Source organism: Balaenoptera musculus, chromosome 10, assembly GCF_009873245.2.
Source record: "Balaenoptera musculus isolate JJ_BM4_2016_0621 chromosome 10, mBalMus1.pri.v3, whole genome shotgun sequence".
NCBI lineage: Eukaryota > Metazoa > Chordata > Mammalia > Artiodactyla > Balaenopteridae > Balaenoptera > Balaenoptera musculus.
Window position 1 is genome coordinate 38,123,883 of NC_045794.1, and position 121,476 is coordinate 38,245,358.

At 41.3% G+C, this 121,476-nt stretch overlaps 2 protein-coding genes across 12 annotated transcripts; both read right to left on the bottom strand.

The window, feature by feature from the left end:
* Positions 1-46,027: 46,027 nt before the first annotated feature.
* Positions 46,028-87,467, bottom strand: RPAP3 (RNA polymerase II associated protein 3). Of its 2 annotated transcripts, XM_036865028.1 has the most exons (17): positions 87,382-87,467; positions 84,667-84,850; positions 83,741-83,881; positions 78,520-78,642; positions 77,559-77,686; positions 74,505-74,626; positions 73,710-73,780; positions 72,579-72,704; positions 70,983-71,110; positions 60,192-60,313; positions 58,793-58,863; positions 58,575-58,676; positions 54,005-54,243; positions 50,360-50,546; positions 49,501-49,598; positions 48,931-49,031; positions 46,028-46,339 (listed from the first exon to the last, which is right to left on the bottom strand). In XM_036865028.1, exons 2-17 carry the CDS (start codon positions 84,817-84,819, stop codon positions 46,254-46,256), a joined length of 1,998 nt encoding a protein of 665 aa, XP_036720923.1. In that variant the 5' UTR covers positions 84,820-84,850; positions 87,382-87,467; the 3' UTR covers positions 46,028-46,253. The 2 variants fall into 2 exon arrangements, 1 of the variants encoding a protein (XP_036720923.1); XR_005021435.1 differs by lacking the exons at positions 46,028-46,339; positions 50,360-50,546.
* A 12,915-nt stretch (positions 87,468-100,382) lies between these two features.
* Positions 100,383-117,381, bottom strand: ENDOU (endonuclease, poly(U) specific). Of its 10 annotated transcripts, none has more exons than XM_036865029.1 (10): positions 117,243-117,381; positions 112,226-112,348; positions 109,638-109,709; positions 108,980-109,114; positions 108,330-108,501; positions 107,748-107,947; positions 105,079-105,243; positions 104,309-104,415; positions 103,522-103,581; positions 100,383-102,808 (listed from the first exon to the last, which is right to left on the bottom strand). In XM_036865029.1, the coding sequence occupies exons 1-10, from the start codon at positions 117,295-117,297 to the stop codon at positions 102,470-102,472; spliced, it is 1,428 nt and encodes a 475-aa protein (XP_036720924.1). In that variant the 5' UTR covers positions 117,298-117,381; the 3' UTR covers positions 100,383-102,469. The 10 variants fall into 10 exon arrangements, with proteins under 10 accessions (XP_036720924.1, XP_036720927.1, XP_036720926.1 ...); XM_036865030.1 differs by having other exon boundaries at positions 100,385-102,808; positions 105,079-105,192; XM_036865035.1 differs by having other exon boundaries at positions 101,725-102,808; positions 103,439-103,581; positions 105,079-105,192.
* Between the last annotated feature and the right edge of the window lie 4,095 nt (positions 117,382-121,476).

Genomic DNA, 121,476 nt, shown 5'->3' on the forward strand with positions numbered 1-121,476 from the left:
AAGAAAGAAAGAAAGAAAAAGTGAAATAGCAGCAGTGTTTTTCAGGTGTACAGATGCTGGTGACTGATTTTAATGTTCTCTCAGTCCAAGCCTCTAATACCCAGCACTGTCTGATTTCTACAGAATAATGGCCATTTAATAATGAGCCTGCAGCGCTGCAAAACTCTGAATCACTCCAGGAGCACAAATTATGTTCAGTGGGATTTTAGAGTTGCACATTGCATTGTGACTGGCAGACGCTGGTTCTGACTGTAATGGCCCCTGGAACTATTAGACCAAAGATTGAATGACGATCAGACATGGGTAGAAGGAACTCCTACAACTGCAAGGGGAGAGGAGAGGCAGACTGGATGGTGCTGTGACCCACTAATGTAATATTCCATGGTCATGATTTGTAATTCTTAAAAACTGGCAAAGTTTCCTATCAGTAGAAAACTGGTTAAATGTATTCTGTTCTACCCACTGGAGCACCACACAAGGAAGGAGGTACAGCTATGTATAATGACATGGAAAGAAGCCCACCATCTGTTTTCTGTTGAAAAAGCAAATTACAGAAGATTATATATATATATAAACAATTTAATTTTAATTTTTAAAAGTAAACTGTGTGTGTTCTGGGGGAGAAAGGGGCTTTAAATATGGCTAGAAATATCCAGATGGCTACAGACCAGGCTATTGGTGGTGAACCCTGGGGAGTAAGGTTGAAGGAGGCCAGGAAGTAGCAGGTTTTCACTTTTATATCCTTTTATACACATTCATATTGCCTGAATTTTTTATAAGTATGTAGCATTATAAAAATACATAATCAGGAGACAGTGAAAGGAGGCGTGGTTGCCTTGGGTTAGGGAGGCAGGGAGGATAAACTGGCAGAGTACAGAGGATTATTAGGGCATTGACACTATTCTGTATGATACTACAGGGGTGGATACGTTATTATACATTTGTCAAAACCCATAAAATGTACAACAGCAAGAATGAACCCTAATGTAAACTATGGACTTCGGGTGATAATCTGTCAATGTGGTTCATCATTTATGACAAACGTACCTCTCTTGTGTGAGATTTCAATAGTGGGAGAGGGTGTGCTGTAGGCAGCTGGGCAGGGTGGGTATGTGGGAAGCCTCTGTACCGTCTGCTCAATTTTGCTGTGAACATAAAATGCTCTATAAAATAAAGACTGTTTGAAAAATATATATATATAATCAGTCACCCATGTGTAGGTTACCACCAGTGAGTGGTAACTTTCTGTTAACCAACATATGAATATCCTGTTTCTTTTTTTTTTTAATGATCTTTTTTTTAATAGATTTATTTATTTATTTGTTTATTTATTTATTTATTTATTTATGGCTGCGTTAGGTCTTCTTTGCTGCACGCGGGCTTTCTCTAGTTGCGGTGAGCAGGGACTACTCTTCATTGTGGTGTGCGGGCTTCTCATTGCGGTGGCTTCTCTTGTTGCGGAGCACGGGCTTTAGGCGCATGGGCCTCAGCAGTTGTGGCTCGCAGGCTCAATAGTTGTGGCTTGTGGGCTCTAGAGCGTAGGCTCAGTAGTTGTGGTACACAGGCTTAGTTGCGCCGCGGCATGTGGGATCTTCCCAGACCAGGGATCAAACCCGTGTCCACTGCATTGACAGGAAGATTCTTAACCCCTGCGCCACCAGGGAAGTCCTATCCTGTTTCTTATACAGGGGAGCTTGCAGCATTTGGAGCAAGAACAATAGCCCTGTCAGAAGGTCAAGAGAGAGAACTCTACTGCACTTCACTGTACAGTAGAGACTAACACAACCCTGTGAAGGAACTATACCCCCGTACAAAAAAAAAAAAAAAGAAAGAAAAGTCAATGACCTTGTCTTGTACCTCCTCTGCCCCAGCCAGCTGTGTTCTCTTAGGCAAGTTACTTCATCTTTTGACCTCTATCAAGAGGATGGAACCAAATTTCCTCTCAACTTCTTCCTAAGCTCAAAATTTCTAAAAAGGAAATAAACTTCATGTAAGCGTCCATTTGAAACCCTGATTCAGCTGTAACTTCCTGAATATGATATTTCCTTAGTGAATCAAACAGTTCAAGATTTTGAAGAAAAAGAATTCAGTGAGTATTAAAAAAATCTATTGGACTATTATGCCCAATGCTGATTCTGCAATAAACAACTATGCTTACTGCCCATGAGATTGAACTTTTCTCAGTTCTCTGATGCTGTTTGTGGTTTGCCCAAAGTTACCAAGAACTGCGAATTGCTTTTCCCCACAGCCTCCTACTCTGGGCATATTTCTAACTCTGGGGGAAGAAATATGGAGTTACAAAAGGATTTGCTGTGGAGGGAAATCTAAGTAGCCAGTAAGCCAAACAAACTTCATGACAAAGTAAGAGTTAGGAAGGGGGACAAAATGATTTATTTTGAACCTAACTAAACATTTAAATATTAAAGTGGATAATATATCAACACCACGAGACTTCATGTAAACCCAGGAAACCAGGAAATTTCAGTACTATTTCAATAATAAAAAAATTTTAGATCAAGCCTTTCTAACAGATTGTGTTTATCAGTCTGAAGGAGCATAATTAATAAATAAGTGTGCTTAAATACCTTTTTTCAAATGACGTGACTACCATGTGAAGAAATATGGCCTGGAGAAGAGATACATTAAAACATCAACCGTAACAATAGCACAAGGTTTCCGTGAATCTCCATAAAGACAGTATGTGCAGTTCATGAAAGAAGGTTTGTGGATACTGGGACAATTGGGCTGGGACAGCACAAGCACCCCAGTCAAGACTACCCTTGTTTCAGGGAAGCCCTGCTTTGATGGCCCCACTGGAAAAATCTAGTTGAGGGTTGTACTCCATGCTCCCTGGCAGTTCTGTGCTTTGGAGTCAGAGAAGACAAAGGTTAAATCCATCTCCACTTCTCGCTAGGGCAAGCCATGTAACTGAACCTCAGTTCTCTCATCTGTAAAATGGGATAATACATAACAACACAGAAACATGGTCACACACAATGAAAGTATACAGGTAAAATGACCTACCACTGCTGCTTCAGCATAAGCACTCAATAAATATTAGTCTCCTTCCTTCCAAGTAAAGATTCTATTTCCAAAACCATTGGATACCTGAGTGAATTTAGGAGCTATTTTACATTCCTGGTCTAATGATTTCACTGAGGCAAAATTGACCACCAAAGTAAGTTTCTTAAGAAGCTCTCTAAAACTATTTTCTTCTTTGTAAAATTGGAATTACATCTCCTTTCCAGCCTACTGCATATTGATGTCATGAAGACAGATTTTCTATTTCTGCAAGTAATGAAGTATTCACACAAGTGTAAGCAGTAACATCATTATTACTATGCCCATTTCTGATGAAATGGCAGATAGTACTTCTCTTTCCTAGGTTTTGACATTGGAAAACTGAATCCAGAGAGGTGAAGCAACCTGTTCAAGATCACACAGCTTGTTAGGGGCAGAGCTAATAGTAGAACTCAGTCTCCTGAAGCTCAGAAAAGTACAGATACCACTGGACCTCAGCCGGGAAGGGGAATCCATCCATTAAAAACTCTATATACTCCAAACTCCAGAGTCTACTTCTAGACAACTCAACCTGTGATACTCAGATACTCAGATGGCTTAAAAAATGTAGTATTTTAGCCTGTGGTTGTGTGTATTCCATAGTATCCCCTTAGTAGACTTTGCACAAAGTCTAATATAAAGGAGGCATTCAAAATTATTTATTGAATGAAAGAATGAGAGAGTGATTGAGTGGATGAATGAATAACAGGAATCCCCAGGGAAAGAACAAGGGCCCAATTAAACGTATTAGTTGTACACATATTGGGTCATATGGGCATATACATAAACACCTGAGGTACAAGTAATCAGAAATGTACAAATAGATTTTAAGACACTTACTCTAATCTCACCTGAAGAAAGAGAAGAACAGTTTCAAAGTGATTTTAAAATCATATTTGTAAGAAAGGAGAAGAAATTTTTGTGTCTCATTTTCAGTGAGAATTGCTAATACATCACACAGCTAATTGAGAAGGGTGCTTTTTTTGTTTTGTTTGTCTGCCTGTTTTTGCCAAAGCATAGAGTGCTTGGGGAAAAATATCTGCGGTCTTGTGGGAATCTTAATTCCTTGAGACAGAAGGGAGATCAAAAACCTTGTACTTTTCAACACATGTCACGTGCCAAGGAATTTTACAAAGAAAGAGGAAGAAATTAATCTATAAAATGTATTTTACAAAGAGAGAAGTATATGTACTTTTCCCAGGGGAATATAAAGTCAGCAGACTCAACAGTAAATGGCCTGTGGATGAAATACAGCTGCGGGGGGAGAGGACAATTGGGGGTAAGTGGTCAAAGGAGAGTGCTGAGGCCACAGGGGTAGAGCCTGGGAGCCTGGAGGGAGGAGTCTGGCAGCCAGTGCCCACGATGCTCTCCAAGGAAGGAAACTGAGACCCTGGAACAGAACACCTCCCATGTAACATTACATCAGTAGCCTTCTAAGGGTCATGGCTGGTGACAGAAATTTAGGTCAGTGGGCAAAGAAGACATTCAGGGGAGATGAGGGTCCTCAGAGCAGCCTGAGTCTCTCTAGTCCTTGGGCACATATCCTGCATTCAAGTGAGGACCCAGAAGAGAAGCAAAATGAAGGCAGCATTCAAGCTGTGAACAGAGCCACATGGATTTTTGATACAATAGGCTGTCAATGAAAATAATCAATAAACAATCTATAATAGGAATAGAAAAGGGTTTTATTTGAATCAAACTGAGGGCTATAGCCCGGAAGACAGCCTCTCAGATAACTCTGGGGAACTGCTCCAGAGAAGGAAGGTTTTCAGCAGTTTTATATCTTGTCAGAACAAAGAACATCAAACAAGTCAGGGATACATTCCTTCAAAGTTTCAAAAAAACAGGTCAGCACATACACAGTGAGTCAGTACGGCCTTGGCATCTGGGAAGGGAGTCCTATCACCAAAGGAGTACCAGCATTGCATCCCAAGAAGGGAGGAACTTAGTCTTTATTTTAATTTTATTTTCTTATTTTTTATGTTTTTAATTGAAATATAGTTGATTTACAATGTTGTGTTAGTTTCATGTGTACAGCAAAGTGATTCAGTTTTATATATATACATACACATACATATTCTTTTTCCAGATTCTTTTCCCTTATAGGTTATTACAAAACATTGAGTATAGCTCCCTGTGCTATACAGTAGGTCCTTGCTACTGTATAAAATAGGTTATCTATTTTATACGTAGCAGTGTGTGTATGTTAGTCCCAAGCTCCTAATTTATCCCTCCCCCTCCTTCCCCATTGGTAACCACAAGTTTGTTTTCAATGTCTATGTTTTCTATATTCATGTCTATGGGTCTATTTCTGTGTTGTATAGAAGTTCATTTATATCATTCTTTTTTCTTTTAGATTCCACATATAGGCGATATCATACGATATTTGTCTTTCTCTGTCTGGCATACTTCACTTAGCATGATAATCTCTAGGTCCATCCATGTTGCTACAAATGTCTTTATTTTTAACAAGGATGTTCTTTACTTCTGGTCAATGTGCCCTTTTCGTTAATAATTAAAGCAGATGTACAATGTATGTTTGATAGGCCACAAACAGGCTGTTCTAGTTAACATCAGATTCAAGTTAACTCATGTATAAACAAGAATGACTTCCCCATACCTAAATATGTGAAAATTCTTTTATCAAGGCCCTTTAAGAGACTTCCATAAAGAAACAGCCTGTACTCCTGCTGTGAGGAGTCGCAATTCTTCCTAGTCCTCAGGGACCAGGAAGGTCACTGTCCAAAACCCCACAGCCAAAGCTAAACACTTTTTCTGACATTCAGTTTCAATCTGACTGTTTTTATTTAATGTCCAGCCCAAGATGGACAACATGATACACTTCTATTTTTCTTCCAGAAAGCAAACAAATAAAAGGTTTTGCACAAGAGAAAAACAATGAAAGCCAAATGTGGCTATCATTCCTCATTAAAAGTTGAAGTGTCAAGTTCTAAACCCTGAGGAAGCCGCTGAGAGGCAATAGCTGGGAGAAATTTATGAACTAGAGAAAGGAAGTGATAGATAGAGAAAGGTAATACCATTGTGCTTTCCCCATCTCTCTGCTATTTTCCAGGTCTTGCTGAGGGGAGCCTGGGCTGTAGCAGGAGTTTCCATCACAGGCCAAAAGCCACATCTGTCATCCTCTAGCCCCAGCTGCAGAAAACTCTCTCTACTTCGCTCACACCTGGAGGGATGAGGTGGGGGAACTCTCAGCACAGCAAAGGCCGCCCCATGGGCAGCAGAGCCTCAGATGAGACCTTCCATAACAACCCAGACTTGTCACCACCAGTAAAAACAAAAATGCCTTATCTCATTTAATCCTCACTACAACCCAATAGTAAGGTACTATTTTAATCCACATTTTATATGTGAGGAAATTAAGGTTTAGAGAGATCAAGTAACTTGAAAGAGGTTTCAAACTGTCAAAGGAGGACCCAGTACGCAATCAATATGCCTCTTGTCTGAGGATGGGGTGGGATGGGGATGAGGGGAAATGGCAAAGTGCCCCTTTTTAAAAAAAAAAAACTTATGTCTCCTACATTTTCTAGTTGCTCATGAGTAACATGAGTTCGTTGAGAGGAACACATGAGATGACAGATGTCAAGACAGAGCAGCCCACAGTGAGCACTAGGGCAATGGTAAGAATCACCATTAATCCTCAGCATCCCTGGGAGAAAGTGGTATCTTCCCCCCATTTACCTGTGGAGAGACTGAGGCTTCACCACGTGGAGATGGTCCCAAGGCCATCCAGGGAGGAGATAGAGTTGCAAGAAGGGGAGTCCAATTCCTACCCAGTCTGGAACGCTTGCCCCCCAACTCAGCTGCTTTCCCAACCCTTCCTGCACTCCCGGGGTGTACCCCAAGCCGCTGTGCATGCTTATTATTTTACTTAATGCACATAACAGCCTGGTGAAGACGGCACATTACTGTGCATTAAAAATCGCCTAGTATTAGAGCTTTGTGACTTCCAAACGAAACGCATGTATCTTTACTTTTCAGCCCCTGTGTTGTTACCAAGATTTGGGCATTCTGAGAACAGTCAGGCAGGGAACACATGGTCCATTTTTACACTCTTTCAGCTCTGGGTCTGGAAGACCCAAATTAAAAGAGAAAAAAAAATCGTATAAAATGGGGAGAAGATTAAAGTTCTCTGAGTGTTAAGGGGGAAAAAAAAAAAAGGAGAAAAGCTTATTTCTCATTTTGATTCGACCACCCCAGGTAACAAGCAGTGCCTCTGGCCACCTTTTAATATCACTACAAGCATAATGACTCTGCAGACAGTCACTGGAGACCTTACCTTCACTCGTTTGAAGCCAGCTCTGAGGTTATTTTAAATAACGTTTTAATTTCTTCATCCCACCATGATAGTATTACGTGTTTGCCTCTGAAGATCCTTTATGACATTATGTTCTCAGAATTAGCTGTGAATCAGGAATGAGTCTGCCCCAGAGCTGCTCCATTTCCTTGATATCATAAAGTGAAAATTGCATGTCTAATAATGCATAACTGAGTTGTGCTGTTCCGTAAAACTGAGATGAAAAAAACCTTTTGAACCAAAGGAAAAATGTAAAATCTCACTTTGGGGGCGGGGGTAGAGACATACTCAGAAGAATTTTAAGGGCAGCGTTCTGAACTTTGTCTTTGATTCTTAATAGCATCCTAAAACATACTCTGCGGGGGTGAGAGGCTTTCTGACTGGGCGGTGGTGACTGTGGTGTGGGGGGAATGGAAGACTCCTAGCTCCTGTGGGAGGTGGGGGTGTGCTGCCGAACAATTCATTAAACTGTGCATCTGTTTCATGTGGTTTTCTGTGTTTGTGTTACAGTTAATGATTTTTTTAAGTTTGCTTGTTTGCTTTAAAGATGCCTACTACGGACAAGGCAGGGTGCCAAGCTCGATGGGCTTAAGATGACTTGTATCTGTTTTGTTCACTGCTGAATCTTCACCACCTAGAAGAGTGCTTGGCTCACAGTAAGGACCTGATAAATACCTGTTAAAAAAAAGATTACACATAGGAAGAAGACATTCATTCATCCATCCCTTCACTGAGATAGGCTACTTGAAAAAAATGCAGATACCAACTAGGGTTTATGTTCATTCAGTAAGTCTGGATTGGGACCTAGGAATCAGAATTCCTAGGCATGTGGGATCTTCCCAGACCAGGGCTCGAACCCGTGTCCCCTGCATTGGCAGGCAGATTCTCAACCACTGTGCCACCAGGGAAGCCCTACATGTATATATTTTTAAATCATATGTTCAATTAACATATGTTCAATTAACTTTTTTATTATTAAGATATTCAAGCATAAAGAAAAAAAGAGAATGGTATACTTACCACCTACATACCCATTTCCTAGACTAATAATTGTTAACATTTTTACCATGTTTGCCTCATTAATCTTTTTGTTAAAGTGTTTTCAATAAATTATATTGACACCATGAAAATAAGAACATCTTCCTTCTTAAAGTCAATACCATTATACAGCTGACAAAATTAATTAAAATTCTTTATCATCCTCTAATACCTGATCCATATTCAAATTTTGTCAATTGCTCCAAAAATATATGTTACTCCCAGTTTAGTCCTACCGGGATCCAATCCACATTATATTTGGTTGTTATATCTGTTAAGTCACTTGTAACCCAGAAAAATGCCCCCCTCCCATTTCTTTGGCCAGGCCAGCTGTTCCTCAGAATGGCCTACTTTCTGACTTCGCCCAACTGTTAAATTTGTAGTGTCATTTAACTTATTCCAGTCACCCAAGCATTTCGTGTAAACTGGAGGTTGGAGATAGAGGCTGGATTACATTCTGGTTAAACATTTTAGGCAAGATATCATTACTGATGCTGTATCATATTGCAACACATTGCGAAGTACATCATACCTAATTGACCCATTATCAGTAAGCCACAGACAGCTTCATGCCTCCATCGTAAAGTTCCATTTTTCTTTTTAAATCATCAGATAATCTGTGGAGTAATACTTCAGCAGCACTGGAGCATCCAATTCTCCATCACTATATATATAATGGCTTTCTCATCTGCGGATGATTCTTGCCTCAATCAATTACTACATTAGGGGTTGCAATATGATTATGTTTTTGTTTCTAACATTCATCCAACATTTATTAGCTGATAATAGGAGAGAGAAAGAAAGAGTGAGAGAGAGAAAGGGAGATTTATCTCATCAACTGCTCCTTCTGGAAAGGCAAGGTAAATAATTATTTATTTAAATTATCACTTTTCAGAATCAGGGATATGTGACAAATGGTATTTTGTTTGTTTTGTTCTGTCTTTGTTTTTCTCTTTTCTGAGTATCATTTTATAGACTTACAGATTTGTATCTATTCAGTGTTTTATTCCATTGCAGTCTTTCTTTCTGAAGCTCAGATTGTCCCATCTCTGGCCAGTGAGAACCAATTATTGGCACAGAAATGTAGCCCAGTCTCACCTTGTACCCTGACCCAAAATCAGCCATTTCTCTAAAAGAATCCTGATTCCTTTCAGTGGGAATAATGGTTAGACATCAAAATCTGGGTGTTAGGGATACTCACTGCTACTGAGTTGTTAATGCTTCTAGGTCCTTCCAATGGATAGAGGTAGGGGGAAATATACATGTATATATATATTTTTTTTAATTAATTAATTTATGACTGTGTTGGGTCTTCGTTTCTGTGCGAGGGCTTTCTCTAGTTGCGGCGAGCGGGGGCCACTCTTCATCGCGGTGCGTGGGCCTCTCACTATCGTGGCCTCTCTTGTTGCGGAGCACAGGCTCCAGACGCGCAGGCTCAGTAATTGTGGCTCACGGGCCCAGTTGCTCCGCGGCATGTGGGATCTTCCCAGACCAGGGCTCGAACCCGTGTCCCCTGCATTGGCAGGCAGATTCTCAACCACTGCGCCACCAGGGAAGCCCTACATGTATATATTTTTAAATCATATGTTCATATTGAAATTTCCAATTAAAATTTAACAATACAGAGGTTTTAACTTTTTTGAGTTTTATACTTAACACTGCTTTTCTCTTATACTAAAAATTTAGTTGCTAACAACATTAACATATCACTTATTTGCTTTATCTTGCAATATATATTAGTTTCAAAATTAAAACATCAGGGACTTCCCTGGTGGCACAGTGGTTAAGAATCTGCCTGCCAATGCAGGGGACACGGGTTCGAGCCCTGGTCCGGGAAGATCCCACATGCCACAGAGCAACTAAGCCCGTGTGCGACAACTGCTGAGCCTGCACTCTAGACCCCACAAGCCACAACTCTTGAGCCTGCGTGCCACAACTGCTGAAGCCCACGTGCCTAGAGCCCGTGCTCCACAGCAAGAGAAGCCACGGCAATGAGAAACCCACATACAGTAACGAAGAGTAGCCCCGCTCACCACAACTAGAGAAAGCCCACATGCAGCAATGAAGACCCAACGCAGCCAAAAATAAATAAATAAAATGAAGATTTATTAAAATAAATAAATAAATAAATCAGCTAACTGGTATGTTTTTTTAAAAAAATTAAGATAGTATTATAACTTGTTTTAAAATTCGGAATTAAATTTGAGATTTTTTGTTCTGAGAATATATCCCACTAAGCAGGTTAAAACATTGTCTTCTAGACTTAAATAGACATTTCTCCAAAGAAGACATAGAGTTGGCCAGTAGGCACATGTAAGATGTTCAACATCACTAATTGTTAGAGAAATGCAGATCAAAACTACAAGGAGATACCACCTCACACCGGTCAGAATGGCCATCATTAAAAAGTCCACAAACAACAAATGCTGGAGAGGGTGTGGAGAAAAGGGAACCCTCCTACACTGCTGGTGGGAATGTGAATTGGTGCAACCACTATGGAGAACAGAATGGAGGTCCCTCAAAAACTAAAAATAGAGTTGCCCTATGATCCTGCAGTTCCACTCCTTGGCATATATCTGGAGAAAACTATAATTTGAAAAGATACATGCACCCCAGTATTTTTGCAGCACTATTTACAATAGCCAAGAGATGGAAATGACCTAAATGTCCAATGACAGATGAATGGAAAAAGAAGATGTCATACATATATACAGTGGAATATTACTCAGCCATAAAAAAAGAATGAAATAATGTCATTTGCAGCAACATGGATGCAACAAAAATTTATCATCTTAAGTGAAGTAAGTCAGAAAGAGAAAGACAAATACCATATGATATCACTTATATGTGGAATCTATAATATGACACAAATGAACTTATCTACGAAACAGAAACAGACTCACAGACGTAGAGAACAGACTTGTGGTTGCCAAGTGGGGGTTGAGAGAGGGATGGATTGGGAGTTTGGGGTTAAGAGATGCAAACTATTATATACAGGATGAATAAACAAGGTCCTAGTGAATGGCACAGGGAACTATATTCAATATCCTGTGATAAACCATAACGGAAAAGAATATGAAAAAGAATGCATATATATATATATATATATGCCTGAATCACTGTGCTGTACAGCAGAAACTAACACAACATTGTAAATCAACTATACTTCAATAAAATAAATTTTAAAATATTGTCTTTTAAAGCATTTAAAATAATTTTATTCTCTTGGTATGTTTGTTACCTATTTGATATATAATTACATTTATTTATTTTCAAATTTAAGAATTCTCTTTTTGAATATTAAAAGAGTCACTCGGTCAAAAAATCAGAATTAAATAAAAATGTACATTGGGACTTCCCTGGTGGTGCACTGGTTAAGAATCCGCCGGCCAATGCAGGGGACACAGGTTTGAGCCCTGGTCTGGGAAGATCCCACATGCCACACAGCAACTAAGCCCGTGCACCACAACTACTGAGCCTGCTCTCTAGAGCCCGCGAGCCACAACTACTGAGCCCACGAGCCACAGCTACTGAAGCCCACGTGCCTAGAGCCCGTGCTCCACAACAAGAGAAGCCACCAAAATGAGAAGCTCGCGCAGTGCAACGAAGAGTAACCCCTGTTCACCGCAACTAGAGAAAACAGCAACAAAGACCCAATGCAGCCATAAATAAATAAATAAATAAATTATTTTTTTTAAAAAATGTACATGAGTCTTGATTCCATCCCTGTCTCCTCCATCTTGTAATTTAAAAATAAAAATTATTTAAATGCTTCCACTTTTTTTCTTCCTCTGCTTCCTCCTCCCAACGTTGCCTTCCTGAACTATTCAGTCCTAAAACTCTTAGCAGGTCAGAGTAAAGCAAGTGGCTATGGAGGAAGGTAGGCATTGCTGTGATGGCCCAAAACAGGGGGCCAGAGCCCAAGCTGGGTAAGGAGGGCATCCACAGGTGGAAGGGGCTGGGCATGGGTCATCAGAGCCCGAGCAGGGTGAGGAGGGGTTCATCTGGGAGGGCTACCTGGTACAGGGTGCTGGAGCCCCAGCAAGGTGAGGGCTCTGGGCAGTGGTTCCAACTGATGCAAGTATCAGAGCACAGGTGGAGTGAGGAGAGCATCTGCATAGGGGCAGAGGCAGTGATGGGAAGTGGGTTACACCAGGTGGATTGAGCAAATACGTGACTATATTAAGGAAAATGGGAGCCAAGTTTCTCAGTGTCAGAGAAGGGAGTTACAAATAATGAGAAAACTAGGATGAATCCTGTGATATTAGATAGGAATTGGAGATATCAAGGTAAACTCAGTTTTGAAATATATACATAGACATAGAAATAAATACAGATGTAAACATATATACACAAACACACATGTATATCCATCTGTCCACTGAGAGAGCCTGAGAGCAGTGACACCCCAACCGGAATGGGCACAGCTAGCACATAAATCTTAGTTTCGAAACACCATTCACCACGAAAAGGAACCAGGAATCCTTGGACCAATTCCAGGGCTGGGGCAGGGAGAGTCCAACGTTAGAACATCTTGTGCCAGAAAGCAAGGAAGTACTCCAAGAATAATGACACCATCTAAAAAGGACAAAGAGAGCTTCCCTGGTGGCGCAGTGGTTGAGAATCTGCCTGCCAATGCAAGGGACACGGGTTCGAGCCCTGGTCTGGGAAGATCCCACATGCCGCGGAGCAGCTGGGCCCGTGAGCCACAATTACTGAGCCTGCGCGTCTGGAGCCTGTGCTCCGCAACAAGAGAGGCCGTGACGGTGAGAGGCCTGCGCACCGCGATGAAAAGTGGCCCCCACTTGCCGCAACTAGAGAAAGCCCTCGCACAGAAACGAAAACCCAACACAGCCATCCATAAATTAATTAATTAATTAATTAATTTTAAAAAATAAAATAAAATAAAAAGGACAAAGAAGCCAGCTTAACGAAGCTCCTACTAGACCAATCTGGGACAATTTGGGCCTCAAAGTAAATAATGATAGGACAAATTATAATCCATGAATAAAATAGGGAATCACGATATTAATTAGTTAATCAAAAGTTTGTTGAGAAACAGGATATTTACATAGTTTCAAAGTCCCTTCCCACAGATACCTAACAATTACAAGGGAAGGGAGGGAGGGAGGGAGGGAGAGAGGGGAAAGAAAGAAAACCACAAAGAACAACTTCTGTGCATGTGTAATTTTGCACTTATGCATGTCTATGCTTAGAATACATTTCTAGGAGTGGAATTGCTGGGTCAAAGAATAAGCGCTTCTTTAATTTATTACCCTATAATGTATTGCCACATTCCCCTGCATGGTACCAGTTTACATTCCCACCACAATACACAAGAGGACCTGTCTCCCCTACAGCCTCACGAACAGAATGGGTCTTGGATTTTCATCAGTGTGACAAGTAATTTGCGTTTTTGTGTGTGTGAGTGTGGTTGAGAGTTTTTTCATATGTTTCAAGGTCACAGAAATTCTGTTAAGCCCCACAGGCACCCACAGGGTGCCAGGTTTGGAAACTGCTCCATTGTCCTCTGTGGTTTGCGTAGCTAAGAAGAAGCACTGAACTAGTCAATATTGTTTACGTTTACTGGTTTTCACTGGAGTTTAGACAGACAAGGGAAGATAAGTTTAATCTGTTTAAATATCATCTCCACTATGAAACAAACCTTCCCCAACTTCATGGAGCTGGTCTTACCATGGTCCCTCCTGGCGTTTTGTACATACGTCTATTAGCACTTATCTCACTGTATTAAATTTACTTGTCTAAACGACTGTTCCCACTGGGGTTTTGAGTTCGGAAGATAAAACATTATGCCTAATTCAGCTTTAGATCCTTAGAATCAAGCCTAGTTTCTGGCACATGGTAGATGCTCAAGAAGTGTGAGTTTGAATAAATGAATATGCAAAATGTATAAGATAAATAAGGACTAGGGCTGCAATGTGCAACACGATTAATATAATCAACACTGCTGTACGTTATATATGAAAGTTATTAAGAGAGTAAACCCTGAGTTCTCCTCACAAGGAAAAAATATTTTTTTCCTTTTCTTTTGTATCTATGAGGTGAGGTGACAGATGTTTACTAAACTTACTGTGGTCATCATTTCAAGATGTATGTAGGTCAAGTCATTAATGCTGTAAACCTGAAACTTATACAGTGCTGTATGTCAATTACATCTCAATAAAACTGGAAAAAGAGAATAAAATAAAAAACAAAAAACTGAAAAAATGCATAAGCAATTGATTAACAGCACTGGTGTTAAATTCACACTCAAATCTAGCATGCCTCTTCTCTATAAACACACACAGCAGAAAGGAGATGATCTTTCTTTCTTGGACACCTTGAACTTTAAAGGACCGTTTATTTCTGGCTTCTGAGCTCTGCCTAGCATTGCTCAGCTTCACTGAGAAAACAAGTCAGTCTCCAGAGTTCCTGATCCCTTCCCTTCACCAGGGCATACGGGTAGGAGCCCAGCTCCTTCCACAGGGATATCTGGGGCCACCCAGAGGGAAGGCCGCTGCACCCCTGCCTCAGCAGCACATCTGTCTCGTTTCCAGGATATCTGGAGTGAGTAGACTTGTCCTGGGATCCTCTCTGATGCCTCTCCTTCCTCCCTCTATGCTCTAAGGAGTTGCACTTCTGGCAACTCACTTCATCTTTGAAATTTTCATTACATTCAGGTTAGAGCCCCATCATTTGAATCCAGAAGGTTATAGGCATAATGTTCTGCCTTGACTACTGGGGTTCCATTTTTCTCCCTAAGGGAGAAGTTCTTACACATAAAACAGTTGCTACTAATGATGCACCTTAGGAAACTAAACTCACCGTTTAACAGTCTCCTTCCCAGTTGATGGTCATATTTATTCTGAGAAATATTTTAAATCTGTCTTAGAAGACAGCCATGTTTCTATTACAAAGAGTTACTATAAAAGTGTATGCTAAAAACCCCAGGAGCCACAGACACAAACAAAGTAGATATGTTTAGTCACATCCTTTGTAAGTTAATTTAAAAACATATAAAGATTGCAGAGCAGGTCTTCAGGAAAGCTGTTCTGTGTAATAATAATTGCATTTGTCACCTCAATATTCTTTTCTTTCCTATTCCCCAAAATATATCTGTTCACTTCTAATAGAATAGTGAATCAGTTCTAAACTGTCCATTGCTATCTTTAAAAATTTTAGTTCCAAATCAAAAATACTAGCTAGAATTCCAGCTTGGTCACGAAGAATGTCGGGTCGTCTCATTTGAGGGATGAAAGAAAGTGAAATGTGATAACGTGGAAAGAAAGCGGCAGGTGGTGTGGTTCCAGCCTGGCTCAGAGATGGATGAGCCCACAGAAGGCTGCCAGGTGCTCCCCTGTGCTGTTCTGGGCCAGTAACCTGGTCAGGCAACCTTAAAGGCCAACGGCAACCAGCACAGATGCAGGATGGAATCTGTACTTTCTGCAAAGTACATGGGCTCTGCTATCTGGCAGCTTTTACTTCCATCAGTTACTAGGTTTATAATCTCAAGCAAGTAACTTGACTTCATTGAACCTCAGTTTCCTGACCTTTAATATGGAGATAATAACACCTACTGTGCAAGCAAATCAGTCTGTGTCCTCAGTATATGTAGATACTGTTATCTAACAGCATCCAACAACAACAATAATAGTAACCATGGTTTGAGCTCTTAATATGGAATTGACATTACACAAAGTGCTTTCCAACCATTATTTCATTTAACTCTCTAGATAAGGCTATGCGGTGAATAGCATTGAACTGAATCACCATTTTACAGATGAGGAAATGAAGCTAGAAAATGTTACATTTTTCACCTGAAGTCACATAGCTAGTAAGTAGCAGCTGACTTCCAGTGGCATGCTGGTACACCAGCTCACTGGGCAAAAATAAATGAACAAATAAATAAAGGCCTGATTTGTAGCACTTGTCAATTTCCACAGTGTAAATATTCCGTGGCTGATTTCAAGCTACCAATGGTTTAACATGCACCTTGCAAAATTCCTGCATATTTCACTACCGGCTCTTGGGAGCCTGTTCAGGCTCCTTCCCGCACACCGCTGCCTTAAACCCAAGTCTGATTCCAAAGTTTGCTCTGCTGAGCCTTAATCTACTGCCTTCCCAGCCACCTAACACAGTGGCATATTAGAGGAGTGTAGTAAGTATCTGTCAGACTGTAAAAAGTGGGAGGTTTCTATTATAAGGAACTCACACAAGCCAGTCTTTTCTCAGTGATTTCTCTTCTCTGTCTGGATCCCTATGGACCAGCCTGCATGGTGCACAGCTGACCTCTCCCAAGCTCCGAAAACCCTCATGTACAACACGTGACTACAGAATTCTATAACCTAGTGGCCTGTTTATATTTACATCAGCATATATTCAAATGCGTTTTCCCCCTTTCGACTGTCATGTTGGGCAGACACAGTCCAATGATGCCCCCCAGTGGGGGGCCCACCCTACTGGAAACAGACCCTGTGGACACCCCCCTCTCACAGCAATGCCATTAAGTCTACCCTTCCCTGGAGACATGCCCCTCACAACAGGTAACACCTGGAACAAGAAATGGAAATAGTTAAGCCAATACGTATAAAACAAATAGTGTTAAGTAAATAATTTGTACCCACTACTGTCTAATAAAAGAACAGAGACAAATTTTAATTTTTCAACTTTTCTGTGACATTGTACAAATATATTTTTAAAAAGTGTTCACAAACTAGAATGATTGGACTGAAGTCAACGAGACACATGCTACCTGTTTTCTGCTGGAAACCTGGGAGGAGGGGACAAGGGGTCATTCTTGGACTCTCTTGTTTCTTTAGTTCTTGTGACGCCACTGCCTAGTCCTATATACCTTCAGTCCCCAACCTTTTTGGCACCAGGGACCGGCTTCGTGGAAGACACTTTTTCCATGGACTGGGGGGGAGGGGGGGATGGTTTGGGGATGATTCAAGCGCATTACATTTATTGTGCACTTTATTTCTATTATTATTACACTGTAATATATAATGAAATAATTATACAACTCACCATAATGCTGACAGGAGACGGAACTCAGGCGGTAATGCGAGCGATGGGGAGCAGCTGTAAATGCAGATGAAGCTTCGCTCACTCGCCCGCCGCTCACCTTCTGCTGCACGGCGGGGTTCCTCATAGCCCACGGACCAATAGCGGTCTGTGGCCCGGGAGTTGGGGACCCCTGCTACATACTGTACCTCCTTCGTAGCTCTTGTTTCCACCAACGCCTCGTTATTTCATACCTCATTTATTCCAACAGCCTTGTAATTGGGCTCCCTGCAGCCACGAGCCTGCCCCAGACCTTTCCACGAATCAAAGCTGAGCCTGTCTCCTCTGCCTGCTGCCCCTTAATGCATGAAGGGCCCTTTCCTGGCTGCCTTGTCTGTCTTCTCCAGTCTCATCATTTCTCTCTGCCTTTACCTCCACCTTCACCATGTGCCGTTTGCCCCAACCCAACTTGAAGACATGCGGTTCCCCCACACAACACGCTCTTTGATGTTCTGAGTTGTGTACTTACTTACTGGCTTGTTTATTTATGGTTTGTCTCCCTTCACTAGAATATAGGGTCATGAGAGTGGGAAACTTGTCTGTCTTTTACATAGCACCATCCCAGCATTTGGAATGATTCCTGCACCTCAAAGGCGCTTTTATAAAGATTCGTTAGATAAATGAATGAATGAGTGCCCCAGTGCTTTTGCACATGCTGTTTCTTCTATTTAAACTGTCCTTCCCCCACTGTTCTTTATGACTTAAATCCTATTTCTCCTCCCAAACTCAGTTTAAATGTTAATCTCCTGAGAGGTTTTTACTATCATTTCCCTTCCCTCCCCCTGACCCCCGGCACACACTTGCGTTTCTCTTGCTTCTAAGCTCCCATTACACTCCTTCTCCATGCATAAGTCCCAGAAACAGTTGGCTGTTCACCAAAGACTAAAGTTCCTCTTCCACAGTGTAGAACTGTTGCCAGAAAGTGGCTGCCTGGCCACGGCATTACATGGGCCAATGTGACTAAGCTATGACAAATGGCTGTGGGCACCACTTCCAAACCTGGCCCAGAAAGTCTTCCTGTGCAACACTTCCGTGTCCTCTTTCTTCCATCTGATGACTGGATGCAGAGGATCTGGAAGAGAGCTCGAAGGCCATGGAGATCACTGGAGCCGTGTGAGGACTGCCTTCCCAACACCTCATTACTCTAACAGAAGAGGGAAACAATGTCTATGTGGTGAGTCATTGAGCGCTTTGGGGCTGTTTGTTGCAGCAGTTAACCAGTCTAGCCACCAAGCACATCTTTACCACAGTACAGAGGACTGCTGTTGTTCATGTGTCTCTCCTTCTCTATGGTCTGTGCTCCTTGAGGCAGGGACCGTGTGTCACATCCCCACCTTACCAGGGCCTCATACAGGGTCTGGAACATTACAGTGTGCAGTTAATATGTCTGGCAGCTGGTTCGTGACTCCAGGAGAGACACACACAGGGCCAACCCTTGGTTTTCTTCCTAACAATCTTTTTCCCATAAATCCCTCTGCCATTTCCACGATAGAGAACTTCTTGTATATGTGGTTTCTACCTTGTGCATCACTTGGACCCCTACTGGGACACCCCACCCATCTTTCCAAGGACTTCTGCCCTCTGGATTTTGTTACCAGGCTCAACCTCTACCCAAAGAGCTCATCCAAGAGAAGTACTTTTAAGAAAGCAATCTATGCCTATGTTTAATTCTACCCTTCCCTGGAATGCTTTATTTTTTTGTTTTAAACAGCACTGTTTTCCTGTTAAAAATGAAATAAATTGTGCCTAACTTCTCTTCTCTTTTCCAACCTAAAGTCATCATTACTTCTTCTGACATTGGTAAATTTATTTGGTGAGCCCTACATTTAATTGAGAGCCTAAAAAACCTACGTGGGAGTTAATTCTATTTCTAAAACAATGCATAAAACCTAAATGAATTCTATACTAGAAAACGAAAATGAAATGTTCAGTTCTGAGCTCGTGTCCAGACTCACCACATCAAGTAAACCACTTAGATCAGGTGGAGCCTCCTTTCAAATAATTACTGCTACTAATGAAAGGTACCATCTCTAGGATCTATGTGCCAGGCACTACAGTAGACGGTTGTAATGCCATCCTCACCACAACAACAGAAGATAACAGTTATCCTCATTTTTAGGGTCACCGTATAATCTACTCAGGGCACTTGAGGCAGTGAAAGGAGACTTTTTTTTTTAGTTTTTTATTTTTTGGCTGTGTTGGGTCTTCATTGCTGCACACAGGCTTTCTCTAGTTGTGGTGAGCGGGGGCTACTCTTCCTTGTGGTGCACAGGCTACTCATTGCGGTGGCTTCTCTTTGCAGAGCACGGGCTCTAGGGCACGTGGGCTTCAGTAGCTGTGGCTCGTGGGCTCAGTAGTTGTGGCACACTGGCTTAGTTCCTCTGCAGCATGTGGGATCTTCCCGGACCAGATCGAACCCGTGTCCCCTGCATTGTCAGGCAGATTCTTAACCACTGCGCCACCAGGGAAGTCCAGGAGACGTTATTAATAAGGATGCCAGGACACAAAGCATAAGCCAAGATTGGCCAGGCAAGGCGGGGCATATGGTCACCCAGCTCATGTTCCAGCTCACAAAACCCTGACCTACAGGACCAAGTGCCTGACCAGTCACACATCTTAGGAGTGGGCAGGATTCAAAGACAGGTCTGTCTGACGCCAACGCTCATGCTCTTTCTACTGCCTTTGTCTGAAGTACTGGGGACAGTGGGAGGAGGTGGGCCAATGGGGGGAAGCGGAGGGAGAGGGGGATGAGATGGTTGATCTGGTTACATCAACCTGCTCAACCAGGTCAGCCTGGTCCATTCCACAGGCTGCCTCTCCCACTGCTTAATTCATATCTCCCCACGTTCCAAACCACAAAGAGCCTATAATGGGAAACAGTCAACACATGTTGGCTAGCGATAAATTTTCCAGATGATTTTTCTGGGAGAGAGAAAGAGAAAATGAGACAAGAACGAACTGAAAGAGGCTTAAGAACCACAAGGTAATCTAACAAACAGAGGTTCACCGGAGAAACCAAACTAATATATGCAGGAGACTTCACAGACCACCATGGATTTTGAGCTACAGGAACCATAAGTAAGGAAGGAGAGAAATATATACTTTTAACAGAAGGTATAATTTATTTTTCAACCTGTAAGACTATTTCATAACCCACTGATGGTATTAAGGAAATATTTACCATTGCATATGCAGATGGGCTTACATAATAAGGCTTTTACACTAGCAAATGTTTCTCATAAGGTTAGAAAATATATCTGACTTCTACAGGTTACATTATTTCAAAGCAGTTTCTTTTTAAAGAAATGTTTGACTTGTGCATTTTATATTCACTAACATGTCTTGATTGCCTCTGAAGAAATATGAAATGAAAAGAAACGACAGGTACTTCAAATGAAAAAAAAAAAAAAGCAGAAAATCAGTCACTCCCCAGGGGCATCTTACGTGTCAGTTCAGACTACGCAGCTTGCTTGATGTAAATCTGTTTATCACTCTTCAAGTGCCATCAACAGATATTCACTTGTTCATTCCACTCCACACCCCAGCGCATCAGTTCAGGGAAGGGCATAATTATTCCAGCAATTAAACCTACCAAATGTTAAAATGACTTTGCAAGGGAGCACCATAGAGATTGGACCGTGAAAGCTTTAGGATAGAAAACCTCGGTAAAGAAGACACCAGAGAGAAAGACTGAAAGAGAGAAAAGAGAGAGAGAGCATTGTAAAGAAATCTGCACCTCAAGTCGAGGTGGGCTCAGGGGCCGTAGAGACGGGGCTGAGGGGAAAGCTGGGTTTTCCATTTACCTGATGGCTGCAGGGTCTGATGGCTCAATCACGTGCTCATCAGTTTACTTTTCCATTAAATCTCTGAGGTCCCTGAAAAGTCATCACTGACAGTACACGAGATACAGCGAAACAAATATTCGTATTTCTTAAACAAGCTCAAAAACTTGTTTAAACCTGATGCTGCTGTCACTAAAATCTAGCTTTTATTTCTACCTTTCTGTGTAGTTACATCTTAATGCTTTCCTATTCTAAAAGACATCAGAGCCCCTCCTGAAACTCACCTGACAAGCTCTGTTTGATTAATTCTTTTTTTTCTCCCTCTGTGTTCAGGGATCTGAAGAAATTGGGCAAGGCCAGCTCACCATTCACTAAGGCTGTGACCCAGATAGGGTCTGTTTCTTTCAGACAGGAAGAGTTTTAGCCTCAGGCTAGCGATACATCTAAGGCTGCAGTGAATCCACAGTTTGTATATGAGGGATGTTTTTGCCTGGGGTAAAATGTAGGCATCAGCCGTTGATTTCTTCTGAGTTTATAGAACGCACCGAGATTCAGGAAAATTCTTTACTCTTCAAAAATGCTCACAAAGGTGTTATCTTTGCCTCTTAACACACTCAGAAAATTTTGTAAATTTCTTCCCCTTCTAAACTTGGCACTTTCTGTCCCCTTCTGATAACTAACAAGAAGGAAAAGACATTGCCCCTCAGCACTGAGTGCAGAGATAGCACTAAGTCATCCTCCGTTCAATGACTCACTTCCAAGTCTCCTCGATTCACTTTGATAAAATGTTATCATATTTGCACAGCTGCAGTGGGAACTAAGAATTATTTATCGAGCACTTATCGGGTACCTTGCTCAGGGCTAAGCACCTTACATCCATTAACTCATCGAAGCCTCATAAGTACACCATGAGGTAGATACCATTAATATCCCATTTTACGGACAGCTAGCAATACACGGTTATTAAGTAGAAGAATTAAAACTTGAGTTCATCTTACTCCACACAGACTTAACTATTATAGAACTATTCTAGGAGTGCATAGGACTGCAGATTCTTAATCATCTCAACCATCAGTAATGATGGGGTTCAGGACACACTATCCCCAAATATGGCACCTTCGTATATTGAGTATTTTAAGCTGAAGGAGTGTGAGAAAATCGAAGAAGCAAGGTCACTTTGGACTTCTCCCAATCTTTTTTCCCCCTGAAACAGGTCATAAAACCCTCCTGTGAAAAGCGCCCTCCCTTTACCTGGAGGAAAGGAGCATCCTTATCTCTGAAGACCAAGGGACCCCAAGAAGAATCCTAAGAAGTAGGCCTTGCTAAGCTTCCCCAGTTTACTATACGTACCTCATACTCCTTGACTTATCCTATTTCTCCATGACTGTCCACTCTTCACCAAACCCAGCATTAAAATAGTCAGTTTAACTGGTTTATTATGTTCCATTCTTCATTTCCTTATGAAGCCTCTTGTGCCACATGAAATTTATATTAAATAAATTTGTATAATTTTCTCTTGTTAATCTGTCTTTGTCAGTTTAATTTTCAGACCTCAGAAAGGCTGGGACCTGGGACCTGAGACCCTTTGCTGCAGCACTTGCACCTGGACACACATCTCCTCAAGCAACAAAATACAAAGAACTTATAAGGGACCAAAAATAACTGGGTGCATGCGCTGTTGAGGCAAATTATGGACAAAAAGATACAAAAAGACTCAAAGAAAACCCAACTGCCACTTCTTAAAAGCCAGGAGCAAAAACAGGTGTCAGGAGTAACAGCAGGGTACTGCTCATGCCCCCTGCACGCCACGCCCCCAAAGGGGTGGGCAGACCACCTAAGCCACTGAACCCTGGACCCACCCCTACCCTCACCCTGTATAAAGAACCAGCTCACAGCCCCTCAGGGAGAGAGCAAAGGAACCTGTTAGTTACTTGTTTTCACTCCCCCTCTGCAGGGGCCCCAGTAAAGCCTTGCCTGAGTTTCTTGTCTGGCCTCTTATCAAGTTCTATTGATTGGGGAAGGTTAAGAACACTGGTCAGTATCAGACACAGACAGGGACCCTAAGAGGGTTGAGGGGAACCCAGCCCCACTGCAGGGACCCCACGTGATCCTAAGCACAGCGCTCTCAAGTGGGTATCGTTCTGCTGTCTTTCAGATGAGGGAATTGCAACTCCGAGAGGTTAAATGACCTGCCCAAAGTAGGGTTGCCAGACTTAGAGGGGAAAAAAACACAGGATACTCAGTTAAGTTTGGATTCCAGATAATAACAAATAATATGTTAGTATAAATTATTCATTATCTGAAATTCAAATTTAACTGAGTGTTCTGTCCGTACATGGCAACCTTAAGCCCTTCCTTACGGTCCCAACGTGGCAGTGTTGGGACTATATGGCAGGGCTTCTCCTCTAAGCCCAGGGCTCTTTCCACCAGCCTGGGGTCAGGGGTCTAGACTCCCCACCCAGATCTGCAAATGGACAGTTTTCAAAAGCTGCCTCTATCAGATACTCATAGTCAAGTAAACTAATATTTGTCACTATAGCTAAATTAACCTTGTAGCCACTATGAATCTCAAGCCATATACCCTGGGGTCAAAAATTATACCTTTCTTTTTATAACTCAACTTAGTTTCTATTTTAAATCCTCCTTCTCCCGGAATAGTGGAAGCACTACTTCTCAACCCTCTCCCTGGGATGTGCCGCCATAGGGAAGTGATCAAAAAAATAAACATTGGTCTCTGTGCCAGGTCCTGGCACAGAGCTCCCAAAACCCTTGTAATTTCCTGAGTGATAAAAGCCCTAGGCGCATCTTTTGCTCTCATATTTGGCCTTTGACTCTGGTCTCTGACACAGAGTGTCTAAATCCCTTGGAATTTCCTAAGTGATAGTAGGGTCTTTTGTTCTAGCGAGGCGACTCTGGGTGGGCTCCTGGATGGCTCCTGAATGGGGGCTGGTCACCAGAAAGACCAAGCCACGATTAGAAGCTTGGAATTTTTCAGCCCCGCCCCTTCATTCTCCAGAGAGAAGAGAGGGCCTGGACATGGAGTTAAGAATTGATCACACCTGTGTCCCAAAGCATGGTGTTCAGAGAGCTTCCAGAATGGTGAACACATCCACACCACGTACTGGAGGGGTGATGCACCCCAACTCCAACTCCACAGGGAAGGAAGCTCCTGTGCTCCCGGACCCTCCCAGACCTCACCCTATGGATCTCTTCATCTCGCTGTTCATCTGTATCCTTTATCTCATCCTAAAGTAAGTGTTTCCCTGAGTTCTATGAGCCGCTCTAGCAAACACTCACATCCAAGGGGGAGGAGGTCATGGGAACCCCTGATCTGTAGCCAAGTTGGATGGAAGTTGCGGGTAACCTGGGGACCACCCACTTGCGATGAGCAGCTGAAGTGGATGGAGGGCAGTCCCGTGGTACTGAAACCGCAACCTGCAGCATCTGACGCTGTCTCCACATACATGGTGTCAGTTAACTTGTAGGACACCCGGCTGCTATCAGAGAATTGCGTGGCATGGGAAAAAACAAACCCACATCTGGTGTCAGCAGTGTCGCGAGTGAGGTCATAGCGTGAGAGCAAAGGAGACACACAGGGAAGGGTAGGCTTCCTACTCAGCCGCAATCCTGGAATGTGAGCCAGCATCAGGTTGCTGTGGGGACAGTGTCCCTTCTCCTGACCCTGCTGTCTGCTCACGTTAGGTGCTGCTGGAATCCCAAGCGCTGATGCTGCAGGGACGCGAAGTCCCAGGCCTTTGGGGAGCTGCCGGAGGCCACATCCTCCTTGCGCCGAGCCCGGGAGCCCAGCTGCCCCTGCAGGCCCTGGCTGTGCGCTCTGACTGGCAGCAGGGTGCAGGTTCTCCCTGCCCTCACCACCTCTCACCCCCCTCTGCCCACCCTGGGGACAAGATGGAGATTTTTCTTTTCTAGTCTCTGAGAGATCACACCTCCCTTCAGTGTCTGACCCAGAACTTTTATCTATTCTTCAGAATCGTTTCCCTGTTCCTTGGAGTTTAGCCTTTTGAAAAAAAAAGTCAAGAAAATTCCCACCCCTGGATTTTGAGGCCAGAATCCTCACTTTTAACCATGAAGCTTTATTGTTTTTTACTTTTTTCTGGCTGTATGTAGCCCACAACTAAGCAGGCTTTTGCCTATTATTACCCAAATTACATTTCACAATATAATCTTGTAACATTCCAAGAAAACCAAACTTGAACACGAAAAGCAAGTGTTCTTATCCATACTTCACTACAAATTACTTTATATAACATAGTAAAGGCCAATATTCAAACTCTCATAAATAATGATTATGACCTTAACAAATATACATATATATGTAAAAGTAAATTGTTTTATAAACTAAAAAAAAGGATTCCCACACTTATCTCTACCCCATCCGCTTCCCTGTGACAAGGAGCACAGGACCAACTAATTGCTTACATGCAAAAGAGACAGAAGGAAATTCAGGGAGAAAAAAAAAATCTGTTGGTACCTTAAAATAGTCTTCTGCCACAACATAATGTAAGAGTTATGCTTTTGTAAATAAAATGTTTATATAACATTTTTCATTCAATACACTGCTGTCTACAACTCTGCAGTTAAAATTAATATAATCATCTTAAATATTGCACCCAGACCAATTTTCTAAAAGCAGACTCACCAAATTACATCTGAACTCAAATCCCTCTAAAGGCTCTCCTTTGTCTCCAGAATATAATCTATGCTCAATCTTTTCGGCAGCAACAATGGATGCCAGAAGACAATAGAACAGTGTCTCCAAAGTACTAAAAGAAAATGTAACAAAAACTACCTATTCTGCTAAATGATCATTAAAGATAAGGGCAAAATAAACACATTTTAAATATACAAAAACTAAAAGATTTTTTTTTACCACCCACACTCTCTCTATATATAAACTACTAAAGGGTGTTCTCCAGCAAAAAGAAAAGTCAAACTAAAGGTATGATGTGAGCAACCCAATGAACCCAGAAATTGTAAAATACATTGGCAACTTTCATTAACTAGTAACTATAGTCAGTCAAAAAGCACCATCAGTTACCCCCTCACCCCACCCCAGCTCTACCCACGTGTTACTGAAAATAGCAACAGGGTCCAGGACTGTTCACAGCTGACCTTTGACAACATTCTCAATCCAGCACATAAATCTGAGCTTCCACAGCCATTACTACCCGCGCAGATCTCTAGCTTGCTGTTACATGTCGTTCTTTGTGGGAGTCTATTTACTCATCCAAAAAAGAGTCAGACAAGCATGAAAGGCAGGACCTCCACTGCTGTCCTTGGACCTCTGGCTTCAGAGCCTGTGGGGGAGGTCCTGGAAGTGCTGATGGACAAGGGCTTGGCTTTGAGACACCACTGCTGGCACTTGCTGAACAATTACCCGGTGGCAGAAAAAAAGAAACAAACTCTCAGAGCCACTGTGGTCTGGCTGAATATGGAGAGCAGGCGGAGCCTGGGGGAGCCCCGGCCACAGCAGGAGCCTGGGGCCTCCTTTTCGGGAGATCCAAGTGTTGACTACTGTTCCAAAAATAGGAGCTAAAAGCCAGAGGGCTCCCCAGTGGACTGGAGATTTAATTTAGATAGAGCATGCAGAAGGAAGCCTGAAATCTGAACTGACAGCAGATAAAGGGCTAGTATGCTTCTTCCAATACGTGACCCAGACTCCAAATGAGAGAAAGCGATCTCAGCGGCATCACATTATTAAAGTCATTCATCAGCATCCCTAATCAAAGTGTGCTCACTGCTTTGGGGCTGCTGCCTCCCCTGTAACAAAAAGCCTGATTCTCGGGCTGTAGGTAAGTGGACGAGAGCTCAGGTATGATCCTTCTGGTACTGTAATGCCAGTGCGGACCCTCGTCACTAACGTCTCTCCTTCAGAGTGGATTTGCTGATTTCGGTCACGGGTGTAACTAGATGGATATGGCTCCGCAATGAAATCTGTCTGAAACAGGTCTCTCCTTAGATGCCATTGAGGCAACCTGCCCTTCACCTCCCCTCTCATCCCATTTATTACATTTTATTGCATTCTTTACATTTATAGATTTGCTCCCCATAATAATAAAACACAACCTTTATTGTCCCTGACTATGTTGCAAAACCAATGCCAAGCACTTTAGACAAATTATCTCATTTAATCCTCGCTTCAACTCTGTGAAGTAAGTGCTATTATTATCTCCTTTTCAAAGATGAAAAATCTGAAGTTCTGAAACTTTGGGTCATTAGCGCCAGAGCCAGAATTCAAACTCCTGGCTGTCTGAATCTTGAGTCTAAGTTCTGATGCTACACTGCCTCTTCAGACTGTAAGCCCAAAAGCAGCAACTGTGTTGTTCATTCATTCACAAATATTTATTGAACAACTACTACAGATTATTCTAAGCTATATGCTAGGAATAAAACAGGCAAGGGTCTCATTTGCAAGAAACTAACATTCTAGAGGTTAGAAAACAGACAAGAAACAGTAACTGATAAATGAAAAAGATAATCCAAAAAGTGATAAAGGCTAAGATTGCAATAAATGAAGCGAATATGCTAGCTAGAGAATGACTAAAGCAGGTGTGTGGCCGGGAGGGAAAGAGTGACTTCAGTCTGTGTGGGGAAGACCTCAATGAAGAGGTAACCTTTGGGCTGGGACCTGCAGGATGAGGAGGGAAGAGAAGGCCAGGCAAAGGCTTAAGGTGTGTTCAAGAAATAGAAAGGAGGCTCATGTGGCTAAGGTGAAGTGAACGAGGAGATTCTACCTGATGCTGGAAGTGAGGTTTTTTGGTTTTGTTTTGTTTTGTTTTTTAACATCTTTATTGGAGTATAATTGCTTTACACACAATGGTGTGTTAGTTTCTGCTTTATAACAAAGTGAATCAGTTATACATATACATATATCCCCATATCTCCTCCCTCTTGCATCTCCCTCCCTCCCACCCTCCCTATCCCACCCCTCTAGGTGGTCACAAAGCACCGAGCTGATCTCCCTGTGCTATGCGGCTGCTTCCCACTAGCTATAGGTTTTACATTTGGTAGTGTATATATGTCAGTGCCACTCTCTCACTTTGTCCCAGCTTACCCTTCCCCCTCCCCATGTCCTCAAGTCCATTCTCTAGTAGGTCTGCGTCTTTATGGAAGTGAGGCTTTATTTTCAGTGTAATAAACAGCCAAATTCTCCTTTACCACCGATTCTACAGCACTTAGCGATGTGTTCAAGGTACATGTAATAGTCACTGAAAGACAGAACAATACCCAGCTCCCGGCTCTAAGGAAGGAGGAACAGAATGGTGGATCCTGTATCGATCCAGGATGCAGTGTTCTTCCCCCCACCTCTGCTCTCCCCTGCGAGCCTGACTGGGGGCTAGAAACTCCAGAGACACAGCAGAAATGGAGAACCACAAATCAAAGGCTTTTTGCGTTTTGTGGAACACCTGTATAAGGAGTAGGAGACGAATGTGTCATTGCTGGGTGCGTGTGTGTGGTGCCCCTATTCACGATCTGCGTAACAGCTTCCTTGTTTGGCTACACACACGATCCTCTTCCATCTCTGGAGGACAAAACGTGTGTAACATATGGGAGGATGCCATTTCCCTGTGGAGTGTAGTTTTCATTTTGGGGTGACAGATTCTGCAGAGCCATGCTTGCTGCTTCCAAGGCGCCCTGAGCATGGGCAGGAAGGGAACTTGGTGAAGAATCACACCAGCCTTCCCAAAGATGGGGGACGATGGGCTTCAGCCAGTCTGCAGCTGACACTGTTTGCCCGACTCTCTTCCTTCACACTGCTTTTCTCGTCTGTGATATGCCATCTGATGAAAAAGGTTTTCTGATTATCTCCAAGCCACGGATTCACTGTACAAAGCAAGCATGCAGGCCCCTTTAAATAGTCATTTGGCATATTCTTATTTTGCTGAGAATTTTATCAGCCTATGCAGACAATGCTTCTACACTTCCAAGTGCTGTAGACAGATAGCACATAGATACGGTCAAAGAGACAACACCTGGCCTAGAGAGGCAGTACTCTTCTCAGGTTCAGCCCAAAGTGTGCCTGTGACCTGAGTGAACTTTGACCTCTGCACTCTACATCTTTATCATTTTTTCCTACCATGCTCACCACTGCCCCACCCCCATGTGACGTCATGCTATACTGCAAGAGGCAGGTGTAGAGAGGCGGCATAGCTTTAGAAGCAGAACTGGTTTTGAATTCCAGCTTTACTACCGCTAGCAGTGTGACCTCAGGCAAGCTACCTAACCTCTATGTGCCTCACTGGGCCAGTCTCCAAAATTAAGAGAACAGTGTTGAGAAAATTAAAATGCAGAAAGCACCAGAGCCCCTGGCTCCGTATCTGACATAATTCAGTACTCAACCTTCTCGTCCTTCCCCTACAACCAAACACCCATCCCCTTGGTTCCCTAAGGACACTGGCTAGCACAGAGCGAAGATGCTCACACATTCATTCTCATGAAGGTGCTAATACTCATTAACAGTTTTATGTGTTTCTCTTCCCAGGGATATTTGTGTTCCAGCCAGCAAGGCTGAATCCATGGCAAAGAATTTCTAGTTCTGAGATTTCATGCTATGTGGTCATATTGGCAGAGGGTAAGAGAACCTTCTCCTAACTACAGCACATCACCCTATACCAAGCCTGCCGAACAGGCAAACCAGGGCTGTTTGTGAGTTTACCATGCCCTATCTCCCCTTCTTCATGGTGCTACCATAGTTCACTCAAATAGAAGAGGCTGACTGAAGAAAAACTACATAAAGCTTTGGAAATAAAATTTTAGACAAAGCAAACTTTTACTGACTCTTGGAGGTAGATCAAAACTTCATTAACTCAGAAAAGAATGAAAGTCTGTTCATTCAGTCCTGCAGCCTGATTCACTTTAACGCTCTCATAAGTCCTGTGAAAGTCCAGCCTGCTCTCAAATAGCTAACTAGCCAGGATGTGTCCTCTTTCAAGCCCCTCTGCCTTCACATCTCCTCTTCTCTCTGTCTGGAAAGCTCTTATCACCCTTTCTGCACCTGGCAAAAGCCTATTCATCCTTGCAGACCTAGCTCAAATGCCATCTACTCTGTAAAGCTTTTCAAAGTCTTCATCCAACCATCCAGCAAAATTAGTCACACAATTCTTTATCTCCTAATGTTTTGTTCCTACTTTTGGCATAAGGCTTACCACAGTTTATTCACACAGCACATTACAGTACAGTTAGTGGTTTGTGCTCTGTCTCCACACCAGACTGTGAGCAATTAGATGGCAAGAGCCCTGCTTTATTCACATTTGTATCCCTGGTATCATGCACTGTGCCTGGCATGTAAATGTGCCCCCTGTAAATGTTTGTGGAATCAAATTCATCAACTTTGGGGGAAGGACTGGATTTCTTCAAGCTTCCATTTCCTCCTTTATAGGAGGTGACAAAGATGTCTACAACAAAACATCAGCGTTCAGATTCAATGATATGTCAGATGTAAAATATTATCTTGCACCCAACATAAACCCTTGTACATAATTAGCTCACTAGGAATTGATTAAATTCATCCATTCAATAAAAATTATTTAGATACTGTGTCCCCAGGGAATCTCAGTAGACACAATAAGCAATGACCCTGATGTCATAGAGTTTATATCTCAGAGGGAGAAGACAGCTTATGGCTAGTACACAAATAAATATAACAGAAAATACTAGTGATAAAATGCTTTGAAGAAAATTAAACAGGGTGTTGATACAGAAAGTTACTTGGGCAAGGGAGGTGGTGGGAGAGGCTTCTCAGAGGAGGTGATGTTTAAGCTGGAATCCACGTGACCAAGAAAACCTGTGAAGATCTGGAAAAAGAGCACTCTGAGCTCTCCAATGGCAAGTTCATACCCTGAGGCAGGTACAAGTTAGAAGTCCATATGAGAGGAAAATGAGGTAAGTATGATGAGAGCATTTTTACTTAAGAGAGGAGTGGAGGAGATGAGGTTGGAGAGGTAGGTATGGGGTAGATTATTTGGGGACTTAATAGACTAGGATAAGGAATTCATATTTTATTCAAGGTGCAATGAAAAACCAGTTAGAGTTTCTTAATCAGGGTAGTGATGTGAAGTGATTTATGTTTTTAAAAGTTCACTCTAACAAGTGCTTGCTCCTGACTGTAGCAGTCTAGGAAGGAGATGCTGACTTGACCTTGGCTGATAGAAGCGAAGATGGAGAGGAGAGGATTTGAATACGTTTCAGAGATAGAGCCAAGAGGACTGACTGTGGAAAATGAGGGAAAGTAAGGATCCAAGCTTGATGTGGAGATTTTGACTTGGTTCTGGGTGAGATTAAGTTTGAAAGTACAGAAAATAGTTTAAAACAACTAGCAGTAGGTGTACTTTCCCCTATTTCTCCTGCTAAGTACAATTAAAAATCCTGGACATTATTTATAAATCAAATATAAGAAGACTCTAAAAAGTAGAGAGGAGGCAGATCAACTAGGGACTCTGGGACCCAAAAAACACAGTGGTGAATACCCTGGGCTTTCCTTTTGCCTCGTATATCCCAAATGTGGGGTTAATGAGGATAGCAATCCAGCAACACCAGGGGGCACAGACCAAAAAAATTCCCCCAAAAGCCTGCTCTCTCTAACCAAAAGACTAGGAAAGGAACAGCCAAGCAAGACAGAAACTTTTTTTTTTTTAATATTTATTTATTTATTTTGGCTGCACCAGGTCTTAGTCTTCACTGCGGTATGTGGGATCTTTCAGTTGTGGCATGCGGACTCTTAGTTGCGGCACGCATGAGGGATCTAGTTCCCTGACCAGGGATTGAACCCCAGGCCCCCTGCGTTGGGAGCACAGAGTCTTACCCACTGGACCACCAGGGAAGTCCCAAGACAGAAACTTTTAGATAATACCTATTCTACTCCAGGCAAACACTGCAGAAGAATCTGTGGCCCCACTCTCATCCACACCAGCAAAACCAAGTAGGAAGCCTAGTCTCCCACCCTTGTAAGGCTCTAATGAGGAGCTCTGATACCCAAGGGGCTGGTATAAGAAAAGGCCAAGTAGGGAGCCAGGAGTTTTACCCCCACTGGCCAGTAACAAACACCCCAACGCTCATGGTATTCATGGAGACCACATGGGGCAAACGGACTTCTACCCCCACCCAGCAATAATGAGGTACCCATTCCCCCTCCTCACTGGGATGGGGTCAGAAGAGGAGGAGGACTGATGGAGAATCAGGACTTTCAACACCACTCAGCAATAAAAAGACTGCCCTTACCACAGTGTCAGTGGAGACCACAGTGGGAAACAACACTCCCATCTCCACCCACCAGTAAGGAGGAATCCTCACCCCCACCCCCACCACTTAGGGGGTTGAATGTAGAACACAGATTTCTACCTCCATCTGACAGTAACAGGGTGGTGGTGCTCCTCCCCACTCTCCTACTCCACCCCACCCCCGCTGCCAGAGAAGTGTCAGATTAAATCAGTTTTTTGTTTTTGTTTTTTTTTTTAAATCAGTTTTTAAAATAAGGATTAAATAAGGTCCAGAACCTCATACATAATATGAAAATGTCCAGATTTCAATAAAATAATTCATTATACAAAGAAATAGGAAGCATTCAAACTGAATGAAAAAGACAATAGATGCCAACACCGAGATTTCAGTTATTAATAGGACGTGATTTTAAAGCAGCCACAATAAAAATGCTTCAACAAGCAACTACAAATATGCTTCAAACAAATAAAAATAGGAAATAAAAGATATAAAGAAAAACCAAATGGAAATTTTGGAACTGAAAAATACAATGAATGAAATAAAAATCTCAGTGGATGCGCTTAACAGCAAAAGGAGAAAACATAGGAGAGAAACAGTGAACTGAAAGACAAAACATTAGAAATTAACCTGAAAAACGGAGAAGAGAGACAAAAATACAGTCTCACAGATCTGTAGGATTATTTTTTTAAAAAAGATCTAACATTTATGTAATTTCAGTCTCACAAGGCAAGGAGAAAAATGGCAGGGCTGAAAAAGTACTCTAAGAAATAATGGCTGAAAACCTCCCAAATTTCCCAGGAGAAAAAGACCTACAGATTCAAGAAGCTAAGCAAATGCCAAACAGGATAAACCTGAAGAAATCCATACCAAGACACATCATAATTAAACTTCTGAAAACTAAAATCAAAGAAAAAATCTTGAAAGCAGCCAGAGAAAAATGACAACTCACATATAGGAAAATAACAATGACAGCAGATTTCTCATCATAAATCATGGAGGCTAGAGGAAGTGGTATTATATTTTTCAGTGCCAAAAGAAAAGAACTGTCAACCAAGAATCCTACATCCAGTGAAAATATCCTTCAGCAATGACATGGATATAAAAAATTTCTAAGATAAAGGAAAGCTAAAGTCTTACCAGGAAACCTACCCAAAAAGAATAGCTAAAGAAATGTCTCTAAACAGATAGAAAACAATACAAGGAGGAACCTTGGAATATTAGGGAACTAAGTAAATACAACAGGCTTTCCTCCACTTGAGTTTTCTAAATTATGTTTGAAGGTTGAAGCAGAATTTATAACATTGTCTGGTATGGTTCTAAATGTATGTAGAGGAAATAGTTAAGACTGTTATATTATAAATAGGGAAGGGTAAAGGGATATAAAGAGAGGTAAGGTTTCTATACTTCACTTGAACTGGTAAAATGACACCACCAGTAGACTGCAATAAGTTTTTTATATATATATATACACACACATACATATATATCTATGTATGTATATATATACATATATATGTATATATATACATATATATATAATACTTAGAGAAACCAATAAAAGAGCTATATTAAAAGATATACTTTTTTAAAAAGATAAATCAAAGTGGAATTTTAAAATATGTTCCAGAAGCACACAGGAAGGCAAGGGGAAAAAAAGAAATGAAAAAAAATAGAACAAACAGAAAACAAAAAAATAAAATGCTAGACTTATGTCCTAACATATCGATAATTACATTAAATATAAATGGTCTAAATATATGAATTAAAAACAGAGATTGGCAGGTTGGATTATAAACCATGACCTAACTATATGCTGTCTACAAGAAACTCACTTCAAGTATAATGATATAAGAAGGTTGAAAGGATGGAAAAAGGCATATTATGCTAACATAAATCAAAGGAGTGCAGGAGTGGCTATATTAATATCAAGCAAAGTAAATTTCAGAACAAAGAAAATTATTAGAAACAAGAAGGGACATTACATAATGACAAAGTAATCAATCCACCAAGAAGACATAGCAATCCTAAATGTACATGTACCAAGAGCAGAGCTACAAAATATATGAAGCAAAAACTGATAGAACTGAAATGAGAAATTGACAGATTCCCAATTATAGTTAGAGACTTCAACATTCCTCTCAAAAATTGATAAAATATCTAGGCAAAAAATCAGCAAAGACATGGAAAAACTCAGTACCATCAACCAACAGGTAGGAATTTATAAAATATACACTTAACAACAGTAGAATCCATAGTTTTATCTCAAGTTCCCACAAATCATTTACCATATCCTGGGTTATAAAACAAACTTCAACAAATTTAAAATAATAAGGATAATAAGGGAATACTACAAACAACTTTATACACATAAATAAACAATGAAGAAATCGATCAATACCTCAAAAACCACGAATTAGCATATATCACTCAATATTAAATAGATCATTTGAATAGCCCCATAACATTAAGGGAATTTAATTTGTAATTTAAAACTCCCAAAAAATAAATCTCCAGGCCTAGATTGTTTCACTAGAGAATTTGATCCAACATTTGAAGAAGAATTAGCACCACTTGTACACCATCCTTTGCAGAAAATAGACGAGGAAAGAACATTTTCCAATTCATTTTGTGAAGTTAGTATTACCTTGGTACCAAAACCAAACAAGCAAGGAGGGAAGGAAGGAAGGAAGGAAGAAAGGGAAAGAAGGAAGAAAGAGTAAAGGAAAGGAAAGGAAAGGAAAGGAGAAAGGAAGAAAGGGAGAGAAAGAAAAACACAGGCCAATATCCCTCATGAATATAGATGTAAAAAAAAATTCTTAACAAAATATTAGCAAATAGAACTCAGCATTATATAAAGAGAATTATATACCATGACCCAAAGGGATTTATCCCAGGGATGCAAGGCTAGTTCAATATTTGAAAATCAACCAATATGATCCACCATATTAAAAGGCTAATGGAAAAAAAAAAATCACATGATCAGTAGTGCCAAAGAAGCATTTGAAAAAAATTTAACACCCATTTTTTATTTGAAAAAAAAAAAAACTTGAGAAAAATAGAAATAAAATGCACTTTCTTCAACTTGATAAAAACTTTCCTATGTTCCTTCATGGAAATCCTTTTTATAAGTCTCTCCACCTTCATCTTTCCAAATTTGTTGACATCTTATTTCCTAATGCCCTGTTGCCTTTCTTTTTGCTGTTCGTGATTTATTTATTTGTAATCCTTTACTATTATTTTAGTAGGATCTGAGGAGAGGGGGGAAAATGATGGTGCTTAATCCACCCTCTTTATCCAGAAGTCCCTACTCATCCTTTTAATTACCACTCCCTCTGAGAAGTTCTCTTGCTGATGTTAGAACATAGAAATCTCTTAACTCCTAATTCATTTGACATATAACTGTCTTCTGTCTTCTGTTTCAAACCTAGGTGAGTCCACACCTAGGTTTTAAGCTTTTTAAAGTAATAATGGCTTTTTATATTTCTATTTACCCACCGAATATCCAGTACAGTATTAAGTGTTCACTATTTGATTGCTAAAAATAAGTAGATTAATTTTATGAATTTATAATATGACCCCATTCCTATATTCCAATTTAATTTTTTATTAATGTTTTAATGTGGTGGATCAATGAACATATTACATCATGGATTTCACAATGCACAAGCCCTATTATACATGACAGCTTATGGGAGAAGGTGTAAGAGTTCACGTCCAAGTCCCAAAATGAAAAGCACACTGCCATCTCCTGGATCAAAGCTAATAATGCAGCCCTTGAAAAATGACATGAATACAGCTCCGAGTAAAAAGCAGATCTATGAAAAGTAATTATAGGTGAAAATGAGACTCTTTGCTTTCCTTCTAACAAATGTTAAGGATAATATAATTAAAATCAATATTGATCACTATGGTAATGAAAATCTTAGTCCTGAATTCAGGTCATTTACAGCTAGTTAAGGTGACCTGTTAAAACTGTCTTCCAAGTTCGTCTAAGGAGCCGCACTCCCTTACATGATTTTCTTTTTCTGAATGTCCACCCAGCCTGGATTCAAAATTCTCTGGTGATCAAAGTTGTCATGTGGTTGATATTAGAGAAAACTTTGTTCTGCTTTGCTCTATCAAAAGCAATGACAATTAAATGAAATGAAAAATGAGATGGCAAATATGCAGTGCAACCTGACTGTAGCATTTCAGACTGCAGGCTGGAGTTTTTACCACAGACTAAAAATCCACATTTTGACTGACTCTGATTATCCAAATCAGGCTTTCTTGGATGGGAAAGAAGGTGATAGGGTGAGTCAAAAGGGCAAAGTCCAATCCCAGGTACCCAATGTAATAGACAAAATCAAAATCAAAATAAAGCCAACATTTGGGGACTCACAAGCATTTCTGCATTCTTGTGTGTTTCCTGGCTTTTCTTTTTCCTTTGGGAAGATTCTCCCATTGTTCTGGGAAACACAGTTGGGGTTTTGGTCAAGGGAAGTCCTGAAAGCAGGAATAACACAAGTGCCAAGTGCAGAGGCTGCAGGCTGAGATGCTGAACCTTCAAATGCAAGGCCTGTCTTCACGGGGAGTAGTGAAACTCTGCAGAGACTATGAGGTTTGCTCATAAACTGTGAGGTTTGGAACTGGGCTTGTTTCACCTGACTTAGGCAGCTCGTAGTGGAGAAGGGGCACCAGTGCAAAGAAGCAGTGGACTCCAGGAGCAGGGCTGCCTGTTCTCTTTTCTGTCCCCTAATGCTCTGACGGCATCCTCAAGTATTCGGTAACGTTTTGTTAAACTCTGCCTTCTGGTATCAGCTGAGTTTGGGAAGCTAACGGAGAGGCCTGTGCCCACACGTGGGGTTAAACCGGCCTGGGGAGGAGCGAAGCCTGGAGGCTGTGAGGGAAGGCTGCAGCAGCCGTCCAGAGAAGAGCTGACAAGCAGTCAGGATGGACTTGGGCACGGGTAAGCACTCCCTGGGCTGGGTGTTGCTGGGACCCATTAAAGCCTGGTGTCTTCCAGTGACACAAGGAGGCAGCTCAGGTTATGTTTGGGGGCATCAAAGTGATGAATGATCCCCTAGAGCTGGAGCCCTAGTGATGATACCTAAGTCTATTTAAGTCTGGTACCCTCTCTGGATTCTGCATCTTGGGGGCTTCACATGGCCTTACTGTTTGGTCTGCAGTAGAACTGAAGGCAGATGGGGGCCACCTTACAGCATCCTCACCCTCCACTAACCTCAGCCCAGCTGTTACTGAGGTAACAATAACCAGAGCTATAAGTTAGGAGTGCGTAGCACTGAACCGACTCAGGAGAATGCTCACCCTGGAGACTCATGGATCCTCAAGTCAAGTTGTGAGCCCGGGACCTCAGCTTCTCCAGGCCCCACTCAGGCAAAGCTCTGAGCCTGTGGGAGGTGGCAGGCTCCTTACCTTACTCTTCTCCTCCATTTCCCCAGTTAGATCACCCTTTTCACTTCTGGATGACCCTAAACTCCACCTTGGCTTTGGTGTCCCAAAGGCCTGCCTTTGGATTTTTTCAGAATCCTCTTCTCCAAGGCATGAGGATGGTATGGGTTTTATCAGATAAAATTATCTCTGCTAATGGGCCAATTCGCTCAAATTCAAATTATTATAAGGCCTGGGCCGAGTAAAACTGTTTGTGTTTCCAAGAGGTCTAGAATAGGTTTTCCAGGCACTGCAGCAAGCCAGTGGGGAGACGTATCTGGCAAGGGGCCCTCTGGCACTGCTCGGTGGCCAATCCAGGGCTGGAGCCGAGGACATGATCAAGTCTACAACCAAGCAGAGCTTCCACCCTTGCAAGACTCTCTGGATAACACTGCTCGGGTCTTGAATTGTAGTCTCCTGGTGCTGAAATAAGGTCAGTAGCTAGAGAAACAGATTGGCACATCAGTGGTCTCTATCTATTGCTGGCTAATAAATACATGAGTGTTTTCCTTTGGTCCTCTTGCCATCCTAACAAACTACCACCTGACCAATGAGCAGTAACTAATCACAGAGAATTCCAGGATGTTTAGCACTCACAAAAGGCTTCATCCAGGGCTTCCCTGGTGGCGCAGTGGTTGAGAATCTGCCTGCCAATGCAGGGGACACGGGTTCGAGCCCTGGACTGGGAAGATCCCACATGCCGCAGAGCAACTGGGCCCGTGAGCCACAACTACTGAGCCTGCGCGTCTGGAGCCTGTGCTCCGCAACAAGAGAGGCCGCGATAGTGAGAGGCCCGCGCACCGCGATGAAGAGTGGCCCCCGCTTGCCACAACTAGAGAAAGCCCTCGCACAGAAACGAAGACCCAACACAGCCAAAAATAAATAAATAAAATTTAAAAAAAAAAAAAAGCTTCATACAAAGGGTAGAAAAGAGAGGATGGAACATGATATAATCTTTGGGATATCGAACCAATGACCACAAAACAGTCACAACTTCTTGGTCTCAACTTGGCCTTTTGCCACTGCAAATGCACTCCTTTACCAAAATTCAGGATCTGCCTTGACTTCATTATTATTATAGTTTTTGCTCTGATGTCACAGAACATACATATTCCATGATTCCAGTGAGACTAAAAAGCAAAATCACTATATTATATTACGCAAATGGACTCTATAAAGAAAATATCAAAACAATTTATTGATGATAGAAATTGGGAGGCAGGGAAAATAGAAGAGAAACAGGTATCCCTGTATGCCGGTAGTTAAAACAGACTTGAGTATCATATACAGACACAGCCATTTCCCACCGCACACGTGGGCATGCACACAAACACACACACACACAAACATGTACTTCCCTCTCTCTGGCCCAAGGAAAGAGACATTTCTGCACACTTCGTTCTGACTGCATTTTTGTGACATCTCTTCCTCTTCAAAGCCCGGTCTGATATTTATTTTAGATCCAGGTCCCATGCACTAAAGTACTGAAGGAAGAATACCCTTCCACATCCTACAGGTCCCTAGAAAGACCTTGTGAAACTGGAAAAGGGGACTCTGCTTGGTGTAGGAAGGTGGGGCTTCTGACATGGTCAGTATGGGGCACTGGCTTTGGGGTGTGAAAAATGGGTAAAGGGGGTCAACTGAATGGTGACAGATGGAAACTAAAATTTTGGTGGTGAGCACACACTATAGTGTATATGGAAGTAGAAACATAATGTTATACACATGAAACTTACATAATATTATATATAAACCAATGTTAGCTCAATAAACAATAAATTCACTTTCATTTTGATTCCTATGCTTTCTGCCACGTACATGCTATTTTCTGACGATCCACGGGGTGGCAGTAATAAAGAAATCCCAGCTGCCAGCCTGCCTCTACCCTGGTCCTGCTTTTGTGTTATCACGAAGATCGTTCAGCTGTGACTGCAGCGTAGAAATGAGTGTCTAAGTCAGTCTAACCTCTGTTGGACTCCCAGCTTCACAGGACAGCCTATCTCTCTGAGCATATTTTGAGCATTAAGTGAGATGATACATGCAAAGCCCTGGTACAGTGCCCAGCATACAACAGAGTGCATACAAATGGTAGCTAACAGTACCACTAGTCTGTTTGAACTGTTAGGACCAATAAGAGAGTTCCATAAAATTCCTATTCCCTTTCCACACTAATTTAGTATTCAAAAAATGTTTGCGGGTAGGAGCTCTCTGAACACAACCCTGTGAAAGAGAACTGAAATAATCCCCATTGATGATGAAAAGGTCTTTAATGTTCAGGCAAGTGCTTTGAGCCAAACTTAAAAGGCTCTTCATCTAGATTCTTCAGCTCATTCTATAGTGCTTGAATCCATTCATTCATTCATTCATTCAGCAAATATTTATTAACTTCCTATTATGAGCCAGGTAATGTGCTATGGAAACCATCTCTTGAAAACACATTGCATGTTTATATCCCACTGATATGCAGACTAATTCTAGTTCCCATTGAGTCCACGCTCAATGGTTCGTGGTGTAAAACTTGACTCAGTAAAGTCCGTATCATTACTGGATTCCATGTGAGGAGACCTGATAGAGGTTTCTGGAACCAGCACAGGGTTCTGAGTTATATCACTATTCACATGACTTTGGGCAAATAATTTAACCAAGTGCTGCCCTAAATATCTCAAGTTTCAAAGGTCAAATAGGACCAACTAAGTGTTGAGAAAACTATACAGCACAGAGCACATTGTTGTGATAAAAACTGTATATTCTCTATGGCCCTGATTCTTCGGGACAAAATTCCAGATGTATTCTGAATGGTGCTGCAAATTCCATTCTGCTACATGATTAATGGAATGATTGAGTCATCTACCCTTGTGTGTTTTCACCACTCTGGCTATAGGAATGGCTGTTTTTTTTAAACTCTCCTTTTGTAAAATTGAATTAATTCAGAATCACTTTTGCCTGGTGTTTGCGGACAATATACAGCAACAGCTGTCTCCAGCTCCACTCCCTTCCATTCAGTGAGCGTTTATCCTGCGCCCAGCTGCTCTGCTCTATGCAAATACAGTAGGCCTCCATCCCGAGACAGGAAGCAACTCAGGAGGCTCATTAGTGAAAGACAACGGACAGGGGTTGGAAGAGCATTTGATGTATTTCAGTAGCGTATTAGCAGCTGAGAATCTTTTATTACTGATGACATTTTTCCATACTTTTCAATATTTCTTATTTCTATACTCAACCTTTATTAAGTTGCTCATTGTATCCTGATTTCATCTGTCCCACACCACCCAAGGGATGTCCTTGGTTTCATGAAACTACATTTTCCCCCATCATCAGCCTCGGGGTCATCATCAATATGTCCAATTTGATGGTTTTAAATGTCGGTCAGTAAAGAAGCAGATTAGTTTAAGTAGATTAAACTAGACCACTGGAACTCAGGCATATCTTCCTCATTTACACTATTCCCCAGAGATAATAAACAAAAGAAGGATTCTAATGAGGCCTAAATTGACTTTTACCCATGTCAACTACATGACCGCCTGTTCCCTTTGATTTTTTTCTCTGACCACTCAAGCTGATTATTTCAAAACATGAAGTTTAAATGCTGCAGGATCATTATGTAAAATGTAAGACCCTCCAGGAAACACACCAAATGACAAGTCCACTACTGCTCTTCTCCCTGCGACCTCTCCTGCGTGAACAGGACTGGGTTTTGCTGTGCCATTAGGGAACTGCTGTCACAGCAATTTCCACTTTGCCATTTTACTACCCATCTGCAACTCAGGACAGCTAGAATGTCGTCACTCCTCCCCCACCTAACCAGATCCCACCTGTCCTTTGAGGCCCGCTCAGACCCCACCTTCTCCCTGCAACCTTCCCTGTCTGCTCCCCACATCTCCAGCTCCATTGAGCCTTTCATCACTCTCCTGCTGGCTTTGCAGCTGTCAACACAGCGCCAGTCACTGCCAAAGCACCATACTGATTCCATAAGCTACGTGGGAATCTACTATTTCCCATCTCCCATGTGCTTGGCTGGTTGCCATCAGAGAAGTCAACACAAAGTGAAGGAGTGCTGTCTTCTTAGATAAGCTGCCCACGGCCCTGGATCCTGGGATAGGAAGAGCCCAGGAGAACTAAGACACCAAGCCCTCTGTAGGCCCTCCGCACTGTTAACCACAGTCGCCACAAGAGTTGCATCTAGTGGGGCATACATAGCAGATGAACATTTATGAAGTACAATTACCCAGAGGCCTTTTTTGCTTACTTTTACACTCCATAGTAAGCATCAGTTAATGAAGGATTCCACATATTGAGGTGTTCAAGTAGGAGCAGCCCTTTTCAGATGTAAGGAATTCTGCCTCCTCACCACTGCCAGGTTGGGATTAGAAGGCCACAAGGACTGCTGTATAAAAGTAAAAGACATCACTCATCTTGTTAAATGTCTTACGGCTAGATGAGCTGACGTTAGGGCTGAGTTAAAGTGAAGCTATCCATCCTCATGCTTCAAGGGGAAATAATTGAGTTTTTATACCTATACAAGCTCAATAAAACAATCATGTTAAAAAGGATTTTTAATCAAGTCCTTTTGTTGCCCCAAATTATTATTGATTTTAATCCTACTGATACGGGGATAACCCATACTATGTATAGTTTCATTTTTCTTCTATTTTCCAAGTGATTTCTGTGAAAAAGTTGTGAATAGTGTAATTCTCCAGTGAATTAGAAATTCTGCTTTATTTTTTAATGCCACCTGCTTTATAACTCGCTTCATGAAAACAACTGAATCTCTCACCTCTTTTTCAAAAGCAAATGTTCCTGAAAGTCTACTTTCTACCTTTTCAGATTTTTAAAAGCATGAAAACAAGATTTCTTTAACCACATCTGTGAAGATTAGCTGTAGCAAAATATCTGCAATCAAAGCCAATCAGTAGCAGCCCCCCAAAAAAGGATTTGGTATGTGGTAAACTAAATCGATAGCTTCTTTGTGGAGTTGGTTTCAACATCACTGAATCTAAGGAGAAACTGTTTTCCTAGAGCCAGGATTAATGAGGGTCCTACATTAAATAACCACAGTGAGAGAAGAAATGCACTAACTCTAACCTAATCTAAGAAGAAAGGTGGTAATAATCTAGACTGATCCATCAATAAACGTTAACTGAGCCTCTGTCATGGACAAGGCCAATGTTAGCACTAAGAACACACATGACAGTGTCACGACCATCAAGGAGCTTAAAATCTAGTATGGAGTCAGGATGCACGCACATGAAAAATTAACAAATAAAAACAAATGAAAGGAGGGACTTCCCTGGTGGCACAGTGGTTAGGAATCCACCTGCCAATGGAGGGGACACGGGTTCAATCCCTGGTCCGGGAAGATCCCACATGCCGCAGAGCAACTAAGCCCGCGTGCCACAACTACTGAGCCTGTGCTCTAGAGCCCACGAGCCACAACTACTGAGCCCACGTGCCACAACTACTGAAGCCCATGCATCTATAGCCCGTGCTCCACAACAAGAGAAGCTACCGCAATAAGAAGCCCATGCACCACAACGAAGAGTAGCCCCCACTCGCCGCAACTAGAGAAAGCCCGCGTGCAGCAATGAAGACCCAACACAGCCAAAAATAAATTAAAAAATAAAATTAAAAAAAAAAAAACAAAAACAAATGAAAGGAGACTGTAGCCAATCAAATTCAAACTCGATCCCATACAATAGCCTTGATAGTGTATGGAATTGCCTACAACCCCCAGGGCAAGTCAAGGGGCTCATGACATGTTACATGACCTTCACCTATGCTGATCCCTCTGCCAGGACCCCTTCCCTCCCATTGTGCACCTGGACCATCGTTCTCTTATCTCAAGTCTCATATCAAATACTGCCTCCTCCTTCCCTGTGCCACCCAGTCTGACTCAGAGCTGCACCCTCCGTGCTCCCCCAGTGCCCTCTCCAAACTATCAGGGCACTCATGACACTGTACTGTAACTGCTGGTTTATCTGACTCCCCAGCTACACTGCCAACTACCGGAGGGCAGAAACTGGGCCTGTGTTTTCCCCAGTGCTTAGTCACCTACCAGCACATTACAGACACTCAAGAAATGTTTGAATAGACGTGAATGAATGCCACCACGCCCTGTGGATTCTCCCTCCTTAAGATATCTTAAACTCAACCTGTCTTCCATCCCTTTGCACCAGTCAGTATAGTATAGAATGGTGGTTGGGCAAGTAGCCTTTGGATACAGACTACCTGTTACCAGGTGACCATGGGCAAGTTACATAACCTATATATGCCTCAATTTCCTTATCTGTAAAGTGGAGATAGCAGAACCTACCTCCTAGGTTTGTTGAGGATTTAAATGAAAAAAGACATAAAGCCCCTAATGTCAGGCGAATAGGCAGTACTTCACGTTACCCATTATTATTAGTTCAAATGTTATTTATCTCCTGCATTCTTGTATTCTTCTAATTGGTCTCCCTGTTTCTAGCCACACCATCACCAATCCACTGCTCACCACTGCTACCAGAATGATCTTAAAACTCAAACCACATGTCACTCTCTTCCTTGAAACCTTGAGTGGCTCCCCATCACTTTCAGAAAACTAGCTTCTTTGTCACTGCATTAAAGACCCTTCATGACCTGGCTCCCACCCTCTCAACCATCTCCCCACAGCCAAGCCCCCACAAGCATCCTCCTGCCTATCAGCTGCAAAACCCCTGCAAAATCACCTTCTTATTAATGACTTAAGAAAAATTCAAGTCATTCAAACTTCATTATTATTATGTATAAGCTATACTTTATGACTAAATTTCATTGCCTGTTTATATATCATAAGACTATACATTTAGCAACATACAACATTAATAAACCCCAAGCATGTTGTAAAACATTGAGCTATACAAATTATGATCATCTTAATAAGTTATACCATGAACTGGGGAAATTATCTTTTTAAACAGATTGATTATTCCTCAAGTAATTGTAGGCATAATAATATGTATGCTGCAACAAAAATAAATTCTAAAATTTGACTGTCTTATTGATGCTAACAGCTATAGGATGGTGACCTAGTATTTTTTTTAACATGACAGCCTCTAAAATTAAATTGATTTTAGCAATATTTACAGGATGCCCAAAATTTGCTAAGTTGCTACTTTGAACATTTACTAAAATTGATTCCTACCATCAATTCAATTAAATTTTATATTCAATTGAATTTACCAAGTGGGCACCTAATTATGTGCAAAGGACTGGGCCAGGGACCATGCAGAACAAGGATAAGTAGAACACTAGCCTGGATTTCAAAAGCTCACAGACACCACACTCACATGAACCACGTACACACAAGCTATACACTAATTACTACCTTAAACATTCCTAGTTTTTAAACTTTTACACCTTGCTTTAGATTATCTGCATTCAGTTGAAATATAACATGGCTACGATGAGGAAAAAAAGCTGTAGCATTGAAATTTAAGTATGCTGTCAAGTAACCTATTTAAAAAGTCTAACTGAAAGTCTCCTTTCAACATAAATACTAAAAATACACATCCTGCAACTAAGCAATTTTATGTTAGCGAACTGGCACAATGGTACGAAAACATTTTATAACGAAACAATCTGATTATCTACTTAACTCCTCTATATAACTTTATTCATATGCTAAGGAAGCAACCTTGTCATGTGGTTGCAAAAACTCATGAAAATATTTTTAAAAATGTAACACTTATGGGGCACTGAAGAATGTATCTAAACTTAACATTTAAAATGACTTATAGGACTTCCCTGGTGGCACAGGGGTTAAGAATCTGCCTGCCAATGCAGGGGACACGGGTTCAAGCCCTGGCCCGGGAAGATCCCACATGCCCCACAGCAACTAAGCCCGTGCGCCACAACTACCGAAGCCTGCGCACCTAGAGCCCGTGCTCCGCAACAAGAGAAGCCACCGTAATGAGAAGCCCATGCACCGCAATGAAGAGTAGCCCCTGCTCGCCACAACTAGAGAAAGCCCAAGCGCAGCGACAAAGACCCAACGCAGCCAAAGATAAAAACAAATAAATAAAAAAAATTTTTTAATAATAATAATAAAATAAAATGACATAAAACACCGATCTTTACAAGTATACCTCATTATTTATATTTTTATTTTCAGAAAAAAACTTATAAATAGTTCACTTAAGTATATTTCTCACTAGTTAAATCACAATTCACTTTATATTTAATTAGCTTACGTCCAAGAACAGTACTTTTCCTGTATGATATCATTTTCTTAAAAAGCAAAACATTTTATTTTCAGTAGAAAACAATTTACATATGAAATCCAAAGGCAATAATTTCAGTAAAAATGGAAATCAACCACCGTATCTTTTCTTGAGTTCTTCAACAGAACTATCATTCAATCCTGATTTGCCTATGTGATTGAATAATACACGTGCAACTGAAAAAGAAAAAAAATTCATTTTAATCTCCATTTTTAAAAAGTAAAGCAAAAATTAAAGGGAGTAATCAAATCTGTTAAATATTTTTTACATTATAAAGCAATCATTAGGATTATTTATAAATTCTAATTCAGATATTTAAAAAGCCAACCTGAGAACAGAAAATTATACAGCAGTCCAATGATGTTTCTTAGCAGAATATTTTGCTTTGGCAGTAAAAAAATTTCCCCTACATCTTCAATGACATTAACTTTGCAGATTAAACATAATTCATTCTGTACTACCCTAAAGATTTTTGACCTGTGTAACAAGTATACTTTTACTTATTTAATATTCCAATTAACTTTTTCAAAACTTAAATCATTTTAAAAGAAAAATTTATATCACTACTATAAATTAAAAATTAGCAATAACATTCACAAAAATCATGTTTGATGGGCAAGCTATATACATTTTTATAATAACAATTAAAAGTTAAAAAAAGATTTGCTTATGAGTCATTTAAAATCTTTATCTTTCATACCACTGAAATGGCTGGTCTACACTCAACACTATGGAAAACGGGATTATAGTTCATACATTCCTCAACATTAAAACTAGCTAACAGTTTTTAATAATGATGACAATAATAAAAGACAACAACAGCTACTATTTACTGAATATTTAGTTACATGCCAGGAACCACTGTAAGTGCTTCCCATGTTTAACTTAGCGGACAGTGGTGACCCCACCAAGACAGTACTGTTGGCAGGCCAGTCTGAAGGACCAACTCACATTCTTTGACCGCACTTCAAGTTATCACATCACAGTGGCAAGAAATGCATTCACTCATGCACTGACTAAGAGGTTATTATGTACTAAGCACTGTTCTACACGCTGAGGCCTAGAGAACAAAGTAGACAAAGTTCCTGCTGTCATGGAGCTTCCATTCTATTAGGGAGAGAGAAATAATAAACAAATACTTAAAATACTGTCAGCTAGTTCTGTATTATGAAGAAAAATAAAGCGAGGTAAGATGACAGAGGGTGACGAGGAAAGGGAGGCAGGCAGTTATTGTGAGTAGGCCTGTGAGGAAAGGTGCCTCTGAGGAGGTGACTATTAGGTGGAAACTGAATGAAGTGAGGAAGAGGCAGGAGAGGATAGTCTAGGCTGAGGGGGAACAGTCAAACACAAAGACCCTGAGGCCATAAGAAGTTTGGCAATTTGGTATATTAAAAAGACACAAAGTCAGTGCAGTGGGGCAGAATGACTAAAAAAAGTGATAGAAAATCAGGTCAGAATAGTAATAAGAAACAGTAATACTTTCAGGGAATTTCAGGGACTGTTTCTGATTAAAGGTTAAGCAGAAACTTCTTTTGGTTTACCCCTATTAGGAATCTCTCTAAATTACATGTCCACTTCCCTAAGTTCAACATACAGAGTATTTTTCTTAGTGATTCAGATTCAATGTCACTGCTACAAACATAAAGAAGAAACAGAAAAGGAGCCCAAAGTATGTTTAGTCCAGAAAGTATCTGAAAATCATAGTTTTTGCTATTTTTAAAACTAAAAAACTGGTACTCCTGCATTCTAATGATTTTTCTCTTTTTCCTAAAACTACAGTATAGCCTTAAAACTCCAAGTACAATTGACCCTTGAAAAACACGGGTTTGAACTGCACAGATCCACTTAAAGGCGGATATTTTTCAAAAGTAAATACTACAGTACTACATGATCCACGGTTGGCTGAATCTGTGAATGAGGAACCTCAGATACTGTGGACCGACTATAAAATTGTACATGGATTTTCAACTGTGTGGAGGGTTGGTGCCCCTAACTCCCATGTTGTTCAAGGGTCAACTGTAATTGAAGCTTCTCCATAGTTTGATTTTACTTAAATTAGGGTTCCCCAAAACTGACACTTTATGCCAAAGACCGAGATGTAGAAATAAATAAGGAATCTAACTCTTCAGGCTCATCACCTGCCTCTTTTTACCCTCTAACTCTACAATCCAGCCACACTGCACTCCTTTTAATTTTCTGAGCTCAATTTGCTCTCTCCTGCCTCAAAACCTCTGCGCATTCCCGCCTCCTTCATCTGGCTCCTGCACTTCTTTGAGAATTCAGCTTAAATCAAACAAACTCAAGGAAATTAGCTCAAAAAATGAGTGAGACCTCCCATGCACCCACGCCCAGTTGCAAGCTCCTGTGGCAGAAACCCTGCATGAGTTCCATCATGCTAGGAGCTCAATCATTATGCTATCACTGCGTTTTCAAGTAGAAGAGCCCAGAACACCTCGGTTTAATTCCTGGGTCTGGCTTCCTAGCTATGGAACCTTGGTCAAGGTCCTTACCTGTGTATGCTTCAGTTTCCTCCTTTGTAAAACCAAAATGATAATCATACCTACACCTCACAAAGTTGTTGTCAGAATCAAAAAATTTAACTTTACTTAATTTAATAGTCATTCAATTTAATTAGCTTAATTGTAATTAATTTAATTGTATGTACCTTGTACATAACTGACATTCAATAAATATTTGCTATTATTTGTTGAATAAAGGAACGCACAAGAATAAAGAGATATGAAAAAGCTTTCTTCACAGAACTCACTTTTCTTCTCAGGTTCTGACATAAACATCACTGCCATATCAAACCTTCTTAGTTCAGAAAGTCTTTGTAAGATTTCAAAGATGAGTGATGGCTTTTCTTTCCTGAAATAATCCAAATAAAAAAACAAATGATCAATGAAAAGCAGCTCATTCAGTCTGCTTACTAAAATAATATTTCTAATTATATATAAATAAGGTCTTCATGTATCATTTTTCCCTGCATACTGTCTATATTTTAAGTGCCCAAATGAAGAATTTTATCAAGTCAACTGAAAAAATTGTAATATTCTTAAATGTGAGGCACAGCACAGATGTTATTAATCTGCTATAATATTTGTCACTTCCATACTCTACCTTTCTCTAAAAAAAATTTTAAGTCCTTTTTCCTCCTAATCATTTCCTTTTTCATTGTTTGTACTTGTCATCTCTTTACAACTTCTGCAACAGCTAAATTTACAAGAGAGTTAATTTTGCTATATAAAAGGTAATATGACATCAAAAAGAATGAATTTCCCAAATCACTAGAAACAGCTGAGCATTACAACATGAAAGCATAACTAAACTTACTTACTCAATGTAAAAGTCATGCAGAATTTTAATGATATGGTTGAATACATCTGGATCTAGATTTTTCTGAAACAGCTTGGGATACAAGGATGGTTCAATTTGCTTGGGAAAAATATAAGGTGTTAGAAAATTAAATTATGGCAACATTCCCAATCACAAATTATTTATATAATAATTGCTTAGTTCAACATAGTAAAAAATAACTATTACCCATTAGTATTCAATGAATAATAATGGAGTCACACTGAAATGTAACTATGATAGGAGAATGAAAGTTAGAGGAACTATAAAATAATCACTCTGTTCAAGACAGAGAAAAATCTCATGGAGAGATGTGTATTACCCAACAGAAACAGGAAATGAAAGAGAGCTCTCAAGGAGCAATAAAAAGAATTAGAGAGTTTAAAAACTAGAACTACTTGAAAAAGATAATGCTAAAAATCCATTATTTGGTAAATTTCATTATGAGTTAATTCTTTTCCTTGAGCAAATAAAAGCTCATTTTCAGGAGACTGACGGCCTAAATACTGCAAGCATTGTTTGGCACACAGAGGGCACTCAATGTATTTTAGCTTCTTTCCTCATCTTGAAGGATGAAGAGTTAAGTTTAAGTCATGATGTATGAAACTAGATTAAGTTACTTTAGAAAACAAAATTTAACACAGAACCTTTTTCAGAGGTTCACTGGTTGCAAATATTTAAAATGGTCTGACCAGGCTGATATATTTGTATCAGGCAAGGGATAAGAGCATTTTCTACAATCATATTATAAGCAAATATAGCACTATTATTATATAGTGACCAAAGAAGTTCTTTGACCTCTAACTTACAGGAGAACTACCAGCTTTCTCCCTCTTTCTTACCTTCAAATATTGATACAACGTATCTGGAGAATTTTTCAGTTGTCTGAAATCAGATTCAAGCTGAAATGAGTTTGCAGGAACTGGAGGAAGAGCAGTCCTGATAAACTGAGCAGGTGTTTTGTCTACCTCTATAGAAATCTTCTCACTCAAAGACTGACATACATCCTTTTTCAAATTGACTTCAGGTCTGAAATATTTCAGAGGCATCAAACAATTAGAAAAGAACCACAGGGCTTCCCTGGTGGCGCAGTAGTTAAGAATCCGCCTGCCAGTGCAGGGGACACGGGTTTGATCCCTGGCCTGGGAAGATTCCCACATGCCCCAGAGCAACTAAGCCCATGCGTCACAACTACTGAGCCTGCGCTCTAGAGCCCGCAAGCCACAACTACTGAGCCCACGTGCCACAACTACTGGAGCCCGCGCGCCTAGAGCCCGTGCTCTGTAACAAGAGAAACCACCGCAATGAGAAGCCCATGCACTGCAACGAAGAGTAGCCCCTGCTCACCACAACTAGAGAAAGCCCGCAAGCAGCAATGAAGACCCAAGGCAGCCAAAAATAAATAAATAATAATAATAAAAAAGAAAAACAAAGAGAAGAACCACAAATAGTCAAAGCTTATATAAGGAAACATCAACAGAGATTTTTAAATTTCTGACTTTATTCATACTGTATTTCTATTTATATTCTGCCAGTAGTAAATTCTTTCAGCTGATAATATATGTATACTTTTGACAAGACAGATTATACTTGTGCAAATTTTCAGATGCTGGTTACGTAATGACTATTCTCATTAGCTGGGCTAATAGCCTGGCCACCTTTTGACAAAACATTTCTATACACTGCATTATTATATCACATATACTCACAAGTCAACCTTTCGCTCTGAATTATGTGAATTACCACAGTTTCAAGAAAAATTCCAAGAAGGAAGAAATGCTTCCTCCTTTAAAAAAAAAAAAACCTGCCTACTTAGTTTTCCCATAATCTATACTATCACTCTAAACAGAACTACTAAATTTCAAAGTTTAAAACAAAAAAACCTTTTAATAGGATTGTTCAGTAGCAATGCAAAAATATATGAATAAAATCTCAACACCCCAAAGTAAACTACCAATCTATGTCTTTTATATTCTCATCATTAAGCAAATGCATGACTTTTTAAAAAATTCCAAACAAAATTTAAAGAGCCCATGAATATCTTAAATATTAATGGCTAGAATAATGATAATGCCTAAATTCTACATTGTTTATGAAGCTTCCCTATAAAAAATTAAAAATTCTTCCTGAATTACAAAGTGAAACATTTACTGAAGTTCTAGAAAAGAAAATGCACAAAATCAATTTGTTCAAGATACTTTCATCACTGTTTGCAGATGACATGATGCTATACATAGAAAATCCTAAAAATGCTACCAGAAATCTACTAGAGCTCATCAATTAATTCAGTAAAGTTGCAGGATACAAAATTAATACACAGAAATCTCTTGCATTCCTATATACTAACAACAAAAGATCTGAGAGTGAAATTAAGGAAACACTCCCATTTACCATTGCATCAAAAAGAATAAAATACCTAGGAATAAACCTACCTAAGGAGACAAAAGACCTCTACTGTGAAAACTATAAGATGTTGATGAAAGAAATCAGAGATGACACCGATGGAAGGATATACCATGTTCTTGGATTGGAAAAATCAATACTGTCAAAATGACTATATTACCCAAGGCAATCTACAGATTCAATGCAATCCCTATCAAATGACCAATGGCATTTTTCACAGAACTAGAGCAAAAAATTTTTAATTTATATAGAAACACAAAAGACCCTGAACAGCCAAAGCAATCTTGAGAAAGAAAAACAGAGCTGGAATCAGACTCCCTGACTTCAGACTATACTACAAAGCTACAGTAATCAAAACAGTACAGTACTGGCACAAAAACAGAAATATAGATCAATAAAATAGGCTAGAAAGCCCAGAAATAAACTCACACACCTATGGTCAATTATCTACGACAAACGAGGCAAGGTTATACAATGGAGAAAAGACAGTCTCTTCAATAAATGGTACTGGGAAAACTGGACAGCTACATGTAGGAGAATAAAATTAGAACATTCTCGAACACCATACACAAAAATAAACTCAAAATGGATCAAAGAACTAAATGTAAGGCTGTACACTATAAAACTCTTAGAGGAAAACACAGGCAGAACACTCTTTGACATAAACTGCAGTAATATCTTTTCTGATCCACCTCCTAGAATAATGAAAATAAAAACAAAAATAAACAAATGGGACCTAATTAAACTTAAAAGTTTCTGCACAGCAAAGGAAACCATCAACAAAACGAAAAGAACCCACAGAATGGGAGAAAATATTTGCAACCGAAGCAAATGACAAGGGATTAATCTCTAAAATATACAAACAACTCATGCAGCTCTATGTCTAAAAAACAAACAACCCAATCAAAATGGGCAGAAGATCTAAACAGACATTTCTCCAAAGACGACATACAGATGGCCAAAATGCACATGAAAAGATAGTCAACATCACTAATTATGAGAGAAATGCAAGTCAAAACTACCGTGAGATATCACCTCACACCAGTCAGAATGGCCATCATCAAAAAATCTACAAACAATAAATACTGGAGAGGGTGTGGAGAAAAGGGAACCCTCCTACACTGGTGCTGGGAATGTAAATTGGTACAACTGCTATGGAGAACAGTATGGAGGTTCCTTAAAAAACTTAAAACAGAACTACCATATGATCCAGCAATCCCATTCCTGGGCATATATCTGGAGAAAACGATAATCTGAAAGGATACATGCACCCCAATGTTCACTGCAGCACTATTTACAATACCCAAGACATGGAAGCAACCTAAATGTCCATCAAAAGAGGAATGGATAAATAAGATGTGGTACATACACACAATGGAATATTACTAAGCCATAAAAAAGAATGAAATAATGCTATTTACAGCAACATGGATGGACCCAGAGATTATCATACTAAGTGAAGTAAGTCAAAGACAAATATCATATGATACCACTCATATGTGGAATCTAATTTTTTTTAAAAATATATAAATGAACTTATTTATAAAACAGAAACAGACTTACAGATATTGAAAACAAACATCGTTACCAGAGGGGAAACATGGGGGAGAGGGATAAATCAGGAGCTTGAGATGAACATACACAAACTACTATATATAAGATAAATAAGCAACAAGGACCTACTGTATAGCACAGGGAACTCTACTCAATATTCTGTGATAATCTATACTGAGAAAGAATCTAAGAAAGAATAAATATATGTATATGTGTAACTGAATCACTTTGCTATATACCTGAAACTAACACAACACTGTAAATCAACTATACTCCGATAAAAAATTAAAATATTTTTTTAAAAAAAGATACTTTCTCTTATTTCTAAAGTCCTCAGTGTGGTAAAGGAATAGTGATCATTCCTTCAGCAAAACCTCTCTTACAGTTAAAAGAAAAACTACGATGTAAAGTCGGATAGTTCAAAAAACTATGGGGATGAGTACAAACCAGAAGTCTCACCAGCAATATCAATTTTCTAGTGGGATTATTACCATTCTAGATGACTATCAAATGAAAGTATTTCTACTCACTGCTGAGCTGAATTATCACTGATTTCTTCTATTTTCAATACTTTTGCTTTTGGGATATCGCTTGTGGGCAAAAGGTCATCTTGGCTTGAGTTCTTCTTACTTGTGCCAGTGGTTGCTGTTACCTTTGCTGGATGGATAGGATTAGGCTCTGGAGCAGCAGCAGTAGTAGTGCTATCTGGCACATCAACAGTCTGTATCAAATTACCAGTTTCTTCAATAATAAGCTTCTTGAGTGGTTTCTAAAACAATTAAAATCAATTCTTTACATCAACATACAAAGGTTTCCTGTTTTAGGGACACAAATTAAAAGGTTACAATGTTTTTACAGCCAATATCCCAGTTGTAAGTAAATTCAATTTGGAGTCATACTGCCAGACTACTACCATATGTAGGTCTAAATGGGGGAAAGAAGATGCATATATAAATCATTACAAGGCAATGGAATATGCACTATAAAAGGTACAGGTACAAAGTGCTAAAAGAACAGAGGAAGGAAGATAAAAATTGACATCGGGGGGCTTCACAGAAAAAGTGCCCAGGAATGCAGTGTTGAAGGGTATGGCATGGCCAGTGGAAAGGTGAGAAGTCCAGTAGGGCTGGTGTAAGGGGAGGAGAGGTAGAGACAAAGCCTGAAAGGCTGCTTAAAGACAGCTTATAAAGGGACTTGTGTGCCATATCAAGGAGTTTGAAGTTTATCCTAGAGGCAACAAAGCCAAGAAAAAATATGACCAAGTGACATCAGTATTGTGGGCTGAAGGCAAGTAGAACAAGGCCAGGCAATAACCTGCATTCTGTATGAAAGAAAAGATCCCGCATGCCGCAACGAAGATCCTACAACTACGATCTGATGCAGCCAAATAAGTAAATAAATAAATATTTTAAAAAAACAAAAACAAAAACCTAACTGCATCCTCTAACTGCTGGATAAAACCAGCCTAGAATTGAAGATTTGCCAAATAATTTACACAAAGTTGGTAAGTACTTGACCACAATAATGGTTTTTAATTTATTAAAATAAATAGCATTCACTATTTATTTCAATCATAACAGGTGGCAAATATTTTCAATTTCTTCCTAAGTTTACATGTAATACTCTTTACTTTTTAATAAAAGACGTTCTTCAATATACTCATTTTCATTCCAACTGTACAGTTGAATTTTAAATCAAAAACCTGTAAATATAAAAACTTTTGACATATATACTAAACTCTGTTAAAACCAGGCATTCCATTAGCATAACTAAGAAAAGACCTAATGGTAACAACTGATTGTTACTAGATGAATGCACATAAATAAAAAAGCTATTAAAAGTCTGTTAACAGAATCCTGTTAGCGGTTCTATCTTTAAGGATAATCATGTTAATCTAAGGCCTTTGCTTTGCTGATAACTATCAACATCAATAGTTTTCTATCAAGATATTGACCAGGAATGGATATGTGTTAGTGTTAAAGAATAGTGTTAAAGAACAGACTATAAAAAATAGACTATAACTACTGAATTGTATCAATACAGTTCCATTTAAAACCAAATCCTTTCATTGACAACAGAGGTGCAAACATAATCCTAGTTAATAAATTTCCTAACAGATGATCTCTTTCAGGGTAGACCAGTGGCTACTGAGAGCTGCTCAATGCTACTGATGGCTGGGAGGGATGAGGGGATGACAGTATGCTGGTAACAGGAGTGAAACACAAAAGATATCACTACAGTTGAAAGATGTAAGAAAATATGAAAGGATCAATTCATCTCTTTTTAAATTAAGACTTAGAAGCATAACATTTTATTTAACTCTATATTATACCATTTCAAGAAAAAGAAAAGAGAAATAAGAATAAACAGAGGGCTTCCGTGGTGGTGCAGTGGTTAAGAATCCGCCTGTCAATGCAGGGGACATGGGTTTGAGCCCTGGTCCAGGAAGATCTCACATGCCGCGGAACAACTAAGCCCATGCGCCACAACTACTGAGCCTGTGCTCTAGAGTCCACGAGCCACAACTACTGAGCCCACAAGCCGCAACTACTGGCAACTACGTGCCTAGAGCCGGTGCTCCACAACAAGAGAAGCCACGGCAATGAGGCGCCCGCGCACTGCAACGAAGAGTAGCCCCCGTTTGCCACAACTAGAGAAAGCCTGTGTGCAGCAACGAAGACCCAACACAGACAAAAATAAATAAATAAATAAAATAAATTATTTAAAAAAAAAAAAAAACAAGAATAAACAGAAAAGGAGAAAGAGACGAAGCACCAAGCAGAAAGGTGAAATTTTGATATGGGAAAACAGGAAAATGAAAAAAATAAAATATTTTAGTGGACACCAAGAGATCAGGACAAACTCTCATTTACTACTATCCTACCTAGGAACCCCAGGCCCAGCTGACCTACATTACTGCTCTCCTACAGTCTCTCTAGAGAATATATATTAACAGTACTCCCCGCTGCAAGCCCTCAAGCACAGGACACCCCAACCGAGCCTCTCGCTTGAATAAAGTAACCCCAGGACTCTTTTTTCTCCACCTCCTGGGCCTTCCTTTCTTTCCTGACCACTTTCCTCAGTGTCCAGGTGGCCTCACACATACATGACTGAAAAGGAAATTAACATTTGTTTTACATGAAACTGCCTTAGCATTATTGGACATTATTTCCTTTGATCTCAACTAACCTGTGAGTTACTCTCAACTTAAGTAGAAAAAGTAAGAATCACATAGAGTTCACACTCGCCTAAAATTTTAAAGCTTATGAAATGGGGCTCAAATCAACTCAAAAGCATCATACCAAACTGCACCTACTATTTTCTAAATAATGCCCACTTTTTTAAATGGAGACCTATTACAAAAATAAATAGCAATTTTTTCCCCTTCCCACTAGGATAATGATTTTGTTTCTGTTGGATCAGTTACAAAATGGTTTACCCCAGATCTCTCAATTCATGAAGGTGTTCTGTTTTGAGATCCAGCCACAAAAGATTCAAATTTATGTTGCATTTTCACAACTATTAACATAAACTGATTTTTAAACTGAGGGAGAAGAGAACCCAACAGATTTATAAAAGCTGTTCAGGGTATACTGGCAATGGGACATTCTTCCACATACAGATATCTGATTTACCACATGGTAATGTCTTTATAATTATGGATAGCAAAAGTCTGACAAAGGTTTTGTTTTTAACTTTTGAGACAAAGTTTTACAAAGAAATAAAACTTTAAATCACATTGGATTAAACATTTAATCACCTTTATTGTTAAGAATAGAATAATAGCAAGTGAATATGATGTATGAAAATGTATGAAAGCAACTAAGATTTATGCCTGGCACAGGAAACAATTATTATCTCAGAAAATTCAAGAATAAAGTCAAAATAAGAACCCAAGAAAAATATTAAACAAAGAATTCCTCTATCTGTTACTAACTTGAACTATGAACTTGGCAAAACACAAACTTTCTTTGCCACAACTTCTTCCTTTGTAAAAGGAGGATATAAATATCTGCTCTGACAGATATTTTTATATATATATATATATATATATATATATATATATAAACAAAACAAACCACTGAATTTTAGCAGCTACTCTTTCTGTTCCAATATTGCAGGAAAAAACTGGCTTTGTTGGACTTAATGAAAAACAGTATGGTATACCAAAAACAATGTGCAGTGTATATTCTTAAGAATAATTCTGCCTATACAGTCATACCTTGGAGATATTGCAGGTTCAGTTACAGACCACCACAATAAAGTGAATATTGCAATAAAGCAAGTCACATAAATCTTTTGGTTTCTCAATGCATACAAAAGTTATGTTTACACTATACTGTACTCTTTTAAGTGTGTAATATAGCATTAACTCTTAAAAAAACGTACATACCTTAATTAAAAAATACTTTATTGCAAAAAAAATGCTAACGATCATCTGAGCCTTCAGCAAATCTTTTTGCAATAGTAACAAAGATCACTGATCACAGATCACCATAACAAATATGATAGTAATGAAAAAGTTTGAAATACTGCAAAAATTACCAAAATGTGACACAAAGACATGAAGTAAGAAAATGTTATTGGAAAAATGGCGCTGATAGACTTGCTCAGCACAGGGTTGCCACAAACCTTCAATCTGTAAAAAATGCAGTATCTGCAAAGTGCAATAAAATAAGGTATGCCTGTACTAGATTTTTGCCAAAGTGCTAACTTTAGATCAAACCCCACAGAAGATGCAAGACTACTGTAATAAAATCCCAATCTCAAATAAGAATAGTAATAGAAATAAAAATATTTAATTACAAAATGTAAAACTGCTCCAAATTCCTTTAAAGCCAGAAAATATGTAGAAATATTTAGTGTTAAATTAAAAGTCACTTTAAAAAGTTACCCCAGAACTTTAAACAGCTCAATTTTCCCCAATTTGACTATGTCAATATTCCTAAGAAGTATTTTTTAAAGATTCTAAAAATGGCTCTAGGAAGAGATTTCAACATTTCTTTTAAGAGTCTACTAATTCAACATTTGTTTTCAGCTCTTATTAATAGAACACTGATATTTAAATAGCAAGGGAAAAAATTAAAGGGCTTTACTTACAGTTGATCCAAGATGAGGTGGATTATCAGTGGGTTTTATCTCGTTTTGCCTTTGAGTAGAATCAAGAAAGACATCATCCCAGTGTCCTTTCTCAATTAATTCCTTAAAAATAAATTTGTAATCATGACTATCAAAATATTCTCAAGTTAATCACGCAACAAATAAATGTGTTTATGCTTCAGAAAATAAGACCATATTTTGGTGGAAAGAATGCATACCTTTTTAATTTTGGAAAGTTCAGTCACTGCCTGCTTATTTCCAGGTTCCAGAAGTAAAACAGTTTCAAAATCTAAAATGAATTTTTAAGAAATATAATAAATTAGTGAAAATACTTTATGGAGTTCAAGAAATGATATATTTAGTTAGTAACCCCATATGTATCTCAAGAAGTTTTACTCAGGATGCTAGGAAACTGGTGGGCAATAATAAGAACTAACATTTACCAACTGCTATTCTAGTTGCTTTATATGAATTCTCATGTAACCATGACTACAACTCCACTTTTCAGTGAAACAACTGAGGCCTTGATCTAGAGGTCATCTAACTTACCGAAACTCACACTGTTAACAAATGACAGGGTAATCACCAAACGTAAGACAGAATCTAAGAGAATCCCAGATAATGGACTATTATTCACCCTTAAAAAGGAATCAAAGTCTGCTATATGCCACAACATGGATGAGCCTTAGAGACATGCTAAGTGAAATAAGCCAGACACGAAAGGACAACTACTGTATGATTCTACTCACATGAGGTACTAGAATAGTCAAATTCAGAGACAGAAAGTAGAATGTTGATTACCAGGGGCTGGAGCAAGGGGGAATGGAGAGTTACTGTCAAATGGGTAGAATGTTCAGAATGGAATGATGAAAAGTTCTGGAGATGCGTAATGGTGATGGTTGCACAACAATGTGAATGTACTCAATGCCACGGAACTGTACACTTAAAAATGGTTAAAACAGTAAATTTTATGTTATGTCTATTTTACCATAATAAAAAAATGCATGGGCTACAGCTGAAGCCAGACTTAAACTGCCAGATTTAAATGAACATTCAAAACACAAAGGCTGAAAATCAATTATATAAGTATTGATGTGTCAAGAAGTTAGAAAACCAGCAAATTAAGCCAAAAGATAGATGAAGGAAGGAAATAAAAAGCAGAAACATGTAAAACAGAAAACACACAAGAGAAGTAAGTTGGTTCTTCAAAATGACTAACAGAATAAATACTTAAAAGATCATGAAAAAATAAGAATAACTAGTAACAAGAAAAAAAGTGGGGGCATCACTACAGTCTCATATTATCCTCTACCTCCTGGCTGCTGACTCCCTTTTCATTCTTGCCTTTTTCTTGCTTTTTTCCTTCTCACCTATAATTCGAATTTTTCATTAATTTTGGTCAGATTGTACTGTATGCTATTAAAAGATAAACAGGTCCACTATGGAAGCTGAATTCCCTCAAATCTACAAACCTATTCATGATCTAAACTGTGAAAGAAAATGTACTTCTCTAAGTTCTGTATCCTTGGACCATGGGAAGGCTATGCAAATCTCTGCTTCTATAACAGGAGTGTCAACAGGAAGAGTGAGGGCCGGGTGTTATAAAAATAGTCTTACCTTGTTTGGCCTCATTGAGCTTTCCCAAAAATGTTCTTGCAGTTCCCCTTCTGGCAAAAGCTTTAGAATATGAGCCATCTAATAAAATAGCTTGTGTGCAGTCTTTTTCAGCCTCTTCATACCTATTAAACATGATAAAATGACCAAGTAGAAAAATGTAGCTTACAGAAAACTTCATATAAACTGAGTTTCTAATATAAAAATATACATATAATTTCAATTACCAGCTCCCAAATCTGTGTTTGAGGGAAAAGACTAGTTTTTAAATTTTTTATTCTCACCAAACTTTGGAACCATCTAGTGAGGAGAGAGAAGGTATCAGATTAAGGGAAAGTCAGGAATGAGTCTGCTGGAAGGATGAAATTAATGACGATAAAATATGAGTAGAGCAGACAAAAGAACACCACTGCTGGCAGTGTACCTCCCCTACGACTCTCAGTATGTACAGGTACTATATTAAAAATTATAACTGGCATTAAATCTCCAAACTTCATTAATATTTACCCACAGTACACATCACCTAAGGAAAACAACACACACAAAACTTAGGATTCATTATATACGTGAAAGCATATCATCTAATGCTTTTCATATATTCTACTTTTCATAAATTCTACTCAGTCACGCAACCAGCAATTAATTCAGTCTGAGTACTGCTTAATGACAACAAAAAGCTAAGAAAAGCTAAAAAAAACAAACAACAGAAAAAACGTGAGACCCTCATATATATTAAAATGACATTAATGAATTATTGTGAATTTATTTGGCATAATAATGGTATTGTGGTTATGTACGAAACATCCTTTAGGGATGAAATATAATGTCTCTGATTTGCTTTACAATAATTCAGGGCGGAAAAAAGCTGAAACAAATATGACAAAAAAGGTATGGCTAGTGAAAACTAGATGATTTGGTACATAGAGTTTATTATGAAAAGTTTCATAACAAAGAATATTTTTTTAAAAAAGAATCTTCTGTGATCACATTCTTCCCAAGGCCTAAGTGAATGCCATTCTACCTTCAAAACAAGACCTAGTATGAAAAAGATTAAACACCTCTGAATTCTTTAATTCACTTTTCAGCAAGATAAAGAACATGTTTGTGTGTGTTCATGCCCATGCCCCAAACAGTATATTTTCTACTTGACTGATTATATCATTCATCCATTCAAGAAACTGCACGGTCCCCACATTTTTTACAATAAAGTCTGCACAGCACAAAGTCGGGGGCTTGCATGACGCTCCAGCCTTATCTCTGCCACTGCCCCCGCATACCAGCCATCATATGGACCACCTGTCCTTTCCAGAGGTACCATGGAATTTCCCACTCCCGTGCCTTTGAACCTGCACAAGGACACTCGACCTGTTTTTTCACCTCACTAATCATACTATCCCTTTAGATCTCAGTTCAGTTCAAACTCCTGTTTGAAAGAGTTGCTCTTTTCCTTGTTCCTCATTTAGTCTATAATATCTGAGAGCAGTTACTATGTAGCAGAGAAAACTTCTGATATTAACTGAATCTAAAAGACACACTAGAAAAAGATACAAATAAGAGTCACATAGGGAGACCTTCAAGATGGCGGAAGAGTAAGGCGTGGAGATCACCGTCCTCCCCACAAATACATCAGAAACACATCTACATGTGGAACAACCCCTACAGAACACCTACTGAACGCTGGCAGAAGACCTCAGACCTCCCAAAAGGCAAGAAACTCCCCACGTATCTGGCTAGAGCAAAAGAAAAAACAGAGACAAAAGAATAGGGACGGGACCTGAACCTCTGGGAGGGAGCCGTGAAGGAGGAAAAGTTTCCACACACTAGGAAGCCCCTTCACTGGTGGAGACGGGGGGTGGGCGGGGGGGAAGCTTCGGAGCCACGGAGGAGAGCGCAGCCACAGGGGTGCGGAGGGCAAAGCAGAGAGATTCCCGCACAGAGGATCGCTGCCAACCAGCACTCACCAGCCCGAGAGGCTTGTCTGCTCACCCACCGGGGCGGGCGGGGGCTGGGAGCTGAGGCTCAGGCTTCGGAGGTCAGATCCCAGGGAGAGGACTGGGGTTGGCTGCGTGAACACAGCCTGAGGGGGCCAGTGCGCCACAGCTAGCCAGGAGGGAGACCGGGAAAAAGTCTGGACCTGCCTAAGAGGCAAGAGACCATTGTTTTGGGATGCAGGAGGAGAGGAGATTAAGAGCACCACTTAAAGGAACTCCAGAGATGGGCGCAAGCCGCGGCTATCAGCGCGGACCCCAGAGACAGGCATGAGACGCTAAGGCTGCTGCTGTCGCCACCAAGAAGCCTGTGTGCAAGCACAGGTCACTATCCACACTCCCCCAGGAGCCTGTGCAGCTGCCACTGCCAGGGTCCTGTGATCCAGGGACAACTTCCCCGGGAGAACGCTCGGTGTGCCTCAGGCTGTTGCAACATCACGCCGGCCTCTGCCGCCACAGGCTCGCCCCGCATCCGTACCCTTCCCTCCCCCCGGCCTGAGTGAGCCAGAGCCCCCGAATCAGCTGCTCCTTTAACCCCGTCCTGTCTGAGCAAAGAACAGACGCCCTCAAGCGACCTACACGCAGAGGCGGGGCCAAATCCAAAGCTGAAGCCCGGGAGCTGAGTGAACAAAGAGAAAGGGAAATCTCTCCCAGCAGCCTCAGGAGCAGCGGATTAGATCTCCACAATCAACCTGCTGTACCCTGCATCTGTGGAATACATGAATAGATGAGATGACGAATCATCCCAAAATTGAGGAGGTGGACTTTGGGAGCAACGATATATTTTTTTCCTTTTTCTCTTTTTGTGAGTGTGTATGTGTATGCTTCTGTGTGTGATTTTGTCTGTATAGCTTTGCTTTTACCATTTGTCCTAGGGTTCTGTCTGTCCGTTTTTTTTTTTGTATAGTTTTTAGCGTTGTTATCATTGGTGGATTTGTTTTTTGGTTTGGTTGCTCTCTTCTTTATTTCTTTTCTTTTTTTATTACTTTTTAATTTTTTTATTATAATAACTTTATTTTATTTTATTTCTTTTTTTTCTCTTTCTTTCTTTTTTTCTCCCTTTTCTTCTGAGCCATGTACCTGACATGGTCTTGGTGCTCCAGCCAGGTGTCAGGCCTGTGCCTCTGAGGTGGGAGAGCCAAGTTCAGGACATTGGTCCACCAGAGACCTCTCAGATCCATGTAATACCAAACGGCGAAAGCTCTCCGAGGGATCTCAATCTCAACGCTAAGACCCAGCTCCACTCAATGCCCAGCAAGCTACAGTGCTGGAAACCCTATGCCAAACAACTAGCAAGACAGGAGCACAACCCTACCCATTAGCAGAGAGGCTGCCTAAAATCATAATAAGGCCACAGACACCCCAAAACACACCACCAGACATGGACCTGCCCACCAGAAAGACAAGATCCAGCCTCATCCACCAGAACACAGGCACTAGTGCCCTCCACCAGGAACCCTACACAACTCACTGAACCAACCTTAGCCACTTGGGGAAGACACCAAAAACAACAGGAACTACGAACCTGCAGTCTGCGAAAAGGAGACCCCAAACACAGTAAGTTAAGCAAAATGAGAAGACGGAGAAACACACAGCAGATGAAGGAGCAAGGTAAAAACCCACCAGACCAAACAAATGAAGAGGAAATAGGCAGTCTATCTGAAAAAGAATTCAGAGTAATGATAGTAAAGATGATCCAAAATCTTGGAAATAGAATGGAGAAAATACAAGAAACTAGGGCTTCCCTGGTGGCGCAGTGGTTGAGAGTCTGCCTGCCAATGCAGGGGACACAGGTTCGAGCCCTGGTCGGGGAAGATCCCACATGCCACGGAGCAACTAGGCCCGTGAGCCACAGCTACTGAGCCTGCGCGTCTGGAGCTTGTGCTCCGCCAAAAGAGAGGCCGCGACAGTGAGAGGCCCGCGCACCGTGATGAAGAGTGGCCCCCGCTCGTCGCAACTAGAGGAAGCCCTCGTATAGGAAAAAGAAAAAAAAAACCGAAGACCCAACACAGCCAAAAAAATAAATAAAATTAATTAATTAATTAATTTTTTAAAAAATACAAGAAACTTTTAACAAGGACCTAGAAGAACTAATGAGTAAACAAACAATGATGAACAACAAAATAAATGAAATTAAAAATTCTCTAAAAGGAATCAATAGCAGAAAAACTGAGGCAGAAGACCAGATAAGTGACCTAGAAGATAAAATAGTGGAAATCACTACTGCAGAGCAGAATAAAGAGAAAAGAATGAAAAGAATGGAGGACAGTCTCAGAGACCTCTGGAACAACATTAAATGAACCAACATTCGAATTATAGGGGTCCCAGAAGAAAAAGAGAAAAAGAAAGGGACTGAGAAAATATTTGAAGAGATTATAGTTGAAAACTTCCCTAATATGAGAAAGGAAATAGTCAATCAAGTCCAGAAAGTGCAGAGAGTCCCATACAGGATAAATCCAAGGAGAAACACGCCAAGACACATATTAATCACAGTATCAAAAATTAAATACAAAGAAAAAATATTAAAAGCAGCAAGGGAAAAACAACAAATAACATGTAAGACAATCCCCATGAGGTTAACAGCTGATCTTTCAGCAGAAACTCTGTAAGCCAGAATGGAGTGGCAGGACATATTTAAAGCGATGAAAGGGAAAAACCTACAGCCAAGATTACTCTACCCAGCAAGGATCTCATTCAGATTCGATGGAGAAATCAAAAGCTTTACAGACAAACAAAAGCTAAGAGAATTCAGCACCACAAAACCAGCTTTACAACAAATGCTAAAGGAACTTCTCTAGGCAGAAAACACAAGAGAAGGAAAAGACCTATAATAACAAACCCAAAACAATTAAGAAAATGGTAATAGGAACATACATATTGATAATTACCTTAAATGTAAATAGATTAAATGCCCCAACCAAAAGACATAGACTGGCTGAATGGATACAAAAACAAAACCCATATATATGCTGTCTACAAGAGACCCACTTCAGAACTAGGGACACATACAGAGTGAAAGTGAGGGGATGGAAAAAAGATATTCCATGCAAATGGAAATCAAAAGAAAGCTGGAGTAGCAATTCTCATATCAGACAAAATAGACTTGAAAATAAAGACTATTACAAGAGACAAAGAAGGACACTACATAATGATCAAGGCATCAATACAAGAGGAAGATATAACAATTGTAAGTATTTATGCACCCAACATAGGAGCACCGCAATACAGAAGGCAAATGCTAACAGCCATAAAAGGGGAAATCGACAGTAACACAATCATAGTAGGGGACTTTAACACCCCACTTTCACCAATGGATAGATCATCCAAAATGAAAATAAATAAGGAAACACAAGCTTTAAATGATACATTAAACAAGATGGGCTTAATTGATATTTATAGGACATTCCATCCAAAAACAACAGAATACACTTTCTTCTCAAGTGCTCATGGAACATTCTCCAGGATAGATCATATCTTGGGTCACAAATCAACTCTTGATGAATTTAAGAAAACTGAAATCGCACCAAGTATGTTTTCCAACCACAACGCTATGAGACTAGATATCAATTACAGGAAAAAATCTGTAAAAAATACAAACACATGGAGGCTAAACAATACACTACTTAATAACCAAGAGATCACTGAAGAAATCAAAGAGGAAATCAAAAAATACCTAGAAACAAATGACAATGAAAACACGATGACCCAAAACCAATGGGATGCAGCAAAAGCAGTTCTAAGAGGGAAGTATATAGCAATACAATCCTACCTCAAGAAACAAGAAACATCTCAAATAAACAACCTAATCTTACACCTAAAGCAATTAGAGAAAGAAAAACAAAAAAAACCCAAAGTTAACAAGAGGAAAGAAATCATAAAGATCAGATCAGAAATAAATGAAAAAGAAATGAAGGAAACAACAGCAAAGATCAATAAAACTAAAAGCTGGTTCTTTGAGAAGATATATAAAATTGATAAACCATTAGCCAGAGCTCAGTGCTTTGTGACCAGCTAGAAGGATGGGATAGGGAGGGTGGGAGGGAGGGAGACGCAAGAGGGAAGAGATATGGGGATATATGTATATGTATAACTGATTCACTTTGTTATAAAGCAGAAACTAACACACCACTGTAGAGCAATTATACTCCAATAAAAATGTTAAAAAATAAATAAATTTAAAAAATAAAATTGAAAAAAAAGAAATGAAAAGGGAGAAGTAACAACTGACACTGCAGAAACACAAAGGATCATGAGAGATTACTACAAGCAACTATAGGCCAATAAAATGGACAACCTGGAAGAAATGAACAAATTCTTAGAAAGGCACAACCTTCCAAGACTGAACCAGGAAGAAATAGAAAATATAAACAGACCAAAAACAAGCACTGAAATTGAGACTGTGATTAAAAATCTTCCAACAAACAAAAGCCCAGGACCAGATGACTTCACAGGCGAATTCTGTCAAACATTTAGAGAAGAGCTAACACCTATCCTTCTCAAACTCTTCCAGACAAAACCAGACAAAGATGTCTCAAAGAAAGAAAACTACAGACCAATATCACTGATGAACATAGATGCAAAAATCCTCAACAAAATACTAGCAAACAGAATCCAACAGCACATTAAAAGGATCATACACCATGATCAAGTGGGGTTTATCCTAGGAATGCAAGGATTCTTCAGTGTATGCAAATCAATCAATGTGAAACACCATATTAACAAACTGAAGAATAAAAGCCATATGATCATCTCAATAGATGCAGAAAAAGCTTTCAACACAATTCAACACCCACTTATGATAAAAACCCTCCAGAAAGTAGGCATAGAGGGAACTTATCTCAACATAATAAAGACCATATATGACAAACCCACAGCCAACATTGTTCTCAATGGTGAAAAACTGAAACCATTTCCACTAAGATCAGTAACAAGGCAAGGTTGCCCACTCTCGCCACTATTATTCAACATAGTTTTGGAATTTTTAGCCACAGCAGTCAGAGAAGAAAAAGAAATAAAAGGAATCCAAATCAGAAAAGAAGAAGTAAAGCTGTCACTGTTTGCAGATGACATGACACTATACATAGAGAATCCTAAAGATGTTACCAGAAAACTACTAGAGCTAATCAATGAATTTGATAAAGTAGCAGGATACAAAATTAATGCACAGAAATCTCTTGCATTCCTATACACTAATGATGAAAAATCAGAAAGAGAAATTAAGGAAACACTCCCATTGACCACTGCAACAAAAAGAATAAAATACCTAGGAATACACCTACCTAAGGAGACAAAAGACCTGTATGCAGAAAACTATAAGACACTGATGAAAGAAAATAAAGATACAAACAGATGGAGAGATATACCATGTTCTTGGATTGGAAGAATCAACACTGTGAAAATGACTATACTACCCAAAGCAATCTACAGATTCAATGCAATCCCTATCAAACTACCAATGGCATTTTTCACAGAACTAAAACAAAAAATTTCACAATTTGTATGCAAACACAAAAGACCCCGAATAGCCAAAGCAATCTTGAGAAAGAAAAACGGAGCTGGAGGAGTAAGGCTCCCTGACTTCAGACTATACTACAAAGCTACAGTAATCAAGACAGTATGGTACTTGTACAAAAAAAGAAATATAGATCAATGGAACAGGATATAAAGCCCAGAGATAAACCCACGCACATATGGTCACCTTATCTTTGATAAAGGAGACAAGAATATACAATGGAGAAATGACAGCCTCTTCAATAAGTGGTGCTGGGAAAACTGGACAGCTACATGTAAAAGAATGAAATTAGAACACTCCCTAACACCATACACACAAATAAACTCAAAGTGGATTAAAGACCTAAATGTAAGGCAGACACTATAAAACTCTTAGAGGAAAACATAGGCAGAACACTCTGACATAAATCACAGAAAGATCCTTTCTGACCCACCTCCTAGAGAAATGGAAATAAAAACAAAAATAAACAAATGGGACCTAATGAAACTTTAAAGCTTTTGCACAGCAAAGGAAACCATAAACAAGACGAAAAGACAACCCTCAGAATGGGAGAAAATATTTGCAAATGAAGCAACTGACAAAGGATTAATCTCCAAAATATACAAGCAGCTCATGCAGCGCAATATCAAAAAAACAAACAACCCAATCCAAAAATGGGCAGAAGACCTAAATAGACATTTCTCCAAAGAAGATATACAGATTGCCAACAAACACATGAATGCTCAACATCATTAATCATTAGAGAAATGCAAATCAAAACTACAATGAGATATCATCTCACACCGGTCAGAATGGCCATCATCAAAAAATCTAGAAACAATAAATGCTGGAGAGGGTGTGGAGAAAAGGGAACACTCTTGCACTGTTGGTGGGAATGTAAATTGATACTGCCACTATGGAGAACAGTATGGAGGTTCCTTAAAAAACTAAAAATAGAACTACCATACGACCCAGCAATCCCACTACTGGGCATATACCCTGAGAAAACCATAATTCAAAAAGAGTCATGTACCACAGTATTCATTGCAGCTCTATTTACAATAGCCAGGACATGGAAGCAACCTAAGTGTCCATCGACAGATGAATGGATAAAGAAGATGTGGCACATACATACAATGGAATACTACTCAGCCATAAAAAGAAACTAAACTGAGTTATTTGTAGTGAGGTGGATGGACCTAGAGTCTGTCATACAGAGTGAAGTAAGTCAGAAAGAGAAAAACAAATACTGTATGCTAATACATATATATGGAATCTAAAAAAAAAAAATGGTTATGAAAAACATAGGGGCAGGACAGGAATAAAGACGCAGATGTAGACAATGGACTTGAGGACACCGGGAGGGGGAAGGGTAAGCTGGGACGAAGTGAGAAGTGGTATGGACTTATATATACTACCAAATGTAAAACAGATAGCTAGTGGGAAACAGCTGCATAGCACAGGGAGATTAGCTCGGTGCTTTGTGACCACCTAGAGGGGTGGGATAGGGAGGATGGGAGGGAGACGCAAGAGGGAGGAGATAAGGGGATATATGTATATGTATAGCTGCTTCACTTTGTTATAAGGCAGAAACTAACGCACCATTGTAAAGCAATTATACTAAAGATGTTTTAAAAAGTCACATAATAGTTCTTTCAAATTAAAAAATACTGTTAACTTGTCATAATATACTTATGTGGTTATCAACTAAAGCAATAAAACACAATAAATTAGAGCTCTCATAAATGCAAATATAATCACCTATTAGAAGGTATTATTCTTGGCAGTAGTCAAAACTAAAAATGTAGGCCTTACAATTTTTAAATCATGTGCAATTCTGGAATAGCAAAATTCTAAATTTTCCTAAGTTAGTAAGATATGCAATGATCTTTACTCTGACTAATCTAAATAATACACTTCTAATGTATTTATTAGTTTCAATGAGGTTAAATATACAATCAAAATTTTCTTCAGTGATAGAGGTTCCTAGCCTGAGATCCTGTGAGAGATCTGAAAACTTGGATGGGAAAAATACTGTATCCTTATTTTCATTAACTTTTAAATGAAATGCAGCTTTCCTTTCAATTACAACTGTAGATAACAAACCACAGTAGTAAAAACAGTACCTATGACTGTCACCAGTAAAAATCAGTTATTTTCATATCACATTACATTTGTTACAGATATCTTTGAGATACCACAACTATTTCAGGAATACAGTGGTAGTTTAACCTGCTGTTTGTTTGCATGTGATCATAGTACCCGTTTATAAATGCTCCTACGACACAGCTGGCCAACTACCAGGCAACTCTGTCCCTAGCAGTCACTCAGATGCCAAAGAATGAAGCCATATGTTATCACACTGGTATAATGTAATCATCTGTGCTGCTTTCTGGGCATTCCCTAGACATACTGGTTGATCAATATGTGGAAGATGTGTCAAAGAACACCCCCAAATTCTAGTGGCTTTATTCAAACTTTCACAATAATATGTCTTTAAAACATTTTTTAACTTTAACTTGCCTGTATTTTTTATTTTTAACTTGCCTGCATTTTAAACATAGTTTCTCATTTTGTACTATGTTAAGTTTTAAAAGTATGTATACCAATGTATCACAAATTTTAATATTTTTAAAACTCTATTTCAACATAGTTGATTTCCTATGTAATCCTAAATGTATAATTATGCAGTTAAAAATATTATCTTGAGAAAGATGCACCACGCAGCCAAAGCGGTCTATGGCACCAAAAATGTTTAGAATCCTCACTTATAATATTTATAGGATTTTTTAAATTCTGTAACTAGTGAGTAAAGTATTATTACAACAGATTCAAAGACATAGTTTCTGTCATCAGATATTATCCTGCTGACTGTCCAACATGGAGCCCTTGAGTGCATCGAGAAATATGTGGTTAGTATCACAGGACCAAGTTTTAGTTGTATATGTAATCAATCAGCAGTTTCAATGACAGCAATTCCCTTTTGTTATATATGTATACACTTCTAGATAAGATTCTGCCCAAAGGGTTCTGAGGTTAAAAATAACTTTCAAATCACTAATTCAGAATAACATAAAGAAATTAAAGAAGTGTTAAACAGTGTAATGCCAGAGCATTAAAACTGGAAAAATATTTTAGAGCTAACTTTTACTGAATATGTACTATGACACACACACACACTCTCTCTCTCTCTCATTTAACTTTAATGCTTAGTAGTAAATGAATTAAATTTAAATTTATTATTTAGCTAATATGCCAATTTATGGTAAATTTCATTTTTCATCTTGAAAAGAATTAAAAGTAACCAGTACTTACTTCTGAATCTTCAGATAGGCCATTGCTCTGTTAGCTGGAAGAAGGGCATTAGCGCCATCTGCTGCTATCCCTCGAGTATAGCATTCGATTGCTCTTTCATATTTCCCCTCTTTGAAAAATGCATTCCCCTATCATTTTGGAAAGAAGCATGCAGAAGAATAAAGAAAGAAAATGCAAAAAAAAAAATTTATTTGAATTCAAATCTTTAGCAACACTGCAAGTATACCCATCATTATATCAGTAATTAAACTATATCTTAATTGCTAAAAATCCATGATACATGTTTTAGAATCTGTTAGTTTGGATTGCTTTTATGTTGGCGTTAATCTCTTTTCAGTACTAAAAAAAAAAGTATGCTACTATATTACCTTGCAGCATTAACCATTATTTTATTAATTAAAGATTGGACAAAGCTTAAATTAAAAACACATTTTAATAAATATAGGCCCAGGGGCTTCCCTGGTGGCACAGTGGTTAAGAATCCACCTGCCAATGCAGGGGACACGGGTTCGAGCCCTGGTCTGGGAAGATCCCACATGCTGTGGAGCAACTAAGCCCAGGTGCCACAACTACTGAGCCTGCACTCTACAGCCCGTGAGCCACAACTACTGAAGCCTGTGCGCCACAACTACTGAAGCCCGTGTGCCTAGAGCCCATGCTCCTCAACAAGAGAAGCCACCACAATGAGAAGCCCGCGCACCGCAATGCAGAGTAGCTGCCGCTCGCGGCAACTAGAGAAAGCCCGCATGCAGCAACGAAGACCCAACATAGCCAAAAAATAAATAAGTAAATAGAATTTTATAAATAAATATAGGCCCGAATATTACACTCTTTAGTTATATTAGAATCTGTACAGGGAATTCCCTGGTGGTCCAGTGGTTAGGACTCCACGCTCTCACTGCTGAGGACCCTGGTTCGAACCCTGGTCAGGGAACTAAGATCCCACAAGCCACAAGGCACAGCCATAAAAAATAGAATCTGTACAAAAGAATTTCAAAACTCAAATAATTTTTGTGAAAGAACAGAGTACCAGACTGTACACCTCACTCTCCAGTAACATTAATATGCCTAAACATAGGATAAATTAAACTGTATTGGAATGTGTATATTAGATTTCACTGTAACATTTATTTATAATCAGAATCAGATATATCACAATCAATAATCATTCCATAAGTATTTATTAGGAATCTTTTGTGGGTCCATGAAAGGCTATAATATGTTAAATTAAATCTCAACTCAGGATTTCTAAAGAAATTTTGATCAGAAATAGTTCAGTGGGAGTTAATGAAAAATAAGTAAGAATGAATTGTAATTTATTTGTATGTTAAATTTATAACCACTATATGTAAATATATGTTAAAATGCTCAAAAATAATGTTTCCTAAACTTAAGTACTCTTTTAAAATTATGTATTAAGTCATCAATTACTCAAAGTTTTAAGTAGTAGGCCCCAGAAGTTTTAGTATATTTAAGTTTCAGTTTCTACTGAAGAAGAATTTTAATATAATATTAGGAAAGACAGAAACTTAACTGATACACAAAAAGCTAAGAGTAAGCTCAGAGAAACATATATTTGTTGGAATCCTGGATTACCCGATCTTTCTCTGAAATGGCCTGCTGTTTATTCTGTTGCTCTTCAATTTGTTTTTTCTCTCCTTCAGCTGACTTAATCACTGTATCAGCTTCCTCTGGATATGAGTTTTCTTTGGAAGTTAAAGCCTAGGAGACATAGCAGTCAGCTAAAATAAAACAAGTAATGGAAGACGCATACATATTTGACTTTAAAACAATAAATTATTCAAATATATTAGAATTCCTGCCACATTTCAAATAATTAACATTTATGCCAATTCAAAATCTTTCTACTTACTAAAATAAAAAGCAAAGAAATTTAATGTGCATCTTATTCCAAATAAGTAATATTCACTAAAGATAGTTGCTCATTTATTTATTCAACAAATATTTACTGAATTTCTACACTGTTCTAGGAACAATTTTCAAAAATAAAGAAGGTAATTGAGACCACATCACCAAATTTCTCAAATTTAATATTCATAGTCATTATTTGACCTAGGACAAAACACAAAAATATACAATACAGTTCACAATTATAATCAAGTTGATATATTTACCAACAGATTTTATGTGCAATAAGTAATGGCAATATTTAAAGGCAGACTTTCCCCAATCATTGTCACTTTTTTATCAAAGTTTCAACAGATGGCAAAATAATTATAACTGATTCAACAGCAAAGTAAAAGGAATATGTAACTGTTCAGTATCATTTGACAGCAAATTTTACATTTAAGTACCTATTTTCTTACTGTTAAAAAATTAGTATTATTTTTGCTATATAGACCATAAAGACGGAGAAAGTTTAAAACTATACGAAATCAAAGAAATATGCAAAAGTACAAAAATCAAAGCACAAGCCAAATAAGAAAAATCAGTGAGATAAAGAAAAATGATTCTGACATCTAGGAAAAAGTGAAGCAGCAGTAGTTCTAAATATCTCAGACAACTTTTTAAGATAATAACTAAGAATCTTTAAATACCATTATACCACCTCTAGCTTACAAACTTGTTTAGTAAAAAACTCTATAGTACAAAGAATTAAAAGTAGAAAAATGTCTATGTTACATAGTACAAAGTCTATGCAAAAACCTTTACTTTATCAAATAAAAGTAATAAGTAACATACTTAATTTAAATAACTATAGTTTACCTGATTAATTTTCCTGAGTTCATTTGTAGCTTCAAAGTTATTGGGTTCCAGTTCTAATACTTTTTCATAATCTGAGTAAAACAGAAGATAAAGAATATTTGAAAGATATATGAGATTTAAAAACCTGTATAGAACAACAATCATTTGCTTACATGTGACAAATAGGTAACTATCCTATAGCAAAATTAAGAGGAACTAAGAAACACTAATATTATGCCACTGGACTTCCTCCATTCCCCCAGGACAGACAAAACCCTGACAGAATCCTTGTGACAGATCACTTTCTTCTACCAGCCCCAGGAAATACTTGCTATCATAGTTATACTTCATAAAACCAAGAAGGAGCACAATCTTTCAGACATCAGCTTCATTCAGATTTTGTGATTTGTACTATGCAAACCTATTTTATGGAATAATGGAAGGCTTAGAATTTACAAATAAAAATGTGTTAAGGCTTTACATACATTACCTCTAGCCTCACAATAGCCAACAAGATGTTTTAATCCCTATTTTACAGATGAGAAATTGAAAATCAGAGAAGATACATAACCTTCCCCTGGTCACACAGCTCATGGTCAAATAAGAATTTGAACCAAAGTCTAATTGGTGGCAAATAACATGCTCTTTTCCCAAAATATCAAGACACGTTTTAAATTGCAAAAATGAGTTTTATTCAATAATAGACAGATCTCTAAAGGTAGTAACTGTGATTCTCTATTATTCTTCGTATAGCATCAGTTAAATTAAAATTTTCAATAATTTTTTAGATAATGATGACTTGGAAAATATTAATACCTTTTTTGGCATCCTCTAATTTTTGCAAAGCAAATCGAGCAGCACCTCGTCTTGCATAAGCCTTTGTATAACTTCTATTCAAGGCAACTGCTAAATTACAATCAGACTCAGCAACAGCAAATCTACAATTTAAAAAAATAAAGTTAATAAAAATCATCTGTTAAACCAAAACTTCAAAAAATTTGTTTCTGAAATCTCTGAAAAGGGAATTTACTTCCCAATTGAAGGCATGTTTCCCATCTCCTTTTACTGAAGCCCACTAAAATCAGTAATTCCTGATGGTGAGACGCGAGCAGTACTTCCTTTAAAGCAAAGAACAAAAATGCCCACTATCACTGCTTTTTCTCAGTACTGTGCTAGAGGTCTTGGCCAATGTAGTTCCGTAAGAAAGAAACAACAGCCAAAAGAACTGGAAAGGAAGGAACAAAACTGACATTCTCAGATGATATGATGGTCTACCAAGAAAACTCAAAACAATCTGGAGACTGTTAGAAATAATGAAAGTTTAGCAAGGTGGCTACTCTACTAGAGATCAGCAACAAAAAACTGATAAATCTAACAAAAGATGTACAAGATCCATATGCAGAAAATTACAAGACTGTCTTCAAAGACATCAAAGAAATAGAGCAATTTCACATTCATCTATAATAAGACACAAAAACACAACAATATAATTCTCTCCGAACCGGTCTATAAATCCAATGCAATTGTAATCAAAATTTTTCAAGGAATTTGACAAGATGATTCTAAAATTTATACTGATAAGTAAAAGTTCAAAAATACCCAACATTCCTAGAGAATAATAAGGTAGGAGAATGCCCTATACCAAATACCAAGACTTATTATAATTATAATGCTATAATAATTAAAGACGGTGTGGAATGGTTATAGTAATGGGCAACAGATCAATGTAAAGAATAGAGAGATGAAAAAGAGAGCCGTGCAAACTTGACATATGACAACAGTAGAATTGCAGATCCATGGGGAAAGCATGGATATTCAACAAATAGATCTGAAACAACTGGGATATTCATGTGAAAAGATATGAAATTGGAATTCTACCTTCAGCATATATAAAGACTTAAGTGTGAAAAGTAAAACTTTTAGGAGTAAATATAGGAGACTGTTACGAACTCAGGGAAGGAAACTACTTTAACAAATCATATTTTTCAAAGTGCCAACATTTTACAAAAATCAATAAATGAAACACATTAAAATTAAAAATTTCTGGGACTTCCCTGGCAGTCCGTGGTTGAGACTCTGAGCTCCCAATGCAGGGGGCACAGGTTCAATCCCTGGTTGGGGAACTAAGATCCCACATGCCACATGGTGGGGTTGAAAAAATAATAATAATAATAAAATATATCTTTTAAAAATAAAATTAAATTAAAAATTTCTGCTCACCAAGACTCCATAAAAAAAGGAAGATCAGCTACAAATTGAGAGAAGATAATTACTATAAATAAACACTAAAGAATTAGTATCTAGAATAAAGAACTCTGAAACATCAACAGCAAAACAGCCTAACAGAAAAATGGTCAAAAGATAAAACAGACATTTCACAGAAAAAAAAAAAATAAGTGGTGAATAAACATATAAGAAGATGATCAACCTCATTAGAAATTGGGGAAATGCAAGTTAAGGCCACAGTGAATTACCATTTTACACCCCCTAGACTGAAAACAATTCAGAAGCCCAATTATACCCGTGTTGGTAAAGATACGGAACATTCATTCTTATACACTGCTAATGGGAATGTTACAACTACCCTTGTAGCAACTGGTCACCACCATTTAAAGTTGAACCTGTGCACATCCTATGACCCAGCACCAAGAAACAGGTACAAGAGTGTTCACAGTATCACTGTTGTTAAATAAGAAAGGGAAGGAGGGTGGAAGGCAGGGAAAGAAAGCGGGGAGAAGAAAAGGAACGAGAGGAAGAAAGGAACAAACCAACAATCCAGCAACCGGAGAATGGATACATAATGGTATATTACTAAAAAGGAACTGCATATAACAGTGAAAATGAGAGATCTACAGCTATATGCAAAATACGAACAAATCTTAGAAAGATACTATTCAAAGAAATAGACAAGCCACAGAAGACTACATCCGGTATGAAATACTTTTAAAGCTCAATAATAAGCAATGTTATGCAATATATTATTTAAAGATACATACATATATAATGAACTTTTTTTTTTTAAATCAAAAGAATGATATACAACTCAAGACAGTGGTTTACAGGGGGGGACAAGGGTCAGGATATGGAAAAGAATATCAAAGGTAGCTTCAAAAATAATGTTCTGGTTCTTAAGCTGGGTGGCAGGTTCATGCAGGTTTATTTAAAATTATTCTTCATCACTTACACAGTGTAGATATCAAATATTATAAAATATAAATATTCCCCTAATTTGTCAGGATATGAATAGCACGAGTTTCAAAGATCTAAAAATATGCTATTTAAAACAGTAAAAATTCAGACACCAATATAGTTCGTATTTCCAAATAATTAAAACAGTAAGAATGTCCTCCTTGATGGTATTTGTCTTTTTAAAATTTCTTATGATAGGTCAGTTCCCTGCTTAGGATTAAGACCATACACATTTATGTTCTTCAACATTAAGTATTTATTTAAAGGGTATGACTTAAACAAATGTTGAAACATATTTTAAGTTTACCATAATAAAAGTTCTCTGTGTTAAATAGTGGATAAATAATTTTTCAAAATAATGGAGCAAAATTAACTTATAAAACATTTTTACCCAGCTAACTTTTTTTTCGTCTGTGAATTAGGTAAAGAGCATCATTACTCAACTTTTAGAGGAGGAACACCTCAGTAAAGTGAGCTACGAGAGCATGGTTTGAGCACCTGAATGTTTAAAATGGCTTAAGTAAAAGAACTCAATAAAAGGGAGTGAGTTATAAAAATTTATAGTTGAAAAGAAATGTAAAACTTTTTCAAGCATTCCCACACATTTTATCACGAAAGATTTTTTTTTTAAAGTCTCCACATACACATAAAATATTCACACACATTATGGAAACGCCTTACTTCTTCAGTCTAAAGTACGCCGACGCTCTGTTTGTTGGCAACACGGGATTATACGGATCAGCGCCCATGCCTTTGGTGTAGCATTCAATTGCTTCATCATATTTTCCTTGTTTGAAGTATTTATTGCCCTGAAAAAGCATACAAGTCAGATATATACTGGCACAGAATTCCAGAGCCATTTTCTTTCATTATTATCCATCTCTTCCTTATCTCATTAGCCATGTGATCAAGGCTCACAGGAAAGGCAAGGGAATTAAGCAAAGTGGTCTTTTTACAAGTGCTAAAATTCACTATATAGTCATAGTTTGGTCACAATCCAAGAGCCCTGGCAGAAAAATGAGTAAAATACCTAGCATTATATACTTTTTATTGACAATAAGAACCCACAGAAATGTAACAAAAGAAAGGCATAAAGATAAATTTTAATCTGAAAGAGTGCCACCTCTTTGAAAAGCAATATAGCCAGTTTTACAATAATGAGGCATTCCTCAGGGAGATGTTGAACGTTCCGAAAAGCAACCAAAGATGGTCTGTGATATGGAGGAGTGGGATATAATGTCCATGTCAAGAATCACACGCTGATATGATTAATACTTCAGTCTACTACTTAAAGCCCTGGAATAACTCTCTGTATGCTCCAAGCACTTTACATATAATAATTCATTTAATAACACAACCACCCATTGAGGTTTAGTAATAATATTAATCTTATTTTACAGCTGAGAAAACTGAGTACATACAGGCAATTTAAAGAACTTGTCACAGGATTTGAACCTAGATAATCTGGTTTCAGAGCACATACTCCTAACCACTATGCTATACTGCCTCCTGATAGGGATATAGCCAATAACAGCTTAAAGTCTGAACACCCCCTAAATTATGCTGTAGAAATCTTGGTATGGACATGATTTCCTACATATCCTGCTTACTCGAAGGAACCAACAGCTAACCTAAAGAGTACCTTTTCTTTTAGAGCAAGAGCCTTTTGTGAATCTACATGAATCCCATCTTCTTCTGACTCCGATTCTTGAGACACAGAATCATGGGTACTCTCTTCTTTGTCAAGCTCATCAAGGATACTGTCCTGAAATCAAAAGTAGGGAAACAGTGTTCATAATTACATGACCATTAAAAAAAGAAGATAAACTCCGCCCCCCCAAAAAGAACATTCAAAAGAACATTAAGTTGTTACAATCTAAGGACCTAAAGGCCTACAAAAGCAACTCAAATAACCTCTCATTCTTAAGATTAAATCCAGAGAAAAGGGTATTCTTGCTTAGAAAACCAAGATCCAAACCACTTAGAGAATCTGACTTTGAATTCATAAAGTAAGCTAAGTCAATAGAGTCTAAAAATCACCCCTAAATCACAAACTATTAGCAGCGAAGTATTATTCCTTTACATAAGAGAAGTTTGCAAATAACCCCAAATCTATGTAATTGCATCCAACAGCAGAGAAAGGTTTTATCTAAAAACTTTTCTCTCTTATTTTTAAAACAAAAACTGCTTGTAGAGCACAATTAACTCCTGATTCTCACAGCAACCTATGAGGTAGATATAATTACCCATGTGTTTCACTTGAAGGAACTGACAAATAGAAGTTAGTTAACTCACTCAAGGTCACTCAGCTAGTAAGTGGCCAAATGAGGATCTGAACCCAGGCAGTGTGCCTCCTCCAGAGGGCTCTCAATGACTATATTATACTGTTTCTCAGTGTATTCCGAAATATAGCTGACTCTACCAAAGAAAATACATAACATGCTAGTCCAGCAATTCCCAATCTCTTTTGACTCACACATTCCTTTCACGGTAACGAATCATTTCATGGACCCCATCAGTATTTTTTTAATCATTTTTTTAGCACATATAATAAAAGAATGATTTTTAGTGAGAGACTTTTCTTTTTTTTTTTTTTTTCCACACCACTTGGCTCACGAGATCTCAGTTCCCCAGCCAGGGACTGAACCTGGGCCACAGCAGTGAAAGCCCAGAATCGTAATCACTAGGCCACCAGGGAACTCCCTAGTAAGAGATTTTAAACCAGTAACCATTAAAGAGTTAATTAAAACTCATGTAAACAGGGCTTCCCTGGTGGCACAGTGGTTAAGAACCCACCTGCCAATGCAGAGGACACGGGTTCAAGCCCTGGTCCGGAAAGATCCCACGTGCTGCGGAGCGACTAAAGCCCATGAGCCACAACTACTGAGCCTGAGCTCTAGAGCCCGTGCTCTGCAACAAGAAAAGCCACCACATTGAGAAGCCCACACACTGCAACGAAGAGTAGCACACCCTCTTGACGCAACTAGAGAAAGCCCGCGCGCAACAACGAAGACCCAATGCAACCAAAAATAAGTAAAATAAAATAAATAAATTTATTTTTTTAAAAACTCATGTAAACAAAAACTTAATTATTATATAAACAAAATCCTTTCTGTATTTAACAATATACTATTTTAAATAATTTATGTAGGAAAAAAATTGTTGATAAATTAAAAAACAAGACCTATGCTTAGTTTCATTGAATGAACATTCAAAGATAGACTGAAATTTAGCTATGTGTTTTAGCATGAAGATTCTAGAAATTCCACCAGCCTACCAAGATTAAAGCCAAGACCGTCCAACCCTGTTACGCAGACATGTGTAGAAAACTAACAGCAGCAGAACGCCAAAGCCGCTGCTCAGGTCTGAACTAGAATGGAACAACCATGACTGCACTGGCCACACAAAGCAGGAGGTTCAATCAATATCTGTTGAATAAATAAATGACTGTAGACAGCAACTCTCTAAGAAATCATCTGACATGATGCCTTTTAGGAAAGGGCACTATAAGAAGATGCCAATTTATGAAAAGGAAAAGGCTACACAGAAGGGGGTAAAGTTACAAAAAATGAAAGCAGACTAAATAATACTCAGCAGAGAATAAATCACATGTTCAGAAAGTATCATTTCCAACAGTAATAAATTCAAGACCCAAAATCATACTTCTCTTACATCGAGACGTTACTAAAGCAGATGACATACTATTTAAATAATAATGTGCGCTCTCTCTGGACTCAATTAGCCTTGGTTTCATTAAGAAAAATACAACCAGGGCAGAAGACATAAATAGACATTTCTCCAAAGAAGACATACAGATGGTCAATAGGCACATGAAAAGATGCTCAACATCACTAATTATCAGAGAAATGCAAATCAAAACTACAATGAGGTATCACTTCACACCAGTCAGAGTAGCCATCATCAAAGAGTCTACAAATAATAAATGCTGGAGAGGACGTGGAGAAAAGGCAACCCTCCCACTCTGCTGGTGGGAATGTAGATTGGTGCAGCCACTATGGAGAACAGTATAGAGGTTCCTTACAAAACTAAAAATAGAGCTACCATATGATCCAGCAATCCCACTCCTGGGCATATAACCGGAAAAGACAAAAACTCTAATTTGAAAACATACATGCAGCCCAATGCTCCTAGCAGCACTATTTACAATAGCCAAGACATGGAAGCAACCTAAATGTCCATCGACAGAGGAAGGGATAAAGGAGATGTGGTACATATATACAATGGAATATTACTCAGCCACAAAAAAGAATAAAATAATGCCATTTGCAGCAACATGGATGGATATGGAGATTATCATACTAAGTGAAGTAAGTCAGACAGAGAAAGACAAATATCATATGATATTGCTTATATGCAGAATCTAAAAAATAAAAAAAAAAGATACAAATGAATTTATTTACAAAACAGAAACAGATTCACAGACTTAGAGAACAAAGTTATGGTTACAGGGGGGAAGGGTCAGGGGGCGGGGATAGATTGGGAATTTGGGATTGACATGTGCACACTACTATATTTAAAATAGATAACCAACAAGGACCTACTGTATAGTACAGGGAACTCTGCTCAATATTCTGTAATAACCTAAATGGGAAAAGAATTTGAAAAAGAATAGATACATGTATATGTATAACTGAATCACTTTGCTGTACACCTGAAACTAACACAACATTGTTAATCGACTATGCTCCAATATAAAATAAAAATTAAAAGAAAAAAAGAAAAAGAAAAAAGTGATATAAATGAACTCACTTACAAAACAGAAACAGACTCTCAGACATAGAAAACAGTTTATGGTTACCAAAGGGGGAAGTGGGGGAGGGATAAATTAGGAGTTTGGGTTTAACAGATATATACTACTATATATAAAACATAAACAATAAGGACCGACTGTATAGCGCAGGGAACTATATTCAATATCTTGTAATAACCTATAATGGAAAAGAATCTGAAAAAGTACAGATAAGTGTGTGTGTATATATACATATAAAACTGAATCACTTTGCTGTACACCTGAAACTAAATTGTAAATCAACTATACTTCAATTAAAAAATTAATTAATTAAAAATAAATGTTTTAAACATAGAGAAATACAACTAATTTGAAAAACCATTTGGCAGTATCTTCTAATGCTAAATGCATATACAAACTATGACCAAGCAAATACCATCCCAGGAGCTTATATCCATCAAAAGACATGTACAAGAATGTTCATAGCAGGTTTATTCACAACAGCCCCAAGCTGAAAACAACTCAGTGTATATCAATAGAATGGATACACAAATTGTGATATATTCACACAATGGAATTCTGATCAGCAATGAAAAAGAACAAACTACTGCTACTGACAGTACGGATCGATCTCAGACAATAATAGCAAAAGAAGCCAAACAGAGAAGAGTGCATACTGTATGATACAACTGCAAGAAATTCCAAAACTGGCAAAACCTATCTACAATATTAGAGATCACAACAGTGGCCACCTTTGGGAGGTAATCAACGGAAAAGGGAGGTTTCTGAGATACTAGAAATGTTCTATATCTTGATCTGGATGGTAGTTTCTCAGTTTTGTACATGAGTGAAAATTCAGGAAGTTGTACATTTAAGATTTTGGGACTTTACTGTATGAATGTTATACCTCAATAAAAATGTTAAACAAAAAAGTGAAAAGAAAATAATAAACATAAAAATCAGAATAGTAGTTACCTCTGAAGGTAGAGAGGAGAAAAGAAGATGGGACAGGGAAGGAGCACCCTGGCAGCTTCAACGGGATTGGAATAATTCTCTTTATGTTAGGTGGTGGGTTTATGTATTCATTTTATTATCATGCTTTAGAACACGTATCTCTACAAACTGTTTTGTATGAATCAAATATTACATAATGAACACTTTTAAAAAGACTAAAAGCGAGTGTGTATTCCAAATCAACCTAACTAAATCAACCCTTAGGGTGGGTCAGAGTCTAGAATAAGGCTGGCCAACAGGTTCCTGTTCACAGGTTGGCCTGACAGTGGCTGCTTGGAATACTGGGTAGAGGGTTATGAGGCAGAGTAATTAATTCTCCAGCTACACTGTGTCTCATGTGTGGGAGATGGGAGGCATGCACCACACCAGCCTAGAAGGGTGAAGCCCACCCTTCCTGAAATCAAGATAGCCCTACTTCTATTGTCACGCAGCCCTAGCCCTAAGACTAAACCCAAAGGCATTCTCTTTTAGCCAGTATTCTACAGGTCCTTCAGTCTATAAAAAAAAAAATGTTGGTAGAGTCCTTCTTTTCTCATATTATTACTATCTTAGAATTCTGGCTGTTTAAGGGTTAGAGCTGTTGAGGAGGAAGGAGGTGGGTGCAACTATAGGTGGATAGCATAAGGGAGGTCTTTGTGGTGATGCAATATTTCCGTGTCTTAATTGCAATGGTGGTTACCCAAATCTACAGGTCATAAAATGGCAAAGAACTACACACACATTGCACCAATATCAATTTCCTGGTTTTGATACTGTACTATAGTTAAATAAGATGTAAACATTAGGGGAGATTGGGTGAAGAGTACACTGGATCTCTATGTACTATTTGTGCAAAAGGAGAAAAAAAGAAAAAATAGGAAAAAAGAAAAGAATCCAGCTGTTTTAGCCACTATTCACTGAAAGAGGACTGTAGGAGAAAAAATAATCTAGTTAATTGAACAACTAGGTATTTAAGTTTTCATTCCACACAAAACAGTCTATAAGAGAAAGACACAGGTCCTAAGAACTCTACATTATTTTTCATTTAATCCATGACTCTTAACTAACTCCAAGAAAATTTTACTCAAATACTAAGAAGCATATAACCAGATTAACTTACCACATCAAGTTTTGCCCATGCCTCATAATCATAAGATTTTATCCTGTTTTTTGTGTTTTCATCTTTGGTTTTTTTAGATGACTCTTTAACTTTGCCTTTCTTCTTTTTCCTAAGATTCCCATTTCGAATAGGAGGTAAATTCTAGGAAGGGAAAACAACACAACGTTTTAAGACTACTCTTTTACTTTTCTGAACTAGCGATGTTTAAAATTCTCACTAAAGTATATTTTCAAGTAAAAGTAATTTTTAATTTAATTTTCAAGTGGTTAGAAATACCAATTCACTCATTTATAATGATAACTTATGCTTGAAAAGTTTAATTCATCCTTTGACAAATACTGAACATTGTTCAGTCATAAGAAAAGTATTGCTGTTACCTAGAAATTTTAATTATACACTTTGCATTTTAGGATTTGCAATCCTAAATTCAAAAACTGCCTGATCTTCAGCCTTGGTACAATGATTTAGCAGCAGTACAATGGCACACTGAACTGCCTCCACATCATTACAAACAGTATGAAAAGGCTATCCGTATTTGAATGCACTGTCTTAAGAAAACCATTTGGTTGAGCCTAGGTACCACCTAAGTTTCTACGGTAATACTGTATGTTAATATATCACTAAATATATAATTATATATGATATACATAATTATATACAAACCTACATATTTTATGATTCTGTTCATTTACCTTAAGAATTATCACATGGTCTTCCTTTCAGTAACTATTCACTAAGCCTTAAAATGTCTTAATATAGTTAATACAATTATTACAAAGACTTTAAAAAGTAGAATTTTTCAAAATATTGGCAGAAAGCAAATCACTTCAATCAGTATTTCCACAAAACATTTTAAAGGTGGTGCTTTACTTTAAAATAAATAGTTTTGCTGGATGCTAAAGTAGGAATTTAATTAAGAAATTTACCTCTTCAGGAACACCATTCTGTCTTCTAAGTTCCATATCCTTTTGTTTAATATCTTTTTCCCAGTTTTCTAAATCCCTCATAAAGTCTTGTAACTCTTCTGCATTTTGTTTCACTTGTAGTTGTAATTCAATTGCTTTACTTGCTGAAGTCATTGTGGCCTGCACAGTTTTGATCAACCAACCTCTGATAAGAATTAAATAGAATTATTCGGTTTATTTTTTTTGAAACCCAGCTAATTAATGATTTTTACCTCTTCATAAATGGCCAAGATACATGTAAGGAAAGGAACCTAAAGTGATGCAGAAGAAAGAAAATATCAGTATATTATGTTTAAAATGAGTCAATCAATGTTTGCTGAATAAACAAATGCAAAATAAACAGAAAGGTCGGGCATCTATGCAATGTGAATGAAAGGCAACAGGGAGGAAATCACTGAAATTAGCAAGCAGCCTATGGTAGCAGATCGGTTGCTCATCTCTAGAGTTTATAAGTTTAGCCTAATTACCTCCTTTACTCTTCTTTTTTTTCAACATTTATTGAACTTTGGCTATGTGAAAGGCCCTGTATCAAGATTTAGGGATACAAAAACAAGACAAGGTCCCTTCTCTAGTGGAGGAGAAAACAAAATAATCGAAGTACTGAGTAACAAAATATTATGCTAGGCAGGGTTTCTCAACCTTGGGACTACTGACATTTTGGGGCAGATAATGCTGTGTTGTAGGTTGGCTGTCCTGTGCGTTGTAGGATGGCAGCATCCCTGGCCTCTACTAACTAGTTGCCAGTACTACTCCCTTCCCTCTGGACTGTAACAACCAAAAATGTCTCCGGACATTTTCAAATATCCCCTGGTTGAGAACCACTGCGCTAGAGGTACACGCAGATGCTATGGGGCTGACCACAAAGGACAGGTATAAATCACACAGTAGGGTGGCAGGTTCAAGGAAAGAGTCCCCAGAGGTGCTGCAATTTAGCCATGTTTCAAAAGGGGCCAGCCAAGTGATTAATGTGGAGGAGTGGGCCAGGAGAATGAGGGACTGGGAGGGAGAATGATGGAAGAGAAGGCAAATATGGGACAGATCAGGAAATGCCAGGCCATGAGATCTGACCTACAGTCTGAAAGCTATGGGAAACATTAAGGTGGTAAAATAAAAGGGACATGATGACTCATTAGATTGAGGAGTTGGTGAGAAGAGAAGGACTCAAAGTCTTAGATTTCTGGTTTGGGAGCCTGGTAAGATTAGTGGTACCACTTTGAGTCAGGAATCACAATTTTAAAAGGAAAAGAGGTTTCAGAATTGCAGAACAAGTGTAAAGCCAGATTTTTTTCAGTTTGGGATAAGGTGAATTTGAGTTCTTATGGGACATCAGGACATAGCCAGTATGTAGTTACAGAGGGCTAGAAATATAAATTTGGATGTCACTAGCATAAAGGTAGAAGCTACAATCATGAGATCTGGATATGTTTAATTACTGTGACAATGGGGAGGGCTGTTGGGGGAAGCCTGAAGAACGCATATCTAGGGAACAAAACAAGGAAGAAATGCCAACACAGTAAAAATCAGGCAGTGGCATCTAGAGAGCTGGGAGGAAAACTTGGAGTACTGTCACAGAAGAGAATTTTCAGGAGTTCAAGAAGACGGAAAGTTAGCAGTGTCAAAGGCCACAGAAGTCACATGGAGGAAATAAAGTGCATTATATTTAGTCATATAAAGATTATTTAGAGTTTTAAGGGGATTTGTTTTTAAGGACAGAAATAAAATGAGCTGAGTAAATAAGATTATATGGGGATTAGCATAATTTTGCCTTCATAACTTAAAATTGCCCACGAGTATGGGGGGGGGGGGCGGAATTGAGGAACAAAGTAAAAGAAGATATAGGAAAGGGGATGCGTGATGGGGCAAGGTCCCCAAAAAGGTGGGAGGGAATTCAAAGCTTAAGTGTGTATGGGGGGGACAGGGGGGCGGGGGTTGGTTAGGATGGGAGAGATAGAAGAGATCAGCTAAGGGATTCGTTTAGGAGGAGGAAAAGATGTTTGCAACCGCATATAGGTCTTCTGACCCCCCGGCCTTGCGTCAGAAAGTAAACTAAACTTAAGCTTCTTCCAGACAGTGCCCATGTTTGATCACATACGTATATCTCATTAAAAAACAAAGCTAGTACAATGTTTTGCCGAGGGACTCAAAAATGTGAATAAAAGCGCAGCAAACCACTGAGATACGTGTGTGGGGGGGGGCGGGGGCGGGGAAATAAACCTTTTCCATTTCACCTATCACCTCTGCTCCCACGGAACCTGCGTCCAAGCAGGCAACCAGAAACTTCCAGCGCCTTGGGTATCACTTTCATACCCAATATCCGGGCGAGCATTGCACACCCACGCCGAAAGGGGGCGGGCACCACCGAGGTCTCCTGGGGAGGGTGGATCTGCGGTCCTAACCACCGCAAATCGCCCAATAATCCGGACAGCCGGGGTGGAGAGACCGACAGCAAGGCTGTCCATCCAGGCCCGGGCTGCTCGGGGCGAGCCCCTCCCGGAACGCGCTCCGCGGTACGCCTCTACCCTGGACACCGCCGCGCCGCCGCAACGCCGCGACCTGCCGCCCGCCCTTGCCCTCTCCGCCTCACCAGGGACCCACGGCCGCACCCCCTCCTCCCGCAGGGCGACCCCAAAAGCCTCCTCCCTGCTGCAGCCGGTGATAACCGCAAAGCCGGCTCACCTCAACACGCCGTTACCGTCCCCACTGCCGCAGCTTCCCGCCCGCAGTGACTCACGCCAGGCCCCGCCTTCCTGGGCTTTCCCACAAGTCCCCGCGTGCCCTCGCCCCGCCCCCTGGAGCCGGGACGGAGCATGCGCAGAAGGTCAGATACGCTGTGCCCTCTTCGGGGTAGAACCAGCCTAGAGCGTTGACAGGTGTGTTAAAGCAAAGTCGGCTGCTTTGCCTGCTTCCGGTATGACCAAACTTCACACTAGGTAATCCAAACACTGCAGGATCATCCAGACTTGTTCTGATTCCCCATATAATAACGCCTTGAATAGTTCCTTGGATTCCCCTCAATTTTAATATTTGCCTTGCTGCGTGTAATGGTATTTTACAACCTTTGTATGATAATCATGTGAGAAAGTTACTGTTTGTCTACCATAAACAGGCTATGTAAACTAGTAACTAGCAATTTTTGTAGTAGTTTTTTTTTTTCTTTAAGTTCTTGTATTCGGCAAACCAGTTTTTCAGTCTGCCTACCTTGCACCTTTGCAAGTAAACTCTTTCCTTTTCTAAATGTATCTATCTCTGAGTCTTTCTTGGATGTGTGTCAGTATTAAGGTCTGTCTTTAGAATTCCCTGGCCACAAAGGAAAAAGAATATGAAGCTTTTAATATTTTGTGCTTCTGCTTCCTGTATGAGTGAACTTTCTCTCATTTTTCATAGCAACTCTAAAACTGTAAAACAAAAGTAATTTTAAAAGCCCACAAAAACAAACAGAAACAAACAAACCTTTCCATTTGAAATAGCTCTATGATCTTAAACATTAGACCAAAAATTCAGATTAGTGGCTCTCAAGCTTGGCTGAACTTTGGAATCACCTTGGGAGTGTGGGGAAAAAATACTGATTTCTAGGACCTCTCCCCAGAGATTGTGATTTAATCAGCACAGCCTGGGCATCCTGATTTTTTAAAAAGCACAAGATATAGCCGTGCAGTTGAGGCTGGGACCCACTAATCCAGGTAAGGATCAGTGAAAAACCACCCTGGGGACCTTCCTTACAAAGTCATCAGCACATCTTTCCCACTGTATAATTATTTGGTACCTTTGTATTTTAAACTCATAGTAGTCAAATCATTAACTGTCACCAAAATATTTACTAAGGGAATGATTCTTTTGCTTTTTGTGTTGGTGGACAGAAAACTGACTTTTAAGGGGTTTTTTGTGTGTGTTTTAAAATTAATCTAATAATAAATAATTTTAAAACAAAAAGCTATGCCTGTAATGGCAGCCTTCCCTCTGCAAGGGAGGTTGAGGGTTTTTTACTCTTGGCAGTCATGTGCTCATCTAAAAACAAGAATTCAATAAATAAGGAAGGAGAAGAAGGGAGCAGAGACTGAGGGGCAACCAGTAACCTCTATCTTAAAGGCCTTAATAAGTATTTGTCAAAAGAACAGTGAATGAATGAGTCGATACTGCTAGAAATCCGGGCTCATTGTAACCTGAGGAAAAAGGTTGAATTCTGAAATGCTGATTCTTCCACTTACTGAAAATGTAATCTGAATGTAATCTGTACACTGAGGCTTAATGTAAATTAAAATTAAAATGGAGAAGATAAAAATACCTACTGGAATAAGAAAATGTATGTAGACGGCCTACTTAGCGCAGCTTGGGACATGGTTGGAGCTCAACAAATGTTATTTCCTGTCTCTCCCTCCTGTAAAGCTAAGGTCCAGACCCGGGGATTTAATAACTCTCTCCTACATCTCTCCCTGTCTCCCACTTGACTGTCTGGAAGATCTCTGAAGACGTCTCTAAGGAGCACAGGTACTGGGCACCAGGAGATAAAGGTTAAGGGTGATAGCAGGGAAGGTAAACTGCCTCTCCTAATGCAAAATGAAATCTGTATAATAAGGAAGACAAGTAAGAATTACTATAAGAAATAAGCATGTTATTTTACATTCCTTATCTCACAACAATGGTAATATTATCCCCATTTTACTGATGAAGACACTGACCTGAATAATTAAGAAATTTGCCCATACAGCCAGCAAATGACAGAGCCTGGTGAGGTACCTGGGCAGTCTGACTTCAGAGCTGGCACCTGTGACGGCCTGTTCTACTACCCCCTGTCTTGCTCATTTGACTGTGACCTCCCTTGAGGAAGGGTAAGAGTAGGCCCTGTTTCTTAAATCTGCACTCTGTAACTTACCTGAGGCACTCCTCCATACCTGGCATTTTCCTAGCATCTGTGGCCTAAATAATCTGTTTACAGGTGAGAAGTCTCCTTGTATCTCTCTGGCACTCCTCCTCCCTCAGTTTGGTCAACCTCTGCAACCACAGAAGCTGCATCCAGAGGCGTCCTTATGTTCCCTGTGTACGTGGTCAAGGGGGCTGGTTATCAAGGCTAGGGACCACCAGTCTCCATGTATCCCCTCAGAGTCTATGTGCAAGGCTCCTTCCATTCTTTTTTTTTTTTTTTAAAGACTTTATTTTTTGAGAGCAGTTTGGGTTTACAATAAAATTAGGATAAGGGTACAGAGATTTCCCATACACCCCCTACCCCAAGATATACATAGCCTTCCCCCTTTATCAACATCACTTGCCAGAATGGTACATTTTTTACCAAGTATGAACCTACATTGACACATCATAGTCACCCAGAATCCATAATTTAACTAAGGGTTCACTCTTGGTGTTGTACAGTGGGTTTGGACAAATGACTAATGGCTATATATCTATCATTATAATACCATACAGAGTATTTCCACTGCCCTAAAAATCCTCTGTACTCTGCATATTCATCTCTCCCCCTCCACGCTCACCCCCAGCAGCCTTTGATTATTTTTACTGTCTCCATAGATTTGCCCTTTCCACAATGTCAAATAGTTGAAATTATACGGTATGGAGTCTTCTCAGTTTGGCTTTTTTGACTTAGTAATATGAGCTTCAGATTCCTCCATGTCTTTACATGGCTTGATAGCCCATTTCTTTTTAGCTCTGAATTATATTCCATTCAGAGCTAAAAAGAAATAGCTTTTAATATTTTGTGCTTCTGCTTCCTGTATGAGTGAACTTTCTCTCATTTTTCATAGCAACTCTAAAACTGTAAACTGTGGATGTACCACAGTTTATCCATGCACCTGCCGAAGGACACCTTGGTTGCTTCCAAGTTTGAGCCATTATGAATGAAACTGCTAAAAACATCCATTTGCAGAGTTTTGTGTGGACGGAAGTTTTCAGTTCCTTTGGGAGTGTGATTATGAAGGAGTGTAATTAGGAAGGAGTGCAATTGCTGGATCATATGGTAAGAATACGCTTAGTTTTGTTACAAAATCAAACTGTCTTCCAGAGTGGCTGTACCGGTTTGTATTTCAACCATCGATGTCTGAGAGATTCTGTTGCTCCATATCCTCACCAGCATTTGCTGTTGTCAGTGTTGCAGATTTTGGCCATTCTAACAGGTGTGTAATGGTGTCTTGTTTTAATTTGCACTTCGCTGATGACATATGCGGTGGAGCATCTTTTCATATGCTTATTTGCCATCGGTATATCTTCTTTGGTCTATTGATGGTTGATGTCTGTTAAGGTCCCATTCTTTAATTGGTTGTTTACTTTTTGTAGTTTCAAGCATTCTTTTTGTATTTTGGAGAACAGTCTTTATCAAATATTTTTGCAAATATTTTCTCCCCATTTGTGGCTTGTCTGCTAATTCCCTTGATATTGTCTTTCCCAGAGCAGAATTTTATTTTTAATTGAAGTATAGTTGATTTACAATGTTTCAGGTGTCCAACAAAGTGATTCAGTTATATATATAATTGGGAGCAGTACTCGTTGGAATTAATCGTTTGGTTTTTCTGGAAGGAGCTCATAATAGAGGACTCCCTTCCAATCCCACCATATACACAGCATCAGCATCACCTTCTTTGGATGAAGATTGGCCTTTGGCGTGGTTGGTGGTGGTTCATTTCACTTGCCCCACGATCTCTTCCGTTACACGTTATTGTACAGTATCCACTTTTCATCTCCCATCACAATTTGTTTTAGAAATGGAACGTTTTCGTTATGTTTAAGTTGAGAATCGCATGCGGAAATATGGTCACGAAGGTTTTTTTCCGCTTAACTTACGTGGAACCCAAACATCAAAGCTATGAATATAACCAAGCTGGTGCAAATGATTTTCAACGCTTGATTTGGGTATTTTGAGTATGTCAACTATCTCCCATGTGGTATAGCCACATTGATTGTTCTCAATTAATGTCTCAATTTGATCGCTATCAACGTCAACTGGTCTACCCGACCGTGGAGCCCCATACAGCGAGAAATCTCCAGCATGAAACTTTGCAAACCACTTTCAACACGTTCAATCAGTCACAGCACCTTCTCCATACACTGCACAAATCTTTTTTGCATTTCAGTTGCATTTTTACCTTTCTTGAAATAATAAAGCATAATATGCTGAAAATGTTGCTATTTTTCTTCCAACTTCAGTATTAAAATGGCTACACAAAAATTCACCAATTTTGATAAGTTTTTTTTTAATGCATGCTGATATGCTGTCACAATATAATCTAACAAAATTGTTTTGAATGAAGTTAAAGACAAGCACTACTAGAGCCATCGTACAGAAAAAAACCAAACAGACTCTTTGGCCAACCCAGTAGTTCCCTGTGCTATACAATAGGTTCTTGTTTATCTGTTTTGTATATAGTAGTGTGTATCTGTTAAACCCAAACTCCTAATTTATCCCTCCCCACTCTTCGCCCTTTGGTAACCATAAGTTGTTTTCTATGTCTGTGAGTCTATTTCTGTTTTGTAAGTACGTTCATTTGTATCATTTTTTTAGATTTCACATTTAAGTGATATCATATGATATTTGTCTTTCTCTGTCTGACTTACTTCACTTAGTATGATAATCTCTAGGTCCATCCATGTTGCAAATGACATTATTTCGTTCCTTTTTATGGCTAAGTGATATTCCATTGTGTGTGTGTGTGTATCACATCTTCTTTACCCATTCATCTGTTGATGGACATTTAGGTTGCTTCCATGGCTTGGCTATTATAAACAGTGCTGCTGTGAACATTGGGGTGCATCTTTTCAAATTAGAGTTTTCATCTTTTCCGGATATATGCCCAGGAGTAGGATTGATGGATCATATGGTAACTCTGTTTTTAGTTATTTAAGGAACCTCTGTACCGTTTTTCATAGTGGCTACACCAATTTGCATTCCCACCAACAGTGTAGGAGGGTTCCCTACTGTCTGTTTAGGTCTTCTGCACATTTTCTGATTCTGTTGTTTGTTTGTTTGTTTTATATTGAGCTGTATACGCTGTTTGTATATTTTGGAAATTAATTCCTCATTGGTTGCATCATTTGCAAGTATTTTCTCCCGTTCTGTGTGTTGTCTTTTTGTTTTGTTTATGGTTTCCTTTGCTGTGCAAAAGCTTTTAAGTTTAATTAGGTCCCATTTGTTTATTTTTGCTTTTGTTTCCATTACTCTAGGAGATGGATCCAAAAACTATTCCTGCAATTTATGTCAAAGAGTGTTCTGCCTATGTTTTCCTCTAGGAGTTTTATAATATCCAGTCTTACATTTAGGTCTTTAATCCATTTTGAGTTTATTTTTGTATATGCTGTTAGAGAATGTTCTAATTTCATTCTTTTACACGTAGCTGTCCAGTTTTCCCAGCACCACTTATTGAAGAGACTGTCCTTTCTCCATTGTATATTCTTGCCTCCTTTGTCATAGATTAATTGACCATAAGTGCATGCATTTATTTCTGGGCTTTCTATCCTTTGCCATTGATCTATGTGTCTGTTTTTGTACCAGTGCCATACTGGGTTTTTTTGTGTGTATTTTTTTTTTTTTTTGGCTGCACCACACAGCATGCAGGATCTTAGTTTCCTGACCAGGGATCAAACCATGCCCCGTGCAATGGAAGCATGGAGTCTTAACCTCTGGACTGCCAGGGAAGTCCTGAGTACCATACTGTTTTGATTACTATACCTTGTAGTATAGTATGAAGTCAGGAAGCATGTTTCCTCTAGCTCGATTCTTTTTTCTCCAGATTGTTTTGGCTATTTGGGATCTTTTGTGTTTCCATACAAATTTTAAAATTTTTTGTTCCAGTTCTGTGAAAATTGCCATTGGTAATTTGATAGGTATTTCACTGTATCTGTAGATTGCCTTGGGTAGTATGGCCATTTTAACAGTAGTGATTCTTCCAATCCAAGAACACGGCATATCTTTCCATCTGTTTGTGTCATCTTCAGTGTCTTTCATCAGCGTCCTATAGTTTTCAGCGTACAAGTCTTTTGCCTCCTTAGGTTGGTTTATTTCTAGGTATTTTATTCTTTTTGATGTGATGGTAAATGGGATTGTTTCCTTAATTTCTCTTTCTGATAGTTGTGTTAGTGTATAGAAATGCAAGAGATTTCTGTGTTATAATTTTATAACCTGCAACTTTACCGAATTCATTGATGAGCTCTAGTAGTTTTCTGGTGGCATCTTTAGGATTTTCTAAATATAGTATCATGTCATCTGCAGACAGTGACAGTTTTACTTCTTCCTTTCCAATTTGGATTCCTTTTATTTCTTTTTCTTCTCTGATTGCTGTGGCTAGGACTTCCAAAACTACGTTAAATAAAAATGGGGAGAGTGGGCATCCTTGACTTGTTCCTGATCTTAGAGGGAATGCTTTCAGTTTTTCACCACTGAGTATGATGTTAGCTGTGGGTTTGTCATAGATGGCCTTTATTATGTTGAGATACGTTCCCTCTATGCCCACTTTCTGGAGAGTTTTGATAATAAATGGATATTGAATTTTATCAAAAGCTTTCTCTGCATCTACTGAGAGGATCATATGGTTTTTATTCTAGCAGAAGTTTTTAGTGTTAATGAAGTATAGGTTATCAATTTTTTCTTTCACAGATTTTGCCTTTGATGTTGTACCTAAAAAAGCATTACCAGGGACTTCCCTGGTGGCACAGTGGTTAAGAATCCACCTGCCAATGCAGGGGACACAAGTTTGATCCCTGGTCTGGGAAGATCCCACAGGTCGTGGAGCAGCTAAGCCTGTGTGCCACAACTGCTGAGCCTGCACTCTAGAGCCTGTGAGCCACAACTACTGAGCCCACACAACGCAACTGCAGAAGCCCTTGTGCTCTAGGGCCCACATGCCGAAACTACTAAGCCCATGTGCTGCAAGTGCTGAAGCCTGCGTGCCTAAAGCCCGTGCTCCATAACAAGAGAAGCCACCACAGTGAGAAGCCCGTGCACCGCAACAAAGAGTAGCCCCCACTCGCCGCAGCTAGAGAAAGCCCACGCGCAGCAACGAAGACCCAACGCAGCCAAAAAATAAATAAATATTTTAAAAAATAAAAAATATATAAAAAGGCATTACCAGACCCCAAGTCATGTAGGTTTTTTTCTTATGTTATCTTCTAGGAGTTTTATAGTTTTGTGTTTTCCATTTAGGTCTATGATCCATTTTAAGTTAATTTTAGTGAAGGATATAAGGTCTGTGTTTAGATTTTTTTGCATGTGAATGTCCAGTTGGTCTAACATCATTGACAGGTTGAAAGGATTGAAAAATTGAAAAGATTACCTTAACTCCGTTGTACTGCCTTGGCTCCTTTGTCAAAGATTGTTGACTATATTTAGGGGTGTCTATTTCTGGGCTCTCTATTCTATTCCATTGTTCTACTTGTCTGTTCTTTCACCAACACCACACTGTCTTGATTACATAGCTTTATAGTAAGTCTTAAACCTGGGTAATATAGTCCTCCTTTATTCTTCTTCCATATTTTATTGGCTCTTCTAGGTCTTTTGCCATGCCATATACACTTTAGAATTAGCGTGTTGATATCCACAAAATAACTTGCTGGAATTTTGATTGGGATTTCACTGAATATGTAGATCAAGTTGGGAAGAACTGACACCTTCAGTATTGAGTCTTCCAATCCATGAACATGAAATATCTTTCGATTTATTTCATTATTCTTAGACTTTGTTCATCAGGGTTTTGTAGTTTTCCTCATATAGATCTTGTGTACATTTTTTTTAGATTTATATATAAGTATTTCATTTTTGAGGGGCTAATATAAATGGTATTATGTTTTTAATGTCAAATTCCACTTGTTCATTGTGGTATATAGAAAAGCAATTGACTTCAGTATATTAACCTTGTATCTTGCAATCTTACTATAATTGCTTGTTAGTTCCAGGAGTTTTTTCATTGATTCTTTCAGATTTTCTACATAGATGATCATGTTATTTGTGAATAAAGACAGTTTTATGTCTTCCTTCCCAATCTGTATATCTTTTATTTCCTTTTCTTGTGTTACGGTATTAGCAAGGACTTGGGGTACAATGTTGAAAAAGAATTGTGAAAGGGATCATCTTTGCGTTGTACCTGATCTTAGCAGGAACCTTTGAGTTTCTCACTATTAAGTGTGATGTTAGCTCTAGGTTATTTTGTAGATAGTCTTTATCAAGTTGAGAAATTTCCCATCTATTCCTAATTTATTGAGAGTTTTTATCATGAATGGGTGTTGAATTTTGTCATAGGCTTTTTCTACATCTACTGATGTGATCATGTGATTTTTCTTTTTTAGACTGTTGATGTACTGGATTACATTAATTGATTTTTGAATGTTTAACCAGCCTTGCAGACCTAGAATCAGTCCCACTTGGTCGGTGGTGTATAATTCTTTTTATACTGTTTTGGATTCAGTTTGCTAATTGTGGTCTGAAAGCAGACATTGTATGGTTTCTATTCTTTTAAATTTGTAAAGGTGTGTTTTATGGCCCAGAATGTGGTCTGTCTTGGTGGATGATCTGTATGAACTTGAGAAAAATGTGTATGCTGTGTTGTTGGATGAAGTAATCTATAGATGTCAATTATATTCAGTTGATCAATGGTGTCGAGTTCAACTATGTCCTTACTGATTTTTTACTGCCGGATCTGTCCACTTTTGAGAGAAGGATATTGAAATATCCAACTATGATAATAGATTCATCTATTTCTCCTTTCAGTTTTATCAGTTTTTGCCTCATGTAGTTGATGCTCTGTTGTTAGGTGTATACAGTTTAGAATTGTTATGTCTTCTTGGAGAACTGACTCCTTTATCGTTACGCAATGCCATTCTTTATCTGTGGTAACTTTGCTTGCTCTGCAGTCGGCTGTGTCAGAAATTCACATAGCTACTCCTGCTTTCTTTTGATTAGTATTAGCATGGTATATTTTTCTCTATCCATTTCCTTTTAATCTGTACATGTCTTTATATTTAAAGTGGGTTTCTTGTAGACAATGTGTAGTTGGGTCTTGTTTTTTGATTCACCCTGACAATCTCTGTCTTTTTTTTTTTTTTTTTTTGGCTGCGTTGGGTCTTCGTTGCTGCACGTGGGCTTTCTCTAGTTGCAGTGAACAGGGGCTACTCTTTGTTGCCGTGCATGGGCTTCTCATTGCGGTGGCTTCTCCTGTTGCAGAGCACAGGCTCTAGGCACATGGGCTTCAGTAGTTGTGGCACGCGGGCTCAGTAATTGTGGCTCACGAGCTCTAGAGCACAGGCTCAGTAATTGTGGCTCACGGGCTTAGTTGCTCCGCAGCATGTGGATCTTCCCAGACCAGGGCTCGAACCAATGTCTCCTGCATTGGCAGGCAGATTCTTAACCACTGCACCACCAGGGAAGTTCCTCTGTCTTTTAATTAGTACATGTAGAACATTGACATTCAAGGGGATTACTGATATAGTTGGGTTAACATCTACCATATTTGTTACTGTTTTCTATTTGTTGCCCTTGTCCTTCTTTGTTCCTTATTTTGTCTTCTACTCTTTTTCTGCCTTTTGTGCTTTTAATTGAGTATTTTATATGATTTCATTTTCTCTCCTTTATTAGCATATCTGTTATACATCTTTTTTGTTTGTTTTGTTTATAAATTTATTTATTTATTTATTTATTTATTTATTTATTTTTGGCTGTGTTGGGTCTTTGGTACTGTGCTCAGGCTTTCTCTAGTTGTGGCGAGCGGGGGCTACTCTTTGTTGTGGTGCACAGGCTTCTCATTGTGGTGGCTTCTCTTGTTGCGGAGCACAGGCTCTAGGTGCGCAGGCTTCAGTAGCTGTGGCACGTGAGCTCAGTAGTTGTGGCTTGTGGGCTCTAGAGCACAGGCTTAGTAGTTGTGGCGCACAGGCTTAGTTGCTCTGCGGCATGTGGGATCTTCCTGGGCTAGGGCTTGAACCCGTGTCCCTTGCATTGGCAGGCGGATTCTTAACCACTGCACCACCAGGGAAGCCTGATCAGTTATACATCTTTTTAACTTTTTTTTTTTAGTGGTTGCCATAGAGTTTGCAATATACATTTGCAACTAATCCACATCCACTTTCAAATAACACTGTGCCACTTCATGGATAGTGTGAGTACTTTATAATAACAAAATAATCCTAATTCCTTCCTCTTCTCCCTTGTACCTGTCATTCACTTAATATATATATATATGTGTGTGTGTATATATACATACACATACACGCACACACATAAGTATATCTAATCAAATACACTGTTACTATTATTATCTTGAACAAACTGTTATCTGTTAGATTTAGAATCAGAAAAATAAAAGTTTTATTTTATCTTCACTTATTCCTTCTTTGACACTCTTCCTTTCTTTACATAGATCCGAGTTTCTGACCTATATTATTTTCCTTCTCTCTAAAGAACTTCTATTAACATTTCTTGCAAGGCAAGTATACTGACAACAAATTCCCTCAGTTTTTATTTATTTGAGAAAGTCTTTATTTCTCCTTCACTTCTTTTGAAGGATATTTTTCAGGGTACAGAATTCTAGGCTGGTGGCATTTTTCTCTCAACACATTAAATGTTTCATAGCACTCTCTTCTTGCTTGCATGGTTTCTGAGAAGTCAGATGTAATTCTTATCTGTGTTGCTCTATAGATACAGTGTTTTTTTCCTCTGACTTCTTTCGGCATTTTCATCTTTGATACTCTGTAATGTGAAAGTGATAAGCCAACGTATAGTTTTTTGGTTGGATTCATTCTGCTTGGTGTTCTCTGAGCTTCCTGGATATGTGGTTTGACATCTGACATTAATCTGGGGAAATTCTCAGTCATTATTGCTTCAAATATCTCTTCTGGGGACTTCCCTGGTGGTGCAGTGGTTAAGAATCTGCCTGCCAGGGACTTCCCTGGTGGCACAGTGGTTAAGAATCCGACTGCCAAAGCAGGGACACGGGTTCAAGCCCTGGTCCAGGAAGATCCCACATGCCGCGGAGCAACTAAGCCCATGCGTCACAACTACTGAGCCTGCACTCTAGGGCCCACATGCCACAACTACTGAGCCCATGTGCCACAGCTACTGAAGCCCGCGCACCTAGAGCCTGTGCTCTGCAACAAGTGAAGCCACCACAATGAGAAGCCTGCGTACCGCAACAAAGAGTGGCCCCCACTCGCCACAACTAGAGAAAGCCCGTGCCCAGCAGTGAAAACCCAATGCAGCCAAAATTAATTAATTAATTAATTAATTTTTAAAAAAAGGAATCCGCCTGCCAATGTAGGGGACACAGGTTCAAGCCCTGGTCTGGGAAGATCCCACATGCCGCAGAGCAAGTAAGCCTGTGCGCCAAGACTACTGAAGCCCGCATGCCTAGAGCCCATGCTCCGCAACAAGAGAGGCCACTGCAACGAGAAGCCCGCGCACCGTGACAGAGAGTAGCCCCCGCTTAACGCAACTAGAGAAATCCCGCGCGCAGCAACGAAGACCCAATGCAGCCATAAATAAATAAATAAATAAATATCCTTCGAGAAAAAAAAAATGTTTTTCTTAAGTATATCTCTTCTGTTCCTTTTGCCCCTTCTTCTCCTGGTATTCCCATTATGTATATGTTACACCTTTTGTTGTTGTCCCTCAGTACTTGGAATGTTCTGTTTTTCTTAGTCTTTGTTCTCTTTGCCTTTTGGTTTTTCAGGATTCTATCGAACTATCCTCAAGTACAGAGAATCTTTCCTCAGCAGTCCAGTGTACTAATAAGCCCATCAAAGGTATTCTTCATCTCTATTACAGTGTTTTTTATCTCTAACATTTCTTTTTGATTGTTGTATGATCAGGCCACCCAAGATGACTGTTCTCTTGCTCTCTGTACATCCCTGTTCAACCAGTCCCTGCCTTGCCTACACGCTACTCACATAACTGACCTTCCCTCTTAATCATAGAGCCTAATCGGTAAATGCCTGCTACTTGCCCCAGGTCCCAGCTAGTGATTGTTCTAACCTTTAGATCACAATGTCTCCACTATGATAGTTTCCCCATCATACTAGTGTTGCCACCATAGAGGGGCAGTGAGGGGCGTGCTGAGGTCAATTCCCTCTATCACCGGTAACCTCCCTCTCCTCTACCCACCCACCCCCATGGTAGTGAATACTGCTGCCTGCCACCTGCTGCACAGAGCGGGGTGTTGCTCCAGGACCTTGCTTCAGACATGTAAGATCCCCCTATCCACTAAGCCATTGATGTCTCTGTCCTTGGCTCTGGGCTCTTTCCTCAGCCTTCAGGCTGGGCAAGTACAGGGCTTGCAGGCCTGCAGGGTGCAGCCCAATAATTGTTTCTTAGAACATCCATCTCTTTGCTTACATTGCCCATCTGTTCTTGCATGCCATCTACTTTATCCCTTAAAGCCCTTAGCATATGAATCATAGTTGTTTTAAATCCCTAGTATGATCATTACAACATTCCTGCCATGTCTGGTTCTGATTATTTGCTCTATCTCTTCAAATTGTGTTTTTTGCCTTTCGGTATGCAAGCAGATAGGGTAGGGAGTCCCCAGAGAAAGAGAACCAGGCATGGCTTTCTTGACAGAAGAGAAGCCACTTGGGGCCTAAGCCATTCTGTAATCTAAGCCTGGCCACCGTGCTTTCCCTTGAACAGGTCTGAGTATTTAATGACCTTAAGGGAACAAAAGAATGCAGAAACAAAGGACTGTTATCAGGCAAGAGAAGTAACAATAGCAAAGATCAGGAAAAAAAAAAAAAAAAAGATAGCAAAGATCAGTGGTAAAAACTCCCGGTTCTGTTTCAGTGGTAAAGATTAGCCTGAAGAGCTCAACCACCAGATCAGCTGGAAACTGAGGGACGATGTTGTTGACCTTTTCTGACCCTCATGACTTCAGTCAGCTAAGGCTCGGACTCTGTCACACAGCCCAAGCCCCTCCATGAATATGCACGGACGCTTAGCTTAACGCTTCCCCAGTTTTGCTGTTTGGGGTGACACTGCTTTGGGAAAGATCCCCAGTATTCTCCTGACTGGCTGCAAGTGATAAATCCTTCTTCCTTCCAATCTTTGGCTTGGTTGTCTTTTGGCTCGACACCCACCAAAAGGGGAACCCCGTTTTGGGGTAACAGTTTTTTCTTGATAGCCAGACACAATGTACCAGTAAAAGAAAGTGCTGTAAATAGGCCTTTAATAATGGGGTGGTGAGGTGTGAGGGGAGGGAAAGCATTCTGTAGTCCTCTGTAGGTCTGTCCTTCAGGCAGCCTACGCCTCGTACTGTGAACTTCACAAGTGTTTCTCCCCGCTTGTGTGGAGAGGATGGCTAGAAGGGGACTGGAGTTGGGTAATTCTCTTCTCCTACGTGGAAGGCCAGAGTTGGGTCTCTCCCTTCCTGTCAGTTAGGCTCTGACGATACCCCAGCAGCTTAGGCTCTGGCTAACTAGCTTCCCTTCAGGGCAGACTTTGTTAAGAAGGACAGAATGCTCTGGAGTATTTCAAAATGGTTTCTTTTCTCACACCTGTGCTGGAAGGCTGAGGGCTCCTGGAGGTAAATTTCACAACATTGTGCAGGCACCCTGTGACTGGGCCCCCTGGAGTTTTTAACTCTCAGAGTCAACTGTACTGAACCTCCAGCAATTATCAATTACAGTTCAGGTTTTTCTACCCCAGCACTGGTTTCTGTGTCTTCCTACATTCACCTGTCTTTCCAGTCTTGAGGGCAGCAGTTTGCCTGTGTTCTCCCCTGTCTTACAGATCCAAGAAGAATTGTTGGTTTTTCACCCTGTTCAGTTTTTACTTGTTAGGATGGAATGGTGACTTCCAGGTTCCTTATATGTGGAACCAGAAGCGGGAAGGGCTCTCCTTCCACCCTTCACGTTACAAGTCCACCAGGTGAATTCTCCACCCATCTTAGCTAGAGAGACTAGGTGAGTCAGGAACTTTACCAAGATACCACATCCTCCAGGTCATCCCAAAGAGCCACTAAAGCCAGAAGCATCACTCCCAGCTCTGCTGCACGGAAAAGGCTGGGAGACAGACAGTTGAGGGGGGGCCATATGCAAAGAAGAGACACATTTCAAGCTTTCTTAAATGACTTGAGACTCAAGACTCTAAAGCATAGTTCAAGCCTTGCCCTGTGGGACAGCATCTGGTTCCCAATGTGATTAGGGGAGAAAGGCATAATTGAGTTGGAATAGGGAGCCCCAGTCTCCCTGTCTTCCATCCTAAGAGCTTATGCAAATTATGGCTGCTGAATTAGACTTAAAATAATTATGTTAGTGACACCAAGCTATAGGTTCCTTTCTTCTTCTGATGCAAAATCTTCCTCCTATGAGGGAAACTCTTTTACAAACTATTTGGAATCAAAATACAGCTCTGTAACTGCACTAAATATCCACAATTAGGAAGTTTCTTGTTGCAGTTACCTAGCTGACTACAAAAAATCAGGCCTGGAGAAGTCCACTGCCGCTCCGGCCTACTCACTGCATCAGCCGTTACCCTCTCGCAGACCCTGTTCTGAGAGGCTCTAACCCTAGAAAAGACCAAATACCCACCCTTGATCTCCATAGCCTGATTTCTTTGAGGCCCCAGTATGGGGGTGATTACAGTTTGCAGAGCTGTGTACAATAACAGCCATTAGGGTAACCTTGAATTTCTATCAGCCATTCTTCCTAAGAACAATTGAAAACATCTTCACCGTAAGAATGTCATCAGGTTTGCCTTCTCACCAACCCCCCTTCCCTTTGCATTAAAAGGAAACATGAGGCCTGGAGACCTCAAGGACTTATTCACGGTTCCACCTCCCAGCAGGGCAAAGAGCTATTGAGGGTCCCCACTTTCTTTTTCCAAAATACTGGAGGACAAAGATTTGACTGTTTCTCTAATTTGTATCTTTTCTCTCTTTCTCATATGGGCGTTTCTGGATTGGGGAGTCCCTCCCAGTCTCCTCCATTCCCTCCCCCTCCAGCGCAGAGCAAATAGAATCTCAGTCCGACTAGAGCTCTCACTGCCCTCATGCCCCTTTCTAGCTCGAAGCTCTATTGGGTAGAAGACACCACGTAGGCTGTGGCGATGTACTTCTTGCCATTTCCGTAGGTTGACTTGTCCCAGGTATAGGTCTGGATGGCCAAGGGATGTCCACTCAGGCTTAACTGGCACCTGTGGGGAAAGATCAGCAAATCATAGGGACCTGCTTCACTCCACCTCCGTCCCCAAGCTGGAAGGATCAAGTTCAGCCCACGCAGAAGGGTTCCACCCTGTCTTAGCCTCTGAGGGAGCTGCCACAGCTTGCTTCAGCCTCTGCCTCTGGCTCCCCACGTGCAAGAGGGCCCTTTCAAAATCTGTCTTATTTTCTGTCTTCTTAGAGAATACTGCTCCTCATCTTTCCTACAGGAATATTCTCAAATCCAATTCCAGAGCTGAAACCCCCAGAAATGAAATGTCTGCTTAGGGTTTCAGAAGTGGTTGGACCCAGAGCCCTCAAATGTTAGAGAAGATGAGGGCCAGTGGTTTCTAACTGTACCCTCTGGGGCTCCAGGGTTCCCCCAAACAGCCTCAGGGGCCAAATAGAGAGGCTTGCAGCCCCAGGGCAGCTCCATTTCTAGCTGTTCTGTGTATTAAGCTCCTGCGTGCGATTGCACTTGGAGGAGGGAGGGGATGTGGTTCTGCCGCTGGGATGAAGGTTGGCAGCGACACGACTGATCCGATCAACAGCTTCACGTTCCAAGACAGAAAACCGAGGCCCAGAACAGTGACTTGTCCAAGCCCCCCTGAGCCACCAGGACTTACACTTTGCCTGGCCTGACGATGAAGCACAGGGAATAAAGTGCAAACTCAAACTCGGGGCTGCTGCCGATGAAAGTTGAACTCACTTCCTTGTAGTAGCCGTCCCAGCTGAACTGCAAGGCCAGCACATGGGGGTGAGAATCCCACTGCGGAGAGAAGGGCGGCAAAGGGGGTCTGGTGAGTGCCACAGTGCAGAGTCGCACAGAGGGTTGGCTAGGATTTGTCGAGGGCCCGTGGGGGCCTGTGTGAGCTTTCTGGGGAGACTGGATTCTTTAAATCGACAGAGGGTGCAGTCTGCCCTGCTAGGATGTCTGAGTCCTGCTCAAACCCTCTCTCTGGAGCCGCCAGCTCGCATCTCCCAGGAAGGCCACAGTCGGCACCCACGTGCCCGATGCCAGGGGAGCAGGGACATAACCGTTCCCTGTGGCCCTCACACGCGGAAGAGAAGGACAGTTTATTGCCGCCAAATTATTTCCAGGATCAGGGCAGCAAAGGTTTCCTTTTTTTATAAAAATGTAAGAAGTTTAACTCAGACTAGCCAGACTGAAGCTTCAGCTGACACCACATTCTAAGGAAATTCAGATCTTTGGTTTTCCCCTCTAAGGATTCTCCCCTGCCCACACTCTCCCATCCAGAGAGGATGCCCTCTGCCGCCTGCCCCCTGCAGCTCGGGAGCCTTCACTGTTTGGAAGCGTCCTGGCTGGCTAAACCCTCTTTCCAGCAAATAGGGAAGTCCTATTCACGATCCCCGTTAGGCTGCCAAGAGGGTCAGGGTGGGAGACAAGTCTGCCTGTTTGGAATTCAGAACGAGGACGGGACGTCTGGGTACTGACCAGGCTTTTCCAGCCCACGGGGTCAGCACTCAGTACTCACACGCCCGTCACAGATGTGACTGTAATAGTCCACGAGGCCCTCCTTCTCCTGCATGTAGAATTGGATCCAGTTATGGAAGCCAGTGACCTTGCCTTTTTTGATTTCACCTGTAATAAACAGATCAAGGTGGGTGATCTGGGCCTCCCCTCCGACCTCTTTCCCCACTCCTGTGCCAAGACTGTACCCCTTCTCCAGTCTCTGATTCCTAGAATGTCCACCCCAACTTCCCGGAGTCCCTCACGTCCCTAACTCTCACCTCAGAAAGCTCCACCCACCCACCCCCCCCCCCCAACACACACACACACCTCCCATTTCAGCTGAAGCCCTTGGGAGAGTTCCTTCTCCCTGCTGACCCAGGGCCAATCTGAGATACTCCTCTAGCCATTTCCCTAGGAGCAAGCCAGACTGGGTGGGAGCTTTACGGGGTGGGGCAGTGCAGAAAAAGATCATGGCCTCCTTAGGAAGCAACTGACCAAGGCCTGGAAGCAGAGGACCATTGAGAGGTAGACAGGCCTCAAACACATCTCCCTTCTTATGTGTGCACCTAGGGAGCCCCGGTATCTGGGCTTCTTTCTCCCTCCGATACTCCAGAAGAAACTGGTCCTCCAAAATGGCCCCTCAGTCCCCTCCCTCTTGGCCGGGGAGTAGACGTGCCCTGCCCTGCGAGCTGGCTTGACTGCTGATTCATCAGTGCTGGTGCTGCCCTGCGCCTGAGGGAAGCATCTCTCTTCATTCCTCCAACTCTTTCTTCCCAAGCAGAGTAATCCCACCTGAGAAGACATGTTCAAAGCCACCTGAGTCCCTCTCTTCTTTGCCTCTTGCATACAGCCCAAACCACATGTTTTTCAAGTCGTTGACGAACTCCTGTTCTGTGCTGTAGCGGTCTGGGGAGAGGAACACAGAGGACTGAGGAGAGGGGAAGGCAGAGCCAGGTCCTAGAAAGCAAGGAAGGGCCACCTGCTCCAGCGTGACAAGAGACAGGTGGGTTCAGCCAACAAATGTAGTCAGTTGTTCACTCAGCAGTTATCTATGCCATAGATTCTATGGGGCACCTGTTTTGTGCCAGGCCCAGATCTAAAGGCTGAGGATTCATCAGGGAATCACAAGGACAAGATTCCTGTCTTTATAGTTTATATTCCAGTGGAGGAGACAGATAATAAACAAATAAACAATAAACAGTATGATTTCAGATAAGTGCTGTGAAGAAAATAAAGCAGATTATCCCATGATGCCTGGAGGTGGGGTTCGGGTAGGAGCTTTTCTAGAAAGGCCTCTCTCAGAAGGTAGCACTGATCAGAGACCTGAAGGGTAAGGAGGCAGCCGTGCAAAGACCTGGGGGAAAGAGCCTTCCACGTAGAAGGAACAGCAAGTGCAAAGGCTCCAGGACACCTTGAGTTTGGTGTTTAAAGAGCTGAGGGCCCATGCAAAGAAGGCTGGAGCTCAGTCAAACCTTAATAATAACAAAAATAGTTCAGATTTACTGAGTGTGTTCTGTGTGCCTGGCACTGTTTGAGTGCCTTCAGTCCTCACGTTGATTCTTCACGTCAGGTTGGTACCAGGCGTTCCTGGTGGAGGAGATGGAGGTTGGGAGTGGTGAGGTAAAGAGAAGAATCAAATATAACCTCTGGGCTTTGGGCCTGAGCAACTGGATGAATTATGGGGTCATTTATGAGATGGGGAAGATGAGGAAGGAGCAGGTCTGGAGGAAGAGGTGGGAACCATGAGTTCCCTTTACACTAAGTTCTGAGTAGATGCCAGTTAGACAGGCAGGGGAATGTCAGAGCTGGGGATCTGAATTAGGGAGCTATCAACTGTCAATGGTTCACTGCCCAGAATTGTGTGTAGAGGACACAAAAGAGATACCAGGCATGTTCCCTCCTTTCAAGGATTTAAAACACAGTTGGGGGACTTCCATGGTGGTCCAGTGGTTAAGAATCCGCCTTCCAATGCAGGGGATGGGGGGTTCGATCCCCGGTCAGGGAACCAAGATCCCACATGCCAAGGGGCAACTACTGAGCCCACACGCCACAACTAGAGAGAAGCCCGCGCACCTCAACGAAGGGCCCGCATGCCGCAACTAAGACCCCACGCAGCCAAAAATAAAAATAAAATACAATAAATAAATATTTTTTAAAAACCACACAGTTGGAAAACAAGACTAAGAACACACGATATAACAGAGAACACCTTCACAATCTGAATGGCTACAACTTACCGGTGCCAGGCTTTCCACTGAGTGCTTTACATGCATGAATCCCCCAAGACCCCATTGCAGAGACAAGGTTCAGATGGGGTCTGAGGGTCAAACGGCCCGGGATCACATGCGTCATTAGCAAGTGAAACCAAGTCTCTCTGGCCCAAGGCTATTTTAGGACACACTCCAAACCCTTGACCTCTGAAGAGACTCTGAAAGCCAGCTGTGAGCTGCAGCAAGTGCAGCTTCAAAAATGAGGTGGCATGTGAGCTAGAACTTTAAGGATAAGTGGGATTTGGACAGGGAGAGAGATGAAGACCGGGTGGGTAGTGGAACAGCCTGGACTAGGTAGGGCTCAGTCTCCACCTCCAAGATCCTCTCATGCGTTTACTACAAAGAGAACACCAGGGGGCGGTGCAGGATCGCGCCCTCTTCACAGGGCTTGCTTGTGTGTCACCGGCTTTACCTAAACACAGTGTTACTAACTCTTAACGGGGCCACCGGAGGATGGAATGCAACGGCTCCGAGCAGAGGCGATCCCACGGCCAGCAAGGGATGACCGGGACGGAACCACCCCCAGGCAAGGCCCAGCTGCCCGGAGTTCAGGAAAGGAATCTGGAGGACACTAACAAACACACCGCATGCCAAGAAGTCCTGCGGCGCAAACCTTTTTTGGTCTGATTCACATGTATTTGTATCTGGAGTCTCTCCAACCAGAACCCTTCCCGGTGTAACGTGCCCCTCTGAACCTTTGTTGATTTTCTGTTGCTGTTTCCCCAGCAAAACTGTGGAATGGGCCGGCCTCCTTCCTGGACTTAGTGCCCGATGAGCGAGCAGGGGCAGGGACCCTACGTGCCTGCAAAGTGGTGCTGAGTCTGGGATCAACTCAGGTGGCAGAGGAGTGCCCTGGGGGGTGGGGGGGAGCGGGATGACGGCCTGCGGAGAACCCAGAGACTGAAGCAGCAAGTGGGGGGTAAACCAGGCGGCTAAGATTAGGTCAAAAGATGGGTTGACTTCGAAGCCGGACAGAGGATTTTTCAGCTCCTGCTTGGGTCTGTGGTCTCTTCTGGGCTCCTCTCTGTCCCCTCCCAGAGGTACCCTGGCCTCCACCTAGTCCCCACCTGCTCTCTTAACCTGCCCACCGTGGAGCCCCCAGGGGTGCCTGGCCCGCTGCGGGCACAACGCGTCCTCAGCAGGGCCTCCCTCTCTCTCGGGGCCTGGGGGAGGCCTCACGGCCTCACTCACTCTGCTGGTGGAGGAAGCCGTAGAGTTCCTTCATGACGGCTGTCTTCATGGCCTCTCTGAGGAAGGTGTCCTGCTCAGCCAGCTGCTGGGCTGTGAAGTGCTCCCCGTGGCCCGTGGCCCGCTGGTAGTTGTTGAGGAGGTTGATGAAGGCGGCGTAGGTCGGCTTGGAGAAGAGCTTCTCATTGACATACGTGAAGAGCCTGGGGGAGGTAGAGGGAGGCCCAGTGAGAGGCCTGCACGCGGAGCAGAAACCCCTCCAGAACTTCCAGCTGCAGGGGCAGGCCTGAGAGGGTTGGGTTCAGAGGCAGAGTGGGGACCTCACATACTCTTGGGGACAACGCATGAGGTCCCTCTTTTCTGCCACTTCATCTCTTGGAAGGTCAGTTGTATTCTCAGCCCAGCCAGTCCCAGAAACCCTCCCCAGTGGATCCCCACATGTCCTCAGATGGCTTTATCTGTCTCTGGAGACCTGTTTTTTCCCTCTCCCTTTGGTCCTGCCTGCCTCGAAGAGAAAAGAGCTGAGGCACCAAAGAGAGCAAAGCTGGGGGAGAGACTGCAGGAAGAGGCTCGAAGGGAACTCACGGCTCTGGGCAGCGGTCTACTTGGTCGCTGGTCTCCGAGGGCGAGATGCAGTTTTGGCTATTGAGAACAATGTCTGCCTTCTGGGCTTTGTTGGTGTCTGCCCTATAGATCTTCTCAGAGGTGCTCTGCAGTTCCTCCTTGGTTATGGCATCGCTGATGTGGGAGAAGCCCTCTGGGAGGAATTGGGGGAGGGATATTTCAGAGCCCGAGGGAGGCCAGGGGGCAAGCAGCTGTCTGTGTGCATCCCCTCCTGGGCACCTTCCAGAAGCCAGCAGCGGGGGAGAGGGGCTCTAGTCAGGCGCCCTAGTGATTGCAGGGCAGGGGCCTAGGGGCCTAAAGGATCCTTAAGCTCGGCACATGGCCTTGCCCACAGAATGTCCGCGAAATACCCACACTGCCCCCTGCCCCTAGGAAGTTTCTCACACTTTGGCATGCATCGAAATTGTCTGGAGGGCTTGTGAAAACAGATTGGTGGGCCCCACCCCCAGAGTTTCTGATTCGATGGGTCCGGGGTGGGCCCTAGAGTCTCCATTTCTAATAAATTCCCAGGTGATGCTCATGGTGCTGGTCCAGGGACCACACCGGGAGAACTATTGCTCTAGAGAGTTCCTCTGCCTCTGGGGCTATGCTAAAGGGAGCAGGAGACTGACCATGGCCACACAGGCTCTCGAAATCCTCGCAGCAGTTTCCAAACTCTGGGCAGCGGGCGTTGCAGTGGCATAGGTGGTGCTTGTCGAAGGCTTCCAGGCAGCGGCCCTGGCAGGAGTTGGGTGCCGCGTACAAGTCTGAGAGGACAGAGGGGAGGTGTGTCCTGGGCTGACCTCTAGGGGTCGCTCCTCGCAGCGGCCAGGCCGTGCCCACTCCATGAACCCCTCCCCCCGCCCCCCCCAGCCTTGCTTTCCTGATGCTTCCTATTAAAGAACTCCAGGGAAGGAAAACAAACAAGCCTAATTGGTGCACACCCTTCACAGTCAGGAAGTCCTTTCTGGTGCCGAACTCTACTTGCTGGCCTGTTGTTTTTATAATCTTCCCTCTCTAAAAATAAAATCTCTTCCCCTTCCCTCTCCCTCTCAGCAGGCCTCGGACTCTTTCCTGCCGACCCCCCAGGTCACTGAGGCCCTGGGGCTTCCTCCCTCCCAGACCCCAAGAGTCCAGCAAGCCCCTCTCACCACCTCCAGGTGCTGGATTTGGGGTCCCATCTGGCTTCGGCCTGGGCCTGTGGCCGCACACATGGCCGCCCCCTCCTTGTCATCCTCCCATGTCCCTCATCTTTATCCCGACGGGCCCCCTCTGGGGAGGCAGCCTCACCGCTAGCCGGGGCCCCCTCCGTCTCTTCTTCCAGCTCCAGGAATGGCTCTGGCTCTCTGGGGTCCTCATCAGCTGTAGGTCAGAGAAGTCAAGTCACCAAACATCCCCAAAGGGCCCCTCCCCTGTAGCACTGATTCTCAGTCCTCCCAGCTTCGGGGACAAACATGTGCAGTGGAAGAAAATCCGAAACAGGGGCGAGGGTACATTGAACAAGTACCAGGTGAAGGAGGAGAAAATCTGAAAATGTAAGACAGGGGGATTGGAAACTGTTCACAGAAGTGAAAGAACATCCCCAGGCGACAGCCTTCCTCACCGTTTACCCTTCTGGTACCCAGTGTGCTCATCTGTAGAAAGGGGAGGTGGTGGGCAGGAGGTGGTCTCTTCTGGGCTGAAAACTCTGAGGTTGGGATGACTTTTATTTAATGTAAACTGATAGATGGATAGGCTTGAACTCTCCAAATGACAAGACCCTCACTTAGGAACATCCCTTATCTCTAATAACTCCCAGAGTCAAGGGTGAACTCCTCCCAGGCCTCATGGAATAAGAACTGTTTCCTGAGATACCAAATTCCCTCTTTCTTCACAATTACACTTGACAATGGCCACAAAGGCTGCATTTGGGAATTAGGCGCATTCAGAAAAGCACATTCCTATTGCTGGCCCATTCCCTTGCCTGCAAGCTGAGTGACTGCAACCTTGGCTCTGGGCAGAGAAGGGTGGAGCGGGGCTGGGGAGGAAGAGGAGGGAATGAATGTTGCTGGGGACTCTGAGCTCCTCTCTCATCACAGAGTGGAATAAATTCTACCCCTACACCACCACCCCCCGAACCCAACACTATTACAAAGTGCTTCAGAGTCTGTCAGCGCGGTCACCAGATAGTATCGTGTTCTTACCATCAGAACCGTGGGGCAGGTTATTCATTCAGTCAACAAACATCTCCTGATCATTTGCTTTCTGCCAGGCTGTGTTTTAAGTGCTGACAATCCACAGGGTTCTTAACTCAGCCACCGTTTATGCTAAATAGACCTTTGTGAGCTTATCTAGAGTCTCAACCATCATTTATAATATTTTTTCCATGGGAAAAGGATTCTGAGTTGCACATCAGAGACAGTGATGAAATAGCTGCTAGGCTGAGTATCGTCTCTATCTTGAAATGCCAGCCTGATTGTCCAAGGTGCACAGGCCTCCGTGTGTCTGCCACGTGGGGCACAGGGCAGCAGAAGAGGGGTCGGCACGTAGAAAACAAACTTATGGTTACCAAGCGGGAAGGGGAGAAGGGATAAATTGGAAGATTGGGATTGACCTATACAACTACTATATATAAAATAGATAACTATCAATAATAAGAACCTCCTGTATAGCACAGGGAACTCTACTCAATACTCTGTAATGACCTATAGGGGGATAGAATCTAAAAAAGAGTGGATGTATGTATATGTATAACTGATTCACTTTACTGTACAGCAGAAACTAACACAACATTGTAAATCAGCTATACTCCAATAAAAATTAATTTAAAAAAAAAGAAGGGGGGTTGGCTCTGATTCTGGCACTGAGCTCTGGGCCTGGGTTTTCCTGCCTGGGTCTGATGAGCAGAACTGCTAGTATGTGTGGTGTTTTTTGTGTAAATTGAATCAGCGTTCCTTTGGGTGGAAGCAGCTCTGAGGGCACATTGCTGGGCCAGCAGAAACCACTTTTGGGCAAATTAGGAAAAGGTACTCCTTTCTCAGCAGACACGGCTCTTCACCAAGACACATGGCTTAGCGAGAAGCATACAAATTCAACTCTGGTCCAACTCACCTTCTCAACCAGGGGCCCTTGTGCAGTGCACAACCTGCACAACCATATGCAGTGGTCTTGCTGGTGGTTACCTACCATGGGGCACATGGTTTGACAGTGAACTTAGCAAGGCTTCATGTCACAAAGCAGAAGACCATTTATCTGGGAGTCTAAAATATTGGAAGTATCCAAACAAGAGAATTATTTAAAATGAGTTTTTCAAATTTAAAACTGTGTAGTTGGAGTAGCAGAAGAACAACTGGCTTTTGTGGGTGATGCATGTCCCATTTAACCTCTGGCCTGGGAATGACGGGTCAGAGACGTGCAACACGCGATAGGAAGAGTATGAATTGTGACAGTTACTGATGCCATGCGGTCTTCCTGGTGGCATGCAAGTTGGGAAAGTTCACTACCATTTCTTTACGTTTGCAAATGGTAATTGGTAATGTAACACATGCTAAAATGCTATTTTCATCCTTTTGCTTTTTTTTGGAATTACTTAAATTTTCCAGATATTATTAATCCTGGTAGTTCAGACAGATATTCCAGGTAAATGACATCTACTTTATTTGAAGTCGGGGTCTCATGTTGGAGACATCCTAGAATACCCAGGACGAGTTGTGGCCAAAGCCCTGACCCCTGCTCTGCTCGTCAGGGTCCTTGTTTGGGCCCTTTGAGCCCAGCCATCAGTCTGGAACCCTGCTCTGGACGGCTGGATGCCCTGGCCAGCAGCCCCTCAGGCAGGCTAGATATGGTCATGGCCTGGCCTGCCGTGCCTCCTAGACCCTTCATCCCACAAGGAACCTCACCTGTACACAGGCGCTCATAGTCTTCACAGCAGTCCCCGTGCCAGGGACACCGACGGTCACACTGACAAGCAGCATCCCGGTCAAATTTCTCATGACAGCGAGATGCGCATGACTCCGTTTGGCCTATGGGCAGTAAAGGTCACAAACTTAGCTCTACGGGGATCCTACTCTCCTCATCGAGGCACCCTCTGCAGGAGGGTTCACAGACATGGGCAGGGGCCCCACCTGGCGGGGAAGGTCATTGATAGCTGCCAGGGAGAGGTACGTGCACAGCCTCCCATACACAGCATAAGCCTCGTCCCCACCACCCGCCACCCGCCACCCACTGACTAATAATATAGACCAGGATCACAACGTCAGGTGCCACTTGCGGCTAGACCTGTAACACAAACGAGTCAAGAAGCAGGGAGGCAGTAGAAAGAGGTGGGGACGGTGACAAACTTGGGAACGATGCCCTGCCTGAAACTGGCAGCCACTAGCAGCTCCAGCCAATTGTTGCCATGTTGAGATGCAGGCTCCGTGTTGCCAGAGCCTCCAGTTTTTCAAAAGAAGCCTTCATTTTTATGTGAAAGTTTCCAATTTTAAAAAATTCGGACAGACCGAAGAAAGAGGTCTGTGGGCTGGGCATAGCCCAGAGGGCACCATTCAGCTGTCACATAGAGGATGGTGAGTCACCTTCGCTCCAATGATCCCACCTGCCTTCTCCCCTCTGACTTCTGCCTCTCATCCTGTCCCTTTTATGTCTTCTGCTTCTTTGTTCTTCCCTCCCCTTCGTTTGGTCTCCTCTGCACCCTCTTCCCCCCTGTGTCACGTCTTTCTGTCTCTTCTAGTTTGGATTAGTTTAGCTCAGGGTGGGGAATGAGGTGGGTGTGGGTGAGAATTGGACTTTGGAATAAGATCTGTTACGTAACCACAGACCACATCCCTTACCCCAGCCAAATGGCTTGCAGAAGGCAGTTTTCGGTCACAAGGGGCACAAGACAAGAAATTTTGAAAGAAACGGTACAAACCCACCAGCACTCCTAAAAAAACAAGCTCGCCACAGCAAAGACAGCGGAGGGGGTGAGCCAGGGCGACAGCTGGCTGGGTACTCTTTCCTTTCACTCTGGGCTTTAAGGGTGATAACAGAGCCTTTGTTTCCATTTGAGGTTCCTGAGGTTTGGATTTAGCGGGTACTGGGTTTAGGGTCAGGCTGTGGGTTACGGAGAATGTCAAGATCAGAGTCAAGAGTCACAGTTAACACTGGAATTTGTATGAATGAAGAAACTGAAACCTAACTGGGGCCCGGGTTGGGGTGGATTAGGTTTAGATTAAGAACTAAAGTTAGGGGCTTCCCTGGTGGCGCAGTGGTTGAGAATCTGCCTGCCAATGCAGGGGGACACGGGTTCGAGCCTTGGTCTGGGAAGATCCCACGTGCCGCGGAGCAAATAGGCCTGTGAGCCACTGAGCCTGCGCGTCTGGAGCCTGTGCTCCGCAACAAGAGAGGCCGCGATAGCGAGAGGCCCGCGCACCGCGATGAAGAGTGGCCCCCACTTGCCGCAATTAGAGAAAGCCCTCGCACAGAAATGAAGACCCAACACAGCCATAAATAAATAAACAAATAAAATAAAAAATTAAAAAAAAAAAAAAAAAAGAGCTAAAGTTAGGACTTGGGCTTGAGTTAATTATTGGTAAAATAACAATTTTGGGTTGCTGTTTGGGTAAGGAATGGGAATAGGTTTAAAACTGCAGGGTTGAGGAATATGTCAGGACTAGGAGAGGAGAAATAATCCCGATTTTGCCTTAGATTAGATTTGGGGTTTGGTCCTGGTTGTGATTCCACACAGGTATAGCATCGAAATTTAGCCTGCATTGGGGTGGAGGTGGAGAGATAGAGAGATATGGGTTTAGTCACTGGTTTGGATTCTGGGATTAGGGTTTATACTGCGCTAATGAGGGTGGCACAGCAGAGAGACCAAGAACCCGGACTCTGGCACCAAACTGCTCGAGGCCAGAATTCTCGTTCTTCTGCTTTCTAGCTACGTGATCTTGGGCAAGTTATTTGACCTTCTGTGCCTCAGTTTCCTTCTCTGTAAAAGTGTGATAATAATGGAGCCCATCTCATAGCCTAGTCGTAAGAATTAAATGAGTTCATTTTTGTAAAGCACTTAGGACACTGCATGACACATAGTAGCACCACTTAGATGTCAGATAAATAAACGGTCAGGATTTCATGCCCATCTTCAAGGTGGCAAGTGTCCAGACTGGCTGGAGCACTCTTCCCTGTCTACATACTCAATCTAGCTGACTCCCTCCCTGGGTTTCAGCTGGGCCATCGCTTGGGCTGGGGTGTCAGCGCATTTATGTTGCTGACAGTTTCTAGCTGACCTCTTCGCTATGAGTCTGTGTTCTTTACAACAAAGAGGCGTCGCGTCAAGATTAACCCAGGTCCTGAGGCAACTTCACACTGTGTAAAGGGCTTCCCATGTGGCCAGAAAGGCAGATCCAGTGGATTGTCCCTAAAAGAGACCAGGCCCAAGGCCACTTGTCCCTCCAAGCCCAGGGGAACTCCCCCTGAATCTTAAATGATGCTCCCTGGGAACCCAAATGCAAAGACCTTAAGGAGAAGTTTTCAGCCCAGGAGGAAGGCTGTGTCAGCTGCCTGCTCAGTCAGCCTGGCAGTACACCCAGAGTCCAAAGGGAGAGAATTCAGACAAATCAGGGCAACGTTCTTAATGGGCCAGGTCAGCAGAGTCCAAGGAAGGAATTCACTCCATTCCAGCAGCTGGCACCAGTCGAGAAGGGCTGCAAGTGAATAGTCAGCTCTGTAGTGCTCAAGAGGACACCGCCCCACTGGCCCTGGCTGAGTGGACTTTTTCATCTCTGTGCAAGAACTTTGTCTCCAGTAGGAACCCCAGGCCAGGGGTCCTTCACACTTCCCTGTAAACCTCACCATGTGCTTCAAGAGGACCTTGGGATTTGAGGGGGGAGGGGAGGAGTGGGAGGGACTTCTCCTCATAGGTACCTCCCCGTGCTGTTCTGGGGACACTCAGGTGAATGTCAGAGTGTCACCCTGACTACTCGCTCCAGCGATCCCACCCGGTACCTCCGGTTCATACAAACACTGTGTGCGCCTTGCTCACCAGCCAGGCGCCTGAATCACGGCTCCAGTAATTCTCTGCCCCATCTCTCTGACTCTCTCTTTCTGCCTTACTCCATTTTGGCCTTTCTTCTCCTGGACAGAGGTACCCTCTCCATTCCCCGGGAAGAGATTATCACCACCCCCCATCCCCACACGAAATGCTAAATTTCTCCGTACGCTCCACCACTTCAGTATGCCTCAACGCCAAGTCCCTGACCACACTGCCCACCAAGAAACTTGGTCCCAAACCTGGGTGTCCCCATATGCCAGCCCTCAGCCCCTCTGATGGTTGGGGACTCCTACATCTGTGCTTCTCTGGGGGCCTCAGATGCTGTTTCTATGGACACCTAGCCAACCAAGAAGATTCACTACCAGGACCAGATTCCTGCTTCAATTCACTTGAAACAACCAGGGACCTAAGATTGGCTCCCATGCTATTCATACTCTTGCATCTAAGTTCTGAGATGTTGGGACAGGACAGGCAAGAACCGAGCCTCTTCCTCCCACTTTAGGAAAGAAGGAGGCATCACCCACTGGACCCTCTCTTCCCCATCAATCCCACAGCAGGATCAGACCACCAGCCCCAGGGGCAAGGGCTCCATCTGCCCTTCTGAAACCACCTTGGCCTCTGCCCTCAGGGATGTCCCCCAAGGATCAAATGTCTCCAGTTGCTCTCCTCTCCTGAGACTGGAATGCCTCAACCCCACACCACTCCTTCACAGTAAGCTAGAGGCTCTCACACCCTCCCTCACTCCCTACCAAGAGCTCTGCACCACCCGGGGCCCAGCTCTCTGCCGTGTGTGCTGGAGAGGGGGTACACGATCCCATCCAGCGTGGGAGGCCTGGGAATGGCTTTCCCCTCCAAACGTTTTCCATTTAGGAATCCTGTTAGGGGTCTCCTTATCCACAACCTGACTGGAAATGATTCCAAGAGTAAATTTTATATTTATATAATTATTTTATATAAATAAATACTTGCTATATTAATATAATTAATATGTTCTAAATATACTTATAAATATTATAAATTATTTTACATGTATTTATCTTTATAAGCACAATCATAATCAAAGACCCAGTTTATTGAGATCTCACTCCATGTAGGGTGCTTCTTGTACGTTATCTTATTTCACCCTTATGACAGTCCTATGTAGGAAAAACCTGGGTGGGATTCTTTCTCCTTGGGCAGAGGATTCCCCCCACATCCCTCAGCTCAGCCCCTCCCTTGGCACTATCCCTACTCACCCAGTAACCACTAATTAACACACCAGCGTCCGCATCTGCCAGCTGCTGAACAGGAAAATGTTCCCATCCTTAGCCACAGGTCCTGTCCCTGCATCGCTAGTACCTGGGGGCCAGGACCCTTCTCTGCTTTAGGTCCTCTAACACGGGACAAGACTGATTCCTCTGACCACAAGACCTGCCTCCTGGTCAGGGGCTCTTCCAGTTTCCCCAGAGCCTGCCCTCCTCCTAAGCCTTTACCCAGGGAAAGGTCCCACCCAGACAACTCACCCACCCCCAGGTAGCAGAGGAAGTGACCAAGGGCGACCAGGCCACTCAAACCCAGTCAGCCACAGCCCAGCTTTATGCTATACAGTGGCCCCAGAAAACAAAACCTTGGTGAGATCAAAAGTCAGGTTAGACTAAGGGCTGCTTGGGGCTCATCTTCCAAGTCGTCGAGAAGGGGCTTCCATGACATCGGTCCATCAGCTCTGCAGCTCCCTTCACACAGCCCAATCCACTCCAGAGGCAACGCCTTGCCTCAGACCAGGCCTGGTCTAAGGTGTCCATGGCTTTAGGACAGAGCTGGCTCTCTCTTTTCTCACTACCCTCACACTCTCCCAAGTTCCCCAACTCTCGGCAGGACTCCTGTCATCCCCACCAGTAGTGACTTACCAGCCCAGGCCAGGCGACAGAGCACGGCCACTATCAGGGGAACACAGGCCCGCATGGTGTCCAGTTGGAGGCGAAAAGGGTGGCTGCTGGACTTTCACTGGAGTCGACGTGAATATCACAGCTCCCAAATGAGCCTTGTTGCCCAGGCTGATCCTTTTAAAGACATCAGAACTTGTGGATCTGGTGCCTCCAGATCCTTCCAGGAGGAAGGAGGTGGAGAGTGGGTAGGCCCAACAGCTGTTTGAAGCCAGAGGCGAGGTAACTAAGCAGGCAGGTAATGCCAGATGTTTAGAACAAGTAATGCTAGCTGTTTGTAGCTAGAAAATAGGTCATGTAAGCAGGCACAACAACTTGGGTCTAGTTTGGGGGGTTCTCTGTCCAAGTTAGGAGAACTCATGAGCTCATCTTTGGATGATGCCTTCCAAACATCCACCTACCTGCAAGCCAGGGGCTTGACCTTCCAAAGGCCTCAACTGGCTCCATATTTGAATTCCAGGTGCTCAGCATGAGGAACATAGTAAGATGGTCATTACGTGTTAGACAAACAGGAAGTGCTTAAGCAAGCTTTGGGGTACCAGAAGGAGCGATCTAGGAGGCATAGGTCAGAAACAAGTGCTGTTCTACTACATCAAGCCACACATAGCCACATCACCCTTGAAATGTCACGCAAACGGGCCTATAACTTTTACTGAGTCAGCATCTCAGGTTTTACCTCTTTCAGGTTCTCCCAGGCTCCAGGTTTATGAGGCCTCTTAAAGGCAGCCAAAGGACCATCATTTCTCTCCTCCCTTCATCCCTCTTACACTCCTCTCCCCCAGGGACCCCTCCCCAGAGAGAGACAAGGCTCTCAGGGCTCCCATCTTCCCAGGTCTGGGAGCAGAGATGCAGCAAAGTAGGGCTGCCAAGTTTTCCCTCCTAATAAAGGTAAAATCTTCTAAGTAAAATGCCCTTTCCAGCTTCCCTGGTGGCGCAGTGGTTGAGAATCTGCCTGCCAATGCAGGGGACACGGGTTCGAGCCCTGGTCTGGGAAGATCCCACATGCCACGGAGCAACTAAGCCCGTGAGCCACAGCTACTGAGCCTGCGCGTCTGGAGCCTGTGCTCCGCAACGGGAGAGGCCGCGACAGGGAGAGACTCGCGCAACGCGATGAAGAGTGGCCCCCGCTCGTCGCAACTGGAGAAAGCCCTCGCACAGAAACGAAGACCCAACACAGCCAAAAATAAATAAATAAATAAATAAATAAATTTATATTAAAAAATAAATAAATAAAATGCCCTTTCCAGAAAGAGCACTGCATGGAGATTCTCAGGCCTCTCAAAAAAGAAGTCTCATAGAAAAAGGCAAAACTGATGAACAATTGAGAGCACGCTGCAGTCATTTTTCCTGGGGTGGAGTTGGGGTGAGCACATCCTCCTCAACCAGTGTTCTTTAACAGTGGAACTTTCTTCCTCTCTCCCGTCTTCAGTTTTCCCACCTTTGAAACGATGGGGTTGGAGCTAATGATCCCTTCCAAGTTCTCAGACTTTAATTTTCAGGTCCCCCAGGGTGGGCAGCTGCAAGGTGGGGCCGTCCCCACCTTGCAAGGGACTCACTCCACCAGCACAACGGGGAGTGAGCCTCGCCGTTTTCTCCAGGAAGGAAGCCCGCTTAAAGGGAGTAGGAGCCCTTTGTTTGCATAAGTGTCATTTGCATAACCGGAAAGCGGAGGTTGAGCCACTGCCAGCCAGAATCCTCACCCTCCCTGGACGGGGAGCACGGGGACATATCCTGGACCCCAGGTAGTTTAGGGAATAAAGGAGAGTGTCCCTGGCCGGGCAGGAAGCAATGGTGCCTCCGAGTTTGGGACTGGAAGGTCTGTCCCTTCCAGGGTGGGACCCTGGGTGAGGCCAAACCTATCAGGGTGGGAGTGGGGTCTGGCCAGGGTTGCCCTGATGTCCAGCTGAACCGACTATGGGATGGAGTTTCAAGGGTGGGAGCGCTTCCCTCCATCAGGGGAGTTTTAGGTCAGGAGCAAGGCTGGGAGCTGGGGAGACAGTTGAAACTGACCCCACAGAGCCAGATGGGCCATCTGAGGACCAAAGTGTCCTGGATGGGGTCCTCCAACAACAACCAGAAGGTTGACCTTCACCACGACCACCAGCACTGACTGAACACGTACCATGTGTCACCCACGAAGAGCTTCCTACGTGCTATCCCCTCCACGCTCACTGCAACCCTTTATAGGTACTATTGTTACCCTCATTTTACAGGTGAGGAAACTGAGACACAGAAAGGTTGGGAGATGTGCCTCAAACAACAACCTTCAAAACACATCAACAACCACTTAATTATGTCTGGGTTGCTATGCAAAGTGGCCTGGAATCAGATTCATCGGAATTAAAGGGACCTCCGTGGTCACCTGGTTCCACATCTCACATGATGTTGCAAGGCCCTAAACAACACTAAATCGTCGCTCTGCCTCCATGGGAGGGCCTCTGGTGCTGAGGGATCACGGGGCTGCTCATCCCCCCTTCCCAGATCAGATTCCCAAACCCCAAACCCCGAGACATGCTGACATGGACAAAAGTCGACAGGACAGTAGGAAAAATCCACGTGGCCAATATAGGAGCACACATCCACACATTCACGCAAAGATGCCTCATAAACTTCGATGCGCATAGGTATGTATACAGAGACAGACGCACTGAACTGTATTTCAGACAGCTTTCTTTTCCTGGACAGACAATGCTGTTGCTCCTCTTTCCAAGTTCTCCCCCAGTTAGGTCACCCTGTCAGCTTTCCACCCTTGATGGAAAGCTCTTCTTCCCAAGGAGCCACCGTGGGGGCCAGCCAGCAACGTGGGAATCCCAGGAGGCTGGGTCCCCGAGACCCAGGTGGGGAGAAATTGGCAACAGGTGCTTGTGGATAGTATACCCACAATGAGGACACCAATGGAGGCGGCTCCTCCACATCAGCAAGCGAGGAGAGGCTGCAGCTACGGCCTCTGCCAAGGTTTGGAGGGTGGGGAAGAGGGTGCAGCTGCCTGGGCAAGAGTCCAGGAGGCTGTCAGCTGTCAGTGGTGTGAGGAGTGGGGATTCCAGCAGCAAATATTTACTGGTGTTCACTTTATGGCCGGTGCCATGCTAATACTGGACTGGCAAGTTCAGGCTGGGCTAGAAAACTGTTCTTGGAACCCACTGGTTTCTGGTGGGACAGGGGACAGAGAAGCCCCAGCGTTAGGCCACTGTCTGAAGTAGATCACACTCATCTCTGGGCTTCCAAGGGGGTCAGGGATCTGTGAGGACCAACAGGCTACGGGAGAGGCTGACCCAGGGGGCTACTAAAGGAGACGTATGCCCAGACCAGCCTAGACCACCACCCTTGTCCTCTCTGAAACCAAGGCCAAGTCACTTCTGTGCAGGACCAGAGACTGGAAGGGCCCTGCAGCTGGCCCAGCACAGGTGAGGCCTGGAGTCACTTACCAAGGGGACCCTGGCACCTGAAGATGCTGGATCTCCAGCCTCCATCCCACCGTGACCTGGGAGTGCCCCAGGATGGCAGCCCACATCTGATCACTTGTGAGCCGCGTCAATCTGTACTCTCCTCTTATCGAGTGTGTCTTAGAATGGCTCCATGTGTGGTTTTCTCCCACACTGGTTTGTGTGCTGTGTACCGCAATTGGGTTCCCAAGCTTTTTTTTTTTTTTAAGTTTGTGGGCATCCGTGACATTCAGCATCACACTCACCGCCAACCCTAGGCATGTTAGTCAGACATGCCGCCTGCCCCGTTTATCACAGTGTACTATGATGTACCCAGGTGGTACTTCTGGTTGTGCCGGCCATGCCCCATGCTGGTCCTCTGCCTGAAATGCCCTCCCTGTACTCATCAGCTGTCCATCTCCTACTCATCCTCCAGGCCCAGAGCAAATCCACCCTTCCACAAAGCCTGACTTCCTCCTCCGCTCCTGCCTATGGACTCAGTTCTTGATATTTGTCATGTGTGCCTTTGAAACACATCACAGCCGCCTCTGATAGACAGCGCTGCCAACGAAGTGTCGGTTAACCCCTGCACTGCCGTTTAACTTTTCATCCATACAGGTTGTTTCTTCAGCTGGCCTCTGAAATTGCTTGAGATAGGAACCCTGCCTCCTGGGTCCCCTCTACTGCTTTGTATTGCCCATGCGATGTGTGTTAGATAACTGTCAACTTGTGCCTGGGACCAGCAATGAATCAGTGAATGAGTGAGTGAATGAATA

Excerpts from the sequence above, each read along its gene's own strand:
- RPAP3 (XM_036865028.1), bottom strand. The coding sequence starts at position 84,819 with ATGACTTCAGCAAGTAAAGCAATTGAATTACAACTACAAGTGAAACAA. Across the intron at positions 77,687-78,519 it reads CTCTTGCTCTAAAAGAAAAG|GGCAATAAATACTTCAAACA; the intron begins GTACTCTTTAGG and ends ATGCTTTTTCAG. Across the intron at positions 49,032-49,500 it reads CTGCATGACTTTTACATTGA|GAAAGAAAAGCCATCACTCA; the intron begins GTAAGTAAGTTT and ends GGATTATTTCAG.
- ENDOU (XM_036865029.1), bottom strand. The coding sequence starts at position 117,297 with ATGCGGGCCTGTGTTCCCCTGATAGTGGCCGTGCTCTGTCGCCTGGCC. Across the intron at positions 112,349-117,242 it reads CTGTCGCCTGGCCTGGGCTG|GCCAAACGGAGTCATGCGCA; the intron begins GTAAGTCACTAC and ends TACTGCCCATAG. Across the intron at positions 108,502-108,979 it reads CGAGAGCCTGTGTGGCCATG|AGGGCTTCTCCCACATCAGC; the intron begins GTCAGTCTCCTG and ends AATTCCTCCCAG.